Consider the following 144179-nt stretch of genomic DNA (forward strand, 5'->3'; position numbering starts at 1 on the left):
AAAAATCATTTTAGAGAGATTGTTTATTAACTACCACCCATGAACTTTCAGAAAATAAAGTACCAGGATGACTCAGTGTTTTAGAGCCGTGACGACGTATCTACAAGTTTCGCCATGTTGATATATGTGCTCCACCACTGTCTTAACGTTAAATCTGGGAAACAGATAAATGAATGCAAACACACTCTGAGTGCCAGGAGGTACCTCGATTATCAGCAAAGTGAGCTTATATGATAACAGTAAAAGGTTTCTACTATTGTAAAACTTCTTTTCCCGTAATCTCAAAACATGCATTTAGTAAAAAATTCAAATGACTCTGAGCACTACGGAACTTAACTTCTGAGGTCATCAGTCCGGTAGAACTTAGGACTACTTTAACCTAACTAAGCTAAGGACACCACACACATCCATGCCCGAGGCAGGATTCGAACCTGCAACCGAAGCGGTCGCGCGGTTCCAGACTGTAGCGCCTAGAACCGATCGGTGCATTTAGCAGATAGGTCGTTATGACTCTCAACCCTTGAACTACGAGTCTGCAAAATTGTAACAAGTTCTGGAAAGTTACAAGCGGTCTTTAACACGAGATACTTTTCGACTGTTATGCACGTGGATCAACTTGCGCCGTTACAAAATGCAGAAAATATTTCAGCTAGGACATGACACCTATTCACGTAACGTGGCAAATAAAAACTTGTGTTATTTTGTTTGTGATCAGTTGATTCCAAGCAGCTGAACTGCCTCAACAGCCAAAAGATCCTCTCAAATAGTGAACCTGGCAGCGTATTTCAATCTTATTTGATTGAAAGGGCTTGATTCTGGCATGTAAATCACCAAATCTATAATGTGGCAATTTTAGTTTATTTTTTGCCTACTTTTAGAGGCTTTAATACCAACAATATAGGCAACCAGTTGTAAAGAATACAACTGCTGTTAGCATACTTCTCTCAGTGCAAAAATCCAGAGATAGTAGCAATATAGCAGTCCTGCTGTTGCATATAAAATTTAGGTGGTTTCTTAAAAAAGCGTATTGTCCAAGCAGTGTACTTCAGTTAAGACTATTGTAATATGACAAATTAGTTGCTTAATTCATTGCGGTTGGGGTAGTGCAGCCCACACACCTCAGAGTTTTAAGACATTATTTCTTTAATTGATTTTTAAAAGTATGGATACTATGATATAGTGCAAAGCCAGTTTAATCTGTCTATTTTTGTTTTGATATTTCGTTGTAATATCGTTATTAATCCCTGAACTTTGCCTTAGTGCAAAGCTCTATTAAAGATAAAACTGAATGAAATTAATTTTTAGTCGCTCTCTCTATAAAGAAAGAAAAAAAGGAAATTCTGAGAATTCTACGTGTCCGTGTCACATTATTTCAGACAGGATGGCTTTGACAGAAATTATGCATAAATGTCGGCAACTTATTGCTTGTATTCAAGCAGTTTATGTACAGGTTCTTTCTTCTTTTGCAATTAATTGGCCTGACGACCGTAGGTTCTTTTCAGCTATATGATCCAGTAGGATGGGCATAACGGACAGGAATCCCAGTTGGGAATATCTGAGATGGAGCTTTCAGTTCCGGAATTCGTCTCATAACCAAGGGAAAGCTAACAAAAACTTTGGATTGGGACTATTGTAATAGATTTGCCATTTAACAACTTCGAGAATTAATTATGAGTAAGCAGAACTTTCTGTAATAACTTCTCAAATGTATCAGGTGTAAAGGATGTAAGTCCAGATATTTTTACATGTGGTACAATAACATGTTCACACATCAGTGTGCTGGTTGTTTTTATCAGTGTCAATCAGTCTTCCCACAAACATGTCACATATCTTACGACCTGATGTTTCCGGCACGGTCGTACTGCACCACGAAGTGGACTACACTTGTCAATACAGACTAACCGTTTTGCGCCCACACGTCAATGCTTCTAGACCTGTCCTGCCGCTCAGGGGAAAATTAGCATTGATGGTTTGCTCTTTCCGCGTGCACTTGGAGGACTAACCAATCTATAAACATATCATTTGTAATGGCTATAATTATTAGCCTCCAAATGACGTAAACACTGATCTAATAATATTCAGTTACTGTTCTTAATCATCAATAGAAATATTTCTACTTATACCTGTTACAACCCGTGTATTACCTTTGAAATAAGCTCCAGATAATAATGACTCCATCAGAAGCAAGATTAAAAGGAGCTATTCGTTAAGGAATTTCATACTTCTTACTTTTCAAGACAATAAATATACGTTTTTTTATTTATGTTTGTCAACAGTAAACATGTCAAGACCTGTTACGGAGCATTCCTCTTCATTTACGATGTATTCTAAACTACGACGCTCTACGGTCCAGCTGGACCGAAATTCGAAGCAAAAATAAAATAAACGTTTCGCGCAATACATTGTAACTGCTGCAATTACATTTCAAAGAATCCGAAAAAAGAAAAAAGTCCCGTACGCACTTTGGTTCCGGATAACTCACGTTCCCACAAATTGTTGCAAAATCTAAAAGACCTCTGTTGTTATGAAACTTGTATTTCTTTTCTTCACGTACGAAAAGCGTTTTCTTTTCTCTCAGACCAGAAATAAAGAAAAAAGTGAAAGTAATAACTTACGACCTTTGTAAATTGCGAGAGCATAAATGTCTTGTTCAGTGCATCTCTAAATGGAAACTGAGACAATCTAATAGCACATTTCGGATCACGACAGTGTCAACAGTAATAAGCAACCGGTGTCGGTGAGTTCTGCCCAGACCTCAGTGTGGGAGTTCGTTCTATTATCTGGCAACAGGCGCAGGTCTCCTACGCTCTTTCCAGGATTGCAATTAACCGCTGCTGACGCTGCGCTGGTCGGGACGGTCCACCTTGTACGCCTGACACATTAAAGAGAGAGCGGAAACTATAAAACGTTTGTGATATGAGACTATAGTTACCTGCCTATATTCAAAAGTTCTTCTGACAAAGAAGACTGCCCTGCTCTACGTCTTTACAGAAGCAGAGTTCGAACATTTCAGCAACAGGTAAATTAAGAGCTGTAAAATATCGAAAATCTTTACTGTATTAATTTAATATTGTATATTAAGTTCCGAAAATAGTTTCACCAGTTAAGTGCTTAAATCTCTTTAAATTCCCCCTCACGTATTAACCATTTTTTTACTCACATATTGTGCGTGCCTTACATTGTGTGTGATAATTATCACAGGGGACAAGGTGCTATGGACAACACACTTTGGCCGGTTGGAGTGGTCGAATGGTTCTAGGCGCTACAGTCCGGAACAGCGCGGCCGCTACGGTCGCAGGTTCGAATCCTACCTCGGGCATGGATGTGTGTGCTGTCTTTAGGTTAGTTAGGTTTAAGTAGTTCTAAGGTCTAGGGGACTGATGACCTTAGTAGTTAAGTGCCATAGTGTTCAGAGCCATTTGACCCATTTTTGAACAACACACGTTGTATCTCGCTTAACGACTTCTAGTAATGTTTCTCGGCTGTTCATAGAGATCATCATACGCTGAATGACACGTTAAAATGTTATCGACTATGTTACGGGTTTATGCTGCACCATCCAGTGTTTTCTCAATAAACACCTCAGTTGTACGGCCATTGGTTATCGTAGCTTTTACCACCTGCCTCACTGACGCAGATTTCTTGTGGAATCATCGAACACATAGTATGTTCGTTTACGATGACTATCTTATACTGAACAACTCAACGTGATTTCCGTAAGATGTGTGATACCAAGGTTGCTCAGTATTTCTCACGAGGTACAAAAAGCTGTTGACAGTGAAGCTCATGTTGATGGCGTGTTTCTTAACATCCAGAAAGTCGTCCACACAATGCCATACGATAGCCTAGGAAACAGTTACGTGCACGTGGAACATCTCAGCGGATTCGCAATTTGATTGGAAACTTCCAGACAAACGGAACTTACTGTTTCGTTGTTAATAGGGAGGCACCAGAAACGAAAATGGTACCCGGTGTGTCTCCAGGTAAGATCATAGGGCAGCTGTTGGTAATCAACGGTCTTCGTGACATAGACGGAGCGTCTTCGGTTACTAGCCAAGAGTTACTATGTTCCAGGTTCAACCCAAGTCACTGCTCAGAGTGTGAATAAGCGTGATTAGCAACGTCAGCCGAAGAGTTCCGGTAAAAGGAAAGGAAAGTGCCGCAAAATTTGGCGCTAATGGGTTACTGTAACGGACGACCGACGCGAATGCGTTTACTAACACCACTACATCGTCTGCTAAGCCACTAATGGGCTCGCGACCGTATCCGTTGGACCCTAGACGACTTAAAAAAACGTGGCGTGGTCTGATGAATTTCGGTTTCAGTTCGTAAGAGCTGATGGTGGGGCTCTAGTGTGGTGCAAATCCCACGAAGTCATGGACGCAAGTTGTCAAGACACTGTGCAACCTGGTGGTGATTCCATAACGGTGTGGCTGTGTTTACATCAAACCGGACACATGCAGAACATTTACAGCTAATATGGACTTCATGTTCAGAGATGACGATGGAATTATTGTGGATGACAGTGCGCCATGTGAGAACATTCTGGACAATTCGAACGAATGATTTGGCCACCCAAATCATCCGACATGGTTCCCTTCTAACTTTTTTGGGACATAACCGTGGGGTTAATTCGGGCATTGAATCCTGCACTGGTAACACTTTCGCGGTGTTAGGAGGTATACCACGGCTTTTGTCCCCTCGGCGTACGTCTGCACGCTATTTTCAGGGCTTACAGTCTTTTTAATTTCGTACATTCTTATGTTTCTTTCTTAGAGTAATTCTTATACTAATACTCATATTTTTTTCTTATGTTTATTCTTCAGGAAGGTTTACTGCATTTCCTGGATGATACCGATTGTAGAAACATTTGAAACACAAAAATTCCAAACCCCAGCAGCAACGCGCGGAGGTAGGCTCGCCACAGTGACACTTCTTCGTATGAATCTCACTCGGGAAGAAACGTCGTTAACGCTGCTGAAGATTTCGTGCGTTCGCAACAATTTCGCAGCAGATCACACGTAACGGATCACTTTAGAAAAAACAAATGCATGCAGGTGATTAGGAATAAAGATACACAACAGGAATTTCACCTAAAAGTTCAAGTAGTTTTGTCATTCATTTGTTTTTTCAAACTGATTCACCAGACATACAATTTTGAGAAAACACAGTTTATACAATGCTGTACAGTAAATGGCATAACACCACTGATAAATATGGACTGTGAAGAGTAGTCTGTTGCTAAGGCAGAATACTCGAAATTTATGGGTGTGTGCATTGATGAGAAACTGAACTGGAAGAAACACATTGACGACCTGTTAAAACGGTTAGGTTCAGCTACTTATGCTATTAGGGTTATTGAAAATTTTGCTGATAAACATATCAGTAAATTAGCCTACTATGCCTATTTTCATTCACTGCTTTCATATGGCATCATATTTTGGGGCAATTCATCATTAAGAGAGAAAGTATTCATTGTACAAAAGAGTGTAATCAGAGCCTACCCAAGATCACCTTGCCGACCTTTATTTAAGGAACTCGGGGTATTCACAGTACCTTCGCAATACATGTATTCACTTACGAAATTTGTCATTAATAACCTATCCCAATTCAAAAATAACAGCAAAGTGCATAGCTACAACACTAGAAGAAAATATCATCTTCACTACTCTGTATTGAATCTCACTTTGGCACAGAAAGGGATGAATTACGCTGGCACAAAATTCTTTTGTCATTTGCCAAATGGAATTAAAAGTCTGACAGATAGCCAACCAACATTTAAAAGCAAATTAAAATAATTTCTGAATGGCAACTCCTTCTACTCAATAGATAAATTCTTAGATATGAAGCAGTAACTGCACAAAAAAAAAAATTATTTTGTGTAAGGAAAACTTACATTACAGTGACACGTTCCGCATCATTGCGAAATGTCGTATTCGTGATCTATGGGACAAGCGAACACAAGGACAACCTTATTTCAGTATATATATTGGAAAACATTCGAGTGCTAATTCTCTGTGAACTTCGGTAAAAAAACTAAAAACAAAAATAATATGCGGGTTTCGAACACGGGAAAGTGTGTGTGTGTGTGTGTGCGGGGGGGGGGGGGGGGGGGGGGGGGGAGCGGTGTAGTACCGCGACGCTGGCCACTGTGCCACCGCTTCGATTCAAGCGCTTATTAGGTGAAATGCATATAATCACTTCGAAAACTTGGACTGTCGTTTACTTAGAAACAGACGAGTAGCTATCGGTAAGAAGAGACTCGTGTTCCCTTATTTTGAAGCCTCTTCCACAGAGCGAAGTTTCTGGGAAATCGGGTTACGGCACTTGCGTGTTTCCTCGTTAGGTGTGATAATACTACGTCATGTTTTTGGAGGTGGTGTTCTTTTCTCTTTCCGCTAGTGCAGCACACATGATGTTTGCACTTGCGGTGGTCTCTGGCTAGACACTAACAACGCTTTCCCGCCGCTCCCGCGCCCGTCGTATACGGCAGGTGGAGCGGCCCGCTACACAGCCGGTGGAGCCTCAAAAAAGGCGCGGCTGTCAGCCGCCCGACTAGTTTACCGACGCCGTCCATCACGGCCGCTCGTGGCAAAGTGCGAGAAACCGACACGACGACCGGGTGACTCGCCGGCGCTGTTTACGTCCGCGGGACCCTGGCGTTAGGAAACGCTTCATTTGCATAACTGTCCAATATTTTAAGACAGACCTGTTAATGGAATGGCGAACATTCAGCCAGCGCTGAATAAACAATCAGTGCTGTTTTTTTTTCCTAACTCGCCTACTATGAGTTCGCCGCTCAACAAAACGGTACGCCAGAGTTACGGATGGCCAGGGCGCAGTGGGGAGTTTCCCCGCATCATCTGTCACAGCCGTTCACGATGCTTTCGTGACCAGAAAATACACTAATGGCTAGAATAAGCTATGGCAGATTTGTTGCTGTAGCGGACGCCTGGAACGAATACGACCAAAAAGAGAAACGGGAAGTACTTCTGGACATACTAAATGATCAAACGTTTGGCTAGAGATGTCGGATGTAGGTACAGTCTCATCACTTACTGCAAATTTTATGTGAAAATGTTCCTCATCTCATCTTTGTCAGATTAGTCACCCATTAAGCTAAGAAGACAAGTCGAGTATTTTCTGCCATTCATCTTAAATGAAACTTAATTGTGTTTACATATTTGTCACTTATGCTTAGTCTGCTGCAGAAGACTAGAGAATAATTATGCCTTAAATAAAAACTGCTTATTCGAGTCATTGCCTGTCTGCGGGATGGCCATCATCAGATCTCCTGCCATTATTTCGTTGGTAATGTATTTGATCACGGATGGAAGATTGTAAAAAATTTAAGAAGGACACTGATTTAGGATGCGAACATAATAAATAACTGAAAGACAGGATTTCGGAGTTTGCAGCTGAAGAGCTCTGCAGGAACGATGGATTGGATACTTTTACAGTAATTGAGACGATCTGTGTATGCTGCAGGTGCAGGATGTGTGGATTGCTGGAATGATTTCATGGTCTGGCAAGGGAGAGGTGGTTATAATTACCCTAGAAAATGTGGCGAGCATAGAGCTATTAAAAAGGTGGAACTTAAGAAGCGTCATGCAAAGTAATACCCCGGAATTTTTTATTCTGTTCTGACTATCGGTTAAGATACTAATCGTCATGCATATTACTTGGTCGACTTTCCCGCTTTACTGACGCAGGCTACAACCCTCTGCACCTAGAAGGCTCTGAATTGTAGCGTGTAAGATGGCAGTGTGTGACGTAATTAGGTCACTGCGTGAGAAACAGCGTACAGTGATCGAGTTTCTAACCGCAGGAAACATGCTTCCAATCGAAATCCATAGAAGAATGACAGCTTCTTCAGCATCACAATGCCAGACCACACACGAGCGCTGCGACGCCTGTAACAATCCGACGCCTTGGGTTCACTCTCATCGATCATCCTCCAGCCGATTTTCATCTGTTGCCAAAACTTAAAGGACACCTTCAAGGTCTTCCCTTTGATAGTAATGACGCGGTGCAAGGAGAGGTGAGCTTGTGGCTGCATCAACGAAGTCAAAAATTCTACACTGGCGATATCAACAACCTGGTCTCTGGTTAAGAGGAACGTGTTTGTCACCAGACTGACTACGTTGAAAAATAAATACGTAGACATTAAGAATAAAGATGCAGAATGTTAACAAAGTATGTTTTATTTTAAAAAATTTAAGAGTTTCCTCATGAAAAATGCAGAGACTTTATTTTTTAGCAAGCCCACTGGCATACACAGGCTAGGAAGCAGGCATGGAATGTCAAGGAAAGGCGACCAAACTAAGTGTTGAGATTTGAGTTTATGGAGGCGCCAGGACAGGCGAAGATGTTTTGAGTAGGTAAGGAGTGGCAACTTGAGGAAATTGAACGACATATCCGTACGAGGAAGCAGTCAGTACCACAAAGCGTCATGAATTGAGTACCGTTCGAAAATTTGAAGGGACTGACAAAATTTGAGTGGTATTTCCTGTAACATTTACATAGATAAGGAAGGTGCAAATAAAAGTGTTGACTTTTAGGGTGGTAGTCTAAGAATGATTACTATCAGAACTAGTTTAACGGTAAACACAACAATAAAACAGACAGAAGAAGCAGTCTTCGCACGTCTCAAAATAAAGAGCCCACTCGAATAGTTTGAAAAGAGCCTTCCTATCAGACAATCTGATAGCCATCAACAGGATCACAAGCCGTACACCATGGCAGATCGTGCCCAAGTGAGATGTAACACGGTACACTGGACTACAATATGGTTACAAGGTCGTGTACACCGTAACCGGCAAGGTCTCCATACAGAACTTCAACAGTAGCGTGGAAACGGCATTTTGGCTACGGAGCAGAGCAAAATAACGATATATATGACCTGGTAGTACTAAAAAACGATCTACGCTTGGAAGAATGAAGGAATCTTACCAACAGCATGACGCATATAATGAGCGAGACAGCCGGCCTGAGTGGGCGAGCGGTTCTAGGCGCTACAGTCTGGAACCGCGCGACCGCTACGGTCGCAGGCTCGAATCCTGCCTCGGGCATGGCTGTGTGTGATGTCTTTAGGTTACTTAGGTTTGAGTAGTTCTAAGTTCTAGGCGACTGATGACCTCAGCAGTTAAGCCCCATAGTGCTCAGAGCCATTTGAACCATTTGAGCGATATATTACGATCTAATAGGCTCTTGCTGCTTGTAAGGTCAAAGGTATTGCTTAGTGACTGTTGGTTAAGTTTTTATTTCATTTGCTCATTTAGATTTTTGACATTTTTGTAATGCTACCATTCCTTTTTTACCGTTATTTCGGTAGCTGACCACGAAGATTTTTAAGAAAACGTCTGATAATGGTGGATTCACTGAAGCCGTCAATCTGATAATTAACAAGAATCAGGTTTGACATTTGTTCAATTTATTTTCGATGTCAAACAGTTGGTTCAAATTCACAATACGCCAAAAAAATTTTGAGTTAGAGCTTGCCAGCAGGAGCTTGATAAGACCGACTCTACTTGCTCTAATGCGCATTCTTAGAAAAAGACGATAGAAGCGTATATACACCCTTTTGTTAAATACTGGAAATTATTACCTTTCCTTCCTTTGTCGGTATTCAGGTATTTGACCACCTTCGATGACTATGTATGTGGCTTGAATCGCCGTACAAAGATCACGTATATCTCCTGACAGCAGTGCATTCCGTACGACGCGACAAAGGTTTACACGTATTATTTGAATGTGATGCGAGGAGATTCTATGAGCGATGGTACCACTGGCTTGCAATATGTCTATCGACATAGCAGCTGTATGGAATCGAGTGTTTCCTGAGCGGAAAAATGTCGTGCAGAGCGAAACTGGAATCAGAAGGATTACTGGTTGCTGAATCTCCTCACTGGAGGAGCGGATTTTTATAGTCCTTGCGATGAACACTCTACGTCGACAAAAGGTTTTTGACCGAACTGATACTAGAGAGGTAGTCTTTTTACTTGTTGGTTGCGAGAATATACTTCTGTACAGGGATGGGATTCTCATCCCTGGCTGCTCGTAAACTAAATTCGTCGCTGAGTACAAAAATCTGCCAATCGGGCTCGGTTCGCAGTGTTCTAACGTGACATCATCCCAAGCTTTATTATACTAATGCAGAGTTAAGGAGACATATCGTCAATAGCATTTGGAGCTCGGCTGTGTATTATTGATATGGTTATGATACGAAAGATACGAAAAGAAGGGGATCCCAAAAGAAAATTGTTGATTATGTTTTCCGAAGAATTATAGAGCCGTTCTCTGAAAATGGAATCTCTATGTAAAAAAAAAAAACAAACACTATCTTTAGTTCAACAAATCGAGTCATACCAATAACTGATGTAGCACATGTGCAGGTGTCAGTAAACAGGATAGAATCCTCCAAATCCCTGGGTGTACATACTAATGAAAATTTGAACTGGAAGAAGCTTATTAGTGAGCTCAAACTATTAGGTTCAGTTACTTTTGCTCTTCGTATAATAGCTAGAAATAAACGAATCAACCTCTTGATATTTTTTGCATATTTCCACCAAATAATGTCTTACGGAATAATTTCCTGGGATAACTCACCAATTAGAACATCCATCACAATTTGAGAAGAAAAGTGATATCCATACCTATAATACTGTAGGAAAATATGACCTTTATTGTTCCTAATTAAAGCCCTCAATGGCTCAGAAAGTAGTTCAACATGCAGCAACAAACATTTTTGATCACTTGCCCAATAACATAAAAGTCTGGCAGGTAGCAAAGCAAGTTCAAGTTTTAAATCTAACAGATCACTTCTCCTGGACAACTCCTTCTACTCCATGAACGAATTTCTATTTCAAAATTGGTTGCCTGAAACACTGAGTGAAATTCTACGAGTAGGACTAGAAAAAAATAATGATGCTACCATTAGTGAAAGTGAAGAAGAACTGCAGAACTGTTGAATGGAATGGGCAGTCTAATGGGTGCAGAATGTGGACTGAGAGTAAATCGAAGAAAGACAAAAGCAATCAGATTTAGCAAAAATGAGGACTGGAACAAGCTTAACATCAGGACTAGTGATAACGAAGGAGATGAATTTAGGAAATTCTGCTACCTATTATTGTACACAAATCCTGCCAACTAAATTGTTCTGTATTATTTCAATAAAAGAATCGTTTAGTGTTTTATGGGACATGTAATACTTAACGATCAAGTGGGAAAAGAAGACTGGAAGACCGTTGCCAGAAAACGGACTGGTTGGAGAGGTATCTGCTTAGAAACCCTCAAAAAATTAACTTGGCATTGGGAGGAGCGTGGAGAGAGTAAACGCTCGCAGTAGACAGACTGCAATGCCGAGAGCAGCTCCTCATTCAAAAATGCCGGGAGGGTACTTCACAGTCTTTCATTCGTTCGTAGTCATGGTCTGTTGGGGATGCTTTCTTCCCGTCTATGGTAAGTGCCTTGTCTCACCGATTGTTTCCAACGTCGTTCAAGAACATATCTGCATGATCTAAGAGTTTCGCAGTACTTAGAATTGACCGTTTAACGTTTTCGAACATATCCAGCAGTTCGTTTCGCGTGATGAAGCTTGCTCAGGGGGTTGCTGGCACGGCAAATGCACGGCCAACTATAACGGAGCCATGCCACGTGACAACTCATTGTAGACGATCAGACTCGTTGAATGACACGGCTTCTGCAGGCAAATGGTACTCGAACACGTGTTGATAAAATCACAGGAGTCATGTTCTGCCCCATCAGATTAGAAACAACTGCGTAGAGTCTTTGTCGCCTAACTATCTTCGTCTGCTGGGCACACAGACGTATCATTTCGGTATCAGGTTGAAGAAGATCTGAACATTTACTGGATATTGACTAGTAGCTGGAGTATGAAGAGCCTTTTCTGGTAAAATATCAATTCTAGTTCGCCGTTCGCCGTTGCTTTCCTTGCAGCTGAAAGCAGCAGATGGCTATCGATTCTAAAACCCTCCAGTAGCATTGTACCTTCAGTTCACGGTGTTTTTCTCTTGTTACCAGCCAATGGAAAATATTACTAAAACGTAAATACGCAGATTATTAAGCTATGCGTTACCTTCTTAACATGTAATGCAGATATATATCTGTGGCCGCAGATACACAAGGCGCCAGTGGTGCGGTCCACGGCTTTAAAAGGACGGAGGAAGCGCTGGAGCGTCTGTCACCTCGGCTCACTCTGAAGGTGGCTGGACGGTATTCAGCTGAAATATTAGAAGATGAAGCCAAATTTATGCGGCTGCACGCCCGAATTTTTATGGATCAGTATTTGCGCTTCGAAAATATGAAGATGCACAGCAGTTGAATCGTTTGGCAGTCAGCTTCCAATGCCGGTTCTCTAAATTTTCTCAATAGTGTTTCTCGAAAAGAACGTCGCCTTCTCTGCAGGTATTCCCATTAAAGTTCCCGAAACATCTCCATAGGACTAACGTGTTGTTCGAAGCCACCGGTAACAAATCTAGCATCCCTCATCTCAGTTGTTGCAATGTCTTCCTTCAGTCGGACCTAGTGCAATTTCCAAACACTCGAGCAGTATTCAAGAACAGGAAGCACCAGCATCCAATTTAAGGTCTCCTTCACAGGTGAACTACTCTTTCTTACAATTCTCTTAATAAACAGAAACCGACCATTTGCCTTCCCTACTACAGTTTTCACATGCTCGTTCCATTTCATATCTCTCTGAAACGTTACGTCCAGATATTTAAACGACTTGACTGTGTCAAGCAAGACACTAGTAATACCGTAACAGTATATTACAAGTATGTTCTTCCTGGTCATCCGCATTAATTTACGTTTTCCAGCATCTGGAGCTAGCTACCATTCATCACACCAACTGTCCGCAGCTCGTGGGCTAGCGGCAGTTCCGCTTTGAGCTGCGAGCGGGAAGGTTCTTGTTTATTTCACTTGCCTCAGCGTCGCTTGTGTGAAGTTTTCCTCGTTAGTGTTGTTCTGTCTGCCGAGTGAGTCGTAGCGCCTCCGCTCCACTTTACTGTCTGTCTGTGTTCGTCTACTTACATAGGCGTCGGCCGCTCCGTTATGGCTACCATGGTTTCCACGTGTACTCCACGAAAAGGTACTGTGAGCTTCATTTTCGATGAAAGAACGTGACATGTGCAAACTGGGTCTCTAGAAATCCACGATTGGCTTGTCGACATAGTTCATGTGAACTCTGATCAGGTGCACACTGCTTATTTTGACGCAGACGAGTACGGGTTTTACGTGAAATTTATGGAACCCCTTCGCGTTTACTGTCGCGATATGGTTCTCGAGTCCCGTTCAAGCATCACAATAATTCCGTTAGTATGTGGTCTACTCAACACAAATTACAGTGTTACAGTGGAATTCATTCCGTGGAAATGCATGTCAAACTCAATATTCCATCACATTTACTAGTATGTGGTTATCGCGTTCGTGTCATGTATACTGGTCAAGAGGGAACCTGCTTCCCACGTAATGAAAGCGGACACGTTCGGTCTTATTGCCCGCGGAGAGGTTTTGTATTAAAGCCGTCATTAATGCATCGTCGCAAATTGACGGTTGCTGATCTTGTTCCTTCCACTCCCGATGTCGGACCTACTTCTGCTTCAGACCACAAAGAACAAAAAGTCAGTTCTGATAATCGTGTGACTGATTTTCCGCCTTTATCTCCGCGACAGGTTCAGAATCCTATTGCCCCCAGGATAGTACCCGTAACGCTGACAAACAAGCGATGTCGCAATCAAGATGGTAAGAATGAGGATTTGGCTGTGCCTTCTGCTCCAACCTCCTCCACATCGATTGTATCACCTGCTCCTCTCGATGCTACGATAACTCCGATGCGTGGTACGGTGAGTGGCGAAGACGGTATATCCAGCATCCCTCCTGCTCGTAAAGTGGCTCCTCTTGAGCTGCCTGTGCGTGGAGAGGGAGCAGAGCCCCCCCCCCCCCCCCCCCCCTTCTACTCTGTGTCCTCCGTTACAGTCTGAGACAACGCATTGTCCTTCTGCTCTACAAGCTGACGGTTTCCCGAATTTTCCGCCTACAACAACTCCTGAGGAGAATGAAATTAGCGACCTATTGTATTGGTAGTTCCACAGAATGCTTCCACCTTAGTGAATGGACCTGCAGTACATGACCCTTGTTCTGATGGGCAGGAGGCTGTGACTATAGCCCTTCCCACACCTCCGTCTGCAGAGGCCGCCATGCCACGTAGACGGCAGAAACAGCGTATACAACCTGACCGTGCGGTGGCATGTAAAAAAGCTTGTGATGATGGGGGTTCTGGTCCCCCGATGTCTAATTCATCTGTGTACTCCAGAATGGACCTTGACGCTCAGATGTCTACCTAAATCTGCTCAATACGTTCCGTACATCCCTCCATAGCTATGGTCAGTGACCCAAGCCTACACGTTCCTTTCCTTAAATGTTAATCGTGTGGAATCAGATTTGAAATTGGCTTCGCTGCGTCAGTTCATTTACGATTCGTCTGCGGATATACTCTTCTTACAGGTGGTGTTATTTAGTAATTTCTCCTTACTTGGTTTTCGTATGACCTTTAATGTAGCAACCTGAATATTCTACGGGGACTACGTTATTCTTTCGCGAAGGCATTCTTATTGCTGAGGTGGAAATGTTGGATTCTGGTAGAGGCATAGGTTGTCAACTTTTTAATTTTACCTTGGTTCTTTTATGTGCCCCTTCTGGCACTGGTCGCGCAGTGGATCGTTCGCGTTCTTATAAAGAGGATATTGTTTATCTGTTTCGTAAAGTTCTTCGAGTATTCTGCTGGGTCGTGATTTTAACTGTGTATTGCGTCCTGCAGATCAATCTCCAAATTTTAACTTCTCTCGTGAATTACACGATTGGTCCGCTCCTTACTCCTGAAACAAGTCTGGATATGCATATACCCGACGTTAGTCAAATTTACACACTTTACTGCGACTTCTAGTAGCAGGTTAGGTAGGTTTCTGTAAAGTTTGGAAGGTAGGAGACGAGGTACTGGCAGAAGTAAAGCTGTGAGTACCGGGCGTGAGTCGTGCTTCGGTAGCTCAGTTGGTAGAGCACTTGCCCGCGAAAGGCCAAGGTCCCGAGTTCGAGTCTCGGTCGGGCACACAGTTTTAATCTGCCAGGAAGTTTCATATCAGCGCACACTCCGCTGCAGAGTGAAAATCTCATTCTGGAACCAGTCAAATTGTTTCGCCCTCTGTGTACGTTAAACGTCGCTCACCTAGCTGACCCCTCTCGCGATGACGTGATGCGAGTCGTGTAGGTGCGTACTGGGGACTGGGAACTGTGAACTGGGAAGTACTCTTCCACCCTTGACTGAAGGACACAGCTGGCAAAACCGAGGCTCAGGAAAACTTTGATACTTTTCCGTGCTTCCAAAGCGTGAGACTTCCTGCGAACATATGAATGTTACTATTCCATCCTGCGTGAACTTTGTGTTGCTTCAGATCACGCCCTTCTGCGAATTGCGGATGTTAGGCGTGTAAAGGCAAAATCGTTAAACTTGAAGAGAATACAAACGGAGGGTCTGAAAATCCGATCGAAGCCGCGTTCATTGGTGTTCGATGAACCGACTTCCTTATATCATTTGCTTCGGCATCAGACCCGTCACCGACGCGCTTGTACTCATTCTCTCACGACAAATGGTGAACGTATCGTAATGGCGCAAGCTGATACAGTGAGTATCTTACATCAGTACTATGTAGACATCTAAGACATCGATGAGTCACTGAAACTTTTTACGACCCAATTGTCAGCATCTTGGATACGACAGTTACACCCGAACATAATGAAACGCTCTTAGCTGTCTTTCAGCCTGAGGAAGTTTACAAACTTATTGTGGGATCGCCTTCTCAAAAATCCCCGAGTCTAGATGCACTTGCCAAGGAATTTGATGTGCGCTTTTGGCCGTTGTTGGGTGCTACGTTTACCTCCCTTTTTAATGAAGTGTTACACGATAGAGTAGTGCTGACCTCGCTCAAAGGGGGGAAAAATTGTTTTAATCACGAAACGCGCCGGACCGGCTACCCCTGACAGCTTTCGCCCACTTGCTTTGTTAAACTTTGATTATAAGACTGTGGCTAGGGCAGTTAATAGTAGGATGTAGGCTCCTCTGGAGACGATTGTTAACATCAAAGCCACGTACCTGGTCGTACCATTATAACCCTACAGTCGAGTGTCGTGACTTGGTTTCGGTTCCTGCTGTAACGTCCGTCCCTTGTACCCTTGCTTTTCTGGACTTCGCTAAGGCATTTGATCGTGTTAATCACGACTTTCTGCTTCGGATTCTGGAGGCAGTTGGTTTCACTGTTGACACAAGGCGAGTGCTGTCAAATCTGTTTACGGGTATTTCGGCTTCGGTGGTTCTTATTTCCAACTGACGCCCCCAATAAATATCCGTAGGAGAGTGCCTCAAGGAAGCCCGCTGTCAATGACTTTGTTTGTGTTGCCTCTGGAGCCCCTACTTCGGATGCTAGCAGCCCATCTGACAGGTTGGACGTTTTCCGGCGGGACTATAGCTGTTCGCCCACACGCGGATGACGTGATGGTTTTACTTCGTAATCCTGTTGAGATACCTCGACTGAAGGCTGTAATCGATGATTTTCGTCGGAGTTCAGATGCAAAACTTAATGAAAGTAAATGCAAGCTTCTTCCCTTGCGAGGTTTTGAGGACGCGGTTGTTCCATGGGCTACTGCGGTGGATCGGCATTCGTCTCTCGATATCATCATTGATCGTTGTCCACTCAAAATGGCAGCGTTCAACTGGAAGTCTGTTACCTCGATGAAGGCGAAGAAATTACGATTGTCAGGTTGTTTCTTATGGAAAAGACATGCATTTCGCTTACGGTATGTGATGTTAGTGGATTCCCCAATTTGCTACCTATCCCGAAGCTAGAATGAATCCACATTTGTCTCTGTTCTGCTTATACACTAACCCTGACGAACACCCCTGTCTGTTAATACACCTCCTCCGTAGCTCGCTGTTGCCACTACACACACCCGCCAAATTAAAATGCTTCTGTCTGATTGTCACACGCTATAGGGTGATTAATAAAACCAAATCAAACATCTCGACATTCTGCGTGGCTTATGAGGAACAGCTAGATAACTGTAATCCATTTTTAACGCTTTACGCATAGTCGCTGTGCTAACTGGACTGTTCATAGCGCTTTTGAACTCAGTGATTCTTTCCGCTAATTTCAAGCGATTCTTTACAATCATCATCTGCAGTGCTCGACGGTACCTGTCGGTTACTGCATAAGATCTACCTTGGTTTTGTTTTAGCTGTGGTTGTTCCTTCACGTTTCCACGCCACGAACACATCACCAACAGCCGACTTAGGCAGTTTTAGAAGGGATACATGTCTCAGATTTGTGAAATAGGTAACGCCGAATGATTAGCCCACGTTTCAAGTCTCTGTACCCTCCCGAACGACCAATTCTGCTATTATCCATTGTCTTAAGAATTGTGAGACAGAGTTATTCCGTGGGTCAACCTGACTTGGGAGTGAGTGAATGAGTGTCATTTTATAGACTTCCTCACCACTGTGTGAGAACAGTTTTAGCGATTTTACCCAAATTCGTTTCTTGTAATACATGTAAGGGCGTTGATAACCTCAGGGTTGAGCGCTCGTTAACTCCAAGCACACACACACACACACACACACACACACACACACACACACACACACACTCGGCAACACAATACTCCCCGCCTACTCCTACACTGTCGGGTTGTTTCTCATGACAACTAGTGGTCAACTGCACAGTACACACGGGTGTACGGATACTTACGATCAGAATGTGTGCATCAACGTCGAGTGTCACTATTAACGTACAGAAAGATTCCTAGACCGCTAGGAATCATGTGGTTGCAAAAACGAAGAAGCCCACATCGAAGAACTGTGGTGATCGAAAGCAGAACGAAATGTGAACAGTAACCGAAACTGAATGCTGTGAACGAAATCCATACCAAGGCCAAGTTAAAAAGTGGATGGCGTGAGAAGTTTTTAATCCTGTACATTTGCTTGTGAACGTGACACTGCGGGAGCGTTGCTCGGTGGCCCACGTGAGCGCCGAGCGTCTCTAGACGGGAGGTGGCGGCTGGAGCCGGCTGGAGCCTCCAGAGAGGCGGCCGCGTGCTGCAGGACTCTTGGTGCAGGCGGCGGCCGGCGGCCGGCGGCGACTGCGCAGAGCGGCAGGGCCGCGCCGCAGCCATTAAAATAATCGCATTCCAGCCCGCCCCTTCACACCTGGCCAGCCTGCCGGCCGCTGATTAAACGGGCCGCCGCCGCCTCAGCCGCCGCCGCCACAGCCGCTCGGGGCCCGCTGCGGCCGGCCCAGCGATATATCGGAGCGGTCGATAGGCCGCGGCGCTCGGTAGTTTCTTCGGCGCCGATAATCCCGACGCTATCGACTATCGCGGTCGCGGTCGCCGCCTTCGGTTTCCGAGAGTCGTAAGCGGCCGCCGCCGCGCTACCGCGTCCTGCTCACTGTGCAACCTCGTCGATCGCCGACAAGAACAACAAAAAAAGGTAATACATCGCAGGGCTGGAACTTCCTGGCAGATTAAAACTGCGCGCCAGACCGAGACTTGAACCTGGGCCTTTGAATTCGTAGCCATGTTCTGATCGACTGGGCAATCCAAAAACGACCCACCTTCGCCGGTTCTATACTTCTCTTTAACTCTTCGAACTATAGCGGAATATCCCTCCACATCTTCTGGACTAGCAGTCCTGCGGGAAAGAAGACAGTTGCGAGAAGACATATTCGATGATCATCGATGTGTAGGAGATGTCGATGGAGCTACACTATCGGCCATTAAAATTGCTACTCCACGAAGATGACGTGCTACAGACGCGAAATTTAACCGACAGAAAGAAGATGCTGTGATATGCAAATGATTAGCTTTTCAGAGCATTCACACAAGGTTGGCGCCAGTGGCGACACCTACAACTTGCTGACAAGAGGAAAGTTTCCAACCGATTTCTCATACACAGACAGCACTTGACCGGCGTTGCCTGGTGAAACGTTGTTGTGATGCCTCATGTAAGGAAGCGAAATGCGTACCGTCACGTTTCCGACTTTGCTGTACGTCTGCGGATTGTAGCCTGTCGCGATTGCGGTTTATCGTATCGCGACATTGCTACTCGCGTTGGTCGACACCCAATGACTGTTAGCAGAATATGGAATCGGTGGGTTCAGAAGGGTAATACGGAACGACGTGCTGGATCCCAACGGCCTCGTATCACTAGCAGTCGAGATGACAGTCATCTTATCCGCATGGCTGTAACGGAACGTGCAGCCACGGCCCGATCCCTGAGTCGACAGATGGAGACGTGTGCAAGACAACAACCATATGCACGAACAGTTCGACGACGTTTGCAGCACCATGGACTATCAGCTCGGAGACCATGGCTGCGGTTACCCTTGACGCTGCATCACAGACAGGAGCGCCTACGATGGTGTACTCAACGACGAACCTGGGTGCACGAATGGCAAAACGTCATTTTTTCTGACGAATTCAGCTTCTGTTTACAGCATCATGTTGGTCGCATCCGTGTTTGGTGACATTGCGGTGAACGGACATTGGAAGCGTATATTCGTCATCGCCATACTGGCGTGTCACCCGGCGTGATGGTATCGGGTGCCATTGGTTACACGTCTCGGTCACCTCTTGTTCGCAGTGGACGTTACATTTTAGATTTGTTACGACCCATGGCTCTACCCTTCATTCGATCCCTGCGAAACCCTACATTTCAGCAGCATAATGCACGACCGCATGTTGCAGGTCCTGTACGGGCCTTTCTGGATACAGAAACTGTTCGACTGCTGCCTGGCCAGCACATTCTCCAGATCTCTCACCAATTCAAAACGTCTGGTCAATGGTGGCCGAGCAACTGACTCGCCACAATACGACAGTCACTACTCTTGATGAATTCTGGTATCGTGTTGAAGCTGCATGGGCAGCTATATCTGTACACGCCATCCAAGCTCTGTTTGACTCAATGCCCAGGCGTATCAAGGCCGTTATTACGGCCAGAGGTGGTTGTTCTGGGTATTGATTTCTCAGGATCTATGCACCCAAATTGCTTGAAAATGTAATCACATGTCAGTTCTAGTATATTTCTCCAATGAATACCCGTTTACCATTTTCATTTCTTCTTGGTGTAGCAATTTTAATGGCTAGTAGTGTATTTTAAATACCGTTGCTTCAAAACCGATAACATAGTCTGAGACATTTTGAAACAAAATATCAAAGTTCGATGTTGGCAAATACGAGGCTTCTTATTACCACTTCAGTAAATTGATTGTTATTTTAGGAAACCTATATGTATGTTAACGACGCCACTGTAATGGTTGAAGGAGTAAAATCAGCATTTGGAAGAAAAATAAGTAACTCTTATTTTGCTCACATTCTCTTTGGTACCAGGAAGATATTCTGAAAATAGAAACTGGTTGAATTGATTCCTTCCTCCTTTTCTGGTGCCCTTTAACGAACGATCTCCAGGATGGGACTGGTGTATTTAGTCTCCTAAATCGTGGAGAACAATCCATACAAGTTATTACGAGGGGCGTTCAGTAAGTAATGCAACACTTTTTTTTCAAGACCAATTATGGTGGAAAAAGGCGTAATTTATTGTGGGACATCAAGGAATATTCCCGCTTCATCCCCTTCAGTTTCATGAAGTTTCGATAGGTGGCGGCGGTATACGTAATCCTCAGAATGGCGTCTGTAGCGGAGATACGTTCCATGCAAAGAGCTGTCATTGAGTTTCTGTTGACGGAAAACCAGAGCATCGCAGATGTACATAGCCACTTGTGGAATGTCTACTGAGACCTGGCAGTGAACATAAGGACAGGATCTGTCATCATTGCAACAAAATCTCGTAAACGTGTCCAATCGCTCGCCAGCCGGCAGCACAAAGCTGTGACTCTTGCACTGTTGGACCGTGCGGACACTCTCATTCGGGTGATCGACGGATCACAATGAAACACTACGCTGCACAACTGGACGTCTCTGTTGACAGCGCTCACACTCTCGTCCACAAGTTGGGGTACTCAAAGGTGTGTGCCCGCAGGCTTCCTCGCTGTCTAACACAACAGCACCTGTTCCTCCCAGTGCACTCTGCGGCAATCAGTACGTGACCATGGGAGGTTATTGATGCAGTAAGACTTTGGCTCGGACGTCGACCAGTAGAGTGGTTCCATGCGGGATTACAGGCCCTCCCAGAAATATGGCGTCTGATTCAATCAAGCTGCTTTCAGAAAGAAAAAAAATGTGTTGCATTACTTACCGAACGCCCCTCGCATTGCGAGTGGGTCACCACTCCCAAAGTAATTTTAAAGCTACTGTTAGCTTTCCACCCCTTCTGCCCAGGTCCTTCCCTATCTCCCACTCTTCTGTTTGCATCCATTTAATCACGTGTTCAAATGTTACATCGTGTTTCAAAGTGTTCGTGCATCGTGTATCTGAGGCAGGGCGTGAGAACCAGCCCGGTATTTACCTAGGTGGATGTGGAAAACAGCCTAAAAGTCACATTCCGTTGCGTTTGACTATCAGTTGTCAGTTACAATCGTCTAAGCTGCCTCCACGTAGAGATAATTAAGTGCTTTGCCTGGTTGACATCTACCTTTTATTATTTGGCTGTTTTCTTCAATAACAAAACCCTCATATTTGTTAAATGATATCCCTGATTCTCTTTAGGTCATTAGTGATTTTGAAACTAACTGTTTCATTCAAAATATTATTGTATATAGTCGGAGGACCTCGTTTCGCCGTTTCATTATTTTACAGAATCGAATCGCATTTAACTGTAGATATATCCCTCATAAACGCTAGGAAAGAAAAGTAAAGCTCGCATGGCATTGGTCTTCAACTGGGGAAGTTCTGCAGCTGATTCATAACTCTTTCCAGATGACACCACATTGGGCGACTAGCGTGTCGATAATGATGGAATGTTGATGAGGACAACACAACACCCAGTCCCTGAGAGGAGAAAATCTCCGACCCAGCTGGGAATCGAACACGGACCCGCTGCATGTCAGTCAAGCTGCTCATCTATGAGAGAGGACATCACCGTCAGAATGAAGATGGAATGCTAGATTGTATTGTACCTCCGAATGCTAATTGTTCGGAGGTGGGATGGATCACAAAGGCCAAAGCGATAAATAAAATTGTAATGGACAATTAGAAATTCTGACTGAATTTACATCAAATTCTTGGCTGTGCCTGAATTTGCCCTTTTACTTTAAGAATATATTTTATGAAGACGTCAGACGCAGATAACCTTGTGGGAGGGAAGATAACGTTAGTGACGGCGGGCCGTGAAAATATGCAGTACAATGCTATAAATAAGCCGCATTGGACAACAAGAAAAATCGAACTTCGTGTTTAAAGAATTAAGTGCATGTTCGACTTAAATGGTTGCCAATGTAAATTTGATATCGCACTAATGGCGTGCAATCGTCATCACCAAACGTGTCAATATCCTGCGTATTTACGCTGCTGAAACATAAGAGCAGATCTTCAGAAATGGTTAGTAATAATAAGGGTACGAAACTTCCTGGCAGGTTAAAACTGTGTGCCAGACCGAGACTCGGGACCTTTGCCTTCGAGGGCAAGTGCTCGCGACTGGGAACATTCCCCAGGCCGTGACTAAGCCATGTCTCCGAAATATCCTTTCCTCCAGGAGTGCTAGTTCTTCAAGGCTCGCAGGAGAGCTCGAGTGTGGATGGAGGTAAGAGACGAGGTACTGCCAGAAGTACCACTGTGAGGAAGGGTCGTGAGTCCTACTTGGGTAGCTCTCTCTGTCGGTGCCGGCACGGTAGCGGTTCGGTCAGAGAGTTAGCTACTCTCTGGGGGGGGAAAAAAAAAACCTGAGTAAACGGATCAACGAAGAATCTAAATGGATGTCATCGGACGTCCGCCCCGAATAAATTCAAAAAACATAGACCAAAATGAGATTAAAAAAAAGAGCTCGGTAGAGCACTCATCTACAAAAATCAAAGGCCCCGCGTTCGAGTCTCGGTCCGGTACACAGTTTGCATCTGCCAGGAAGTTTCATACTAGCACACACACCGCTGCAGAGTGAGAGTTTCATTCCTGTGTTAACAAAGGTACTTTTACAATGAAGCAACAGCATTTTCGGACTGAATATGATCCTTAACATCCTAATATTACATAAAGCAACAAAATGGCGTGCTGACGTGGCTCTAGACAAAAGGAGTAGTAGATACAGAGAAGGACAGTAAGAGTGGCTCGTTTGTTTCATGATAAAATAAATTCTTCATCCAATCAAAGATATGCATTTCCTCCATCATAATGCATTAATTACCGATAAAATTAACGACGTTGGGAAACATAAAAGTCCTTACCCTGTAAGAAGAATAGTGCCAAGTTCATTGGCGATATTTCCTCGTTTCCCTTTGTAGGTATCGTCGTAGACCTAGTTCCTTTTTGTTGTCGACACCTCGGAGCGCCGCCTGTCGGCAGTCAAGGACGTTCCAAGTCTCGAGGCGTGAGAGGCGGTCTCCGAAACAGAGGCGACTCGGCCACAACGACGTTCAAACGACAATACAGTGGTCGGTCGACCATTATCGCTGTCGTTACCTCGTCCGCCGACAGTTCGTACCACATTTATATTGCTGAGCGGGCAATCGTCCAGAAAGAAAATTTCTCTCTGTTTGTGTTGCTTCGACCGCAAGATTACAAATAAACGCTCTGGATGGCTGCCGTATCGTCACTGAAGCTGTACTATTTTTGCTGTACGTCTGCCTGCGAGGCTCTGAGTGTGTGTTTATGCGTGCGAACATAGTCTGTGTTCCATGTCAAGGTCTGCGGCAGGAGAAAAAGAAACCGCTGAGTAACAAAGTGCAGCGCTGTAGCGGTTGTTTGAGATTGCGGTCAACTGTAAGTGGAGTTCTGCGTGTACCCAGCGGAACACTACCGACGAATGCTAACGCCGCGTCCAGTGATTGAATCCGAGATAGCCGACGTATCAACGGAAGTTGCCCATTACTTTCGTTGTAGTTGATTTAAGACAGCGACTATTTTCCTCTGGAAATAATTAGCGTGCTTGCAAGGTGGCTCTGAATAACTGATGATCTACTTCGCAGAGGAGCTGCTCTCGCCGTTTAGAAATATGACGTAAGTATCTTAACATATGCCATGGCAAATTTTTTCCACTATTTCCTGTTGAGAACCCGCCTCAGTCACACTGAAAATAGCATTAAAAATGATGTAAGACTTCCACTAACACAAAGAAACAAAAATATTTCATTTGGTGCCGGCCGCCATGGCCTAGCTGTTCTAGGCACTTCAGTCCGGAACCGCGCGACTGCTACTGTCGCAGGTTCGTATCCTGCCTCGGGCATGGATATGTGTGATGTCGTTAGGTTAGTTAGGTGGAAGTAGTTCTAATTTCTAGGGTACTGATGACCTCCGATGTTAAGTCCCATAGTGCTCAGAGCCATTTGATCCATTTTTTTGAATTCATTTGGTGCACTTAATTTCGAACACACGTCATTTTACAAAATAACTGTGAAACGTCCCCTTCGAACTATTATACATGACTGTGCTTAAACTGACACATAATATTTTTTAGCGCAACGCAATCTGACTTTCAATAATCCCTACAAAAGAATGGCCCTGACTAACATTAACCTATACCTTTCACAAATTATTTACCTCACAAAAATCATCGTTACTCGAACTACAGCAATACAGCGAGCGCCACTACTGCCAGCTAAATAAAAGATTCAAACTAAGGAAGGCACTAACTACTGATAGGCATAGTTAGCAAATGAAAGATTTTAATAGAGAATAAACAATGTATTTACCTTAATAGTGTTGAAAAATCATAATATCCATAGCAGTTCATGACATCCAGTCTTACAAATTTCAAAACTCCGCCATTTCTCTCCCCACATCCACCACTGCTGGCGGCTCACCTCCAACTGCCCAACGCTACGCGCTGTTCACATCCAGCTGCCACTGCCCAACACTACTATGGCAGACAACAATGCAAACTAGCCACAGACTGCACACAGCACAGCCAGTGATTTTCATACAGAGGTGGCGTTACCAGTAAAAAAACCTAAACAGCCTACTTACAACTGATGTATTAAAAAATTAGGATCTTTAATGATTGGCATTATCTTGAAGCAGAATATTGATAATGGATAATCCTTTTTCAAAAGTAATTGGAAATTGGATAACTGACCACTCCACAGATGGTATGGCGCGATGTAGTAAGAAAATTATGTCTTCAGCGTCGTTATAGTATTGCTGCCCTCATCAATTCCAATATTATAACACTTCTATTCATTAACTCTGAACCGGAACAGAAATATTATAATATTAACTTAGATACACAGTATACTAGTTAACACATTACGAAAATCCCCTAGAATTTGAAGGTCAGATTCCGCAGGCATTCTCTGCATTACTTTCTACACTTACTAGTGGTGTGGTATGGCAGCGAATCATTAAAGCACCAGCAAGTAACAAAGGAACATTATCCAGATTTTCGAGAGACACTGTAAGATTGCTTCGAAAAGAATTTTCTTCTCTTCGGAGAGATATTTCGCGATTCTTTACACTGCTGACGATTAAAATTGCGACATCAAGAAGAATAGCAAATCTCAAAATTATATTTATCGTGCATGTACAGTGTTGTAGAAAGAATACATGTTTAAATTTGTAAGTCAATTCGGGTATACAGAGGATATTTCTTCGTTTCTTTTCAGGTCTGTTTCTTTTCTCAGTTCATTTTTTGTCACTACACTTTGTTTAAACGACATTACAACCATTTTCACAGCAGCAATCGCTTGGAGTCCTACACGGATAGCCGGGCCCGTTGAACCGCCCGCTTCTGGCGCACAGGGAGTCTCGCTGGCTCAGGGCCAAACGTCTACCGCGGAGTAACGACGGTGGTCCGGTGTGCCTTTTTAATTTAGTTTGAGGAAGATTACGTATTTATAAGGAGAAACAGAGTGGAATCCAACAGCAATGTTTTTCTTAACGTATATCGGATCGCAGTGATTGTTCATACTGAGCTCTTTAGAGGCGGCAAACGCTTTTGGCCTGTCTTATCTCATTTATTTTAACTGCCCTCACGGGGGATGATGTTGATTTGCGGGAAGAGACCAAGCAACGAGGTCATCGGTCTCCAAAAATGGTTCAAATGCCTCTGAGCACTATGAAACATAACTTCTGAGGTCATCACTGCCCTAGAACTTTGAACTACTTAAACGTAACTAACCTAAGGACATCACACACATCCATGCCCGAGGCAGGATTCGAACCAGCGACTGTAGCGGTCGTGCGGCCCCAGACTGTAGCGCCTAGAACCGCTCGGCCACTTCGGCCGGCTCATCGGTCTCATTGGATGAGGGAAGGATGGGGAAGGAAGTCCGCCGTGCCCTGTCAAAGGAACCACACCAGCATTAGCCTGAGGCGATTTAGGGAAACCGCGGAAAACCTAAATCAGGATGGCCGGACGCGGGATTGAACAGTCGTTCTCCCGAATGCGAGTCGAGTGTGCTAACCACTGCGCCACCTCGCTCGGTCACGGGGGATGACGGTAGGAAGGTGATGAGTTTTCAAGGTATTTAATTGCTGTTTTCTCGAATAAAATCAGATGATGAGACTTACTCCATTTGCAGTATTTTTCAAGATGTGGTGGTGAATATTCTGCGTGGTAGGGACACACGACACAAAGAAACTGCGAGCGGCCGCATCCACGGGGTTCCAGGAAGGTCCGGACGATCTCTTTCAAAGGCGCTGTCTGCTTTCTCTCTGCTGCAGGGAAGACAACGAGGACTGTGTGGAATCTGCCCCTGTGATATGGTGCTTGGCGAGAGTGGTTGGGCATTGTATCGTTACATTCTTAGAGTCGCGGGTCTGTCACAGCGGTGTGTCTGCTAAGCCAGTGTCTCATGTTGGCACAGTATTTTCCTATGTTGGCTAATCTTCCCATGCCATGGTCGTCCCCTACGCGCTTTACAGGAGCAATCGGACTGGCGGAGTGTTGGCGACGGTTGCTGACGTAACAAGGCGGCAAGCCCCTCAACTGGAGTACGTTTTTTCGTGATATTTTGGTAGAGCTGTAGCGGCGATTCGTACATTCGTGATTGGCGCTAGTATCTGCTTCCGGCCACTATTGGTAGTCATGCTGTTTGATGGGATTGGCGAGTCTTCATTTTTTCCGAGTTTTATCGGGAACTCCATCCCGGACCACCGGAGAGAGAAGTCGTGAAGTAGAGACCGAAAATCGGTCGGTTTAAGAGAACTCACTGTCTTGGTAGCCAGGATAGAGTTTTTGTATGCTCTGATTCTGTAGGTGAGTTCTGTTACTCGATCCCTGTACCACAAGTTAACGAATATCCTATACTTAACCACATTTTTGGGGGAGGTTTTTCAACATATTGCACATTATATAAAGGTATAAGCCAAATAGACTAGTGTTCAGTCAGACATTCTTGTGCATAAGAGAGAGTGTGACAATTCCTGGAGTTAGTGTGTATTTTCGTAACACTGAGATACAGGCTTCACTCAGATCAGGGCACTAGGTTCACCTCATCACTAGGCAACCGGACACTCTCTCCTTCTTCTAGCTTCATTTCCTTTCAGTCAACAACCTACTAGGCTCTCACGTATTCTGGAAGATTTCTGTTTGTGGGGGAAGGGACAACGCACTGGATTTGGGACAGACGGGGCAGCGACCTTTATGCTGTCAGCTCAGGCTGGAACTTCATGTGTTTGTTTCACTGGAGGTCGGGATGCTGGGGCCAGCCAACGAGGATAGCAAACCACTGTGCGTTTTACAACTGGGGCCTGGCCAGCGGCTGAACTGATGAGGAGAGGCGACTCTAGTAGCACGAAAGCAGCGTTTTCTCATCTTTTGCCGAAATAAAATTTTTGAACACTTTATCAGCGTTCTCACATTAACACGATAACTAAAACAAAAGTGTTGATCGCAAATTTATTTGATCATTAAGGATCATCTTCAGACTCCAGAACGGTAGGTGGACTTCCATGGAGCAGGCTGCGCCGATCCACGACGCTGAACTGACTGCTCACTCAGTTCAGCGTCGTGGATTGGCGCAGCCTGCTCCATGGAAGTCCACCTGCCGTTCTGGAGTCTCAAGATGATCCTTAAGGATTGAAACCGGTAACTCCAATTGAAAAAAGTTTGCGATCAAGACTGTTTATTAGCTATCATTTTGCAGAAATCATTTTAGAGATAAGCACCTTACGGTTCTGGAAAGAAACATGGTCCGCCTCAAATAATGGCCTAGCCTCACGAGCAACTTTCTAGTTTCATAGGACTTCTGATGTGAGGCTAGTTGCTGGGCGCGAAAATGTGCCATTTGTAAATTTGTGAGTGACGTCATGGGGATGGAACTCAAACGTCCGTTACTTGGACGTAGCAGAGCACATTGTAATGTGATAGATATTTCACAGCGATGCGCTATCTTGGTGGAATCTTGTGTGCTTGAAGGAACCCCCCTGTTGAGTGGCCATGTATGAATTTTTCAGTTTTGGTGGGCATGTACGGTTTGGCAGGAAGAAATAGTCAGGCGTAAGATTCTGTAAAACTGTTAAGGCGTCGGTGGCTAGACTTGAATAGAGTGGATCAGAGTCAACGAACAGCCGCGCTAACGAGCACTCCTACGTTCGAACACATGGAACTTTCTGCGTCATGAGCATGTCAGCCATGTACACTGTAGATGGACAGTGGCGCCCATCTTAGCACACAACTAGGGTCCTGAGCTGTCTCAGCCTTGGCATGTCCCTTGGCCTCTGCTGCAGAACAATTTGCACAATGACAGTGTTGTGCTTGTCTATTGGTGAATGATTATAATGTCAACAGTTAGAAGCACCAACGTGATAGGGGATTTTCTTGCTCCGCACTTGCGGAAATCGATAAGAACGACTGCTTCAGATCCAGCATTGCTGTGGTGAATGTATGAGATTTTCAGTCACTATCTGGTCAACAGTACGAGTTTTTCAGTAGAGGTTAACGAGATTCGAGAGCAAATATCGGACTGCCATTGGCGTCAGAGGGGCATTGAGTTGTTAGTTCCAGTAACACAGCAAATCAACGTATCCGTTAGTCAGAGTTTGCATAAAGAATTTGTATAGAATTTCACGTTCTATTTGTATTAATTTATCTACGCAGATTTCCTTCTTAGGAACTTATGGATAGGCCTTTACTAATTTGCACTATCCTTTAAAGTTATACATACTAATTTGTAGCTTAGAGCTTAAAGGCGTGTCTGGTTCTTGGTCAGTTTTCTGGGTCAGGATAACATTACACACGCAAAGAGTTTCACAGAAACTGGTGAACCTGTGTTCAGGATAAAATTACTTGGATCTTCAGGGAACCAGTCAGAGTTTCTGTTCATTCATTTCACATTCATTATGTGACTTGAAAAGAGACTTACGCTGTACTATCGTAGTTTTTCGTACTTGCTGGTGTCAATTTATAGCTCACGTATTTTATTTTCTTCAACTTCATGTCAATGGTTCATTGGACGCTGCTCTGTGTATGATGGTTTATATGTTTTGCAAATCGCCGTTGCGAAGCTGGATGGGAATAAATTCTGTGTGAGGGAATTTATGGTAGACTATAATGAGTTTCAGTATCAGCAGTAATATAATGTTAGTACTATTACTAGTAAGTCATCTTTGAATGTTGACATGAAGCAAAGTGCATCATGAATTAAGTTATGGCAGTAAGAAAGCAGATAGTTTAATGAGACAAGTTAAAGCTATAGGTTCTTGTGAGACAGGAAAGGATCAAATAAGTTATACCAATGAGCAGTCAGATCCGATAAATGGCGATCACATAGATTAACGGTTGGCACCCCTTTAGAGAATAAGGACTGTACAGTGAATGACAGTATACGCAAAGAAGAAGGTGAGGTCACATCACAACGTGTGAAAGTAGTGGTGATAATCCGCAAAGATGAGGAGAGCAAGTAGTCGGACCAGGTAGCGATAGATGGTTCAAATGGTTCAAATGGCTCTGAGCACTATGGGACTTAACATCTATGGTCATCGGTCCCCTAGAACTTAGAACTACTTAAACCGAACTAACCTAAGGACATCACACAACACCCAGTCATCACGAGGCAGAGAAAATCCCTGACCCCGCCGGGAATCGTACCCGGGAACCCGGGCGTGGGAAGCGAGAACGCTACCGCATGACCACGAGCTGCGGACAGCGATAGATGTTACTCCGACAGGATCACAGGCAGATTCACTGGACAGAACTGGTAGTGAGATGGGCGATGACAATTTTAGCATTAGAAAATATTTTAAGGCGATGAGGAAAGAAAATTAATGCATGAGAAAAGATACGAAATAAAATAATGGAAGACAATAAAGACATGGGAGAAAAGATGCAGAAAGAAATTAAGGGCATGGGAGAAAGGAAACTAAGAAAAATTCAGGAGATAAAGGGAGAACCGAAGAAAGTTCCCAAATTGACAGAAGGAAATTTTGGAGGAGGCTAAGGACTAAGAATGGGAAGTAAGCAGGGCAGCAAAGAAGGCGAAGGGAAGAATATAAGAAAATAGAGGAAGTTAGTCGAGAGGTATTGTCATAATTAGAGAGTGGGAGCAAAAACTAGGAGAGGAATCGAGAGGAGAGGGAGAGACTGACCGACAAGTCAGAAGAGCATATGGAAAAACTAAAAGCATGTAAGAGGACAAAACTCGAAGACGCTACGCATGAATTACTGGTCAAGAAGCGAGAAATGATAGCAGAGGGATCAAAAAGGTACAGGCACACACACAGAGACCAAGGTGAGGGCTACAGAAGTACAGTTGCGCTCTGGTCTCAGACAACCCCAGAATAAAGTCATCCAGATATGCATGAAGGAAGCAGAGAAATTGCATGAGGATGCTGATCAATTTTAAATATAGGAGAACAGAACGATTAACATTAGTAAAGCAGATTGTAGAACGACCGTGAGTAAAACCATGCATCTAGTTGGCAGAACCAGTCATTACTGTGCCAGAAGTTAGCGTTGTAGATGTTGACAATCCAGGAACATACGGAAATTGTGAGTACAACGAGAAACCAGTCCAAAGTTGCAACGTTGGAGTGGTTTTTCGTTGTACTGATTAACATAAGTTGCTGACCCACAGCTACTCCAGCGTGCTGGAAGTTCGGAAATTGTGAGGCCGACGCAGAATTTACGTAGAGGGAAAAGGGAATGCTTAGCTACGAAATTTACACGTTACCACATATGTTCACCATATTCAAAGACAATGGGACGTCGATCCATTCGGTGATTTGGATGCGACAGTTCGATAATTGCTTTCCTCGAAAATGGTCAGAATTTCATCTCCTCCATTTTTAATGATGCACCTAGACCCAGAGAGACTGAACAGACTGTCACCAGTGATTAAGAAATTCTCGCCGTTTCTGGCTTTAAGAAATTCTCGCCGTTTCTGGATTTCCGGGAGAAATTTCTCAAGATATAATGACCACGTGCAAAACAAAGTAATACTGAAGAAGGAATATTGAGCTTAAGGGCAGTAGGGTTCAAGAACGCAGTCCATCTGTTCAACAATCGAGAAAGAAAGAGTGCATATCTTGGAGAAACGTTTTCTTTCAAAGAAATCATTTGGTTGTCCGAGGATAGGCTGCCCAAGAAATTTCGTTGAGCCTTCACTGAAGAAAGAAAATATAGATAAATTTAGGAAATGGTTGAGGACATCTGGGATATAGAGTGAGAGGAGAGAGAAGAAAAAAGACGACGGCCGTTCTGTATACAACGGGGCAGACCACAGATGTGGTGAAACAACCACGTAAATCATGCTAATCACGTTTATTAAACAAGAAGTAGAAGGCAATTAATATGGACTTTGTGAAAACAGACGCGCTCAGGTGCGGACGGGAGGTGCACCCTGGGGCAGACATGAATCTTGGAATCATTGGTGAGGGAGAGCAGCTTGCTGTGTGTTTAGGATTAGATTTAATGAATAATCAAGTAGTATGGTTTACGAAAGTTTATCTCTCACACTGCTCTGTTGAATTAATTAGTGTAACTAGATTATTCATGGCCATGAGTATTTTTGCACGATTAGTTGTCTGCGGGCCAACAGCCTTTCCACTGTGGTAACACTGTTTCTTGGCTTATTACAGAAGTTAAGTGCAGTTGGACTTGGCCAGAACATGAATTGACGACTGTTCGGGTCTGTCAATCACTGTTGGCAAGCGCAATGCTCTCAGCCCTTGCAGAATCCGTTGAGGAGCTATTTGATTGAGAAGTAGCGGCTCTGGTCATGAAAGCTGATAACGGCTAGGAGAGCTGTGTGCTGACCACATGCCTCTTCATATCTGCATCTACTGATGCCTATTGGCTGAAGATGACAGTGTGGTCCTGCGGTACCGTTGAGCCTACCGAGGCCTGTTGGAATGCAGTTTCTTTAGTTCTTTATTTATTATATGTGTTTCATTCTTCTGTTCCCAGGAATCTATTCTTCTATCATCTTGCCGAATTGTAGCGTAAATATATTTGGTGAGAGTGTTTGTTGATGAGAAGGGAGACAGGCCTGTGATTTAAGACAGTAGGACATGACAAGGTATTTAGGGCTCGTGCTGAGGTTAAAGAAAGAGAATGTTGACGTGACGCACCGACGTCTGGCACTCACTGAAGGGGAGTATGAGCATGATAGCGGAGGAATGGCTAGCTGCAAGAGAGACATTGTAAGTCAGGTGTTCGTTTCATGTCAGGTGGCTGTTACGAGGAATACCATACGGATAGCGACTTTAATTCGTGTTTCTTATTTTCGAGTTGTTATAATTGTCTGATTATCAGTTGATAGTGTGGGATAATGTGCTTCAACGTTGATGACGACGGGTTTTATACATGTACTGATATCCTCGCCTGTGACGGGAGTGGACCCGAATTTGTTGGGTTTTACATGTTATTGTCATTTGACGTCAGCGAATGTCCAAATGATATGTTGTTCAGTGCGAACAATTCTTCGTATTTTTATAGGAGAATGAATTGTACGCGTTGAGGCCGTTTTACGTCGAGCGGTAAATGACATAGACGGACGATGATAGTGGGAAAACGTATTGTCCTGCAGAATATTCAGAAGTTCACCAATATGCAACAGTCCAGTCTCCAGCAACAGTTTGTGATTAAATGTGGCGTATACTGCCTTTAAATTTGGTTTTGTTTGTTTAAAAACGTACAGGACAGCAGGAGCTAGATACACAAAAGCATAATCAACGGTAAGGTTAAACATACAGTGAACGCTGGATGTATTACAATAACGAAGGCGTGGTAAAGCATACGAAAGTCATACGAATATAGCCATGTTATTTCATACGCAGCTTAAAGTAACATGATGAATATTACAGTTCAGCTTTGCATGTAGTAATTTGATGAATAGATAATCTGAGGTTGGATCTTGTCTCGTGTACGAGATTTTGTATACAGGAGTCTTGGAGTATACAAAATAATGAAGAAAATGGTCAAAAGGAAAGGTAACTTATAATCTGAATGTGGAGGGATGGAGCCATCTAATGGCGGAACTACAGTTTGTATACAAATATTTTGGTATTGCTTAATTAATCGCTTTGCCTCATAGTTACGTGCATGATTTACAGGAATAACTAGGTTTGCAATAAATGGGAATTAACCATTTTGGTACTCCTAAAGTATGGAATGAATGGAATGGGGCATATACTAATTTACGATCTGCCTATTAACGTGGTACTAACACATTCTTGAATTATGAAAGTATAGCAAGGAACAAAAATACAAAGATCAAGTGGCCATCAGCAGCACTCTCAGCCAACCATAATCAAAATCACTGCTATAACAGGAAATCCTTAGTGCACACAACGTTAAATTTGATGTTGCAAAGATATGTATGTTTTTTTTTTCCTTCGCGCTTAATTTTACTTGAACCCATATTTACGATCACTGTCTTGTTTGTATTTACTATTAAGACTCAATCCATTTTGTGCAAGTTTTTTATGGAGATAATAATAGAATTAACTTAAGATTGTAAAGCAATTATGTAGTGAGTGTGGTCTTAAGGACTGTTTTCATGCTGTACCTTTGGCGTCCAGGATTATCTTCACAGAGCTACTACGTACTTGTACGAACAATGTTCACTTTAGAGAAGATGTTGAAAGCGACCACCTTGCGTATCCAAACACTCCGCCACTTGCTGGATCATAGTTTGCTGGACCCCACACAACACACATTCATCCACCATTGCCGAAGCAGCATGCACGTGAGATGTTTGGTAGTGTACATTCATAGGTGGAGTACCATGAACTTGTTCCTTTAAGTGTCCTCACAAATAAAAATCTAGTGGATTAAGGTCTGGAGAACGTGGAGGTGGGAACACTGGACCTCCATGGCCAATCCGTTTTCAAAAGTGTGGTAATGTACCATCATCCTGAAACCGCAGGTGTCGTTGAACACCAAGAGGAACGCTTTTTACTGCGCAAGATGAAGTATTGCAGGGCCAACATCGACTTTTACGGCAGTAGTTAACAGCCCAAAAGCACTCCTCCCATGATTACAGCTCACAGAGAAGCCACGTTCACGGGTAACTTGAGGGTTGTTCTCCGACCAATAACGGCTGTTGCGGAGGTTGAAAATGTCTTCACGAGTGAAGCCGGATTCGTCAGTCCATACTACTTTAGCTATTTATAGCTGACGTTTGTTGTTATTCACTTGCTGTAAGAGCCGTTCACAAAACGGTTCTCGTCTAATGCGGTCTTCTGGCCGCTGGCATTGAGTTAACGTGTAATGATACCGAAGAAGCTCTTTATCGTGCAACACTTCAACTACCATTGTTTCACACATCTGGAACTGGGTTGCAATATCAGGGGTACTCCGACGAGGTGACTGGTGGATAGTTTCTAGAATCGTGTCCTCTGTTTATAGACTACATATAGTCCTTGGACGATCTCTATCCATTACTTGTGGACGAATATTACCCGTTTCCGGAAGGCGTTATTCCAGGTGACGAAAAACATTGTTTTCAGGATGGCGCTTTCGGGAGTACCGTGCAGCATACGCACGAGCAGCAACAGCAGCTTGGTTATCAGACGCATCCAGCACCATAGCCATATCGATGTACTCATCGTTTGTGTACTCCATCGGGAAATTGGAAAGCCACCCTACATGAACTTCATGGGACCAGTTATAGTTGTGCTCTGAGCGGTTAGAAGACACATGCATGCAGTTAAATGGATACCGTTATCACGTAACACGCTACTGTCATGTGAAAAAATTAATACTGCATATAAACGACGATAATTAGGGAACGGACGTCTAAAAAATAAAAAAAGGAACGTGACAAGTATTCGAACAATAGTTCTATGATGGATGTGGGTTTGAGGTCGCAGCAGTCTACTTTTTTTCCTTCTTTTTTTCCTTATATTTGGTTCATTGTTATTCGTTGTATTTCATCGTAGCGGACGTCACATGACATTCTTGAAGCTCTTTGTTCATTTTTTCACTCATTTTTTTACTACAGACACCATCCAGGTCTCTGACCGAACACGGTGAGCTACCGTGCCGGCATACTCAATGAGCAACGATAGCTGGTACGGTTTTGCGGCGTGGTACACGCTCGTCTGTGTATTTCGATGCACTGTGCGATGTGACAATATTGCCAGATCCTCGTCTTCATACACGTGTTTTCAAAATGCATCCGATCTGATTTTGCTAGATAAGCTTTGTCTTGAATGTGGATGAGATATCGCATGTCGACCTCCAAGTGCGGCATTTTTTTCTTCACCCTGTATACGACTGTCAGAGTGAAAATCATGACAAGTCATTATACACATTTACTGTATCCCCTATAAAACATGCACCGCATTTGTCTTGTTAGCACCAGAACAGAAGTATAAAACCAGAGTTACGCTTTTGTCAATAAATAAATTACAACCTGATGTGCTGCACTGAAAGAAATACACCACATGTTTTGTAATTGGTTAGTGGCTTGGTTCAAATGGCTCTAAGCACTATGGGACTTAACATCTGAGGTCATCAGTCCCCTAGACTTAGAACTACTTAAACCTAACTAACCTATGGACATCACACACATCCACGCCCGAGGCAGGATTCGAACCTGTGACCGTAGCAGCAGAGCGGTTCCGGGCTGAAGCGCCTAGAACTGCTCGGCCACAGCGGCCGGCAGTTGGTTAGTTTTACCGAAGGAGAAAATTATTCATGTAGTGGGTATGTCCTTCTCTAAATCTCCGTTCCGTGTGCGTTCCTATAAACATATTCAAGTTATCCCATTAGCTCGGTGCCTAGGTAATGTGTAGCATAAACATCTATGGCTGCAACACCGCTTTTTCCTACAATTTTTAATTGAAAGCAAAATGTTTACTTCCTGCAGCGTTCTAGATATGTGACGAAGTTACACGAATTTTGCATTCCACTGTATATCCTTCCTTACTGTCGGGTGAGGTGGAAGAGGCAAACACATTCTTCCAGCTAAACGATTAGTCCTACCACAACTACTGGAGCACTCTAGCGTTCCGACAAGGCTTAAGGTTGGTAATCAGTTTTTTCTTATTTTTCCGTTTTTGTTCCTTTTCCCTTTCTAAGCTGTTGTGGAAGCACTTCTGAAACACTAGAGAGAAGAAAAAGGATTTGTACTAGGAGAGGACAGAGTTTCTCCCTGGGAAGACATCGTTTACGTGGAAAAAAACATTTGCTTCTTAACCAAGGAAGGCATTCGTAATGCACTGGGTAGGACGGCGTTAATCAAACATTTTTATGTTGGAGATCGGATATTGATGAATCATCTGTCTCGATAGCTTAGTGGCGCCGACACGGTAGCTCAGCGTGCTCCCCGCAATAAAATACAGAGTGATGGGATCCACAACGAACTTCAACGGATGTCATGTGACGTCCGCTACGACCAAAGACAACAACGAACAAAATGCAAAAAAAAAAAAAAAAAAAAAAAAGTGGCCAGCGAGAGGAATGCCATGCGAAGGGGCCCGGGTTCGATTCTCCGCTCAGGGACTGAGTGTTGTCTTGTCTTCATCATCATTTCATCCTCCTTGACACGCAAGTCACCGAAGTGGCGCCAACTCGAAAGACTTGCAGCTGGCGACCGGTCTACCCGAAGAGAGGCGCTAGTCACGTGGCATTTCATTTCATTTCACTGATAAATCACAAATACATATTCTTAGCGTATGTCGATGCATGTCATTCCACAAATAGAAAATAAAGGTAAATACCTCGGAATATACCTCAATATATTTCTATTCTTTCCTCGATGGTACTCATGAATATGGTTATACTATTATTATGGGGCGATTCATGTAACACAAATAGGCAACTGGCGTGACAGTGTTATTAGGATGAAAAACGTACGTGTTCTTTCACGCGTCCGTGACATTATAAATGACCGATTCAGGAGTCAAACGAAGAAAATATATTTCATCCCAGAAAACGCTTGACGACCTATTCTCAGCGAAAGATTTCAGCAACGTCGTAAAACAGCTAAACTAGAGCTAATGAAAGTTTACGAGACCCTACAATGGTGCATAAATGGTGCCATAACCAGATGTAAATCCTAAAGTAGTGTTTGTTAAATGTTCACATCTACACATAAATACTTTCCCTCATAAGTGTCCACAAGTGTTAAGCTAACGAATGCTGGTCACGTCAAGAATATTTCACATTCTGCCGTGAGTGCTACGGCATAATCCGGATCCGGAATGCGGGTAAGCATTTCACTAACTGGATGCTGAATTACAGCGAATGCTCAATCTAAAATCCAGAGAACGCTGTCAGTAAGACGTTAAATCCTCCATAACGAGCACATTCTAAACCTTATTTCAGTTTTGAGTTTCTTTTATACACAATACACTATCATTTCTTTCGAACAGAGCACTTGCCCGCGAAAGGCAAAGGTCCCTAGTTCGAGTCTCGGTCGGGCACACAGTTTTAATCTCCCAGGAAGTTTCAGAGTCTGTACTATTACACGACCGTTCTGCCTATCGTACGTGAAGTTTATTTCGAATGGTTGTAGGATTTTACACTAGTTTGATGTCTATGTAAATTTCCTTGTAATCTACCTCTTCATCTTGAATATTGGGTCCCAGTTCTTGACTGTGGTTGAGGAGTGTAGCTGCAATGCTTATTATAAAATGTACCTTTGATCACACAAGGCGAAAAAGTGCAAATGCTCCTTCTTTTCTCTTAATTCTTAGCATAACTGGCCACTGAATTTGGCCCCTGTGCACAACGATAACACCGTCACGGTGAGAACAACAAGCTTATGTCTGCACCCGGTTATACAGGACATTCAGAAGGAATGGCCAGTATTCAGGGATATGACTGGAACGATAATTCGAAGCAAAATGTCTGATAAACGTGGGCTCCAAAATGCATTTTGGAGCGTACCTTAAGAGATACGAGCACTTCTTTACCTTGAATACTGTAGAAACCAGTCTCTTCCACTGCAAGCGCTTTGCTTTCCATATTTTTAAATGTGGTAATATGGACCAAAAAAAGAAAAAAATACCACGGAAGCATTTGATCCGAAGTGCATACCTTAAGATATACGAGAATTTCTTCATTTTCGCCACTGTAACACACATATATTGTAGTGAGCATGTGTTCATAGGTCTTAAGATGTGAACCTTAGATCCGATATTTGTTACCCTGTTTTGCGTCGCGTAATCGTTCCTGTCATACCCCTGAATACTGACCATTCCTCCTGGGGCACCCTGTACTTGTTAACAGTAGGTCGCATACCCATCGAGAAGTTGTAGGACGACGTACAGGGTCTTGGAATCGAAGTGGATGTCAACAGATTTTTAAGTGGGATAATGACTGACAAAAATTACAGTAAAAATTAACAAAGTTCTCTATAACTCGAATCATACCAAAAAGTGTGGAAGACTGTATAGAGAGAGTGCAATTAGATCTGCTCATCTGGGTAGCTCACGAAATCAAACACTTCAAGCTGCCACAAATTACACCCAAATTAAGCCACACAAATTCCGTAGATAAGTAAGCAAGTAACGAGCATTCACTGAAATCCGCAAACCATGCGCCCATCAGCATGAAACAACGGACGGGAGAGGAGTGACCCTTACAGCTGGCAGCAAGCGAATTACCACGAAAAATGTATCTGCCTCCACAACAATCCACCTTCAAAAAAATCTATGTTATGTGCAGGGGACGACTTTATACCGTTTCCAATGTGACAGAAGAGAATATAGCTAATTTCATTCAGAAACAGGGCAATGTAGCAGAAACTTCCCGCTCTTTGAATACGACACGAACCTTACCAAATAAGAGATTGGTACTGGGATGGAGGAGCGTCCCATTAACTGGTCGGCTTCTTCGGCCAAACACAGTGGCGGGGCAACTCAATCTCATTAGAACCACCAAATTTCGGAACGAAAGCAAGGCACTTTTCGTTCTGGGCTAGTAGAGACGCCGGCTTTGCTGACAAAAGGACGAAGCAGGGCGCAGCCTTACTTCTACGAAAATTGCACAGTTCCCAGGGATCCTTCGCCCTTCCTAGTGAGATCTATGGACCACCTACTGCTGACAAAGAGGACCTAGACATCAAACCAGGATAACATCTTCTCAGTAAGAAAAACGCAAAGGTTTCCTCCTTGCAAATTTGCCCAGCACACTCTAACCAAAATTAACCACTAACTGATGGCAAAAAATGAGTAAGCACTTCGTAGCAATGTGTGATAGTAATGTCACACTCTCTCCACATTTGTTAAACTCACATTTATCGTTCGTGGACAAGAATATTTAGATATGAAGCCGTAGTCCAATATGCGTATACATGTGCATTGTTAAAAATGTTTGAACAATTCTGTCGTAGAATCTTTAGAAAACAAGTTATAGAAAAAGTCTGTTATGCAGAATGCATGGTCCTCCTGGTAAAAGTGTGCTCATTCCAGTTAGCTTTTCTTTTACTACATTTCACTTCGAATTCATAATTCTACTCATTCTTGTACCCAGCTACCACAATGTGACTTTTTTTATTGTCACCCTTCGAAAACTTACCAGAATAGTTTATTCTCATTGTTATTATTAATATTACCAACGGCATTTGAGCAAAGGCTACAGTTATTTTAACAGCTGATAACCAATTTATTGCATTAGAAGCAACAGAAAGAGGAGTGGGGTAGAATATGATGAACTAAACAAACCACTTGCAAACTAAGGGGACATGAGGAGAAGCAGATGAACATTTTATAAGTCGTTGGAAATAATAAGAGTATGAACAAAAATTAAATAGCAACAGAAATTTCAGTTGAATCAACAACACATTCCATCAGTTAACACAATGACTAATAAAAAAGTGCGATTGATAAGAAAATTTGAAAATTTCTTTAGAAATTTATGTAGTTTAGGAAATGAATCATTAACACAGGTATCTAATAATTAAGAGAATAACATTCCGGAAATAATCCATAAAATTGCAGTTGTTCAATTTTGCAACAAAGGAGGAAAATAAGATGTAAAGAAACGAGGCAACTGTCAAGTACCTCTCATGTATATCCTAGGTACTCAGTAAAATTATCAACGGTCGTATCGAAGGAACAATGGATTTTTTATAAATAAAAGTAACTAGCTAGTCTTAGAATAGTATGTAGCATAAAGGATGAATTTCAGTGATGAAGGAAATTATTCAACAGAGCAATGACTGGTAGTTATTACTTTGTCTGGGATTCAAATATAATGAGAACACGTTTATCTGAAAATCAACAAAACTTACAAAACAACTCTCGAGGGAAAAGCATTGACTGAAACAATACAATGAATGATATAAACATCAGTGTCAAGCTTCTAGCAGCCAACAACAGTGAGAAAATCTGAGCTGACAGAGGAGTCAGAGAGTCCCTATACCCTAAACCATTTTCTGCAGTCCTAGAAGGAGATTTCACATCACTAAACCAGGAAAATATTATAGGACTATAAGTTACGGGAATATATCTATACTACTGTTTCACTGCTAGTATAGAGTCGTTTGCCTTCGATACAAATGAAATTTAGTGGTCCGTGATGGAGCTTAACAGAATATGAAAGTAAGCCTCGAAACCAACTAAAGTAACACTCAAACAATACATAATCGACACGTCAAGAAGAAAAAAAAACGAATTAACAACGATGTCATACAACCATTTGATGAGTTTTTATAGTTAGGCACTGGAAAATAAATACTGAATGGAAAGAAAAAGAAATGAACAGGACAGTATATATCACCTGAAGTGTTTTTATGAACTACATAGAGTTTCCGAAATGATTTATTGCAGCATGCATAACATTCGATTAACACATAATTGTATTTTGGTAACTCTTTATATGGCTAAATAAACTGTGCTGTTTCATGAGATTTCATTGCAAAAGACTGGCCAATACAAAATTTCTTTCGATATATTCATTGCAGTTGATGCCAGGAAAAAAATGATATTAAGTAATGTAACTGACAATGCTTCAGTCATTATGCACGCTATGAAATGAAAAAAAATCGTTGATTATTCTTGTGAATATCACTTTCTATATTAAAGTTAGTGCAATGGGGCAAAAGTGGAATTTTTCTTATTTACAGTAGTCATTTGCACCCAATGCTGGGTGAACATTTTCTGTAATGGCCTGCCAATGGTTTCTTATGTCCCACTTTGGTTGGTCACCATTGTTATAACGGGAATACTTTCGGCTTCCTTTGTAGTTACGCAACATCTTCACATCCATGTAACACTTTACAGGAATATATCGTAAACTTCTACTTATTTTTTCTTTTATTTATTCTATAGTTCCAAGTGTGTGAATGTGTGAAGAGGAATGTTGTATAAATTCGTGATATTATTTTTTGCAATGTAATCGCATGCAACTTCTGTGTATCTTTGAGAGCTTTGGCCCAGCAGGACACATTTTATCTATGTAAAATAAAACATAGTTAACATGGAAGTTACAGCTGAAGAGCAGGAGTGTCTAGTGTAACTCAGATATATTGAGGCAGATGGATGCGGCTTATCTAGTAATTAGAGGAACTTTAATAATTTTGTGGAAGACAGAAGAATTTTTAGTAGCGGTGAAAAGTGGTCATATTATGAGGGTTTCAGGGACAATGTGATGAGACAGTCAACGCAGTAATTTATGCGGGGAGGTGAGAACTCAGGACTTTCCGGAAAGAGATTGCTTCACTATTGTTGCAACAGATTCCCAATTTATCGAGAGGGAGGTTCATTCTGAAAGCCAACATAGAGAATTGGGATGTTGCATAGTGGGCGCCATAATCTGCTGCAGACTACAACATAGCAGATCTCCCTCCGACCTCCAGACGGAGTCTGAACAGCCAGCCGGTGTGGCCGTGCGGTTCTAGGCGCTTCAGTCTGGAACCGCGTGACCGCTACGGTCGCAGGTTCGAATCCTGCCCCGGGCATGGAAGTGTGTGATGTCCTTCGGTTAGTCAGGTTTAAGTAGTTCTAAGTTCTAGGGGAGTGATGACCACAGGAAGTCCCATAGTGCTCAGAGCCATTTGAACCATTTTTGGAGTCTGAACACAAGTGTTTTCTTCTTTCTTCTAAACGAAAGTGTACTCTCTGCCGAACCACTGACAGAAGTGTTCTCTACTGAAGTTCGTACAGAAATGGTCTCTAATTCTCTACCAACACTGTCTTCATCGTCCAGTCTAGAAGTCTATGCATTTTTGTGTGCCATTGAAAACAGCTCTGAGAAGTGCTAGCCAATAGAAGTTTTGTTAACAAAGCAACCATCTCTACTCTAAGCTAACGTTTTTCAACATTAACCAATCGTTACAACCTGGACTTGCAGTTCTTAAATAAATCTTAGTTTATTTCCCACTCTTCAGATGTCTTAGCCAAAACGCTCATCTCCGCATAAGCACTTCATGAAAATTTGTTCTGACTTCTACTCTGCTATTTGCTTAGGTTAGCCAATGACGAACTCTCCTGCAATTATTTAGGCCAAAGCTTATTCGCTTCGCGTAAAATGGCGACAGAAAGTTGGCCAATGCTCATAAAGAGAAAAGAATTCCTGTTCAGGAAGCAGCCTAGCTACAACTCACGGAACACTACCTCTCACTGACTGCCCCTCGCCTAGCATTCCGGCAAAGTGACATCTCGGTGCAAATAAAAAGGTCCTTCGAAGTTGGTTTTACCCGGAAGTTTTGCCTTGATGCTCCTGCTTGTAATAAATGAGACTCTCCGTGACTGCAGAATTTCGTCACACCATGTTAAGTACACTCATGCTCATAAATTAAGGATAATGCTGATACATGGTGAAACAATGCTCTGGTGGGCAGTTTGCGGATTTAAATCACCTCAGGGTATGACTATGCGATCCATTTGACCTGCGGTCGTCGCACGGTGGCGCTGGCAGCAGTCCACATACGCAGAGATGTGTTGGTGCATGTCAGAGGACGGTGCAGCGAGTAAGTGTGCAGATGTTTTCAGACGTGCTAATAGTGACTGTGTGTTGAAAATGGCTCAAAGAACACATATTGACGACGTTATGAAGGGTAGAGTACTAAGGTGACTGGAGGCTGGTTATACACAACAGGTCGTGGCACGGGCCCTCCGTGTTCCAGAAAGTGTGATCTCAAGATTATGGCAACGATTCCAGCAGACAGGAAACATGACCAGGCACTACAGTACGGGACGTCCACAGTGTACAACACCACAAGAATACCGATATTTCAACATCAGTGCCTGCAGGCGGCTACGGAGTGCTGCAGGTAGTCTTACTCTGGACTTTACCGCAGCCACTGCAACAGTTGTCTCCAGACACACAGCCTGCAGACGACTGAACAGACATGGTTTATTCGCCTGGAGACCAGCAGGGTGCATTCCACTGATCCCTGGTCACAGGAGAGCCCGTAAGAAACACAGTACATGGTCACTGTAACAGTGGTCCCAGTTTATGTTCACGGACGAATCCAGGTATAGTCTGAACAGTGATTCTCGCCGGATTTTCATCTGGCGTGAACCATGAACCAGATACCAACCCCTTCATGTCCTTGAAAGGGACATATATGGAGGTCGTGGTTTGATGGTGTGGAGTGGGATTATGATTGGTGCACGTACACCCCTGCATGTCTTTGACAGAGAAACTGTAACAGGCCAGTTGTATCGGGACGTCATTTTGCACCAGTATGTCCGCCTTTTCAGGGGTGCAGTAGGTCCCACCTTCTTCCTGATGGATGATAACGGACGGCTCCACCGAGCTGCCTTCGTGGAGGAGTACCTTGAAACAGAAGATATCAGGCGAATGGAGTGGCCTGCCAGTTCTCCTGACCTAAACCCCATCAAGCACATCTGGGATGCTCTCGGTCGGCGAATCGCTGCACGTCTTCAAACCCCTACGACACTTCAGGAGTTCCGGCAGGCACTGGCGTAAGAATGGGAGGGTATACCCCAGGAGCTGCTCGACCACCTGATGCAGAGTATGCCGACCCGTTGTGCAGCCTGTGTATATGTGCATAGTGATTATATCCCATATTGATGTCGGGGTACAAGCGTAGGGAATAGTGGCGTTTTGTAGCACATGTGTTTCGGGACGGTTTTCTCAACTTATCATCAATACCGTGGACTTACAAATCTGTGTCGTGTGTGTTCCCTATGTGCCTATGCTATTAGCGCCGGTTTTGTGTAGTGCCACGTTGTGTGGCACCACATTCTGCAGTTATCCTTAATTTATGAGCAGGAGTGTATTTCTGTGAACGTAGGCCTGGACTCATATCACGCAGAGCATACAGAATTATGCGAAAACTGCAGGAAGGTGACTGGCCGTCCGTCATCAGCCCAACCATGAGCTGGGTTGGAGTCCGATATCTGCTCTTAACGGTTGCCTCACCTTGCGCTTTTAGTTGAAACGGCAGGTCGCTACACCCCAGGGAGGTCAGCACGAATATCAGGTCAGTGGCCTAGCACACTAGGCCTGGTTTGGCTCATCACTTACCCAACTGAACACAGAGAAAACTGCATGCAAAACCGCCACCAGAAAAAAGAAGGAACTAGTACAAAAGTAGCCGTCTTACTTCTGGCAATCACTGACATTACTTATTACATTCGTTGGCTGTTTTATTAAGTCGCAGGAATAAAGTTCAGATAGTAATCAGTTTAAGTCAGATTAGCATACGAGACGCGCCAGTCCAGAGATGGATTTCCATGCTTCGGTTGGATTAGAAATGAAGATGCAGGTAATCCAAATAATCTCATGAAACCCCGAGCCCATTGGGCTAGTGGTGAAGGGTGTGCAAGGAAACTGAGACGTCACAGAACCGAATCCTGGTCGAATCATGCACAGTTTAGTCTGCCATTAACCTAACCTCCACCCTCCAATAATGAGAATAGCGAGGGACGACAGGTGGCCCAGACTCCACGATAACGGTAGGAACAGTCGGGTAGGTTAGGAACACCCAAGTCGTCGAAGTGGAGTCCTATTAAAGGACTTGTACCAAACTGCTGAGCCACATGGCATCATCACCTCATGAGACAGACATACAGCTAAAATATGGTATTTGGCTTAACAGCAATACAGTGTTATCTATACTTACCAGGAAAAAATCAGGATACCTAACACATGTGTATGAATGAGCAGCTACAAATTAACATAAGATGTGGCGAAATTTGACCTTTGACCGTCAGGCAGCCTACATGCAGAGTCAGGGGTAAGCACTTGATGTAATGATTCCTCTTCTAAGCCACGCTCTCTTCCTAAGCCACAGCCCTCCTCTCGCCCTCCCCTCCTCCTTCCTCTACACTCCATTCCTTCTCCTCCCCATTTTCTATGCCATGCCCTCCGCCTCCCTATCCCTTTCCAAAACCACACGCCTGTTTGGTAATACGCCAGTCTATAACTAAAATTATAATAACACAATTGTAAATGTATTTTTATACTGTAGAACATTTTTCATTATCATCTTCTGTCCTGAAATCATGTTGGGTGACGCGAGCCATTAATTAAAATCTCTAAAAATTTCAGTTGATAGTAATTAATTATTTGTACCTACCATTCCCTGCATATTATTTTTAATGAAAGAAGTAGCCCCACACTATCACCAAAGTACTGCTCGTTTTGTACAGTGAGTTAGGGAAAATCTGTAGTACCGATACATATCAAATAAACAAATAATTTACATTTTATTCATAAACAGTTCAAATACAGCAAACTAAGAAACAGGTTATTGATTTAACTGTGGTGGTGACTGTAACTTCAATTTTTTTTCCTCAAAAATGTCAAAACATGAGAGAAAGCCAATTAGACTATTATGCTAATATCTTATATGAATTCATATAATTTGAAAGGCCTAGCTGGTCAGTGGATCCACCATCTTGAGTGTGGATGCACAAGTACGTCCGACCTCCCGTGGGGTTCTATGACAACGAACATGGAGGAAGCGGACGGGGACTGCGGATAGGTGGCGGTCGATGTGAATATGGATCGGCCGTGAGGGGTTCTGAGATAGTTGCAACAACACTGTGCTTCGGATGGCGCAGTGGTTAAATCACCTGCCTAGTAAACAGGAGATCTGTGGTTAGACTCCTCGTCCGGTACACATTTTCACTCGTAGCCACTGATTCCGCTTAATGTCCCTATGCAGCTGAGAGCAGTGATTTCTCCCCTTTCCTTTTCTTTCTTCCTCTCCACCTTCAATTTACATATAACGCTATTGCTTGTTTGAGATGCCCACAAGGTCAACACCCACACGTTTAGACACATGGTGCTCACAATAGCTATATCAAAAATAAAGGTCTAGCAAAACATACAAATAATTTCAGTATTCACAGTAAAATGTTTCACTGTTTTAGACCCCTAGAGTACAGAAAACGAACTAGCATTGGCTATGGCGAGAATGAGTCAGGTGCCATGTATGTATTATGGAATTGTCAACAGCACTAGGTGAGAATGACGTTCCCCACCCGTCATTGCCGTATCAAAGCCTCTGATAGACCTATTTATACGGAAGAACCATAGCTTAAGAATAAATTGAGAAATGTGATCGAATAACCTGATATCGCAGCATAACACTGAGCTGTGGCTGGACTCAGTATGTGTCTCGTAGCTCACGCCGTATCTCATCTGTCTTGTTATATGTCTTGTTATTGTAAATAAACAAAAACTGTCCGGATCATAACTCCCTATTAGCGACCGCCGGCTTCAATTTGCACTCCAAATCACCTTAAGGTTTGGCGTCCCAAAATGCAGTTTGTCAACACTTTTGACAAACCGCACTTTTCACAGACCATAGCGTTATCAGAACGGGACAGAGCTGTAAAGGAGACTCATTGTCGTTCTCAATTTGGCCGGCTGCTCGAGTTCTCCAATATCCAGATTTGTGGGAGTATACAGTGGCCTGATGTTAGATTACCTGGAAACGTGATGGCAGGCATACTCTACGTCTTGCCGCCATAAGGAAGGTTCGAGGTACTGTGCACCAAGCACATTCTCATCCTTTCGCATCCGAGAATGAGTAACGGACCTCTGGTCGTAGACTAGCAGCAACAGTACTAGTAAATTATCGTCCCAACGTAGACCGCCGTTAACATCATAGTCCAAGCGGCTGCATTTGGAGTAGCGACATGGCCGGGAAGCACGAATTGTTGGTGAATGGCATCGCTTTCTATTTAACGGTGAATCGCGATTGTGTACAGCCCTGAAAGACCATCTTCGGCGATTATGGCTGCTAATCAGGCGATGTCCCTCTTCCAGTGTCTTGGAAAGGCACAACAGTGTTTCTCTTACAAGGGGAGGCCGCCAATTGTGAAATTCAGATTCGATTCATACCGCGCATAATAAAAGCTCATGGCCAGAGGTGTAATGTGGCAAAGCACCAAGATGCACTTCTCAGCCGTTGTCGAGAAAATCGACAGTTCAAAGAAACCGTTTCGGTGAAATACTCTCTATGATTAATAATATTGTACAGCGTCGTGGCGCAGCGGTAAGCGCTCGGGTTCGTAATCCGGAGGTCGCCAGATCGAATCTCGCGCCATGCAACGTTTTTTTATTATTTGCTTTTGTAATTCAAATGTATATACACAATTATGCATATAATAAGTTGTTGAAAGTCGTTTGTCGTGGAAAAATAATACTTGAAATAAAACACAATACCACAAATAATATTCAAGTGGATACAATTTATTGAAAAGTTCGGTATACACTCGCACATGCTGATAGTTATCATACAAACATGGAAAGCAGAAAACAGCACGACATCGAGCACTTCTGATAAACGATGCGTTTTTACAAGAACAATTGTTTTTTAAATTATCTGTTGGGAACCGCACCTGATTGACATTCTGAAAAATTATTCCATCGTTCGTCAGGTTTGATACATACCACGCGTATCGTATCATATCGGCAAAAATCGGAGAAGACAATTGGTGGTGGACGATGGATTGGATTTTTATACAATCGTCTCTGGAGTTGATGTCACGGTTTCGCTCGATTAAAAAAGCACAATTTTGAAGGCGCTTGATCAAATTTTTTGCCTGCCGGTAAAAATACACGTCACACGGTTGGACGAGAGGAGTAAACTTTGGAGGAATGACTTTTATAGTGCACGTTGGCAACTTCTTATCGTCCTGGAACATCTCATCGTATAACGACGGGTTCGTTTGCCCACCCCAAGAGTCGATCAGAAGGAGAAATTCTTTCTTTTGTACGTATGGTTGCAAAGCATTACGCAAGAATTCCATGAACAAACCCGTTGTTAGTTTACCGGATTTGGAGGATGTAATAACAACGTTGGTATACTTCTTGGCGTACTCGTCGACTGTCTTCTGTACTGTGGGTCCAAACGTACCTGTGGACTCTTGGAGGGATACGAAAATAAGAGGCAAGACTCGTCCAGACATCGTGATTGAATATTGTGCCGTGTACGAATGCGTCACCTTGTTCATGTCATGTCGGGTTACCAGGACAGCCTTTGACATATATATGTGTGTGTGTGTGTGTGTGTGTGTGTGTGTGTGTGTGTGTGTATACATTTGAATTACAAAAAACAAATAATAAAAAAAGTTGCATGGCGCGAGATTCGATCCGGCGACCTTGGGATTACGAACCCGAGCGCTTATCGCTGCGCCACGACGATGTAGAAAATTATTAATCGTAGAGAGTTTTCACCGAAACGATTTCTTTGAACTGTCGATTTTCTCGACAACGGCTGAGAAGTGCATCTTGGTGCTTTGCCACATTACACCTCTGGCCATGAGCTTTTATTATGCGCAGTATGAATCGAATCTGAATTTCACAATTGGCGGCCTCCCCTTGTTAGTGTCATAGTGTGGGAAGCCTTCGGATGTGACTTAGGGCACTGCTGGAGGTGATTGAGGAATTCTGACGTCACAACGGTACGTTGCGAACGTCCTGCGTCCCTGTATGTGAGTTCCCATGCGACACTATCGTGTTGAGATTTTTCAGCTAGACAATTCTCATCCACACGTGGAAAATGTCTCTATGAATTGTCTGTGTGATACTGAGGTACTCCTGCGACCAGAAAGATCCCCAGATTAGTTCCTGATAAAATATCTGTAGGAGCTGCTTAGTCGTCAACTACCCCCCAGCGCCATTGTCGAGGATATCATTGACCTGTAACAACTGTTGTGGGATACAACCACTTTATGGTACACTTCGTAACCGAATCAGTGCATGCACCGAAATGAGAGGAGGTGTAACGCCATAGTGATAAGTTGGCTAACACTGCAAGTTCTTTCCAAATCTGAGTCGGGGTTGTAATCAGTGAAATAACATCACATATCCTCTGAACCCGTGAAGGTTCACTTCATTTTCTCCTCCTCTTCTGGGTGCTTCGGTTGTTCCATCAGGAACAAGTATACTCATTACTCATTCTGGAACTTGGGTCCTAGTGGGATTTCGGAACTCTGTAAGTAAAGCCCTCTGTGATGATCACACCGTTTGTTAAGTATTTCTGTAATACTCTCGAATGACTGAACAAATCCGTCACGAACAGAGGAGATTTTTCTCACTTTTTTCCTGTCTCTTCCGTTGATGTTAAGTTGGCGGTGGGTAACAGTATTCTACAACTGATTTCAGTGTTCTTGTAGGAGCCTCGTTTTGTGCGTAAATTACACCCCTTTATGATTGTTCCTGAGCCGTGCTTCGCAGCTCGTTTCGAGTCGATCAGTCGCTGCCGCGCGGTGTGGCTAGGTGGCGCTCCGGGGCCGGAAGGTAAACTAAGCGAGTGAGACTAGGCGAAGCAACAGTGAAGCGAGTGTAGTGAGCTTGGAAAGACCGTTTACGAGAAAGTCCGCACTATTGGGCGTGCTGCACAATGGTGATTTTTCCGCGCGCTGTCGCGGGCAGTTGTGACTATTACGATGTTCGTGACGTTTTTTAGCTGCACGTTGGCCGACTGGCAGAACTCATTTTTGGCGCCTTGGGTTTGTGCATTGAAGCCATACTTGAGGAGAGCAAAGCCGAACTTCTGAAAGCGAATATATTACTGTTAAAACCCTGGATCCAAGCTTTGTAAGCATGGACTGTGCGGCTGGTCCCGGCGGAGGTTCGAGTCCTCCCTCGGGCATGGGTGTGTGTGTTTGTCCTTAGGATAATTTAGGTTAAGTAGTGTGTAAGCTTAGGGACTGATAACCTTAGCAGTTAAGTCCCATAAGATTTCACACACACACAAGCTTTGTAATTACTTCCTTCTGCATTTGCATTGCCAGCGAGGGCGAGAGCTGGCTTCAAATTGTATTTAAAATTACTGTCTCCAACCGTTTTGGCTGTGGCTGTGTGTAATGTGAAATTCTTTAAGTTTGCATGTGGGCGATCTGTATTACATTTCTGAATTTATTTGATTGAAATTTGATGGAAATTCTAGTACCGCCCATGTGGAGAGCCAAGTTTAAACTACGGTTGCGTCACTGGACGGCTCTTCCACTGGGTGTATCCGATGCGCTATTTACTCGTGGATTCACTGCTGAAACTGTGGTAAGATGCTGAAGCTTAATTCCCTTGTTTAAAGTTCCGGAATTTTACGTGTGACATTCTGACCAGCATTACAGGTCTTGGTGATGTAAATTTGTGACCTAGCTAATATTTTGTTGCATGTTATATATTCAAGATTTCCGTAAATTTCTTGGGCTGTCAGGTCAGCAGATTAATTGTACTTTATCGTTTTTGTAAGCTTGTTAATGTTATTGATGTTTCAACGTAGTAAGGCCCAGGTATTTCGGGCGATTGCTTAAATTTGTGTCAGTTCCAAGCGTAGTGGCCTCGTGCGATCTTTTGCTAAAAATGTTAATATTAATAGTGCAGTTCAGATTTGGCCTACCGCTGTGTGCAGTTAACGCGAGTTTTCCCTCTTATATTTCGTTTTTGTATCAGGTTAACTTCCACTAGAAAAGCTGTTGCACTCAGTAACTGTTATATTATGTATAAATTATAGAAGTAAGCAATCAGTCGTCCTTTTTTTGTAGGTTTTATTTGACAAATCCAGATTTCGGCTAGTGCCCAGCCGTTATCAATGCACTATTTCTGGGTTCGATATGTCAGTTCCCTGTTGCTCGGGCGTCAGTCTTAGATTTTGTATTCTAGGTCTGGCTCCCATCCTAGAGTTGTTAATGTACTTTCCTGTGTGGGGCTATTTTGCCTGTATTAATCATTCACTCTGCGGTGACTGAGCGTGTCGAGCTGGCCACTCCGCACATCTGCGTTCCGGAAGGATCACCTAGACATCGGGCGACACACCCTGTTGTGTGTAACCATTTCTAAGGGACTTAGTTTGTATATTTTGCCTGTTGCAACTAGTTTTGTACATTGTTCTATCCGCAACTATTCCACGCATCTACTTGGCAAAGTTACGTTGCTGTTCATTGTGGTTACAAACTGTCCTTGGGCCTTAAATATTACATGTAATAACTGAAACTTATTTGATTTTCATATTGCAAGAAATTGCTTACTAAACTGCTTCATGTTCTTGCATCTGGTCTATTACTGTGTTGATTAATAGTTTACGGGTCTAGTCAACGCTTAATGATATATTGTTCTAACTCTTATTTCTCTGAGGCAATATTACTGATGAAACATTAATTATTCTCATACTTTTGATACAGTTAATTTTCTTAAAGGGAGAAATTTTCTATTCAACTAGTTATTCTTGAAATGCTGGTTCCCGTGCTAAATGAATTTCATTAGTTTTTGGTGAAAGAAAATTAATACACAGTTTTATTCTGACCATTACCCAACCTGTGAATCTTTATTTTGATGTTATTAATTAGAATCACAGTCTTGAGACTGGTAAGGCAAATTCTGGATTAATTGGTGGTTAAAGTGACCTCCTTTTAAATGATTAATTGTTTAATAAAAGGGCAAATCTTTGTAATTTTCCCTTTTCAGTTCCAGTAAATCTAAGCTTGTCATCTGCCTTCCCCAAGGGCGCACTTTTTTGAATTTTTCCCAAAAAGCACTCCGGACAGAAACTTCTACAGAGTTGAATGCTCTTAATATACGACGATCAGGTGTCAAACAATATTGACACTTTTCTTCTACTGACGCTCGTTATATTTCATTCATGCTGTTAGCGACTGTAGCATCGTGTAGCGACTTCGCCTCTTTGTACACTAATTCGTTGTTTGCTAATAGCCTTCTATGCAGAGCTCTGTGTGTGTGGATCTGGATATCCGTAGTAACAAGTCCTTTTCGGATAAGCGCCAGCGCCGGTGCCTGTATCCGAGGATATACTGTATTATTACGCATTTGAGGTAAAGTGCGACTGCATTGGTTTCAATGCGCAGTGACCTGGAGAAGGTAGATACGATGTTGACATCTGCAAAATTTTTAAGCACGTCGTCTAGCCATTCTGGGGGCGGGGGTATCTCGAATTTTCTTGATAATGCTAAATTTCTTCTTCTTAAATTTTCGTCTGTAGTATTCAAATATGAAGTATTACGGCCCACGTGCTGAGTAGAATCGTCACCTCAACAGAGGCTCATTGTTCCCATAAGATGCACTGACTGACAATCCTCCAAACACCACCTCCTGAAGCGCCAATAAGGAGCGTTGGAGGAAATCCCCTTGCTGGCAGCAGGAAGCAGCCAGAGCGTCATGTGGGACGACGTAAGAACGCTCTCAGGTCCCAGCGTCTAGTTGAACACAGCGCGCACCCTCTCATCTTGCCTATTTGCTTTGAGACTTTGTTCCCGTGACCACATGGGCTTGCTAATGATCTGTCATTCTGTACTGTGCACGCCCAGTTGTACTTCGTACCGTCAGAATACAGGAAATCGAGTTTTAAATAATTCTCTTAGTTCTAAAAAAAATACACACGTTGTAGGCCCACACCCTTGAAGATCCTGGCGTGACCTACAGGCACTCGGTACACATTTCTTCCTGGTTTTTCGTACACTTACATAGACATCTTCTTTTTATCATACTAGCAATTTACGTCTCATCCTCTTTTTTTTTTTTTTTTTTTTTTTTTTTTTTTTTTTTTTTTTTTTTTAAGTAACAGAGGTCAATTGTGCTATTTCAAGGGCCTGCTGGGGTACTCCTTCCATTGAAATTTTGCTTCGTCGTCTAACTCCTGACTATGTACAATGAGGTGAAAAAAAAGTCATAGAATTGCGATATGCACATGTGAAAAAAAGGGCAGTGAATTGGCAGAGCAGTCATTTGTACTCAGGTGATTAATGTGAAAAGGTTTCCAGCAGAACTACGGCCGCAATACGGGAATTAACAGACTTGAACGCGGAATGGTGGTTGGAGCTAGGTGCATGGAACATTCCATTTCGGGAATCGTTAGTGAATTCAGTACTCCGAGGTCCATAGTGTAAAGAGTGTGCCGAGAATACCGAATTCCAGGAATTATCACTCACCACGGACAACGCAGTGGCCAAGAGGCTTCGCTTAACGACCATGAACAGCGGCGTATTCGTAGAGCGTCAGTATGTCAGTAGGAATACACAGGCAACACTGCGTGAAACAACAGCAGAAATCAATGTGGGACGTACGACGATCTGTTAGGACAGTGCGGTGACATTTGGTGTTAATGGGCTATGGTGGCAGACGATCATCACCAGTGCCTTTGCTGACAGCACGACATCGCCTGCAACGCCTCTCCTGGGCTCGTGACATCGATTGGACCGAAGACGACTGGAAAACTGTGGCCTGGTCAGACGAGTACCGATTACAGTTGGTTAGAGCTGATGGTAGGGTTCGAGTGTGGTGCAGATCCCATGAAGCCATAGAAGCAAGTTGTCAACAAGGAACTGTTGACTCCATAATGGTGTAGGCTGTGTTTACGTGGAACAGACTAGTCCCTCGTCCAACTAAACCGATCATTGACTGGAAATGGTAATGTTTGACTACACGGAGACCATTCTCCCCCATTCACAGACTTCATGTTCCCAAACAAAGATAGAAGTGTCACCTGGCCGCCATTGTTCACGATTGGTTTGAAGAACATTCTGGACTATTCGAGCGATTGATTTGGCAACCCAAATCGGCCGACACGAATCGCATGGATCACATATAGGACATAATCAAGAGGTCACTTCGTGCACAAAAGCTGGTCACTGACAACATTTTCGTAGTTGTGGACGGCTATAGAGGCAGCATGGCTCAGTATTTCTGCATGGAACCTGCAACGACTTGTTGAGCCCACCCCACGTCGGAATGCTGCACTATGCCGGGCAAAAGTAGGTTCCACACAGTAATAAGAGGATCCCATTGACTTTCGTCATCTCACTGTTTCTCATGGTTCAAAAACACTGTTGTTGTTGTTGTGCTCTTCAGTCCTGAGACTGGTTTGATGCAGCTCTCCATGCTACTCTATCCTGTGCAAGCTTTTTCATCTCCCAGTACCTACTGCAACCTACATCCTTCTGAATCTGCTTAGTGTGTTCATCTCTTGGTCTCCCTCTACGATTTTTACCCTCCACGCCGCCCTCCAGTACTAAATTGGTGATCCCTTGATGCCTCAGAACATGTCCTACCAACCGATCCCTTCTTCTGGTCAAGTTGTGCCACAAACTTCTCTTCTCCCCAATCCTATTCAATACTTCCTCATTAGTTATGTGATCTACCCATCTAATCTTCAGCATTCTTCTGTAGCACCACATTTCGAAAGCTTCTATTCTCTTCTTGTCCAAACTATTTATCGTCCATGTTTCACTTCCATACATGGCTACACTCCACACAAATACTTTCAGAAATGACTTCCTGACACTTAAATCTATACTCGATGTTAACAAATTTCTCTTCTACAGAAACGCTTTCCTTGCCATTGCCAGTCTACATTTTATATCCTCTCTACTTCGACCATCATCAGTTATTTTGCTCCCCAAATAGCAAAAATCCTTTATTATTATTCACGTTTGGGCCCTACTGGACCACGCGAAGTACAATCACGGGGCATTCAGTTATTTTCTTTTAGACTTTCTCTCTGCCCAAATTGTTTTCATTCTCTCGGAATGAGCTCTTTTCCTTTCATCAGACCATGTGGTTCCAGTTTTCTTTGGTTTTTCAGCTTGACCAACTACCCAGTCATGAATTTTTTGCCTAAATAATTTTCTGTCTTGAATTTCATCTTGTTTTATATCTGCCTCTTTCATGTCCTCTTTTATAGCAGCAATCCATTTTATTGTCTCAAATTTAGCTTTACTTCGATTTTCGTAGAATTCCACTACTTGTTTAGTTAGTCTGGTAGCATCCATTCTTTTAATATGCCCATAAAATTTTAATCTGCGTTTTTTCATATCCGAATATATGCTGGTGTATTGTTGAATTTCACTATTTGCTCTTAGCCTGTATGTTCCTTCTTCAGTATATTTTGGACCTAGAATTTTTCTGATTACTTTTCTTTCTCTTTTTTGGATTTCTTGAATGTCCTTTTTTCTGTTTAAAATTAGCGTTTCAGCCCCATAAAGGCACTCTGGTTTTATGACCGTGTTGTAATGTCTCAATTTAGAGTACCTCGAGAGACATTTCTTGTTGTAGATGTCTTTTGTAAGTCTAAAAGCTGTCTCCATCTTTTGACAACGAATTTCATTTCCAATTTTTTCTAGACCAGTCTCTGAGATTGTTTCACCTAAATATTTGAATTGCGAAACTCTTTTGATTTTTCCATACTTAGTTTCCAAAAGTTTGGGTGCCAGTTTGTTGCTAGTCATATACTGTGTTTTTTCAAATGAGATTTGGAGACCTACTCTTTCTGCTGTTTCTTTAAAAATTTCTATTTGTTTCTGAGCAATTTGGATGTCCTGCGTTAGAATAACCAAGTCGTCTGCAAAGGCCAAACAGTCTATTCGAATATTTGTTCGTCCTAATAACAACCAAGAAGATTGCAAAGAACTTTCTAAATATTTTAAGAATCTTCTAAATTGCCCCGAGCCCACAGAAAGATTTCCACCAAAAATTCCCCAACAATGCAATCCAGTTTCACTTGCACCAAATGAAGAGGAAATCATTAAAGAAATTCATAGGTTGAAAAACAACAAAGCATCTGGTGAAGATGGAATTGTTGCAGAACTTTTAAAGGCAGCTGGTCCAAAAACCGTTAAAGAAATCACTTCAATCATGCAAAACATTTGGCAAATTGAAAAAATTCCTGATGAATGGAAAACCGCCTTGATTCACCCACTTCATAAGAAGGGAGACAAAACTGATGTTAATAATTACAGAGGAATTTCTCTGCTTCCAGTCACATACAAAATCCTCTCTCAATGTCTTCTGAACCGAGCACAACAACAACTTGAATGGAAAATTGGCGAATATCAAGCAGGTTTCAGGCCAAATAGATCTTGCCCAGAACAGATTTTAGTCCTCAAACTAATTCTCAGACATCAAAAAATTTACAATAAAAAACTAGTTTGTACCTTTGTAGATTTTAGAAAGGCTTATGACTCAGTGGATCGTGAATCTCTTTTCCAAATTGTGAAAGAACAAGGCCTGGATCCTAAAACCACGGCAATTATCAGAGACACGCTAACTGGTACAAAATCAAAAGTAAAGTTCAGAGGAGAAATTTCAGAATCCTTTGAAATAAAAACAGGCGTGAGGCAAGGTGATGGACTCTCTCCGTTGCTATTTAACTGCGTTCTAGAAAAAGTAATACAAGAGTGGCGCGAACGAAAATTGGAGTTCAAAAATCCTTTACTACTTTAAGTGTCTCATTTCCTAATCTAATTCCCTCAGCATCACCCGACTTAATTAGATTACATTCCATTATCCTTGTTTTGCTTTTGTTGATGTTCATCTTATATCCTCCTTTCAAGACACTGTCTATTCCATTCAACTGCTCTTCCAAGTCCTTTGCTGTCTCTGACAGAATTACAATGTCATCGGCGAACCTCAAAGTTTTTATTTCTTCTCCATGAATTTTAATACCTACTCCAAATTTTTGTTTTGTTTCCTTTACTGCTTGCTCAATATATAGATTGAACAACATTGGGGAGAGGCTACAACCCTGTCTTATTCCCTTCCCAACCACTGCTTCCCTTTCATGTCCCTCGACTCTTATAACTGCCATCTGGTTTCTGTACAAATTGTAAATAGCCTTTCGCTCCCTGTATTTTACCCCTGCCAAGCTTAAGAATTTGAAAGAGAGTATTCCAGTTAACATTGTCAAAAGCTTTCTCTAAGTCTTTCTCAAAAGCACTGTACGATACAAAAGCAGTGAATCTATCAAATGTTCCTCTTAAATGTATTAACAAGTAAGCAATGCCAAGCTCTTTACTTCGAGATGTCTGGCAAGTCTGCATGATTTAACATTACTATGAATTGACGCACATTGGACAAATGGTTCAAATGGCTCTGAGCACCATGGCAGTTACCTTCTGAGGTCATCAGTCCCCTAGAACTTAGAACTACTTAAACCTAACTAACCTAAGGACATCGCACACATCCATGCCCGAGGCAGGATTCGAACCTGCGACTGTAGCGGTCGCGCATTTCCAGACTGTAGCGCTACGGCCGGCTAAATTGGACAGACATGAGTAATTGTAAAGAGTACACAATTTATGACGACAGCTTGCAACACGACTTCCATGAGTTCCATAACGCGATAATCGTTGCTAGAAAATATCATAAAATTCGTTTCACTAATTACTAAACTATGTCGCAACTTATGGAGAGTATCAACATGTCATTATTTGTTGTTTAAAATGTGGTCATGACTGGCTTCTACGTACTTAGTCCGAATTCAACAAATGAAATATTAAGCGGGGGCAATCACATCGTAAGAACTCCGGCTTATCGAATGGGCATACATGTTCAAACATCTTGCGGGAATGCAGCCGGCTGACATCTTCGACAACAGCCATTATTTCATTTCTTTTGTGCTGCATTTGGACTACTAGGACTGCTGCCTGGTAAGTTTTGTGCAGACTGTAGTGCTCCACTCACTCCACTTAGCCAGGGACCAATGACCCCAACCGTGAAGCTCTTACGCTACGCAACTGAGGCCTCGGTCTATATTGCCCATGCAGCACCAGGTGGAGGTGGGGCATCGTGTAGATCTATTGTCCTCTTTTTTCTTTGCGTGAATGGTATCCATATTATTAAATTATTACAAATTAATTAAATTATTATAAATGAAAAATTGGAAGGAGGATTTAAGTCCGCAGCTCGTGGTCGTGAGGTAGCGTTCTCGCTTCCCACGCCCGGGTTCCCGGGTTCGATTCCCGGCGGGGTCAGGGATTTTCTCTGCCTCGTGATGACTGGGTGTTGTGTGATGTTCTTAGGTTAGTTAGGTTTAAGTAGTTCTAAGTTCTAGGGGACTGATGACCATAGCTGTTAAGTCCCATAGTGCTCAGAGCCATTTGAAGGAGGATATGATAAGAGGAAAAATTTTGACTAAAGAAGAGCGAGAAAAGGGGATAGGATAGACTGCGTAGTATATGTCCTCTCACCTGCGCTGACCGGGAAGATGGTCTGGGAATGTGACCTCGAGCCTGACATACCTGTGCAGTGACTCCCAGGGCTACTTACTAAGATGTTTTAATATGTTCGCTATTCAATTCTAGGTTAGCGTTTTATATGTTCACCATTGTACCTGGTGCAATAACTGGTTATTACTATAGGTTAGACATTCTATAAGGTGTCTGTACACAATGTAGTAAAGGATTATTGCTTATATGCGTTGTGTATGCTATGTATTCTGTCTCGTTGTGTGTTTTAACGTGTATGTCCTTTTGTGTGCCTCGATGTCACTGTAGGCTTGTACCATGGGAAACACGTAGAGAATATTGTTTGGTGGCCAGTACCCACTTTCTATAACACTTACTGCACACATGTATTAAAAGGGTCTTTATTCACAAGAACAAGAAGTTACTTAAGATAGTCCAGATGTTGTGATACAAACTCTTCTGTAATAGTCCACGTTAGCCTCACTGCTGGTGAAGTACACGTCGCGCTATGCACACTACTCCGGTCGCTAGGTGCCGTCTGAGTCTGAACTGGAGGCTGAGCTAACTGCTACTGCGACTCCCACTGGCCAGCGACTGATGACTCGACTCGTTGACTGACTGGGCCCTCCGGTCCGCGGCGGCGATCTGAATACTGGCGGTTGAGAGGACGTTGGCGGCGCGTTGCCTGCGAGTCTGCTTTTGGCCTCTCTCCTGATAGGCGCGTTGCTTGTTCCTACTATCGATCTTCTCGCAATTTCTTTGCCGCCTGGTGTACTGGCGTCAGCTTACGCCAGCACAGTACCCTTACTGTGGTTTATGGTAGGTGCTAAAGATCTATGTCACAATAGTAACACGTTTAACGTGGCGCTTGGAACAATAACCGCCACGATTATATGATAACAAATGTCTCTCTGCTTATATATGTTTATTGGTCCTATATTTAGATGTCCACATATCTTCACCCTCATCTCCATCTATATACATAATCCGCAAACCACCGTCCTGTATGTGGCGAAGTATACCCTGTACCACTACTAGCCATTTCCTTCCCTGTTCCATCCGCAAGTAGAGTGAGGGGAAAACAACTGTCTATATGCCTCCGTATGAGCCCTAATATCTCGTATCTTACCTTCTTGTTCCTTAAGCGAAATGTATGTTGGCGACATTACAAACTTTCCGCAGTCAGCTTCAAATTCGGGTTCTCTAAATTTTCTCAGTAGTGTTCCTGTAAAAGTACGTCGCTTCCCTGCAGGATATACATTTTTATTTCCGAAGCTACTCCGTAATACTAGCGTATTGTTCGAACCTACCAGCAACAAATATAGCAGCCCGTCTCTGAACCGCTTGGATGCCTTCCTTTAATCCCCGAGCAGTACTCAAGTATATGTCGCACTAGCGTCCGATATGCGTCTCCTTGACAAATGCATCACACTTTCCCAAAATTCCACCAATAATCAAAACTTCACGATTCGCCTTCCCTACCACAATCGTCACACACTCGCTCCATTTCATATTGCTTTTCAGCATTACGCCCAGATATTTAAATGCTGTGACTGTGTCAAGCAGGCCCCTACTACTGCTGTATCCGAACATTACAGGTTTGTTTTTTCTACTACTCCTCATTAACTTATATTTTACTGCATTTAGAACTAGCTGCAATTGATCACCTCACGTAGAAATCTTCTATCTCCTATCCCTCTATAGTTATTCCACGTCGACATCATCTCGTACACCACACTATCATCAGCAAATCAGCAAAAAGCCGCATACTGCTGCTTGCCCTGTCCACCAGAATATTTATGCATGCAGCAAATAACTACGGTCCTGTCACTTTTCCCTGGGGGCACTCGTCACGACAGCTTTATCTCTGCTAAACACTCAGCGCCGAAAACAACATACGGCGTCCCATTCCTTAAAAAGTCTTCGAGTGGCTCAAATGTCAGGGAATCTATTCCATGTGTTCGTACCCTCGTTATCAGTCTGCAATGGAGCACCATGTCAAATGCTTTCAGGAAATCTAGAAATATGGAATCTACCCACTGCCCTTTATCCATAGTTCGTGGAATATCATGTGAGAAAAGATGAGTTTCGCAGTACCATTGCTTTCTAAAAGCGCGCTAATCCATGGACAGAAGCTTCTCATGCTCAAGCAGATTTACCATTTTCGAACTGCGAATATGTTCAAGCACTTCTTCGTGAGTCATGTCCTAAGCGTCGATGCTGTAGGAGTCCGTTGTACTGGAGTCCACATCTGAACTAATCGAATCGTCTCTTTTTCGTATACTACAGTGCCTGTCAAGTCTCATTCTCTGTCTCTCTCTTTCTCTCTCGTTCGTTTTTTCTTTTTTTAGATGATGTGTTCTGTCTGAGAAACGTGACCTGTTAGTTCATTAACTTGTACCAATTTGTATGAGTGCCTGTGTTTATGTGTTGAAGTGATTCTTGTTGTGTTTCGCCGTGTATGTGAGTACCGCTCACAGTACAGCACAAATTTGTTCAGGGCTCCATTTTCACCGCATTTGCAGTTTCCACTCGTAGAAAGCAAGACACGCTGTAGGTGTGCTAGACCGAGAATGAGCCACACCACGGCTAGTATTGGTTTCCTTAATATCCTTAACCGTTCCCTGATCTGCGAGACATAGCTGTACAACCTACAGCCATTATCCTTCGGTCCTACTCACGTTGCGAGACATCCAACCGCCAAGTGTTTAGTTAACGTTCCTTTCTTAAGCCAGTAGCATACGACCAGGTGATCAGCCCGTAATTTTCAAGGCATAAATGCAACGAAGTTTAAACTCCCGTTAGGTGATGCTACGCCGGTCGACAACCATAATACCACTTATGCAGAAAGGCAACACATAAACTCCATGGCCGTGCAGTACTAAGCGCTTCAGTCCGGAACCGCGAGACTGCTACGGTCGCAGGTTCGAATCCTGCCTCGGGCATGGATGTGTGTGATGTCCTTAGGTTAGTTAGGTTTAAGTAGTTCTAAGTTGTAGGCGACTGATGACCTCAGACGTTAAATCCCGTAGTGCTCAGAGCCATTTGAACCATTTTTTTATACTCCATAAACACCTAACGCCACCACGTAATTAAAAATGACCCACGTCGGTGAACATTATTACCAACGGGTGAAAGGTCCCGTTGACAGTGTCGCAATTAGAAGAGAACACATGCACGGATTACGCGAGAATAGCGAAGGAAATCGATCGCCCCATTTTCAAGGAAACCATCCTTGATATAACCTGGAACAATTTAAGGAAATCACAGGGAATATAAACCTGTCTATGTAGATGGAGAATTGAAACGTCGTCCTCCGAATTCCAGTCCAGTGCGATAACCACTACGCTACCTCGCTCAGTACCATCGGATAAAGAAGTAGCTTCACTCTAGTTCCAGAGAGAGAGAGAGAGAGAGAGAGAGAGAGAGAGAGAGAGAGAGAGAGAGAGAGAGAGAGAGAGCACTAGTCCAAGCAGAATTTAAGCAAACACCTCCCTCTCTATTTTTAAGGTTACTTTTTAACCTAATCTCAACCGTTTCTTCTAAAACGGCGGGAAATGCACTCCAAAATCTCTGCGCTGAAACGCTTTGCGGATAAAAGACCAGAGGATGTGGATTTTATTATTTTAGGTTTTTTGTTGCCAGTCCCTGTTTATTTTCACAACGCGTTTCGAAGGTTTAGAACTTCATCATCAGGTAGATTTATATACATTAATATGGCAAGTATGTATTGTGTTACAACTTGAAGTAGCCTGTGGCACCGTCTAGTACAGAAAAACAAAACTCTATTTCTGTACCTGGTTCTAGTACATGTTCCGACGTAGTGTTTTTGTTTGCTACGTCTGCTTCGCAGTTATTAGTTTGTAGACGTCATCTTTGTTGTCTCAGTGTTTACAGAGTGTGGTGGTGCATATTATGTATCACGACAAGAAAGGGAGCCTGTGAGCAGTGGGGCCATCTTACCACGTTTTTATTAGGTAGCTTGCTTGTGTTTATGTATTCGGTAAAAAATTTCATTTTGATTTTATACTAACTTGCCGAAACCTGGACACTTGAAACTTTCGACGTAGCTCACGACTGTACGACAGTATGATATTAATTTACTTTACTGTCTGGTGTGTGACGGGGGGTACTCTGTTTCTCTGTCTTTTGTCTGTTCGGTACAAATTTTGTAGTTGATTTCAATCTAACTTCCCGATGACCTAGAGATTTTCAACTTTCGGCATAGCTTAGAACTCTGACTACGTAATATTAACTCGTTTTTGTGTTTGGTTTGCGGGAATGGTACTTTGTGTACGATTGCTATTTACCCTTTGATCTGTTTGAATCGCGAATGTTTCGTGGAAATAACGAATGCTGGTAAGCCTTCATGTGACCTCGATCGCTCTAATTTTTAATTTCACAGTATTTTCGCGTGGTATACATAGGTCCAAGCAATCTGTTTATTGACTTAGGCAAAGAAAAAATTAAATAAACCTGAAATTTACGGCACGTCTCTGTTGTAATCTGATCAGAATGATTGAAAGCGACTGAAAAAGTTCACATACGAGACTAAAAAGCAGAAAATAATTATTTAAACAAATAATCTTGTAATGTAGCATGGTTTTTAAACAGACTAAAAGGTTAAAATAATTTCTCCTGGCACCATACAGATTCCTAATCCAATATAAATACTCCTGTATATTTGTGACTCTTCGAGGCTATGACAACACTAGTAAAATTTAAAACGAAAAATGTGGGGCGCATACAATAGATAATATTAAGGAGTGCATAGCGCAGCTCTTGTTGGCTAAAATCACACAGCTGTTCATTTCATCTGCAGTGCAATAAGATGGCTAGTGGCTTAAGTGTACTATCCATGCTCCGGTAACGAAAACTGACAACAGACGGGAGAGCGGTGTACTAACCACATGCCCCTCCATATCCGCCACCTTTGACGCATAGCGGCTGAGGATGACACGGCGATCGGTCGGTACCGTTGGGTCTTCCGGGGCCTGTTCGGACGGAAAGGAGTTTCACTCCGATTTAACAACGTGTCATATAAAGAAGCTTTTTAGTTAAATAACTGTTACTTTATTTATTTTACTTTGACTTTTATATGTTGCATCACCTTTTAGTCAAAGTTCTCCACAAAACTTTTGGCCACGTACTCTCTACTAAAGAGTCCCACGTTTTATTCCACGGTCGTAACACAAGACATGCATGCCTGGTGTCCACTTGATGATGGAAGTTTAAGCCATAGAAACGCGTTGTGAAACAAAACAACGGTTTGATGACGGTTTTACCCTTACTTTTTAACGTCTTTCCGGGTTGTCATATTTAAAGCACATCTCTTGAGAGGGAGGTGTCCACGTAGCGCGCGAACATCACACTCTGCTAGGTCCAGGTGGGCGGGAGCAGCGACCTCGGACACTGGTTTCTGCCTCACTCGAAATCCGCAGGGCCGCCTGGGAACCCAGCGGGGAAGCCGAGGTTGCGGTTGCGCTGCGGGGCCCTGTACCTGCGCCCGACTCCGCCCACTCGGCAAGCCGGCCTCGCCTCTGTGTGCGTGTGTATGTGTGTGTGTGTGTGTGTGTGTATGTGTGTGCCGACAAAAGGCCGGCTGACGGGAGGCTAAACGCACGCTATCTGGCGGTGTCAGTACTACACAAATGTGTTTGGGTTTCCCTTAATTATAGGGCCAGCGTGTTTTCGGAGGGCCGCAGCGCCCGGGGCGACCGACCCGTACCTGCCACCCCTCCAACTTCCCCCCTCCCACCCCCACGACCCGCCAGATTACGCGACCATTGCCGTCGTATCGCTTCTGGAGCGCTGCAGCTACCGGCTCCACGACAGCCGCTATCAGCGGAAGATAACGGCGGGGCCCCCCAAGCAACTGTAGTTCACTCGCTGACCCTGACAGTGGGCGAGGCCTTCAGCCGTCCTCACACGGACAAGCTTGTCATCGGGAAAGACGCCAAACGTCAATCTTAACGTGCTTGGTGACCTCACAAACGTGCTCGTATACCACATCACTCTTCATCGTGATTTGCGTGTTCAGCGTTCTTCGGCGGTAGTTGTCTGGTATATCTGATGCGCTGGTGCAGGAGCAAGTGTTTCGGATCACATACACTAGTGGCCATTAAAATTGCTTCACGACGATGATGACGTGCTACAGACGCGAAATTTAACCGACAGGATGAAGATGCTGTGATATGCAAATGATTAGCGTTTCTGAGCATTCACACAAGGTTGGCGCCGGTGGCGACACCTACAACGTGCTGACATGAGGAAAGTTTCCAACCCATTTCTCATACACAAACAGCAGTTGACCGGCATTGCCTGGTGAAGCGTTGTGATGCCTCGTTTAAGGAGGAAAAATGCGTACCATCACGTTTCCGACTTCGATAAAGGTCGTATTGTAGCCTATCACGAATGCGGTTTATCGTAACTGCTGCTCGCATTGGGCCAAACAGATGGAAGTCGGAAGGTGGGAAGCCTAGGCTGTAGGGTAGGTAAGGAAGAACAGTCCAATGAAGTTTTGTGACCTCCTCTAGGGTGTGCAGGAAAATGTGAGGCCTTGCGTTGTCATGAAGAAGACACTGATTTGAATTTTTGTGGTGACGAAAACGCTGAAATCGTTTCTTTAGTTTCCTGACAATAGCACAACCTCGTAGCACCATGAGGGAGGATATCCAACAGAATAACCTCTTCAGAGTCCCATTAAAGAGTCGCCATGACTTAACTGGCTGGGTTCCGGTGATAAACCCATGTTCCATTGCCTGTAACTTTGTTCGACAAAAAAATTTTACGTCTCGTAAAGTGCAGATGGTTCCTCACACATGATTCTTCGTTGCTCCATGAGGTCTTCCGTTAGGCGACGAAGAACCCAACGAGTATACACCTTTGAGTACCCCAACTGGTGGGCGTGTATGTCAGCACTATCAACAGAAACGTCCAGTTGAGTAGTAAGGTGTTCGATTCTGATGCATCGATCTTCGCGAATGAGAGTGTCGGTACGTTCCAAAGTTGCAGGAGTCACAGCTGTGTGCGGCCGACCGGCGCGCGGGGGGTCGGACACGTTTGCGCAACCTTGTTGTGATGAAGACAAACGCCCCACCCAACGGCTTGGCGTGTTTTCCGTTCACTTCCAGGTCTTCGTAGACATTCTGCAGCGCCTATTTATACCGGCGATGCTCTGGTTTTCCGCCAAAAGGAACTCAACGACAGCTCTGCTTGGAACGCACCTCCATTACTGACGCCATTTTGAAGGCTGTGCATAGTGCCGCCATCAGTCGGAACTTCATGAAACTACAGTAGCTGAAGCGGGAATATTCCATGAGGTCCCTCAAAAAATTTCACATAAAGTGGCGAAGAAAAAAAACCTATTGCATTATTTATTGAACGCCCCTCTTAAATCGCCGTTACTCGTTTACGTCGAACCAGGTGGGAGTCTGTAGGTGGCAGGTAGTAAGCTGCTTGCTGCCAGTCATATGCGCCACATTTCGTCCTGATGCGGTGTTTTCGGTGCACCTGTTTTGCTTCTGCTCATAGTCTACTGTCAAGTGCAGTAAAGTGTAGTAAAGTGTTTCCCTGCATATCTCATTTTGACGAAAATAGTGATTATATTCAACGTAGAGCGTTCCATTGCGGTAGTGCGAAGTAGGTCAGTATTTCACGACTGTTATACACTTGACTATGCAAACAAATTAAAAAGATGATGCTTGAAATGAAATATTTGGTATCAAAGGAATTTTGCAACGTTACCGCCAAAGGACAGAAAAATTATTGGTAAATATAGTAAAAAAACGATTAATCTGTAGCATGATATTTACCGGACGAACAGGCGTAAATGATATACTGCATTGTAATTATTTCCGCGGTGAGTGACAGCAAGTCACAAGTGTGTAAAGAGGTGTCAAATATAGATTGATAAATCTTTAAGGGTCTCTCTGAGGTGTCTAGTGAAGGCAAAGGCAAACTCCTAAATGTAAACCATAAATAGTTACTCGACGACACCATTTTTTTTCTTATTTTGCGTTTCTTGATAATGAAATAACTTGCAGAAACAACAACTACTTCCTCTGTGGGAGATATTTTGTGCTTGAGTAGTTCTATACGTCGCCTACAGGAGGCCGTTCAGCTACCATAAGCGCGACTTCGGCTCTGTGCACCAAAAGCTGGGTGCAGCAAGCGTCTGATTGCATCCAGATGCACAAACTACAGTGCGAAAGATGCCTGCTGTCAATACACAGCGCCTGAGACTGCAGTCAGTCGTGGCAATTGCAAATGCTAGTCCTAGAATCGAAAGCACTGCAGTTTATAAATGCATTAACGATATAATACTTTCACAAGATGATCATGCACCCAGTATCTGTAATGCAAAATACTAAAGTCTCACCATCTTCCAGAGGTCAACATCTGACTCATCGTGAGCGGATGCTGAATCAGTTTTAAGGTATCTGGCGCTCTTAATATCTGTAGATACAAACAGACACCTTCCGAACAGGTCTTGAAGGCCCAATAGTACCGACTGGCAGCCGTGTCATCAAAAATGGTTCAAATGGCTCTGAGCACTATGGTACTTAACATCTATGGTCATTAGTCCCCTAGAACTTAGAACTACTTAAACCTAACTAACCTAAGGACATCACACAACACCCAGCCATCACGAGGCAGAGAAAATCCCCGACCCCGCCAGGAATCGAACTCGGAAAACTGGGCGTGGGAAGCAAGAACGCTACCGCACGACCACGAGATGCGGGCAGCCGTGTCATCCTCAGCCCTTAGACGTCACCGGATGTGGATAGGGAGGCGCATGTGGTCAGCACACCGTTTTCCCAGCGGTTGTCAGTTTTCGTGACCGATGCTGCCACTACTCAATGAAGTAGCTCCTTAACTGGCCTCACAAGAGCTGAGTACACGCTGCTTGCCTACAGTACTCGGCAGACCTGGACGGTGACCCATCCAATCACTGTAGCCATTTTGTGAGGTATGTTTGGCAGGAATTCATATGTTCCCTGCCTCTTATCTGAACGCTTTCCTCTGGAATTTTAATAGTAATTCTGTCCGAATACATAACAGCTCTCTTCTGGCAACTGCCATTAGAATTTGACTTTATCCACGTAAGCATACCGTAAAAGGTAATGCCCCTATAACCTTCCCTTTGAGTAACCTCGAAGTTACTTTTACATCTGACGATTTCCTCCGCTGACAACGACGTATTGGCTTCTGTCTGGTAGCCGGCCGCAAACCCAACGACTTATCACGTCCGATAATCTATAAGCTCGAATTACATTCACTAAGCGGAAGTGCGGAACTGTTTTTGTTTTGTTTTCTTTCTTTTCCTTTCTGATTTGAGGTACCCGCCCGCATTCCTCTCCTATGAAACTCTTTCATCTCAGAGGAGGACTTCCAACCTATGTCCTCAATTATTTGCTGAATGAATTCCAACCTCTGTCTTCCTCTAGAGGTGTACTTCCTACATTTTCCCTTTAGTACCATGCAAGTTATTCCCTGCTGTCTTAACAAATGTCCTATCATCCTGTTCCTTTTTCTTGCCGTATTTTCGATATATTTCTTTCCTCGCCAATTCTCGGGGAATCGCCTCAGTCCTTATCTTACCAGTCCCCCTAATTTTCGACGTTCTTCTTCAGTACAACGTCCCAGTTGCTTCGATTCTCTTTTGTTCCGGTTTTCTCATAATCCACGTTCACTACCATAGAATACTATGTTCCAAACGTACATTTTCAGTAATTTCTTACGCAAACGAAGACCTGTGTTTGATACGAGTAGACTTCTCTTGACCAGGAATGCCCTTTCGTAACTGCTGGTCTGTTTTTTATGCCCTCTTTGCTCCGTCGATCATGCCTTATTTTACTGCCTAGTAGGAGAATTCCTTAATTGCATCTACTTCGCCATCACCAATTCTGATGTTAAGTTTCTCACTGTTCTCATTTCTCCCACTTCTCAGTACTTTCATCTTTCTTCGACTTACTCTCAATCCACATTCTTTACTGATTAGACTGTTCACTCCATCCAGCAGATTATTTAATTCTTCTTCACTTTCACTGAAAATAGCAACGTCATCAGTGAATCTAGTCACTGACATCCTTTTACCCTGAACTTTGTTCCCACTCTTGAACCTCACTTTTATTCCCGTCATTGCTTCTTCGATGTATAGCATTAGTATCTAGATTATTACAACGTTATGATTTGCACTGTGAAAAGTCGTACCGAGCATACTCTTCAGATGGAGTGTACCATATAAGCGGCATTAACATAGCGATCCAAATACAGTCGCTGGCCGAGGTGGCCGAGCGGTTCTAGGCGCTACAGTCTGGAACCGCGCGACCGCTACGGTCGCAGGTACGAATCCTGCCTCGGGCATGGATGTGTGTGATGTCCTTAGGTTAGTTAGGTTTAAGCAGTTCTAAGTTGTAGGGGACTGATGACCTTAGAAGTTAAAGTCCCATAATGCTCAGAGCCATTAAAAAACCTCAAATAATGAATGTGTTGCTCTTGACAAGTAACACTATATACAGTGAAATTAATGACAGTAATTCCATGGTGATTTCCAAATTGCGTTATCTTGCTGAAAGGTAATGTGCCGGAGTCATCTAATGGACGGTGCAGCAGCCTGCCTCATCAGATCAGTACTTTAACGGCTGCTGTGGAAATTACCGGCTACGTGCCCACAAGCTATGTTATTGTGTACTTAACGTCACTTCACACTGTCACACCAGGTGCTGGGCCACTTTAATAACAACAAATGCAGTCTGGTATCGTTCGTTCTTGTCTGGGCTTCCAAACACGGATTTGTCCATTGTGATGCTGTACGTAGAATTGGGACTAGTCTGAAGAAACGACGTGATGGCGCACCAGTTGCGGTGTATCTCTCGCTCTGTTACCGCGTCTACGGAATATGCAACGATGGTGGTCGGATTGGCGGTCCGTGGTGCTCCAGACGTTATCGCACTATCTTGTGGGAACTTGTATTGTTGCAAACAAGTCCATTTCCCGAGTCAAGGTACGTAACGTGACGCTGAGGCGAAAAGGACAATGTCTGTCCTCTCGGGCATGAGTCTAGTGGATCCACTGAGATCTTGCATGACACTGAGTACGGCCCCCTGAACCCATAGACTCCACGTTCCCGTGGCAGTCGTAATAACCCGACCTTTACGAGCAGCAATATCGCGGAACGATAAACCGTAATCTCGAAAAGCCACGATCCTGCATCTGTCGGATTCCTTTGTGGGCTTAATGAATGTAACTCCATCTTCTGGTGGAGTATGGGACTACGGCTGTTCAATGTTCCATAAAAAGTTGGAGTTGCTGACTGTTGTCCAAGGAGCACCTATGCCCATAACAGCTATTACGAGGCCAGTTAAAGGCACTACTATATTTGCAACACGAAGGTTACTGGATTGAAGCAGTTTTGGCCTGAAGATGACGTAGTGTAACGTCGAAACTGGTTGCCTAGGAATAATATAACGGCTATTGGTATTGTTTTTATGGTCCTTTGTATGCAGACGTTTCTCATTCTACAAGACGTGTAACACGATCTTCCCACAAACAACCTACGCTGAAGTACGATTTCTGAATAAGAAATCCGCTGCGTACTCTTTCCTTACAGACTTAGATGGCGTTATTCCTACTTATCTAGAGCGATTGCGGTAAACACTAATCATTTGCATAGCCTATACAAGCATGTAATTCACTTCATGATAATTTGACGTTTGTTGCATATTGTCTCTATGGTGTTGCAATTGAAATGGATATCAGTGAAATTCAACAGCATGACCTCATTAAAAATTTAACTTATGTATTCAGAACTATGATACATATAACGTTGTATGTGTGTCTACACTACAAGGGTCTATACGGCTTTGGGTATCTGATTCCGTGTTTGCCATTCAAAAACTCGTTGGTCCGAAAACCGAAATCCAGCGTTCTGTAAATAAAGTGTTACGATGCTAAAGGGGCTAAGCGCCAGTTTTGCACAAGTTGTGTTTTCTACTTAGTTAGGTAGTATGTGAACAGGGATTTTACCTGACAAGAGGACTATCTCCAATGACAGCTGTTGTAGGTGCTACGAAGGCCAGTAGATGGCTTGAGAGGTAACTCCTGTGGCTTTTTCATACTAAATGGGGTAAGTGCAGAATGTGTTTCACCAAATGGCTGTACTGGATATAGAGAGTATATACTGTTGCTTCCTTCTATCGTGTTGTATCCCGTCTCTTGTGTTTCTTCACTGGCGGTAGTATGGATAGTCGAAACAGTATGATTAATTCAGCAAAGTGACGTAACAAAAAAACTGGTAACCCTACAAGACGTCAGTTGTTGAAGAAAGAGCAAACGTGGGGAAGCATTTTGTTCCTGGTATTGTAATGAACAGCAGCTCGCAATAAGCAAAGCTTTTCAGATAAGAGACAGTTATTTTGTGAGTTTTTCAGCAGGCGGCTGATATGATCACTAATACAACTAAGGTTAAATATAAGTTCTGCCTCATGGTTTAATCAGCACGCCTTGGTAATTCTGATAAAAAGACATTTGGTGAAATAGGCAGGTGGGAAGTGATAAGAGTGTTGAAAAATGCTTGCGAAGTAAGAATTTCAATACGATCACATTCAGTAAGGTCACTGTTGCAAAAGAATTTTCTTCAGACAAAAGAGACCTCAAAGATACAGATACAGTACTACGGAATACCTACCAGAGGTGCACAAATTGTTTTACAGTCAGTAGAGCCTAATTTTTACAGTAAAGTTATTACTAGTGGTAGAAATATTAGAAAACTAGTTTGATGGATGTAGCCCCTTTAACATTTCACTTCCAATTTATTCAGAAAGGTCAATATTTACTTGGTATTTTTGGATTATGCGAAGTGATAACTTGCTTTGCTGAAGTCAAGGAGTTAAAGCAAGTTATTTTAGTAAAATTTATTCTGTCTAATCTAGAAACTATATTTTGTTACTTTAGCCCCTTAGCATCATAACCGTTCAAAGAAGCCCATTCGTGCTATTGCATCGCAATCAGATGTCGGTAAAAATCTTGCGAAAAATTATTTTCCAGTGATATAGCTTCAGCATCGTCCGTTTCCAGTTGGATTTTTACTTGAAGATTCATTTCTTATTTAACAGTAATAAAGAATAGTTCTTGCTTAAAGTTGAATAGAAACAGCCACAACAAGCTAATGCAAATTAATCTGAAAAATTCCGACGGAGACAAATGTATTGAACGAGAACATTAACCTGTAGCTGGTATGGTGAAGCTTTTGTTGCTCTACCAGTATGGTGGCTTCATCAGGACACTAGTATTTCGTATCAGAGATAGGGGAGTGAAAATAAAACAATTATTTTAATCTTAAGGTCTTAACGGCTGAAAATATTTCAAGGGAAGCACACTTCAGAAAAGCTGTATTAGAACTTTACAGTGATCTTCTAGAATACAGATCAAGATTTGAGTTAGCGTTGCAGCGGAATTCGCTCTCTACTTCATTAAGGACTGACTGTACCCATTCATCGAATTCAGGGTCACTTCTTTTGATTTAATTACGAGAAGGTGAAACCAACTCAAACTAGGATGACAGAAAATAACTCATTAGAAAAAATCTTGTGCTCGCTACGGCGGGGCCAGTCCCCAACAGAAGGAAAAATTGGTCTACGATCACAAACGCAAGTTCTATACACAGTCACTTGGTTCAACAACTCACAGCACACCGTCCGAAACGTACTGAGAGTTGCAGCGCAAACAGAACAACTTTCTTCCAGTCCGCATGAGCACTACATCAATTTATGGTATAAACAGAGAGGTTATCCTCTATGTCAGGTATCAGTTTCCTCATCAGTTTGCAAATAATTCGGAATTACCCCCAACTTGCAATGCGGGGTAGCACGCTAATGTGAGCTGAAATGTGACCGAACGTTTCACCTAAGTTGTGTTCAAGATACAGAAAATCAGACAATACATAAAAGATAAATAGGATCCTTCCCATTAATATGTGACTATATTTTAAAATCTACTTTAGGTCTGTGATTGACAGTGTCGTGTATGAACACTTAAATCGAGGAAGCTATGGTTTCCGGAGGCTATGACTGAAATAGAAAACTGGTGGTTGCAGCTTATTGTCCCAACACTATTACGTTTGTTGTATTTGTTACCCAATAGTGCATCTCTTGTTTCCAAACCATGGTCTTCCGTAGCCTCGGTTAGTAATGTCGGCACAACCGTGAAGCTGTTTCGTCAGTGTGAACTGAACGGAAAAAATTCTGATTACGGAGACAGATGACTTTTATCCTTTTCACGCTGTTGTTATTACAAAAAAGACAATTTGCTTAATTCAGTGCATTTATCCAGCACTTTTTTGTTCAATAAATCATGTATTTACACGAAAAACGTTATATCCAGACCAACAAGTCAGGAAAAACTGGAATATTTGTTTCTCTTTGTTTTATTTCTACCGTTCAACGAATAACATAGTACGCGATTTGCATTTGTACGGCCAGATTAGCTCTGAAAGTGATGATAGTCGTTAATTTGTATTGGAAAATGTTTTGAGATATACATTGTAACTCATTTACAGTTCGATTAGTTTTTATCATACGTGGCTGGCTGCCGAATCGATTCATCAGAGTACGGCGGAGCTGGAAATACATATATTTTCTTCGGGTTTGGTAGTTAAAGGATTTAAGAAATGGGAGCAAGAGAGAGGCTTATCGAATAACTTCGAAAGAAATGACAGAGCCGACACCCGTTTCAGAAAGTCGATTTGAGCTCGTTACGGCTTGGAACTTTATCGCAGCATTACACACGGGACAGGATAATTGTCATCGTCCTCCTTACTCAAAAGCGTAATATAAGCAGTGACAAATATTGAGTAACATGCGGCTAATATTTATCTCCGTAGGATGTCTCCAGTACATTAATGCCCAGTGGATTTCCTGGCACATCTTCCGTATCGCTTGTAGTAGCTCATTTTTCCGGAATTAAACAACCTACTGTACAAATTGACACTCTTCGTGGAGTTATAGACTGAGAATATTGAATGATAAACCTTATAACATAATTTTTCCGACGTATAACAGCCAACAGTGAAAAATATACTTTGTTTTTTATATGTGTACGATGCATTAAAGAACCTACAAATACAAGGCAAAGGCAATAAGCACAGAAGACCTCAGTCTCATTCAACAAACACTGGCGTTCGACGTGACAGGTGGCCCATAAAGAAAGGGCAAGGCACGATAACTATCCGAACATCCAGGTTGAAAAGAACTCCACAAACTATCAGAGGTGGTAGTGTGGATCTAAACAAGAGAAATTGCCTAGTGAGCTTTGGGTCTACAATCAATTGTTCATTTTCTATACTGTGAAACAGATATCTGCTGCTGCAAGCTCTTTGCTTTCCATATTTTTGGAGGGGGTAGTATGGACCAAAGCAAGGAAACAATGCCCAGTAAACATGGGTCCTAAAATGCATGAATTACAATCTATGAGCATGTGTACAGTAGCGAAGATGAACAGGTGCTCATACGAGTTCTTAAGGAATTCATTTCAGAACACATGTTTGCTAGACATTCTTTTCTTGTTTTGATTCACACTGCTGTAAGGTGGCTTGTTTCTAAAACTGGATGGTAAACCTAGCAGGTGTCGCGATAATGTCATGACGCCCTCCAAAGTAATGAGTGGGGAAATTTATGACTACTAAATGAGACACGACTCACAGTTACTTGATTTATTCCGATAAACTTACTGACAAAAATACTGGGAATATTAATACAATAAGGCCTTGGTATATCTGACGTGGGGGTCGTGGGAGAAGATTCTAATAATAGCGCAGTTGAATTAATTTTAATCGTGAAGTGACCAGTTACTATCATGATGTTAGTTAAAAACAGTTAGTAGTGCAGACGGGGAATTCGTCGCAACCGTTGTTGGAGTTGAAAGCAGACTGTTCATTGACGTTAAAATATGTCTTCAGAATGAAGCTAGAAGTAATCGACTTAATACAGGCCGACTTTAATGTCCCTACACGTCGTCTCGCAATTATCGCTCGAACACACCATGGTACTACAGAGGGAGCCTGAAGTGGCTGTGGAATCAATCATTGCAGTAGCTAAGTGCAGATCAGTTCGAAAATTTCTATGTGCCAAATACATCAAATCATTCATGCGGCATGTCACCGAAGTCGATGGCGACTCTCGGCGTCGAAGTCTGGCGATGGAGGCACCCAAAGGTCGAGATGAAGCGATTTCTTTTCGACTGTTTATCAAAAGGAAACCTCACATTGCTGCGTTTTCCGCCTCTACTAAATTCAGATTGGCTAGGATCCGGAAATTTCGAGCACTGGACAATAAAAATGCTCCTTAGGAAACGCTAGTTTCCATCTTCTAGCTGGTTAATCAATAATGTTCGTCCTACCATCTTCCACAGCAAAAAGTCGCTTCACTCTCTCTCTCTGTCTCTTTATGTGACCTGTGAGGTGGCCTCCGTCATCACTGTCGCCTTTCTCTCTGTGACTTTATGTTTATACGTTAGCCAATGATTGTGGTTCTTACACTGCATCAACGTTTTTTTTCTTTTTTTCCCAGATTCAGTACATTCAGGGGTGTCTTGCATTTTGGAAGGTCCGGAACTGCAGCATCCCAATACTTCTTAGAGATTTTTTAATCTGGCATCCATTGCTTTGTTAAGAAACAGTAACCTTCTATATGTAAGCACAATAGTGTCGTATGCTAAAAAAACGAACCTTCTTTTCTCCAGGAGCTTGCGCCACAAGAGATCCTGGCTGTGTCCGTTCAGAACAAAGATGGAGGTCTCAGTGTGGCACCACAAAACCTTGGTGAGCTGTTGACACTCGCATCTCCTTCGGCAGGCCTTGTGCGAACTAGCTGTAGGGGTGGGGGCCGACTCTACTGTCCCTGGTGATCTGCTTGCGTTTACCAACATTCAGAATGCTTTAAATGATCTATCACTCCTGCAAGGCATGAACATTTAAATCAAAAGTGAAATATGAGTAAGGTTTCGTTAGTCAGTTACCGACTATCACTAGTACTAATGTTCTTTATACCCTTTAGTGTCAGTTAAATATTTAAGATGAAATGAGCCTTTTATTATGAATTTACAGATGTTAGGTGACCGTTTTCAGAAAAACGGTTGCATAAACTACCACATCTGGAAGTTTCTCGTTGGAGGTTTGATTCATCCTGTATAACGATAATGTTAATTTAAACAATGAACAGACTACAAAAGCAAACTATGCCTCTTTAACGTCACGTATTGCAAAATCATCGGCCTCTTTAACGTTTACGTATTGCAAAACCATCGAGATATATAAGACGGTAAAAAGTGTCTATTATTTTCAGAGGAGGTACTACTCATCGAAGCAAGAGACAAGAGAACTACTCCCGCAGAAAGTATTAAATCAATGCATAGATCCTCGATCTCAGCGGTTGTTAATAGGAGGGACTGAAAGTTATCTGGTTGCCGATGTGAACACAATCGTTGTACAGGCGCGACGTCAACGGAGTGTTCCGATATCACGGTCCTCCGTGTAGACATAATTTTGAGCATTAGGTGGTCTAACTAAAGTTAAATGGTTCCAGGTGTGTTGTACTGTAGTTTCAGCTGTTTAACGTGTATCATTATTCAAAACTCTAGTTACATACCGTGGAGTCTTATCAATTCGCACAAATGGCTCTGAGCACTATGCGACTTAACTGCTGAGGTCATCAGTCGCCTAGAACTTTGAACTAATTAAACCTAACTAACCTAAGGACATCAAAGGACATCACACACATCCATGCCCGAGGCAGGATTCGAACCTGCGACCGTAGCGGTCACGCGGTTCCAAACTGAAGCGCTAGAACCGCAAGGCCACACCGGCCGGCTTTGCACAAATGATTCGCTTTTTTATTCACTTCTATTGTTGTGTTTTACGTATGTATTGTTCAGCACACTTTCTCTCTCCAACGACTTCTTTTTCATGGAAGCTTACTACTCGCCAAACAATATGGCGGATATGATTTTCCGCCAAGTTTTAGCAAACTGAAGTAGCCTGTTAGCATTTGCGCTCTACACTGAAAAATATCTGTGTCGAAAAATTCCTTTTGATGCTATTCGGCCGACTTTTGCAACGTCATAGGGACGTAGCTTCTTTGAAATCTGATGAGGTAAACAGTGGAAGCCCACTTAGTTCCCACAGATAAAATGGAAGAGCATGTGCTATGTTTAGCGAACCAGCGATGAACATACGAAACACCACTGGACTAGGAAAGGTACACCATTCTAGTGGTGTGCAAGTAAGATGGCGGAAGATACGGCTATGCACATTGACAAGACTCAGTGAACCAGGTGGCGCATCAACCAATAGAGTCATTCTGCCCACTTAGTGCCTGTAGTGTTCATTACGGGTTGCACAAACCAAACACAACAAGTATTATGCTAACAAGGAACACTTGTAGTTTTTCAAACCTACCATTTTGTCTAGGAACAGTCAGCAGCAGAAGCATAGATCGAATGCGGTGCTTACCCCAGCGTTGCTAGTTACTAGAGTAGGCAACGACTGACACGTGAGGCCTGGGAGAGAGACGAAGAGCATGTGCGGGACGCCACAAAATACATTATCTGATCAAAAGTATCGGGACATCTGTTAGCTTACATATGGGTTGTGTCAACCCTCCGCCTTTGACGCTTTAAACACTGCTGGGGACACTTCCAATAGGTGTCTGAATGCTGTGGCAGAATGGCAGCCCACTCCTCCTCAAGAGCCTAAGCTAGAGAAGATAGTGATGTTGGAGACTGAGGTTTGGAGCAAAGTCTACGTTCTAACTCGTCCGAAGAGTGCGTTCAGCTCGGGACTCTGGGCTAGCGAATCATTTTCATATAAGTTATTGTGGACAGACCATTGTCTCACAGATGGTACTTTATGACAGAGTAAATTGCCATAGTTATACAAACAATCTTCGTCTCCGAACTGTTTCTCTACTTTACGCAGTACAGAATGCTGTAAGATGTGTTTGTGTCATCTGCATTTAACATTTTCTTAACATAATAGGGAGACCACACACTAATCACGGAAAACACTCTTATACCTTAACACCATCTCCTTCGTACTCCAGTGTTGGAACTACACATTATGGCAGGTAACGTTCTCCAGGCATTCGCCCAACCTAAACGGTTCCATCGTATTGCCACAGGGCATAACACAATTCATCACTCCAAACCACTCGTAACCAGTCATTCGCTGTCCAGTGGTTTCGCCCTTTATTTACACCATCTTATGCGTCACTTTTTGTTGATTATAAAAATGTGTGTCTTATGAGGGGTTTCTCGACCATTGTACCCCATTATTTTTAGTTCTCTACGCAGAGACACTGTGCTAGCAAGACTGCTGGCAGCACTTTGGAAGTCACAAGAGATTCCTTACGCTGATTTCAGGCGACTTTTTTCAAGCAAATTCCTGTCCATCAGCGTATGAGCTCACCCTGGTCCGGCTATAGCTGTGGTTTTCCGTCCGCGTTTCCACTTCAATCACATCACCATCAGTTGACTTGAACAAACGGAGAAGGGTTGAAATGTCCTTCATGGATTTGTTGCTCAAGCAACATCCAGTGATTAGTCCAAGTTCGAAGTCACCTAACTCTCCTGATGAACCTGTTCTGCTGCTACTGCTTTTTTGCTGGCAACGCAACACTACCCGTCACTTTTATACCGGCGGGTCCTGCCTTAGGGACATCTAGCTGTCGATTCAACTCTACACAGGGGTGTTCAGACACTTCCGACCAGACAGTGTATGCTCAATCGTTCTGCGCAGAACACATGATCCTATCGCCTCTCACTTGCGCACTGCTGTAAAAGTCATTACGCATCCAAGATACTTGATCACAGTGAACCAACTTCGAAATGGATAGAAAAGCTGGAGCACCCAAAAGGCATGGTCGAATGTCAGTGTAACCTCGTACCCGCCCAGATCTACATCTACATCTACGTGGATACTCTGCAAACCACATTTAAGTGCCTGGCAGAGGGTTCGTCGAACCACCTTCACAATTCTCTATTATTCCAATATCGTACTGCGCGCGGAAAGAACGAACACCTATATCTTTCCGTACGAGCTCTGACTTCCCTTATTTTATCGTTGTGATCGTTCCTCCCTATGTAGGTCAGTGTCTACAAATTATTTTCGCATTCGGAGGAAAAAGTTGGTGATTGGAATTTCGTCAGAAGATTCCGTCGCAACGAAAAACGCCTCTCTTTTAATGATGTCCAGCCCAAATCCTGTATCATTTCTGTCACACTCTCTCCCATATTTCGCTATAATACAAAACGTGCTGCCTTTCTTTGAACTTTTTCGACGTGCTCCGTCAGTCCTATCTGGTAAGGATCACACGCCGCGCAGCAATATTCTAAAAGAGGACGGACAAGCGTACTGTAGGCAGTTCCTTAGTAGGTCTGTTACATTTTCTAAGTGCCCTGCCAATAAAAATGGTTCAAATGGCTCTGAGAACTATGGGACTTAACATCTGAGGTCATCAGTCCCCTAGAACATAGAACTACTTAAACCTAACTAACCTAAGGACACCACACACATCCATGCCCGAGGCAGGATTCGAACCTGCGACCGTAGCGGTCGCGCGGTGCCGGACTGAAGCGCATAGAACCGCTCGGCCACCCTGCCAATAAAACGCAGTCTTTGGTTAGCCTTCGTCACAACATTTTCTATGTGTTCCTTCCAATTTAAGTTGTTCGTAATTGTAATACCTAGGAATTTAGCTGAATTTACGGCTTTTAGATTAGACTGATTTAACGTGTAACCGAAGTTTGAGTTCCTTTTAGCACTCATGTGGATGACCTAACACTTTCTGTTATTTAAGGTCAACTGCTACTTTTCGCACGATTCAGATATCTTCCCTAAATCGTTTTGCAGTTTGCTTTGATCTACTGACCACTATATTAGTCGATGAACGACAGCGTCATCTGCAAACAACCGAAGACGGCTGCTCAGATTGTCTCCCAAATCGTTTATATAGATAAGAAAAAGCAAAGGGCCTGTTACACTACCTTGGTGAACGCCAGAAATCTCTTCCATTTTACTCGATGACTTTCCGTCCGTTACTACGAATTGTGACCTCTCTGACAGAAAATCACGAATCCAGTCACATATCTGAGACGATATTGCATAAGCACGCAATTTCACTACGAAGCTCTTGTGTGGCACATACTCGGTGGGTTTGTAAGTGACGAGAGCTGCAATTCGCTGTGACGCCTAGAACAGCTAACAGAGTGAAATAGTGTCGTTCGTGTTTAGTGTTATTACCAGGTGTGGTAGCATGTATAAGAAGTGCGAACGTTAGATTGTCAGTGAATATTGTAAGGACGCGGTAATTCCGCGTACTCGCGTGAGACAGCGTTGTTAGCACGTTACAAAGTTTGAATTAAGGCCCATTGTTGGTCATGATTTTGCCGGCCGGTCGAATCTTGCTGTATTCAAATTAATGAAGCGTTCGGATGTGACAGTGGCCCGATGTTGGCTTGTATGGGAGCGTGAGGTCAGACATACTCGTCGTGAAGGTGCATATCGACCACGTCTACAGCACCAGAGAGTATTGCCATACTGTGCACGAAGCACAACATAAGTCCGTCACAACTGCATCTGTCGTCCGAGAACAAGCAACAAATCTCTGCAACATTTTGCGTCATCTCGCACCATTGTCGTATACTTGTGCGAAACACCGTCAACGAGCGCTTGACAGAGTTGAAAGGAGCTTCAGTGTGAGTCTAGAATGATCTGTTGATCGGAATATGCAACATCTACACTCATGCTCATAAATTAAGGATAACTGCAGAATGTGGTACCACACAACGTGGCACTACACAAAACCTGCGATAATAGCGTAGGCACATAGGGAACACATACGATACAGATTTGTAGGTCCACGGTATTGGTGATAAGTTGAGAAAACCGTCCCGAAACACACGTGCTACAAAACGCCACTGTTTCCTGAGCATGAACCCTGGCATCAATATGGGATATGATCATCATGCATACGCACAGGCCACACAACGAGTTAACATACTCTGGATCAGGTGGTCGAGCAGCTGCTGGGGTATAGCCTCCCTATCTTGCACCAGCGCCTGTCGGAGCTCCTGAAGTGTCGTAGGGGTTCGAAGACGTGCAGCGATACATCGACCGAGAGTATCCCAGATGTGCTCGATGGGGTTCTGGTCTGAAGAACAGGCAGGCCACTCCATTCGCCTGATATCTTCTGTTTCAAGGTACTCCTCCACGATGGCAGCTCAGTGGGGCGTGTGTTATCATCCATCAAGAGGAAGGTGCGACCCACTGCACCCCTGAAAGGGCGGACATAATGGCGCAAAATGACGTCCCGATATACCTTATCTGTTCATTTCCTCTGTCAAAGACATGCAGAGGTGTACGTGCACCAATCATAATCCCACCCTAAACCATCAAACCACGACCTCCATACAGGTCCCTTTCAAGGTCATTAAGGGGTTGGTATCTGGTTCCAGGTTCACTTCAGATGCAAACCCAGCGAGTATCACTGTTCAGACTATATATCGACTCGTCCGTGAACATACCCTGGGACCACTGTTCCAATGACCATGTACTGTGTTCTTGACACCAGGCTTTACGGGCTCTCCTGCGACCAGGGGTCAGTGTAATGCACCTTGCAGGTCTCCGAGCGAATAAACCATGTCTGTTCAGTCGTCTGTAGACTGTGTGTCTGGAAACAACAGTTCCAGGGGCTGCGGTAAGGTCCCGAGCTAGGCTACCTGCAGTACTCCGTGGTCGTCTGCGGGCACTGATGGTGAGATATCGGTCTTCTTGTGGGGTTGTACACTGTGGACGTCCCGTACTGTAGCGTCTGGACACGTTTCCTGTCTGCTGGAGTCGTTGCCATTATCTTGAGATCACACTTTGTGGCACACGGAGGGCCCGTGCTAAGAACTGCTGTGTTTGACCAGCCTCCAGTCGCCCTAGTATTCTAGCCCTCATAACGTCATCAATATGTGTTCTTTGAGCCATTTTCAACACACAATCACCATTAGCGCGTCTGAAAACATCTGCACACTTACTCACTGCGCCGTACTCTGACATGCACCAACACATCTCTGCGTATGTGGATTGCTGCCAGCACCACCTTGCGACGACCGCAGATCAAATCCACCGCATGGTCATACCCCGAGGTGATTTAAACCCGCAAACCGCCCACCAGAGCGTTGTTTCACCATGTATCAGCATTATCCTTAATTTATGAGCATGAGTGTAGATATGTGCATCGTACGGATATGACGATGTTTCGATGTTGGACTGAACAGGAACACAAGGAAAACCCCACGTATTGTCAACGTTCTGGTCGACAAAGTCTGACCACTTGAAGGGAGGATGTTGTATTGTGTCTCAAACCATCATATCTAGCTGCAATCAGACTAAGGAATTAGTCCGGTGCGTAGGCTGCCATTAACACCACACAACAAGTGGCTGCGTTTGGGTGGTACCGTGACCGGGGAGCATGGACTGCTGATGAATGGTGTCGGACTGTGTTTATCAATGAATTAGAATTCCGCAACTCTCGGACGACCGAGTGCTGCTATTTTCCAACAGCTTAATGCTTGAATACACATGATACGTGTCTCTACGAACAGTATGCGACACTGTGTCCAGGAAGATGCTCAGATCCGTCAATGATAGAACATGTTGCAGATGCCTGCGCTTGCCAGAATTAACTCAGTGGGCGTGAAAATCCCCACAGATTATTGCCCTGATAAAAATACTTGCTTTCCTCCATGTATGTTGATGATGATAAAGTCCCATATTCCGTGACAGAGCGTAGGGGAACGATGCAGAAGACCCGTACCGCTGTACTAGGTAAGGTCCTAGTGGAGGTGGTTTGCCATTGCCTTCCTCCGACCGTAATGGGTATGAATGATGAATATGATGAAGACGACTCAACACCCAGTCATCTCGAGGCAGGTGAAAATCCCTGACCCAGCTGGGAATCGAATCTGGGACCCCGTGCTCGGGAAGCGAGAACGCTACCGCGAGACCACGAGCTGCGGACCCATGTATGTTGACCTATGTAATAATTCTGCAACGTGATCTGATTTCAGGTATAGTTTTAGCACACATAAATGTACATAGCGCAACCGTTAATTGGTAATTGTTACTTAAAAGTGCTTAGATTCCATTGCAGTGCCGATAAAACAAGTACGTAATTCATTAGCTTCAGTGTATGATACAGGAGCACGTAGCCCCATCTACTTCAAACACGTAAGTCACGAAAAATGTATTGTTGCATTTAATCTCCTTTGGGAACGACGTGTAAATACACTGAAGCGTCAAAGAAACTAGTATAGGCATGCATACTCAAATACAGAGAACTGTAAACAGGCAGAATACGGCGCTGCGGTCGGCAACGCCTATATATGACAAAAAGTGGCTGATGCAGTTGTTAGATCGGTTACTGCTACTACAATGGCAGGTTATCAAGATTTGAGTGAGTTTGAAAGTGGTGTTATAGCCGGTGCACGGGCTGTGGGACACAGCATCTCCGGGGTAGCGATGAAGTGGGGATTCTCCCGTACGACCATTTCACGAGTGCATCATGAATATTAAGAATGCGGTAAAACGTCAAATCACCGACATACCTGCGGCCGGAAAAAGGTCCTGCGAAAACGGGACCAACGGCGACTGAAGAGAATTACTCAGCGTGACAGGAGTGCAACCCTTCCTCAAATTTTTGCAGATTTCAATGCTGGGCCATCAAAAAGTGTCAACGTGCGAACCGGTCAACGAAACATCATGGATATGGGCTTTCCGAGCCGAAGACCCGCTCGTGTACCCCAGACGACTGCACGACACAAAACTTTACGCCTTGCCTGGGCCCATCAACATCGACATCGGACTGTTGATGACTGGAAACATGTTACTTGGTCGGATCAGTCTCATTTCAAATTGTATCGAGTCGATGGACGCGTATGGGTATGGAGAACCCGCCCGGTTGGCCGTGCGGTCTAACGCACGACTTTCCGGGTGGGAAGGAGCGCCTGGTCCCCGGCACGAATCTGCCCGGCTGATTTGTGTCGAGGTCCGTTGAACCGGCCAGTCTGTGGATAATTTTTAGGCGGTTTTCCATCTGCCTCGGCGAATGCGGGCTGGTTCCCCTTACTCCGCCACAGTTACACTATGTCGGTGATTGCTGCGCAAACAAGTTCTCCACGTACACCACCATTACTCTACCACGCAAACATAGGGGTTACACTCGTCTGGTGTGAGACGTTCTCTGGGGGGATCCACCGGGGGGCCGAACCGCACAATAACCCTGGGTTCGGTGTGGGGCGGTGGAGGGGTGAAGTGCACTGCAGTAGTCGTCGTGGGGTTGTGGACCACTGCGGCTGCGGCGGGGACGGAGTCTCTCCGTCGTTTCTAGGTCCCCAGTTAACATACATACATGGATATGGAGACACCCTCACGAATCCATGGACCCTGTATGCCAGCAGGGGACTGTTCAAGCTGGTGGATGCTCTGTAATGGTGTGGGGCGTGTGCAGTTGGAGTGCTATGGAACCCCTGATACGTCTAGATACGACCCTGACAGGTAACACATACGTTAGCATCCTGTCTGATCACCTGCATGTATTCGTGTCCATTGTGCATTCTGACGGACTTGGGATATTCTAGCAGGACAATGCGGCATTCCATACAACTGCTTCAGAGTGGCTCCAGAAACACTCTTCTGAGTTTAAACACTTCCGCTGGCCACCAAACTCCACAGACATGAACATTATTGAGCATATCCGGAATACCTTGCTACGTGCAGTTCAGAAGGGATCTCCATCCCGTCGTATTCTTACGAATTTATGGACAGCCTTGCAGTATTATTGGTGTCATTTCGCTCCAGCACTATTTCAGACATTAGTCGGGTCCTTGCCACGTTGTGTTGCGGCACTTCTGCGTGCTCGAGAGGGCCTTACACAATATTAGGCAGGTATAACAGTATCTTTGGCTCTTCAGTCTAAACTGAAGAGATTTTGTGTTAACGAAATTAATTGAAAAGCCGTGCCGGCCGCGGTGGTCTAGCGGTTCAGGCGCTCAGTCCGGAACCGCACGGCTGCTGCGGTCGCAGGTTCGAATCCTGCCTCGGGCATGGATGTGTGTGATGTGTTTAGGTTAGTTAGGTTTAAGTAGTTCTAAGTTCTAGGGGACTGATGACCACAGATGTTAAGTCCCATAGTGCTCAGAGCCATTTGAACCATTTGAATTGAAAAGCCGCAAGATAAAAGCACTTTTACAGGAATCATCGTAGCTAATGTCATTTATGTGTATGAGCAAATACTTCTAACAAAATGCTGGAAACCTTCGGTGCGTAAAAATCTGTTCGCTCAACTTCATGCGGTTCAAACACCTCATGTAAATAGAACGGAAACTGCCTCGTATCAGTCGTAACCTCGAAGCTTACTCAGGTAATTAACACTGCTTCAACATACAAAAGATATTTCTTTTCCAATGTACCTTATGAAGTTCATAATCAGAGAAAATTTTACCTTGTCTTCCAGAGCTGGCAGATGGAGAAATATTGCATGAAGTTCTCAAAACAACTTCACTTACACAAACCCAAGGGTGTGCTTATACATCGCTCTCCTTCCTTTTCACTATAATTCAAAGCAGCGAGCCGGCCGGTGTGGCAGAGCGGTTCTAGGCGCTTCAGTCTGGAACGGCGCGACCGCTACGGTCGCAGGTTCGAATCCTGCCTCGGGCATGGATGTGTGTGATGTCCTTAGGTTAGATAGATTTAAGAAGTTCTAAGTTCTAGGGGACTGATGACCTCAGATGTTAAGTCCCATAGTGCTTAGAGCCATTTGAACCATCAAAGGAGCAACACGTATTTCCACATCTAACACACGTAAGCAAAGCTCACATTACCAACCACCAGAACATAATCGGACAGCATAGGTTGAAAAAAGCTTCAACTTGAAAGCCATGTGGAAAGTATCAGCGCTCTCAATTAATTGTCTGTGGCTGAGGCTGTGCTCGCTCGAGAGACTTTACACAAGAAAAGCTTCTACAGCAGTAGCTGAAGCGACTACACGGGTAATATATCATAGTAAAGACTGATCACAGGAAACAGTCGCGTAGAGCATAATACACTACGTCTAAGTAGGCAACGCATAACAGACACATTTCAGTGTGTGGGACCAGTTTGGAAGCCAACTCGACCCTAGTGCTAGTATCGAACATATCAAGGATCACTTGCAATTACTGTGGGCCAGCCTGCCTCAGCGGAAGATACAATGGCTTCTTGACACCCTTACCAACCGAATCGAAGCAGGGAACCAGGACAGGTGGCGCGTAACATCATATTGGTAAGTCGGCCATACTTGAAAAATAGGGTTTTTTAGCCAAAGGAGAGGAAATTATATGGTGTACAGCATACCTGAATAAACCAACCTGATTTGAGGAAAAAAGGTGTTGTATTACTTACTGAATTCCCCTTGAAGATCCCGTAAAGATACCAAACTGTCGACAAGTTTATTACTACCACTCACCCTCTGTTTCAAACAACCGCAGCAGTTTCCTGTGGCATTAAAATGGGAGGTACCATAGGTTAACTGAGTGTTCGTCTAACCAGGATCGTACTTGAACAATCCTGTGAAAATCGCTGTTATTATCTTGAGAGACGAGAGTTCCCGGCATACTTCTCACGATAATGTAGAAGAATGGAAAACACATATTCACCGAGAAATGTGAAACAAAAATGTGGTTCACTGTTTGCTGCATGCGTGGGCAGTTATGACATCAAAAGCATCCCTCAGAAAATAAGTTATAAATCTGCCAACTTACGCCCTCCTAATATTGCAGGTTTTTTATTTACTTCATTTATTTATTGTTCCGTGGGACCAAATTAAGGAGAAGTCTCCACGGTCATGGAACGAGTCAATACATGAAATTATAATACGATGTTAGAAACAGATAAAATGAAATATAAAAAAAACATAGTCAGGTGACAAGTCGTAAGTTTAAATAAAGAAAATTAACAATGTAACACTGGAATTTGCTTAATTTTTATCTCTTCCAGGAGCTCCTCGACAGAATAGAAGGAGTGAGCCATAAGGAAACTCTTCAGTTTAGACTTAAAAGAGTTTGGGCTACCGCTAAGATTTTTGAGTTCTTGTGGTAGCTTATTGAAAAAGGATGCAGCAGAATACTGCACTCCTTTCTGCACAAGAGTCAAGGAAGTGCATTCCACATGCAGATTTGATTTCTGCCTAGTATTAACTGAGTGAAAGCTGCTAACTCTTGGGAATAGGCTAATATTGCTAACAACAAACGACATTAAAGAAAATTTATACTGTGAGGGCAATGTCAGAATTCCCAGACTATTGAATAGGGGTCGACAAGAGGTTCTCGAACTTACACCACATATAGTTCGAACAGCCCGTTTTTGAGCCAAAAATACCCTTTTTGAATCAGAAGAATTACCCCAAAAAATAATACCATACGACATAAGCGTATGAAAATATGCGAAGTAGACTACTTTTCGTGTTGAAGTGTCACTTATTTCAGATACTGTTCTAATGGTAAATAAAGCAGCATTTAGTTTCTGAACAAGATCCTGGACATGGGCTTTCCACAACAGCTTATTATCTATCCGAACGCCTAGGAACTTGAACTGATCCGTCTCGCTTATAATATGCCCATTCTGTCTGATCAAAATATCAGTTCTTGTTGAATTGTGAGTTAGAAACTGTAAAAACTGAGTCTTACTGTGATTTAGCATCAAATTATTTTCCACAAGCCACGTACTTATTTCATGAACTACATTATTTGATACTGTTTCAATATTACACACAAGATCCTTCACTACCAAGCTGGTATCTTCAGGAAACAGAAATATTTTTGAATCACCTGTAATACTAGAAGGCATATCATTTATATAAGTAAGAAACAGCAGTGGCCCCAGCACCGACCCTTGGGGAACGCCCCACTTAATAGTGCCCCATTGGGACTGAACATCACTACCACTCTTAATATTGCGGAGAATTGCCTTCTGATTTCTGTTCTTAAAGTAAGAGGCGAACCAATTGTAAGCTACTCCCCTCACTCCATAATGGTCCAACTTCTGCAGTAATATTTTATGGTCAACACAGTCAAAAGCCTTCGTTAAATCAAAGAAAACACCTAGCGTTCGCAACCTTTTATTTAATCCGTCCAAAACCTCACAGAGAAAAGAGAATTTAGCATTTTCAGTTGTTAAAACATTTCTAAAACCAAACTGAACATTTGACAGCAAATTATGTGAATTTAAATGCTCCAGTAACCTTGTATATACAACCTTCTCGATAACTTAAGCAAACACCGATGGCATAGAAATAGGTCTAAAATTGTCAACATTATCAATGTCTCCCTTTTTATAAAGTGGCTTCACTACCGAGTACTTTAATCGGTCAGGAAACCGACCACTCCTAAAGGAAAATTTACAGATATGGGCAAGTACTGGGCTAACATACATAGAACAATACTTCAGTATTCTGCTAGATACCCAGACATATCCATGAGAGTTCTTGGTCTTTGGTGATTTAATTATTAACTCAATCTCCCTCTTGTCAGTATCATGGAGGAGCATTTCAGGTAACAGTCTCGGAACACTTTTTTCTAGGAGCGCTATATGATTCCCCGTTGGGACTAGGTTTCTATTTAGTTCACCTGCTATATTCAGAAAGTGATTATTAAATACTGTACATTTATGCGACTTATCAGTAACACGAACATTCCCACTACGCACTACTGAACCTGTCTCTGCAGACCAGCCACTTCCTTTACGACTGACTATATGGTTTTAATTTTATCCTGAGACTTAGCTATTCTATCTGCATACCACATACTGTTTGTAATGGGCTGCTGCATTTAGATTTTGACTGTTTCTAACGTTTTGATACAAACACCACGTCAGGCCATCGGTGTACTCGACAGCCTGCATCACTTGAGAAGAGGCAAAATCGAGACCGAGGCTTTCCTACGTGCCTCTATTGTGTACCCGGCTTAAGGATGCACAACAGATACCACGAGAGTTTGTCCCCAGACATGTGCAACCACTCGCCTTGAGCCTTTCAGTTCGGCCGCCCGGAGTCGCTAAGCGGTTCTAGGTGCTACAGTCTGGAACCGCGTGATCACTACGGTCACAGGTTCGAATCCTGCCTCGGGCATGGGTGTGCGTGATGTCCTTAGGTTAGTTAGGTTTAAGTAGTTCTAAGTTATAGGGGGCTGATGACCTCAGAAGTTAAGTCCCATAGTGCTCAGAGCCTTTCAGTTCCGAGCAACAGTCTCCGAATGGCACTGACAAAGTCGGACCACTTTCTGCTTCCTGCGCCATCTGTGTGTCGTACTCTGCTGATAGTGTTGCCAGCCACCAGAGGGAGCGCACGCAGCCGTGGACTGCATTGCTTCGGCCCTTTACTGGCGGAGATGAAAAGCCGTCTGCCGACATGCACAGAACACTAAGCGATGCCGACACCTGCAGACAGTCGACATTGCTCCGATCATGCAGGGAGTACGCTGCAGTTCAGTGCCTGCAAGCAGCGCACTGCGGCTTCTGCATTTACGCTTTGGAGCCCAGTTCTAGGAGTTTCGTTAAGAAGGCAGCATTCCGACTTAGCAGTTACTCTTTAAAGAGTAATAGGACAATCACGAGTGTCTGCGTAATTACATTCAGCAATTGTTACTATATGATAGATCGTCAAGAGACAGCAATTTTTTTAATTTTTCTATTTATTTTTTTTTTTTTATTTTTTATTTTTTTGTATTGCGTATAAGACATCAAGGGCCTTCTCTCAAACTGTACCAAAGTTAATTACCATACTGTACTGTAACTTTCAGTAAATGTTATTGGTAATTTCTTATTGTGTTGCCACATTTCTGTTCTAGTGCCGCCCTGAAAAGCAAGTGTGCAATTAATAATAGCGTGCAATCTGCCATCTTTTATTGAGCAGTAGTAGGAATAAACTTTTGTCCTGCCATCTACATTTTGGCTGAATTAATAACATGCAGTTACAAAATTCCTAACACCTCCAGTTAACTGCTGCCGATTTTATGTGTTGATAATATTCTTCTCGGGTGTGCAGCTGAATCATAACGTCATCTTGACTGTACACATCTCGCCGGCGAGATCGTGTACCAGCACGGCACTCTCACCTGAAGATGGCGGCCAGTTGGACCGCGGAAATATTGTGCCAAGATGACGTTATGATCCGGCTGCACACCCGAGAAGAATATTATCAATTATTACGCCGGGAAAGCCTTCGTGATTATATGTGTTATTTGGTCCTTTGAGGGCGTAAAACCTAACGCACTGCTGTGAGCTATGGACATTTGCAAGGTTGCCGGTACTTGCATGCAGCTCTCTTAACAATATATGCTCAGAAACTGGTTGAGATGCATCTACTTTTACTGACAGCAGCAAATTCTGTCGGGTTTTGAAACTGATTGTCATCGACAAGGCGTGAAGTTCGTCTCTAGTCCCTATCAAGTATTACCACTATCGTTCTTAAACCGTGTAACATGGCTTGTTGACATGTTGGACAGTTGGCCTTGATACAGCAAAAAATCAGGCAACATCATTCACGTTGTGACAGTTGACAGCTTCTTTCTGCCGTTCTGTCACGTCTCTGCGTCGATCTATCTTAATGCGCTGACTGTAGACAATCGACTGGCGCTACATACTACCTCATTGACATGACGTGCGTCAGCATTGGGAGGCCAGATGACTGCCTCGCACGGCGCTATTGCGGCCCAAAGCTACCAGAGTGCTTATTTAGTGGGGGAGGGGGACTAATAGCTTGATCGGCGCACATACGTAAGCGTACGTGACTGCTTCTGGACCGGACCGTTCCATGAAAGTCCTTAACGATACTTGTCAGTCGCAGCTGTTTCTATAGGAAACAGGTTTGGGGTCGTACTGTGTCACTAAGGAGTATTAAACTAGTGATAGTGTTCTCGAAAGTACCAAGTTACAATAAAGCGAAGTGGCCTGGTGTTATGATGTCGCCATCGCCACATGGTAAACGTCCGAGTAAATCTAACAACATTTTGAAAACGTATATATATTTTACAAACATACACGTCAAACTTCTCACTTTGTTAAAGGACAATACATTAACAAACATGTTCATTATCAATACAGACACGTTTCAAATACACTCTACGACAAAGGAAAAAAATCGAAGGAATTGTCCGAATGGGACGGTAATCGGTAGATGTAATGTACGTGTGTACATGAACAAACAAACAGATGATTACAATTTCAGAAAAATCGGATGATTCACTCAAGAGAAACAGCTTCAAAAGTCACAAATTGAGCAAGTCAATAACGCGTTGGTCCACCTGTGGCCCTTATGCAAACAGTTATTTGGCTTGGAATTCCTTGACAGAGTTGTTGGATGTTCTCCTGAGACATACAATACCAAATTCTGTCCAATTAGCGACTTAGGTCATCAAAGTCCACAGATGGCTGGAGAATGCTGTCCATAAAGCGACATTTGTTCTCGATGGGGAGAAATCCGGCAACCGTGATGGCCAAGGTATGGTTTGGCAAGCACGAAGATAAGCAGTAAAAACTCTCGCCATGTGTGGGTAGGTATAATCTTGCTGAAATGTTCGCCCAGAATAGCTTGTAATGAAGAACAGCAAAAACGGGTGAGAGTAGCGTCGACGTACCGCAGTGCTGTAAGGGTGCCGCGGATGAGAACCAGAGGCGTCCTGCTACGAAATGAAATGGCACCACAGAGAATCATTCCTGATTCGTCAGGCCTTATGGTGGACGACAGTCGCGTTGTTATCCCACCGCTACCCCTGGTATGTCCCGACAAGTCTTCGGCCTGGAATCTCACTGACATGGTTCAAATGGCTCTGAGCACTATGGGACCTAACTTCTGTGGTCATCAGTCCCCTAGAACTTAGAACTACAGAATCCTAACTAACCTAAGGACATCACACACATCCATGTCCGAGGCAGGATTCGAACCTGCGACAGTAGCGGTCGCTCGGTTCCAGACTGTAGCGCCTAGAACCGCTCGGCCACCCCGGCCGGCTCACTGACATGAGTAGAATTGTCTTCAGTGATGAGTCCTGCTTCAAACTGAGCACCGATGACCAGCGAAGAAGTCTCTATGGATGCCCTGGGCACCAGTGGGATATCAAAAAATGGCTCTGAGCACTATGGGACTTAACATCTATGGTCATCAGTCCCCTAGAACTACTTAAACCTAACTAACCTAAGGACATCACACACATCCAAGCCCGAGGCAGGATTCGAACCTGCGACCGTAGCAGTCGCCAGGTTCCAGACTGAGCGCCTAGACCCGTGAGACCACTGCGGCCGGCCCAGTGGGATATCAACCTGACTGTCGCCCGTCATACGGCCCCACAACCAGGAGCGATGGTCTGGGGTGCCATTTCATTTCATAGCAGGACCCCTTCGGTTGTCATCCACTGTAACCATACAGCACAGCTGTACGTCGACGATATTCTATACAGTTCAGATAATGCTTCGTCTCTTCCAGCAGGAAGCAATTTGTCTCTACACCAGGCTCATCTATTGTAATTGCAACATTCTCTGCTTCATTCAAAATATTAATCTCTTCCACAACATTGTCTTTCAAAGTCTACAAGTTCGCTAAATCGCTGGATGCTAGAGTTAAGACTTTCGCCCTACTATTCGAATTTTATTCTCGAGCTCTTGAGTTTTACTGCTTAATGTTTCTACCCACTGATTCGAATTTGAGTTTTGTGTGATGCTGTTGTTAAAGCAGTTCGATCGATTTCTCTATTCCTCTTAATGATACGTTCACAGATCCAACAACTACAGTTCAAGTTGACTGGCCCCTCGAAAGTATCATTACTTTTATTTATGACATTTATTTTCGATTGCGGAACGTGTGTGAGAATAGCTACATCAGGTACGACGAACTTGCTATTGGTGAAACATCAAAATCTGTGCCGGACTCTGACTTGAACCGAGCGAGGTGGCTAGCACACTGGACTCGCATTCGGGAGGACGACGGTTCAACCCCGCGTCCGGCCATCCTGACTTAGGTTTTCCATGATTTCCCTAAATCGCTCCAGGCAATATCCGGGATGGTTCCTTTGAAAGGGCACGGCCGACTTCCTTCCCCGTCCTTCCATAATCCGATGAGACCGATGACCTCGCTGTCTGGTCTCATCCTCCAAAGAACCCAACCCAACCCTTTGACTTGAACACGGATATCCCGCTTATTTCGAGTGGTCGCCTTAACGACTTTGGCTGTCCGAGCACGCTTCCAGGACCAACCCAAACTTACGCGTGTCATACTGTCTGTCCTACAAGTGTGTTCAGGTAACAGAGTTGGTTAAGGCTACTGCTCGCAACAAGCGGGAATTCCGGGTCCGAATCCTGGTCAAGTAGAATTTTTCGTGTGTCACCAATAGGCAGACTGTTCTCACTGCTGTACAGTGAATGTATAATTTAAATTTCGCTAGTTGGTACTCTTCCTGGTGTTCCAATTTTAATGGCCAGGGGATAAAAAGTGACGTTCGTTGTATCCTTTTCTTTTTATTCATTATGCTTTTGGTTTCACGGCCATAAACCCTACCTTTTTTATAAGTATTACTAACAACTGTAATTTTGGACTAATATCTATTGTAAGTAGGCTGTTTAGGTTTTTTTATTGGCAACGCCACCTTTGTATAAAAATCACTGGCTGTGCTGTGTGCAGTCTGTGGCTAGTTTGCATTGTTGTCTGCCATTGTAGTGTTGGGCAGCGGCAGCTGGATGTGAACAGCGCGTAGCGTTGCGCAGTTGGAGGTGAGCCGCCAGCAGTGGTGGATGTGGGGAGAGAGATGGCGGAGTTTTGTAATTTGTCATGAACTGCTATATATATATTATGACTATCAAGGTAAATACATTGTTTGTTCTCTATTAATATCTTTCATTTGCTAACTATCCCTATCAGTAGTTAGTGCCTTTCGTAGTTTGAATCTTTTATTTAGCTGGCAGTAGTGGCGCTCGCTGTACTGCAGTAGTTCGAGTAATGAAGATTTTTGTGAGGTAAGTGATTTGTGAAAGGTATAGGTTAATGTTAGTCAGGGCCATTCTTTTGTAGGGATTTTTGAAAGTCAGATTGCGTTGCGCTAAAAATATTGTGTGTCAGGTTAAGCACAGTCATGTATAATTGTTCAAAAGGGGACGTTTCATACTGTGTACAACATATAAATCCTTCTGTAGCAAAATATGAAAATTTTTTACATAATTGGTAATGCAGTATTCTTCTTCATGTGCAAAATTTAAATTAAATTCAGCGTCAAAGAAATTCATATTATTTTCAGCAAAAAAAAATTGTGCGTATGGACTACATTTTGAGCTTCCTATTTTTTCCTGATGCATTCGGCTACTGAGGTCCGTTCTCCAGGCAATACCATTATTCATTTTTCTGCTCTGCCCCCTCAAAGTGGCCGCCTTTGTATCTGCTGTCGTGTTGCCGATTTCCTCTGCCCCCCCCCACCGCCTCTCACCCCCCCCCCCCCACCCGGCCACCTCGATAGCTGAGTGCTCAGCGAGGCAGAATGTCATGCTGAGGGGCCCGGGTTCGATTCCCGGCTGGGTCGGAGATTTTCTCCGCTCAGGGACTGGGTGTTGTGTTGTCTTTATCATCATTTCATCCTCATGGACACGCCAGTCGCCGAAGTGGTGTCAACTTAAAAGACTTGCACCAGGCGACCGGTCTACCGATGGGAGGCCCTAGTCACATGCACATTTCCTTTCTACAACCCCCCCCCCCCCCCACCACTCCAACAATTACAAAAAATTGCACTCTTGCTGGGTAGACATTTTGCCGTGGTGGATTATGTGGTGAATTCTTCTTCTTTGAGAGCTATGTACATGAACTTATGCACGCTAATATCCGTTGTTCCCAAAAGTGTGGTAACGCAGTTGGGACATTGAGGGCCTTTGTACCCCATAGTATTCAGCAGATTTATCGTCCGATCTGTCCTGCCTTTTGAGTACATGTTAATATTTAAAGTTCATGTCTCCTCCTTCTCTCCTTCTCCACGAGTACAAATACACTCCTGGAAATGGAAAAAAGAACACATTGACACCGGTGTGTCAGACCCACCATACTTGCTCCGGACACTGCGAGAGGGCTGTACAAGCAATGATCACACGCACGGCACAGTGGACACACCAGGAACCGCGGTGTTGGCCGTCGAATGGCGCTAGCTGCGCAGCATTTGTGCACCGCCGCCGTCAGTGTCAGCCAGTTTGCCGTGGCATACGGAGCTACATCGCAGTCTTTAACACTGGTAGCATGCCGCGACAGCGCGGACGTGAACCGTATGTGCAGTTGACGGACTTTGAGCGAGGGCGTATAGTGGGCATGCGGGAGGCCGGGTGGACGTACCGCCGAATTGCTCAACACGTGGGGCGTGAGGTCTCCCAGTACATCGATGTTGTCGCCAGTGGTCGGCGGAAGGTGCACGTGCCCGTCGACCTGGGACCGGACCGCAGCGACGCACGGATGCACGCCAAGACCGTAGGATCCTACGCAGTGCCGTAGGGGACCGCACCGCCACTTCCCAGCAAATTAGGGACACTGTTGCTCCTGGGGTATCGGCGAGGACCATTCGCAACCGTCTCCATGAAGCTGGGCTACGGTCCCGCACACCGTTAGGCCGTCTTCCGCTCACGCCCCAACATCGTGCAGCCCGCCTCCAGTGGTGTCGCGACAGGCGTGAATGGAGGGACGAATGGAGACGTGTCGTCTTCAGCGATGAGAGTCGCTTCTGCCTTGGTGCCAATGATGGTCGTATGCGTGTATGGCGCCGTGCAGGTGAGCGCCACAATTAGGACTGCATACGACCGAGGCACACAGGGCCAACACCCGGCATCATGGTGTGGGGAGCGATCTCCTACACTGGCCGTACACCACTGGTGATCGTCGAGGGGACACTGAATAGTGCACGGTACATCCAAACCGTCATCGAACCCATCGTTCTACCATTCCTAGACCGGCAAGGGAACTTGCTGTTCCAACAGGACAATGCACGTCCGCATGTATCCCGTGCCACCCAACGTACTCTAGAAGGTGTAAGTCAACTACCCTGGCCAGCAAGATCTCCGGATCTGTCCCCCATTGAGCATGTTTGGGACTGGATGAAGCGTCGTCTCACGCGGTCTGCACGTCCAGCACGAACGCTGGTCCAACTGAGGCGCCAGGTGGAAATGGCATGGCAAGCCGTTCCACAGGACTACATCCAGCATCTCTACGATCGTCTCCATGGGAGAATAGCAGCCTGCATTGCTGCGAAAGGTGGATATACACTGTACTAGTGCCGACATTGTGCATGCTCTGTTGCCTGTGTCTATGTGCCTGTGGTTCTGTCAGTGTGATCATGTGATGTATCTGACCCCAGGAATGTGTCAATAAAGTTTCCCCATCCTGGGACAATGAATTCACGGTGTTCTTATTTCAATTTCCAGGAGTGTAGTTCAAATGGCTCTGAGCACTATGGGACTTAACATCTGTGGTCATCAGTCCCCAAGAACTTAGAACTACTTAAACCTAACTAACCTAAGGACATCACACACATCCATGCCCGAGGCAGGATTCGAACCTGCGACCGTAGCGGTCACGCGGTTCCAGACAGAAGCGCCTAGAACCACTCGGCCACACCGGCCGGCTCTCCACAAGTACGCAGAGGATTGCCTATCAGCCCAATCCAAGTCTCTTAAAACGACCTTGACTGGATTTTATTCGTGCAGGGATTGGCTGAAATTCGCTTGGTGCCATTTGCTTCAAACACCACTGAGCTGTCAGAATCACAAATTGTATCGCTCTATAATGTTTCCATTCGTCTTTCGTTCTCCGTCTCCATTCTTCGTTCCATCTCGTACGCATCGTTCTTTTAAATCTGTGTATAAAGGCTGATTGCGTTACGTTTAGATGGCATTGGCTTTCTGAAGCTGCGCCTTGTTTAGACAGTTGATCGGCCTGTTCGTTGCCGCGCTTGCAGATGCGACCCTCGACCCATGTTAATATAAATTTATTTAGTTGATTTTGTATCCTACTGACTTGCTGCATAATTTCATAAACGACTGGGTTGTTGTTTCGCTGTGTAATATGCTTTTTCAAGCTCATGACTGCTGTCAGAAGTCAGTTAGGATAATAATTTTGCCCTCAACGCAGTTTCCCGCGCACTTAAGTATTTCTAATATGGCTACTAGCTCTACTATTATAATAGACGTTTCCACAGATATGCCGAATTTACGACGTTCAAAAGCTTCTGTTGTCTTGTCTACGAACGCACATCCGGTGCCATTTGTATCCCTGGCCCCATCTGTATGTAGTATTTTGGAGTCCGTTGTGTGTCATAAGACTTCTTGTATCGCCATGATATACTCTGAAGGGTTATCATAGGTATGATTCAAACTGTGAACTTCGATTTGTTCAAATGGTTCAAATGGCTCTGAGCACTATGGGACTTAATATCTGAAGTCATCAGTCCCCTAGAACCTAGAACTACTTAAACCTAAGTAACCTAAGGACATCACACACATCCGTGCCTGAGGCAGGAATCGAATCTGCGACCGTAGCAGTCGCGCGGTTCCGGACTGAGCGCCTTAACCGCGAGACCACCGCAGCCGGCCCGCGAGTATGAACATCACCTACCAGCGCATATGATTAATTAATGACCACGAAAGAGGAGCTTATACCACTGTTGGTATTCTGTATGAAGGCGGATTTTCTGAGGGACATGTGGCCAAATGGCTCTGAGCACTATGAGACTTAACATCTATGGTCATCAGTCCCCTAGAACTTAGGACTACTTACACCTAACTAACCTAAGGACATCACACAATACCCAGCCATCACGAGGCAGAGAAAATCCCTGACCCCGTGGGAATCGAACCCGGGAACCCGGGCGTGGGAAGCGAGAACGCTACCGCACGACCACGAGCTGCGGGCGGACATGTGGCCACTCCTCGGTGTATTATCATGAAGAAACCCAATTAAAATCCTGATACAAACTGTACAGCAGCTCGAGTAGTAAGTATGATTTGAATAACTAAAAGTTTTTCTAATGACTTGTGACATCATGCAATTTAGTTTGAACTTTGATATACGTTAACTAGAAATCGTACAAACACACGAATATTCTGAATTTCAAAGTTCAATAACACAAAAATGACTATAAATTACGAACTTACGTGGAGCGCATTGGTTTGCGTTAATTGCTCCTGCAAACTGAGAAACGTACGCTTCCTTTGCACAATCGCTACCCGTGGTCCATCGGGCCACTAAACACAGTAGCCACGCGAATGAACCGAAAGTTCTCTTAAATGTCTGGTTTGACTACATCTGAATAGCGAGTCATCGTAAAAAATATAAGCACCGAAAGAAAACCGATTACGGAACCTGAAAAACTCGCTAAGATCAGAATTTGAACAGCTACATAATACAATGTAAAGAGTGGATCCTATCCACGTCCCTCTGATCTGGTCCCATAGGCCCCATTACAAAGCGATTTTCGCTCCTCAACCACCGGTAGTTGAGGAGGGTGAAAGGTGGCTGAAAGAAACTTCGTGTTGCCTGACCAGTGTCACGAAAACACCCTCTGTCTACAACTCCAACGAGTTGTGCAGGTAACTTCTCTATCCACGCACTTACATTTTAGGATTGTACACCTGCGTTACCCTTTACGGAAAGAACAGACTCAACCTCATATTAAGATATTTCATTTTCACCCATACACGGGAGGTGGGAAACAGGAAAGAAGGTAAATTTGTTCGCTCTATCATGTACCAGATCTGAGTGAAACACATTGTGGGGAGGGTAGAAGTAATGCTGAAACCCTGATTATAATCAGTGAAATGAACACATCCGACACAAATCCTCTTCCTCGAGATCTACTACTGATGCCACTAAGTAACGAGGGGTTGATACGCTGAAGAGCCAGAGGAACTGGTACACCTATCTGCTGTACTGTAGGGCCCCTATGAGCACTCATAAGTGCCACAGCACGACGTGGGTTGGCCTCTACTAATGTCTGAAGTACGTAGTGCTGGAGGGAATTGGCACCATGAATCCTGCGGGGCCGACTATAAATCTGTAACAGCTCTAGGGAGTGGAGATCTCTTCTGAACAACACTTTGCAAAGCATCCCAGATACGCTCAATAATATTCATTTCCGGGCAGTCTGGTGGCCAGCGAAAGTGTTTATAATCAGAAGAGTGTTCCTGGAGCCATTTTGTAGCAATTGTGGACGTGTGGGGCGTCGCATTGTCCTGCTGGGATGCCCAAGTCCGTCGGAATACACAATGGACATGAATGGTTGCAGATAATCAGACAGGACGCTTACGTACGTGTCATCTGTCGGAGACATATCTAGACGTATCAGAGGTCCCATATCACTCCAACTGCACACGCCCCGTACCATTAGAAAGCCTCCACCAGCTTGAACAGTCCGATGCTGACATGCAGGGTCTATGGATTCATGAGGTTGTCTCCATACCCGTACACGTCCATCCGCTCGATACAATTTGAAACGAGACTAGTCCGACCAGGCAATATGTTTCCAGTTATCAACAATCCAACTCCAACGTTGACGGGCCGAGGCGAGACGTAAAGCTTTGAGTCGTGCTGTCATCAATGGTATACGAGGGCCCTTCGGCTCCGAAAGCTCATATCGAGGATGTTTCGTTGAAAGGCTCGCACGCCGACACTCTCTTTGATGGCCCAGCATTGATATCTGCAGCAATTTACAAAGGGGTTGTACTTGTGTCACGTTGAACGGTTCTCTTCAGTCGTCGTTGGTCACTTTCTTGCAGGATCTTTTTCCGGCAGCAGTGATGTCGGAGATTTGATATTTTACCGGATTCCTGATACTCACGGCACACTCGTGAAATGGTAGTACGGCAAAGTCTCCACTTCGTCGCTACCTCGGACATGCTGTGTCGCATTGCTCGTGCACCGACTATAACACCACGTTCAAACTCACTTAAAACTTGATAACCTGCCATTGTAGCAGCAGTAATCGATCTAACAACTGTGCCAGACCCTTGTCTTATATAAGCTTTGCCGTCCGCAGCGCCGTATTCTGCCTGTATTTGAATACGCATGCCCAAGTTATGATAGACTACTAACAATGCAAATTCTGCAGTGCACAATCTGATCATCAGTTCGATAAAGTTTTACATCTACACTCGGTCCAGCAGCGGAAGTTTAACTATAACAGCCCTGCATTTAAAAGAAATATAGAACATACGTCGACGCCTCTTTGTTAATTCAATAGCGTCAGGTAAAATAGTCGATCGCCACTGTCCGCATATTCTGTATAACTAACGGCTGCTTACATCCTGCCAGCACTTTATTCGACCTAATCCAATGCTGTACGTCCCAAGCATCACCTATCTCTCTGTCTCTCTCTCTCACACACACACACACACACACGCACACACACACACACACACACACACTAATCAGGGAAAGCAATACGACGTTCAGCGAGCGTTAGGTCTGCCTAGCAGCCGCCTCTACGTGACCAGGTGGTATAATGAATAATCATGGGAAAGAACAGACTGCGGCGGCTTACGGACAGGAGGGAGAGGGGGAGGGGGAGGAACAGTAACACGTTGCGTGTCTGACTCTCGCATGCCAGCGAGAATAAACACACGCGGCTGAGGCCACGCTAGCCATCATCCTCCGTGGCCGTGCCAGCACCGGCTCCCGCTGGAATTAAATTAGAGGCTGGGGATTGGCACTGCAACTCCATTAGCAACTTCACACACACACACACACACACACACACATACACACACACTGCAGAAGCAGTCCTATTACCGCAGATACGACCTGTTCTCAGAGGGAATTGCTAATTTCGATCACGTGTGTATCGGTCTGTGAATTCCCGTCGTTAACAGAATGCTAGGCTATTATCTGAGGTAAGACAGTAATGCGTTATTGTGACCATCACTTCGATGCTTAATTAATCAGTTATCACTATATTTACGTTCGAAATCTATTTATTTCATCGTATCAGTAGTTCTCCCGTCACATAGAAGATCTTCTCTGCAAATGGTACGACACGAGAAGTGTAATTACTTCTATATGTGCCACATAAGACATTAGGCCCAGGCTCGGCTGCTTATTCGCTTTGATGTTGGAGCACTTAGCACAAACAATTTTCTCGCACTCGCGCCGACGTCCTCTTTCGCAAATTCTCTGCTTAATAAAATAATATGTGACGCATATCCCTTGAATGTCTTGAGGTCAATAATAATACGTTTCCACAGGAGCTACTACAGAACGCAGGAGATTCAAACACAAAACGCTGTGATACATCCCGTATGAGTTAACTTACCCTGCACGAAGAAAATGCAGTTGCGGTCATCGCAAACGAGTAAATCAATTTTCAGGCGTCTCTGTCGAGCTGTAAAGCAAATGTGTGCCATGAACCTTTTAAATTAACTTCACTTCACCATTAAGTAGCACAGAAAATATTCGCCGGTGTATGTTCTGATGACTTAAAACGGCTGCGGCGTGATAGGGAAGAAGGGAAAGGGGGGAGGGTGGAAGTGCTGATTATTCTGCTAGTTCTCATCTAACTAACAAAGTCGAAATTCCTGTGTGCATGACCGAGAATGAACGTTACAACGCGATTCAGACTGCTTTTTAAGAAACAGCAGTCGCTGCGGTTTCGCGGACGTTATATCTAAAGTTATTCATTTGAACTAATTTTATTCATCTGTTCTCTCAATACAGTAGACTACTGCTGTTGTAGCAGCTGTCATCCAGTACCTTCAGGTCCACAGGTTCTGACTTGAATTCAAATACTGCATGTTGTTCTGATATTAAACAATAAAGTAAAGAAATTTGCCACTATTTAAACTTCAACAAATACAAGTTTTTCAGGATTTGGACAAAAGTATGGAGACACTGCGAGAAATATAAATACAGATGCTAGCCAAGCCTGAAGGGTACGCTGTTGCGTTTCACCGCAACGGTGACTGTGCAGTGTCCTTAATACGCTGGAAGCGACAGTTGTGATCAGGAGAGTGTTTTGCGTAGTTGTGAGTGCATAATTTCGGAGCTAAGTGACTTCGACCGTGGGCAAATCATTGGTGTTCTTATGGTGGTTGCTTCTGTAACCATGGTAGCAGAAGTGTTTGGTTTTTCAAGAGGCTCTATATCGGAGATTTATACCACATAAAGGGAAAGCAGAAAATCATCGTCGGCTAAGTCACAACACGGATGAAAGTGTGCGTTGAGTGATCGTGACAATCATCGAAGAAAACTGTACAATGAATTTGTTTTATTTCCGGCAATAATCACAAAATGTTTGGTTCTTAGACTACCGGTTTCAGTCAACTATGGCCATACCGGTTTCAGTCAACTATGGCCATATTCAGGTCTGATGATGGTCTCAGGACCAAAAGTTTTGTTATCATTGCCGTAAATACAAGAAATTCGTTATACAGTTCCTGGGTCACTTTTCTAATCCACGACCATGACGCAACTTGTAGAAGAAGACTATGTGTTGCCCAGGTTCTATTCCAGGAAGTGTCGCAGATTGTCTCTGCTTGGGGACCGGGTGTTGTGTTGTCCTTACATTCCTGTTGTTATAATTGATATTCTATCTAATAGTGGGGGGCGGAGGGGCTAAAGAAAGTCAAACATATGTTCTGCCAGTCTCGAAGTTGCATATACGGTACAATCAGACATTTTGGGCTTCATGCTTGTACAATTTTTTGCACTCCAAATAATTTTTGAGAATAAATAATTTACGGTTTCCAGTTGTGATTTATTCTAATAGTATCCCGATAGGAATAATTGTTTTGATGTGCTAAACTGAAGTGAAGTAAAACCACAACATAATACTTCGTTTTATGAAAATCTCTAAATGGATTTTGTCAATGACAGCGTTATTTTAATCGTTTGTGGTATGAGGGCGGAGCAATGACATCAAATGCAGAGTAGCACTGGCAAAGATGGAATTCCTGACCAGGAGAAATCTACTAGTATCAAAAATAGGCCTTAATTTGAGGAAAAAAATTTTGAGAACATACGTTTGGAGCTCAGCAGTGTATGATAGTGAAACATGGACTGTGAGAAAACCGGAATAAAAGAGCGCAAAAACGGAGAGGAGAGGAATATGTGGAAAACTCATAACAGGGATAGGATGATGGGACATCTGTTAAGACATTAGGGAATGACTTTCATGATACCAGAGGGTGCTGTAGAGGGCAAAAACTGTAGAGGAAAACAGAGAGTGGAATACAACCAGCAAATAATTGCGGACGTAGGTTGCTAGTGCTACTCTTGAGGTTGGTACAGGAGAGGAATCGGGCTGCACATCAAACCAGTCAGATGACTGATGACTCAAAAAAAAAAGAAAAAAAGAAGGCATGAGAATTCCATTCCGGAGGCATCATTAGGCAACCACACATACACACGCTGTTCGTTACAAACACCACGAAGGCTTAGATTCTTATCTATACTTGCTGTAATTTTACAGGAAAAAAGATAAGATTCCATTGAAAACTCTACAGTAGCTGTATATATCCATTCCTAATGACTGAAAGTTGTTTTTGAATACCAACGGGTTTCCTACACCGGATTAAGCATGGTAATGTGTTGTGTTTTCCATATTTTTGTCCGTGCAATGTATTTCAGCTATCTGCACGTATTTCTCCCAGCCGCTCACTAAGAATCCTGTCATACAACACGTAACTACAACGTCCGTAACTATTGTTATTTCACAAAGTTGTGTGTTCGTCAATGGTGTCATTTATATCAGAGATAATAAATACCTATTCTTATTCATAGTTTCATAGTGTCTTTGAAGCATGTGATTTGCAACAATACTTCGCGGAATCTATTCATTTTCAGGGTTTCAAAGTCACAAAAAAATTATTCTATCAACATTTATTTTTGAACACAATACGAAAAACGCAGACTTTGATGGGACAGAGCCACAAACATTTATAAAACACGTAATAACTTCATTCCGGAAAATATAAACGGACAAAATGACATCCTGCATCACGAAAATCATAAACTGAACGAACTAATACCACATCGCGAAAATCAGTGAAAAGACCAGTACCTTCCACCTCATAACCCTACGCTGAACTGTACCTTTGATAACTGTCTGAACCGAGGCCAGTATCTTAACTATTATGTTACCTCAATTGCCCCTTCAGTTCCGGCTCCTTTCTTAGCGCTTGCAGATTTCTGCCACTTGCTTATTTCGGACAGCAGACAGGATACATTAGCTCTACGCAATGTCTTCAAAGTTCCCATATTTTGCAGTTTTTACTTAACACAGGTGAAGATATTTATGTTCGGAAGTTTTCATGCTTGTCATTACCTTGATGACACCGCCTCGAAGGCTATAGAGATGGAGTTCAAATCTTCATGTCAAAGTGCTGTCCAGAATGCATCTGTCAGTGCAGTGCATGGACATAGGCGACTGGTGGGATGTTGCAGGCGCTTATGTTTGCTGCGAATTTTCTTGGCATCATTCTTGCTGTCCCAGCTGCTAAGGTAATATGCTAAGGTAATAGCAATATGGACAATCGTTAGCCTCAACCTTCTGGACTCTTGGGAGCATGTTCTTGGTGATCGTCCGGGATTTAGTCATTCTTCCTCGGCCTTGTCCATATATCGCACGATATTATTGGTGGGACGCAGGCTGCTGAAGTATCGCCCGTTGCGTTGTCTGACCAGTCTCTTCTATGGCGGGGCGCCATGGAAACTGAACACAATTCATCTTACTTCACCCGACTGCTAGCTGCTCAGCGAGACCACGTGGGCAGCCCTCCGTCGACCCCGCAATGCGTGCCAGTCTGCCCTGTCATGGTGGGCCCTTGATTGGCTACGGCAGGGAGGTTGCTGTATGGAAACGACAAACCCAGCATTTCTCCTTCGCCATGGAATGTGATGCTGTATTCGCCAGAGCATCAGGCGATGGCGAATCATGCCAAGACAAAGTTCACTCTCTTCACTCACTGCCACATGGAAGGAACTATGGTGAGGACATGCACACGACTGGTTAACGTAAGAGCATCCGTCTACGTACCACGTGATAGGTGAATGGCACCACAGCCGGAGGATTTTGATTAATTCCCTGACAAATGATGACGGATGGCATTTAGATACCCAGCACGATAAACCGTCTGTCCTACATGCACATTATGTTACATTGTGCTCTGCACAACGTCACCAGCCCTCCAACATTGCGGCGGTCATCCGACACTCGTTTGGCTCGGTTCATGGGGGTGCAACGATAGATGTGCTGGCCAATTTCATGGAGGAAAATGTCACTGACGCTATCAAGGCGGATTCTACGAACGAGCCCCCGGCCCTGACGGCCTCCCTCGAGATATTTATAGGACATTTCGTCCCATACTGGCGCTGGCAAATCCCCGACGGTTTCCTCAACGGTCTCCTCATTCCCATCAACAAGCCTCAGGGTACATCACGAATATGTGATTATCGCCCCTTGGCATTGTTCAGCCGCAACACGAGGGTCTTTACTCTGCTGATGCCTGCAGAGCTTAAACGGACGGTCCGGTATGTGGTTTTCCACGATCAAACCTCTTTGCGCGGTGCCAATAATATCCACACCGAGATGTAATCGCTCTTGCTCATGTTCGCAGTGTGCCTTGGCTTTTGGTCGCTCTTAACTTCAGCCAAGCTTCCCATCTGGTCAATCACGACTACCTGGAAGGGGTTCTTCGCAATATGGGATACCCTGGTAGTACCATTTACGTCGTAATACGCCTCGTTCGTGGAGCGACATCCCGTGTACTATACAATGGCCGTCTTGCTCGAACCATCCTTGATCTGTCGTTTTGGAGTGTCAAGGCTGCTCGCTATCTACACCATTGTATGTTTCCATAGTGGAACCGTTGCTCTGCAGCCTCGGTGAACTCCAGTCTGAGACGTCTCTCGGTGGCCATCTATTTTGCTGCACTACTTATGTGGACAGTGTCGTCATCGTAGCGGTGGAGAAGTTAGAGAGTAGTTCGCATGGGTTACCACCTACGGCGAAGCTTCAGGTTGCTGCCTTAACGTCCACAAATCGAACGAAATGGCTATAGGGGCTGGGCTGCTCCATCGCGTGTAGCTGCTATTGGGTGATGGTTAGGGCTCGATTTCACAAGTAATCTCTGGCGCACAATTTCCCACAGCTGCCAACTTCTACTGCCCCAGTTACGAGCTTTGCTCCTACATGGACTCTCGATCTAAAGCAACTAACGCACAATACGTTCATGCATGAAACTTCGTGGCAAATTGGTACTGTCTGCCGAGACCCAAACACGGCACCTTTGCCTTTCATGGGATAGTGCTCTACCAACTGAGCTAACCAATTACAACTCACGATCCTTCCTCACTGCTTTATTTTCACCAGTACCTCGTCTCCTACATTCCAGACTCCACAGTTCTGCTGAGATCCTTGCAGAACTAGCACTCTTGGCAAGAAGGAGACATGGCTTAGCCAGAGCATCGGGGATGCTTCCAGAATGAAATTTTCATTCTGCAACGGAGAGTGCACTGACGCAAAACTTCCTGACGGATTAAACCATGTGCTGGACCGACATTCGAATTTGGGACCAGTACCTTTCGTGCGAAAGTGCTCTACCAACCTTTTATTTTCCTTCTTACGTCTTTTTTACTTTTTCCCCTCTACATCTATTTCAAAGGTCTTTTATTTTACTTATTTATTATATTTTTCTTCTTTCGAGGATTTTGACAGCAGCCAGACGGCGGAGTTTCCAGGCCGTTTTCTCGTTCTTTCAGGGTTAAACACCCTGTAATTGCCATTGACATCTCTCCTCAGCTCATCCTGTGCTATACTGTCAATCTCTTTTCACACATTGTACACTCCAATGGTCTGGAGGGTGAGTAAACGACACCAAGTTATTCGCAAAGAGCGAACCATACGATGCCTTGCGCCTTAAAACCATGTAGTTTCTCGCTGAATAGTGCCAAAAATCTAACATCTCTGCAATGCCCTCACTAAAAAAGTATGACAGCACCATACCTTAAAGCCACACTTCGTGTTATGTCGCCTAGTAGGGTAGTAGGTGATGTCAGGATGGATCAGTTCGATGGGCTCTACGGACTAGGTGACCGTCACAGCAACAATGCCGACATGCGATGTAGATTAGATAGATTAGATAAGATTAGATTAGTTTTTCGTTCCATGGGTCCGTGCTGAGGAGATCCTCGTGGATGTGGAACATGTCAATTTTTTTAAGCTGAAATAATAATACTAATAGTATGAGTATATACAATACATCATGTGTTTCTATTAAAAAATTCGTCAATGGAGTAGAAGGAGTTGGCCACTAGTAAGTCTTTCAGGCTCCTTTTAAACTGATATTCATTTGTAACAAAAATTTTTATGTTTGCTGGCAAATTATTGAAGATGAGTGTTCCTGAGTAGTGGACTCCTTTTTGAACCAAAGTAAGTGCTTTAAACTCCTTGTGCAGATCATTTTTGTTCCTGGTATTATATGTGTGAACTGAGCTGTTTGTTCGAAAAAGAGATATATTATTTAGGACAAATTTCATTAAGGAGTAAATATACTGAGAGGCAGTAGTTAGTATAGCCAGTTCTTTGAAGACGTTTCTACAGGACGTCCTCAAATTTACTCCACAAATAATACGTATTACACTCTTTTGGACTCTGAAAACTTTCGTTTGACTTGAAGAGTTACCCCAAAATATTATACTATATGACATTATGGAATGAAAGTAGGCAAAGTATGCAAGCTTTTTCATTTTTATGTCGCCTGTGTCTGCTAACACTCGAATTGCAAACACAGATTTGTTAAGGCGTTTCTGCAGTTCTGTGGTGTGCTCCTCCCAACTGAATTTATTATCAAGTTGCAATCCCAGGAATTTAAGACTTCAACCTCTTCTATCTGCTCTTCTTCATACTTTATCCATATGCTGGATGTAAACCTCTTACAGGTTCTCAATTGCATATAGTGAGTCTTTTCAAAGTTTAATGTCAGTGAGTTGGCTTTAAACCATTTATTAATACTCATGAAAATATCATTAGCAGATCTTTCTAGAACTACACTCGACATACTATTTATTGCAATACTTGCGTCATCAGCATACAAAACGAACTCTGCTTCTGGCAGTGTAACTGATGAGAGATCATTAATATACACAAGAAAAAGCAATGGCCCTAAGATGGATCCTTGTGGGACACCACATGTAATTTCTTCCCACTCTGATGATGACTTAATTCACTAGTCCCTTGCACTGACACTCTTTGTTTCCTGTTAGCGAGGTATGACTTGAACCATTTGCAGCACTGCCCGTGACACCATAGAATTCTAATTTATTTTCTAATTTATTCTAATTTATGTGTGAGTAGAAAACAATCGGCAGCTGTATCACAAACGAAACGGTGTATGTCAGTGTCGACAGTGGTGCATCTGGGGCAGAGAGGGTCCTCGGCAAGATGTATGGTGCATAAACGTTGTCGGGCGGAGAATTTTTCAGTCATCATCACATACCACAGCACTCTCATCGTCGCGGGAAGAAAAGGCGAGTGTACGTTATGCACACCTGCTTCCAGCAAAAAAAAAAAAAAAAAAAAAAAAATGGTTCAAATGGCTCTGAACACTAGGGGACTCAACATCTGTGGTCACAAGTCCCCTAGAACTTAGAACTACTTAAACCTAACTAACCTAAGGACATCACACACATCCATGCCCGAGGCAGGATTCGAACCTGCGACCGTAGCAGTCGCGCGGCTCCTGACTGAGCGCCTAGAACCGCTAGACCACCGCGGCCGGCACACCTGCTTCCAGCCAACCGCCAGATGTCGGGGTGAAATCATATTAGTAGCCAGTGTCCTTTGAAAGTAGCGGTAGACGTCCTTGGTTCTAAGTGCCCAGGTGGTCAGTAGGACATCCAACATATAGCTCACGTCGACCAGATGCGTGTGAATGTGACGTAGTGGCGACACGGTATATCCAGCAGGCAACGCCGGCCAGAGGGACTAAGGCGCCACCTCCTAAGTCAGTGTACCATTGAAGGTGTCCATGACCGAAGCACTTAGGTGATGCATTATTCGCAGAAAGAGAGAGCACGCCCTTATTTCGTTGATCATCATTTCAGAACCACCCACATACGTGGACAACGTCAGTATCTCAAAACGGGTCCTGAACAACCGTACCACCTCTGCCGAAATGATTAAAGGCCACCTAGAACTTCACAGCCATTGTAACGGGCAGTGGGAGAACGTATGAGTAACGATTAAGTTTCAGGGCAAAGTATATGTTCACAAAATGTCTCGCATATTCATGTCAGGCATTCGAAAGGTATTCCGTGCGAATCATATTAAATAGTCTGCGATACATAGCTGCGGCTGTAGATTGCACGTTCCAATGGAAGATCACTCCCAAACATTCCACTGCCGGGACCTTGTTAACGGACACCGGTGTATTGATAGTAAGGCCACTGCCCACGTCCATGTAGTGCAACTTCCGCGGGTTCAAACGGTCCCGGCCACTTCGCCATAGCGCTGAAGCCACGCGATCGTCCTACATACATCTTCTGTTGATCTCTTCAAGAAAACTACATCCTCCGCATAGGCAGAACATTTAATATGCACATTGCAGAGGCGAATTTCCTCCAAACGCTCACGTAGACCATGAAGTACAGATTCTAGAGCGACAGCGAAGAGAAAGTCTAACAGAGGGCAGCCTTGTCACACCGAGCGCTCATAGTGAATGATAATGAGCGGCACCCATCGACCAGGACATTCGAGGGGGCACGGCGGATGAGGCGGAGAACCACACCAGCAGATACTGGGGACAGAACCATCTTGTTTATGACAGCCTGCAAGAAACTGTACTCAAGACGGTCGAAGGCGTGGTCTAGGTCAACTGCAATGGGAGTGCCTTCTCAACGACCCGCCGACATTAGCGCCACCGTCTTTCTATAGGAACATAATGTCGTGTTCGTTTTACCACCAATTCCCAGACATGTTCGGTCAATGTGAAAGGCATCCCTGACAGTAGCGAGGAGGCGAGCACGAAGTACGCGTGCGAACAGCCTATAATTCAAACTGACTAACGTCAACGCCCGGATGTCTTGCGGTCTGCAGTCTCCATTTGGTTTTGGCAAAGCGTTTACCATGCTCTCCAAACATTCGGTGGAATGTGCAGTTCTGGATCGAGGAGTCATAGCACAATGTGATAACCTCAAAGAATGTATTGTCTGCTCGTGCACTACCCAAAGATGGCAGGTCGTGCAGGACATCCTTAACATCACTGTCAGGGTACTGACCAGCCAGACAGGGATCGTGGGACATGGCGGTGTGTGTCTGCGCATGTTGTCCATCTGCTACGCTAAATGCCGTGATGAGTCACCTCTTACGAAGTCTCCATTCTCTGACGATGTGATAGAGATAAGCATATTCGTCTGGGACGGAATCTTGCAGTCTCGCTCAAACCCACTTGCCTTCCGATCTGGCTGCCGTGATCTGCAGGAGCTACGCATGTGCCTTGTGGATGGCCGTTGGGCAACCGGCAAAGGTGGCTGCGACACTAGTTTCCTCAAGACTGTATAGTAGCCGGCCAGTGTGGCCGAGTGGTTCTAGGCGCGTCAGTTTGGAACCGCGCGACCGCTACGGTCGCAGGTTCGAATCCTGCCCCGGGCATGAATGTGTGTGATGTCCCTAGGTTAGTTAGGTTTAAGTAGTTCTAAGTTCTAGGGGGCTGATGACCTCAGATGTTAAGGCCCATAGTTCTCAGAGCCATTTGAACTGTGTAGTAAACCTGAGAGGTCATATGTTGGCAAAGCGCCCTGTCTCATCCATACGCCATGAACATCTCACGAATAGTTGGTTTGGTGCAATGCATCCAACACCATATCACGGAATCATAGTTATAAATGACCACTAGATGGCAAACCTCCTCCCAGAGAATGTAGGCATCAAGAATCATGGCAATTTACTATAGCTCATTTGTTGTCATGGCGTTGTCACGACGCAGGTGAAGGCCTGCTGGGTGGTGAAAGCGATGGGCCACAGCTTGGCACTGACAGTCGCTGCCCGAAGATCTCAGGAAATGCAAATACTGTCTGACCTGATAGCCAAGTGGCTGGTGAAGTACGTATATCTGCGTCGTTCAACTTGCATGATTGTCCATGTACCATCCAAAGTTAGGTCCCTCACCATTGCTTGAAGGGTTGGACGTTGGACATTGTCAGGAATCTGATTCTCAGGGTGTAAGATACGTCAAAGTCCCATGGTGAACGCAACGCCCCACACTGATGGCAAATATTCATATATGATTAAGGTTACGGAAGCTGTTTTTGATCCAGGATCAGAGCCAAGAGGGCGTCCAGGGCGGATTCCTTGACTGTGAGATGATTATAAGAACTGGAAAAAATGCTGCATAAAAAATGTAGCGTTTGTTTGGAAGACTTGCAGCAGGCTGTTGTGCCAAATGTCTTTTTTCTGTATGGCAGATGTTTCAGGAGATGTGGCACTGAGCTACATCAAACCGAAACTACAGGGCCAAATTCGCTAGAGTTACAAATGAACTACTTATACGAATATGTGAGAAATATGTGGAAATCATAAGTCTGAAAACAATTTATTGGACTCACCAAAACGAAACAATAATCCAACAGACTCGATCCCAACAACGGATCGTCACGAATTTCGTACAATAACAAATAATGATATAAAAGACCCGACTCTTCACGGGAGAGATCTCAACCAAACAATTCTACAGTGTCAAGATGTTAGTCGACTGTACCAAGTCCATCTGTAAGAGATCGGCCAGCTAGAAGAGGTGTTTGGCTGTGGCTGCAAGAGTGGCAGCTTGGTATACTTCCAAGCGGTACGTTGAACTGCCCTTTGTTGTCCTTGCGCCGCTTTACAAAGCCCGTTTGACGGATTTATCTGCCAGAACTATTTGTGATCACAAGCCTGGCGTATCAAAGTACTCCCTAGGATAGCTGCGACCTCTGGTGAAGCTGTTCTGCAGGCTCCACGAACGGGTAGCGGTCCCTGGTGGCAGTTGGTGGAGATGTGGTGTTGTGTTGTGTTGTGGCTGCTGGTAAATATTTGTGTTGACAACACAGACGACATAGGTTTTCCTGCTGAATATATACCCTGTGAGCAGGCATCCTGTGTCGGCTGGACAGGAAGTGGCATGCCATTGCAGTAGGCGCTATGATGTATGAAGTGGGTGGCCACATCAGACCTCCCCCACCCACCCGCCCCACCCCTCAGAAGGATGGGCAGAAGGCTCATCGTAACGTTGGGTCACAGGGCCATCGACGACAGGGAAGTGGGGATGGTCACAGGCAAAGGATCGAGCTCCATGGGCAAAGGACCTCTGCCAGAGGGACTGCCTGGGATGCGACCAGAGGTGCTGATGGAGGCGGCGGTAGGTTGGGGAGAGGAACACCGTCACTCCAGAGGACCGACAGCTCTGGAGACAGCAGGGAGCCAGCTACAGACCACACGGGGGAAGAAGCTAGTTGATGTGCTTCCAGCACACCGTGCTGTCATCGAAGGTGACTGCCACCATAGGGAAGCCAGTGAGCTATGAGACCCTGGTGGGGACACACTGGGGACAATTCTAGTTGAACACCATCGCCTAGACCGGATCCTGCAGAGAAAAATGAGGCCATGCCGAACGCAGAGGAGCTCGGCAGGGAGAAGATGGAAACTGTTGATACAAGGGGGACTGATAAGGCTGGCTGTGAAGTTTTTCAGGATGACACGTCCTGAACAGTGGTCTGGTAGGCAGTAAGAAAGATCGTAGGGTCATTGTCCAGGGAATGTTGGGGATACAGTATCGATATCTGAGTTCTGAATGTACAGAGAAATTGTTCGGTCAATCCGTTAGATGCAGGATTAAAGGGAGTGGCATGAATCAACTGGATCCCCAGGCAGGTGCAGAAGGAGATAAATTCAGCAGATGTAAATTGAGGGCTGTTGTCGGTCATTAACATCTCTAAAAGGCCCTCAGTAACAAAGCTTCAGGAAAAGGGTTGGATGGTATGAGTGGATGTCATGGAGGACATGCGGGAGAAGGAGAACCAGTGCCTGTGTCCACAAGGACAAGCCAAGAGGAGCTGAGGAATGGGCCTGCAAAATCCAAGTGCAAATAGGGCCAAGGAGCAGGAGGCTGTGGGAACAGGCGTCAAAGGGATGCTGACAGGTGCCATTGACAAGAGGGACATGAGGCCACCATGCAGGTGGTGGCAGCGTCCCTCACCCTCCAGTAGACATTCATGTGGCAAGCTGTTTCATCAGGACAATCCCCCAATTACCAGTGTGCAGGAGCTTCAAGGCCCACTAGCGGAGGGAGGGTGGAAGCACAACCCACCAACGATCTTTATCATCCAATATAAGGAAGACCCCATCTCTGACAGATAGTTCCTGGCAGCAGTGTCAGTAGGCCCAGATCTCCGGCTGTGGCAGCTGATTACAGTCTGACAGCCGCCCATGTTGAATGTGGTGCATCAGCACCTGGAGGGTCAGGTACTCTGCCATGCGATATGTGACTAGCTTAGAATCCATTGGTAAATCAGCTACTGCCTCGGCAGTGGCATTGTCCAGGTGGAAACAGGCAACCGGGTTAGCATCGAACTCAGGGTTGGCACCCACTGTGAGATGAGAGAGAAGGTCTGCGTTGGAGAGCTGTGGCCTGAAAATGGATGTCATAGGAATATCTCATGAGGAACAAGGCCCTGCACATGGGGTGGCAAGCAGTCCTCATGAGGATGGTGGACAGGGCAATGAACGATAAGACCAGAGACTTGTGATCAGTGTGTAAGGTGAAGCGACAGCTGAAGATGAAATTGTGGAATTTCTTAAACCCAAAAATGATGGTCAAGTCTTACTTCTCAAGTTGACTGTAGTTATGCTGAGCCAGGAATGGCATTTTGGAGATAAAGGCCACCGGGCACTCGAATCCGTCGATGTTGTGAGACAAGACAGCCCCCACACCGTAGTCTGAAGCATCGGTAGACACAGTGAGAGGCTTGGTGAGGTCATAAGGGACAAGGTAAGCCAGCATGAGGAGAGAAGACTTCAGACAGCAGAACACCCTATCACAACCTGGCGTCTCGTCCCATGGAACATTCTTACAGAGGAGGCAGTGAAGGTGTTCCGCCACTGCTTTAGCAAGTGGGATAAAATGGCGGTGGTAATTGAGTTGACCCAGGACTGACTTCAGCTGTCAGATGTCCTTTGGGGGCGGCAGCTGCTGAATAGCCCCAACACACTAAGGAGTCGGTCAAATGCCATTAGCGTTCAAAACATGGCCAAGATAGGTCATCTGAGGAACAAAAAAGGACACTTCGGCTTGTTGCAACTTAAGCTGGCACCCTGAAGAACATGTAAGTGGCGCCAGAGGTTACAGGCCAAGTCTGTGGTGGAGACACCAGCAACTAAGATGTCATCAAGGTAGTTAGCCATCCCCAGAATGTCTCTTGCCAATGTTTCCAAATAGTGCTAGAAGATGGTTGGAGCACTTGCGGCTCTGAACATGAGTCACTTGTAATGGAATAGCCCAAAAGGGATATTGACTAAGAAGATCGCTTTCAACGACTTATCCAAAGGCAACTGGAGATCAATTTTGGCAAACACCTTGCCACCAGCCAACCTGGACAGGATGTCATCAACCTTGGGTATGGGATAGGAGTCAATAACAGGCTAAGTGTTGACACTGGCCTTAAAATCCCCACAAACATGAAGAGATACATTTGGCTTCTCAAGGACCATGATGGGTATAGCTCAATGACTATGGGGACCCAGGGTCAGGATACCCTCAGCCTCTAGGCGACGAACCACCTGCTGTGGCTTGTCAAGGAGGTCTAACAGGACCGAATTCCCCAGAGATGTGGCAGAGAACACGTCTGGGAAGTCATCCAGAATCTACCGCAACTGACTGTCTGCTGACAATGACTGGAAAGCCGGGTCCGAGTCGTGTCTCGAGGCCCAGTAAGGGAAAAAGATCCATTCCCAATACGTTGGTGGCCTTGGGGGCGGCGAGGAGCGAAACTCGGTCTGTGAGACAGGTACTGGATCTGAGCCAAGAACCACCCATGTAGTCAGATGACATCGCCACTGTAGCTCTTCAGGGAAGTATGGAACGAACGAATCGGTGGTTAATGAAACTGATGGTGGGAATGCCTATCAATAATGGTGATGGCGGACCACGGGTCCACTCGGGGTCCACTCGAAAAGGGAGAGTCTAAGTGATCACTGCTGTCGTTTGTGGAAAAACAGACTGCACGAAGAAAATTGGCGGCAGCGGGTCCATCTCATCCCCCAAGGAGTCAGAGGCAACCACAGCAGTGTGGTCCACGGCCATCAAGGATGACGACCGACAGACCTCGCTTTTGTGACCCTGATTTCCGCAGGCTGTACAGGTCACCCTCCGGAAGCAGCAATCTTGCCTCTGATGTGTGACAAAGCACTGACTACAGGAGGGCAACCGTTGTCTCTGCTGCTGCTGCTCACTGACTACAGGAGGGCAACCGTTGTCTCTGCTGCTGCTGCTGCTGCCGCTGTGGATGCCATTGGCGCAGATGGGGACCGGTGCCCTGGTCCTGGAGGGCAGATGCGGCCTCGTGAGGGGGCTCCCCGGTGCTGCTACGGCGGCTGCGGTGATGTGAAGCGGCCTTGGGGGGGGGGGGGGGGGGGGGAGGCGGACGGCGAAGACCTGCGCCAGGGACTGCAGCGTGGAAGTAGAGCGAAAGGACTGCTCATGAGCGTAGATAATGGATAAACAGCTGTCTAAAGAGGGATCTTTTAGCGTCAGAAGATCAGTCTGTAGGGTTGAAACGTCCCCTTCGTAAACTTAATGAATTACTGTGCTGATAATCCTCTTACATTATTTGGTTTTCTAACAGATGAGCAGAACTGAACGTACTCAGACATTACTCTCTTTACCTATTCTGATCAACTCTAAACTGCCACACAATATTTTTAGCGCAACGCAATCTGACTTTCAATAATCCCTACAAAAGAACTGCGCTGACTAACATTAAACTATACCTTTCACAAATCACTTACCTCACAAAAATCTTCATTACACGAACTACTGCAATACAGCGAGCGCCACTACTACCAGCTAAATAAAAGATTCAAACTACTGAAGGCACTAACTACTGATAGGCATAGTTTTCAAATGAAAGATTTTGAGAGAGAACAAACAATGTATTTACCTTAATAGTGTTCAAAAGTCATAATATATATAGCAGTTCATGACATCCAGTCTTACAATTTTACTGTCTCTGGTGGACGCACGTCCAGATCATCCACTCTCAAAACTCCGCCATTTCTCTCCCCACATCCACCACTGCTGGCGGCTCAACTCCAGCTGCACAACGCTAAGCGCTATTAACAGCCAACTGCCCAACACTACAATGGCGAATATTACTCCAGCAATGCAAACCAACCATAGCCTTCACACAACACAGTCAGTGATTTTCATATAGAGCGCTACGTGGCGTTACCAACATAAAAACCTAAACAGCCTACTTACAGGGTGTCATCCAGGACATGGACAACAATCATACCTCGAATGAGGGCTGAACCATAAAACTGCTTGCAATGGGGTTTGCCACAGAAAAAACGACAGTCATGCGAGAGACCTTGCAGCGGAGCAATTCATTCCCTCTATGACTACGTGGGAAGCTTCTGACAACAGCAGAACTTTTCACGTACCACCGCCGCGTGGACCTGGCGCTGAAAATAATCCAAATTCAGCGTCTCGTAGGAGAGACGTTTTGTATTGGGATGCAACTGTTGCAGAAGACGATAAACTTCCGGGTCTACATAGGCGATAAAAAATTAGCGATGCTGAATGTCATTAGTGACGTCATGAGCAATAATGTGTTTGCTCCAGACGAGCCACGTCGTTGCCCTAAAGCTCAACGGATTTGTAGAACTTGGGAAACGCAGGGGGCGTGGCACGGGGCTCCACAAGTGGGGAAGCTGGGTGGGACCCCTGCAGAGGTACCCAGATTGAGGGGGATGGACATCGCCTCTAAACGCTGAATAAAGAGCTCGTTCGTTCATTGCAAATTTTCCAACAGCGCTATGACTCGCGCTGTGGGTTCGTCAATACCTGGAATACCGTATTCCATAGCAGACAACAACCAACCAAATGCTAGAAACTCGTAAACCAACTCGCCACTGAAGTATCTGCGCAAGCAGAATAGAAATGCGGAAAACATGTCCGAAAACAATTTATTGGGCTCACCAAAACGAAACAATAATCCAATCTTCTAAAAGAACAACAGACTCGATCCCAACTGTGGATCGTCACAAATATACAATAACAAATAATAATAGAAAAGACCCGACCTTCACGGGGAGAGATCTCAATCGAACAATTCTACAATGTCAAGATGTTCGTCGACTATACCAAGTTCATCTGTAAGAGATCGGCCAGCCAGAGGAAGCGTCTAGCTGTGGCTGTCGAGCTGGCAGCTGTGTATACTTCCAACTAGTGCGTCGAACTGCCCTTTGCAGGCAGTGCGCCGCCTTATAAAGCCCGTTTGGCGGATTCATCTGCCGGAACTATTTGTGATCACATGCCTGGCGTAGCAAAGTAATTCCTGGGCTAGCTTCCATCTCTGGTGAAGCCCTTCTGCAGGCTCCGTGAACGGTTAGCAATCCCTGGCGGCCGTTGGTGGAGACCTGGTATTGTGTTGTGTTGTGGCCGCCGGTAAATATTTGTGTTGACAACGCAGAAGACATAGGTTTTCCTGGCGAACACATGCCCTGTTTAGGCATCCCATGTTGGTTGGACATGAAGTTGGTTGCCAATGTAGTAGACGCTACGATGTCTGAAGTGGGTGGCCATGGCAAAATATACGTAAAATATATGTGACGTGCGTATGCAGGCAAAGCCACTGATAAAAAGCTCCTCCTAAACACCTGGATCGATTTCAGACAGCTTTGGTATACACACTACTTACTATCTGGAAAGAAATATTGTGGGGGTAAGACCCTGCAATCTCCTGAGTTGTGACAACACAGGAGAGAAGGGTTGGGGGGGGGGGGGGGAGAAGGAGACAGAGAAACAGAGAGGAGGAAGGAGCAGGTAGGAGGGAAAAGTAAATCGACAAAGAGAGGAGGGGGAAGAAATGGACAGAGAGATGGGGAAAGAGAAGATGGACAGAGCGAGGGAGAAGGAGGAGATGAAGGGGGAGGAGAAGATGGACAGAAAGGGGGGAGGAGGACATGGACAGAGAGAGGAGGAAGGAGAAGATGGTTAGAGAGAGAGGTATGGAGGAGATTGACTTAGAGGTGAGGAGATGGACAGAGGCGAAAGGAGCAGATGAACAGAGGTGAAGCAACAGATGGACAGAGAAATGAACTATGAGGAGTTGGACAGAGAGACAGACAGAGGAACAGTTGTAATGAGAGAGGGGGGAAGAGGAGATGGGCAGAGAGGCAAGAGGAGGAAATGTACAGGGAGAAGGAAGAGAAGGAGATGGACAGAGAATGGGGAAGGTTGAGATGGGCAAAGAAATGAAAGAGTAGGAGCTGAATAGAGAGAGGAGGAGGAGGAGATAGACAGCGACAGCAGAGAGGAGAAGATGGACAGAGAGAGGGGAGGAGGGGATGGACACAGAGAGGTTGAAGAGTAAATGGACAGAGGTATGGGAGGAGGAGATGGACAAAGAGAGATGGAGGAGGAGATGGACGGAGAGAGTGGAGGAAGAAATAGACAGGGGGAGGAGGTGATTGACTTACAAGGGGAGAAGGACATGAACACAGGGGGAGGGAGGAGATGGACAGAGGAGGAGGAGCCGATGAATAGAGAGAGGGGGAGGAGGAGATATTTAGAGAGATGGGAGGTAGAAATGGACATTTAGAGGTGGAAGGAGCAGTTGGGCTAATAGAAGACTGGAATAAATATGTACCAGGCAACGGCGGGTATGCAGCTAATATAAAATAAAACTGCCGCACGAGATTGAGGTGGGCTGTGAACAGCACACTTGACTAACTCTTGGTACTAGCGGGCGCTCAAAACTAGATTTGCATTTTACACGGTTTTCTTCAGTTGTTTAGGATAAATACCAATATGCTTGATGAATATCGTTTTTGATAGGTTGCTGAAAATGTCGTCGATATACGTTAATGCACAACTGGCATCTGCATGCTAATGACTGTGCAACACATACAAAAGAACCAAGTATTTCACAAACAATGGCTGCAGTTTCAGCCAAATGGGTAAATATCTCTTCTAGTGTCTTTATCGTTGTCTCATACACCTAACACTTATCCTCCGCCGTCGAAAAAGAAACCCATAGGACTGAGTTCGAGACGACGTGCTGGCTATTGTTCTGGGCAACACCTTCGATTCTAACAATTGGCGAAAACATTGACTAAATATTGTGCGCCGTCAACGGAAGAGTGTGGCAGGGCCTCCTCATGCTGGAGCTAGAATCGTTGAACGCCGCTAGTGGGGCATCCTCAAAAGGAGAAAGACTTGTTAATCCCTTCCACTGAATATCTCAGGAATAAGATATGGCGCTGTCAGATGGTTAGTCAACTATATCAGCTCTCAAATTTATGGCAAATCTCTGTTGATGATGGATCACAAGAGCTGCTTTAGGATTTTCCAATTCTTAGACATGGCCTTTGTGTCTCTTTCATATCCTCCTTGGCGAAGATAGCCTCGTCAGTAAGCAAAACAAAAACGTTTGTAGGTCAGGCATGTTTACAATCTGCCAATAGCAAAATTCTGCACATTGGCGAAATCACTGGCAGAAGGAACTTGTACCGTCTGATACTTGAGGGAGGGTTAGGTTGATTTGGGGGGAGGAGACCAAACTGCAAGGTCATCGGTCTCACTGGATTAGGGAAGGATGGGGAAGGAAGTCGACCATGCCCTTTCACAGCAACCATCCCGGCATTGGCCTGAAGCGATTTAGGGAAATCAGGGAAAACATAAATCAGGATGGCCGTACGCAGGACTGGACCGTCGTCCTCCCGAATGCGAGTCCAGTGTGCTAACCACTGCGCCACCTCGCTCGGTGATACTTGATTGGGTGCTTGCACATCTCGTGCAAGACTTTCTACACTTTGGCGTTAGAGATATTTTGTTTCTTGGCTGTGGGGTATGTGTTGGTGCTGCGTTATCTTCAGTTCGCCGTGACACAGGTTCCCCAAACTGGACAGTTTGCACACTGTGAGATCTACCAGTTTCCCGTTGGTCTCGTCTAAGGGACCCCGTTTCACGAAGACGGCCATCAAGTCGGAGATGTGGTATGATTTCGTATTCTCCTCACTTGAAATCATTCTGAATACGGGCTCCTCGCTCTTCCACTATTGCAACGTGCCTCTCCTTTAATGGGATGGGTGTCAGCTACCTCGATTAGAGTGGAATAAGCCATCACGATCCTGTAATCGTCAGTGGAAACTTTCAGGTATGCGCAACATAACATAAACAATAATAATGCAATCGTTTTTTCAAGGACAGGGACACAACTAGTAGCAATGAAAACTTACCTTTCCTGACGGTATAATTTAATTCCAGTATCAATGGGTTGCATACGAAGCAGTGAGAACAATTGTGAGCATTGGGCTAGGGTAAGTCCATTGTCAAACTCTTCAGAGATACCCAGTAGGCAAATGGTGAAGCTGTGACATGTATGTCACTCAAAGAAAGTGTTTCTTTTTACTTTCTATAGTAAATTTGCAATTTTTACAGGGTGTCTCAAAAGATACATTGCATTTTTAATGTGTTAAATGGTATCCGAACATGACTAAGATATTATCTGTGCTTAACACATTCACACTACACTTGGCCTAATGTGACACACTATATCACAGTTCCTGTGGCATTCAACCAATTTTAACGTGTGCGCCTTTGGTAGGGAACACAACATCCAGCCTGTATTCAAGCTCTATCCACACACAGCTCAACATATCCACATCAGCTCTGGCAATGGCAGTAACGTTTCGGTTCTTTAAGTCATTGATGTGGCTAAGAGGTTTTCGGTAGACTCTGTCCTTGGCAAATCCCCATAGAAAGAGGTCCATCAGTATAATGTCAGACAACCTAGGAGGTCAGGGAATTAGATTACCCCTGCCAGTCCAGCAGTCTGGAATTATCTGGTCTGGAATATCTCACATGATCTGAGTCCAGTGTGGCGGTACACCTCCTTGTTGGAAAACAACTGTGTCTTGGCGGTCAGCCGGTTGTGATAAGCTCCAGTATATTAAGATAACTGCTTGGATAAACTGATGTTTCGGAAAAAAAAGTAGTCCCACAATGCGACCAACCATCAAACGATACCATAAATTCACTTTCGAACTGTCACGTATGTCTTTGGTCACAGTAAGCAGATTGGTTGTGTCTCAGCTGCGAGCTTTGATTACTTTAACACGCAAGTGGAATGGTGCTTCTTCATTAAATGCTAGGTCGCTTAGAAAATCTCCATCCTCCTCTACAAGATGAAGATCAACCACAGAGAACTGCATGCGTTGTGACTTATTCTCTGGTTTCAACGCGTACAAAAGCTGCAATCTATACGGAAACGTCAGCAAACGTTTCCGAAGGACGCGGCATGGGGTCTTCCTAGGACTCTGCAGCTCCTGCGACGCCCTCCGAACGGACTTCTGCGGTGAAAGTCGAAAAGCCATCCGTATCCGTTCTATACCCGCTTCGCTTGTTCCAAATTGTCGGGTACGATACTCCGCATCAACGCTTCCCGTCTGCATAAAGCTCCAGTAAAACCTGTGTATCGACGTCCGCAAGGATGAGTGTTTTCTATAGCGTGTTTGGAAGTTCCTTTGAATCTGTATGTCCGATTTGGCCTGACCAGTTCATTCCATACACACATTTTTTTTTTTTTTTTTTTTTTTTGAACCGTTGTCATTACGCTTCACTCTCGAAAACATGGGACACACACAAACGAAACATTATGAGTTTGTTTCTCACATCAGCTAAACATGGTGCTATGGTTTGGGTCCTGTAACGCTTTGAAGTTACAGCGAATTTTTTGAGACGTCCTGTATGCGTAGTTTTTTTACACAGTGTAGGGTGAGTCCTTTCTTAAACAGGAAACATAAGGCAATTAGAACTGCTGTGCCTTCACAATAATGTGGCATAGTAATCAATATTTATCTTACAGTTAATCAGTAAAGATTCACGTTAATCTCTCATTTATAGTTCACGTATCTGCTCCTCTGTGTTCATAACTCCCTTGATGAATCTCAATAACTTTAATTACTTGGAAGCATACACTTTTTCACTGTTGTTCTTCGCTCGTTCAAATCTTAATTTTCTTAGATTCGCTGTCTAGAAAAACTCAAGCCATCACTTTCGTTCTACTCACTGTCCTTCAACTATCCAGTCCTCCGATTTTCCACAGCATAAGAAAACGATTATTTGTACGTGACAGGCTCAGCCATGTATAAACTCGACGGAAATTGTGCTACAGTAATAATGTCACGCATTGAAAGTCATTTACAGATATCTTTCGTTATCACTCTACTTTTGGTATCATAAGCCAAGTATCTTACACTGACCTGTCTTGATAAGTTTGACGTGGCTACTGCTACCTATATATTGAATATTACTGTTCATGCACGACGGTATTGATATGACTATTCACATTTTTATGATCGGCATTCACTGTTCGAATGTGACTGCAAGGAATGTTATTTACCACTCTGTGACATGTAAACCACGGACACTTTTAACTCGTGTTCTTCATCTGCTGCAAATTACTTCGCGTATGCGAGAGCATTCAGTTTTTTGTTGCCTGAGATGTGTTGCGTCAATCTCTTCTTGCGGTAATTTTTCAGATAAATGATTTACTAAAATAACAGAGGCCTACACTCGTTCTTTTAGTAATATCAGCCATTATTTCGAGTCATATTTTTCGAAAAACTATTATCATACACCATATTACCTACTGCAGCACCTGTGCTCACTACATAGCACTTCGTCAAAATTATAAACTTGTTCGAGCACTTTTATATTCGATATTCATCAGTGACTTTCACTTTTAACATTCTGTCTCAACGCTATTAATTACATCGCTCTTTTATCTAGTCTAGAAACTTTTGTTCACTGGTCTCCACTCTCCCTCCGTCCGCATCTACCTTCGTGCTTGTTCTACACGTCTATGCCTGTGCTTGGCACCATCTCACCGAGTATATCTTTCCGGTTTGTGACCTAGAGTAACGCCCCTTCGTCATTTGCGCCACTTGTCTCGTATTACACCATGTTTTCATTTACAATATAGGGACCGCAAAAAGGTTTCCGTCTGAGGGCGTTGCTGCAGTGTAAATGCAACCCAGCGCGACTCCGCTTCGGATATATAATCGTGCTGTTAAGGTGAAACGTCTGGGAAAAGTACAAGGGCCACTGCTGCTTCGTGATAACGCACGTCCTTCTGTGGCAAATGTAATGCAGAAGTTACCCAGGTTAAGTGACAGTTCTATAGTTCTGAGCCTCCCTTAATAAAATCCTCCAAGGGTCGACGATTCCGGACTAGTATGTGCATGAGGCAGTCTTCAGCCAGCGGGACACAGTATTTTACCAAATGGGTATCTTCAATCTGGTGTGTCAGTGGCATTGTTGCCTCAGTATTCACGGTTCTGTTTCCTGGGTGACATACTGATTGTGATTTGAACGGAAAGTAGTTGATCGCTTTTTAGACACCAAAGACTGCATTACTCTTCGAATGGTTTCGTTTTGTGATTGGTGCTGTGTGCTAATCAAACTAGTACATATTGTGGAGTTCATAGTTCTTCTATCTGTTTTCACACGGTTACTGAGTTCAATTATTTGTTCAAATGGTTCAAATGGCTCTGAGCACTATGGGGCTTAACTGCTGAGGTCATCGGTCCCCTCAGAACTACTTAAACATAACTAACCTAACGACATCACAAACATCCATGCCCGAGGCAGGATTCGAACCTGCGACCGTAGCGGTCGCGCGGTTCCAGACTGTAGTGCCTAGGGAAAAAAAAGGTCGTGTGACTAGGGCCTCCCTTCGGGTAGACAGTGCGCCTGGTGCAAGTCTCAATTTGACGCCACTTCGGCGACTTGAGCGTCGATGGGGATGAAATGATGATAATTAGGACAACACAACACCCAGCGCCTGAGCGGATAAAATCTCCGACCCAGCCGGGAATTGAACCCGGGCCCTTAGGATTGACAGTCCGTCCGCTGACCACATTTTTTTTTTTTTTTTAATCTCATTTTGCCCGTTTTCGTTCGTTGTAACTGCTCGTGGCGGATGCCGCTAGACGTCCGTTTCAGGTCGTCGTTGACCCATTAACTCAGCTTTTTTGTTACAGAGAGCAGCTAACCCTCTGACCGCACACGCTGAGTTACCGCGCCGACTACCACTCAGCTACCGGGGACGGACTATTTGTTACTGAATCAAACGGAAGATGGCGGTGGACTGTATTGCGTCCACGTGATCACACTTAAACACCTGACCTGCTGCCCAGGGGAACATAAGCATTAATGGCTTGCTCTTGCCATGTGCTCGTGAACGGTACTAACCAACGGAAAACATAGTACTCCTAATAGCTATAAATATTAGACTGAAAATGAAAAAAATGCAGACGTAATGTTTTTAAGTACCGTGCACTGTTGTCAGTCACCAACAAAAATATCTCTACTTCCTGTCACACCCTGTAAGTTCTGGGAACATAGGTAATATTAACTAAAGAAAATGTGGGAAAGAAAGAAATTAACGCTCCAGGAAAAACTCGTGACATATGGAGTTGGAAATCACCCCGTCTTAGGCCTTCGGAGTTTCAACGTCTAAACGCTGTGCTGGGGAGTGCGAGACCCGCAGAGCCGCCGCAGCCGGAGCGGCCACCGGGGCCTAAGTGTGCCATCTCATGACGGTCGGTAATTACCCCGTCCGTTTCCTACCGGCGCCTGCCGACAATGGGCCTCCACGCCAACTTTTTCGCACCCTCAATATTTTACCGCCTCCTCCCCTAATATTATTCGTCCGCCGCCCTCCTCGACCTTTTATTCTCGCTTTCAATATAGCCCGGGAACATGCCAAGTTATGACGGACAATGAGAATAAAGGGGTTCGTCTCGGAGGAGCTTATTTCTTTCTCTTGTTTCCTCCACTCCGCTGCCTTTTCTTTCCGTCGTTCGGTGAATTCATAATGGAAGCGGCGCCCGCCACGGCTCGCACCTACTCCCCCGCCTGCCCGGGGGTTGGGCGCCGCCGGTCCGTGTGCTCGCGAGGGTGAGCCGGTTTAATATTAATCACGCCGCGGCGGATCAATCGTCTGGCACGGTTTCCGTGCCGGGGGGCGGGGGCCGGGGGGCGGGCAGAGGAGGCCTCTCATTGTGGAGACGGGGCTGCGTGACCGGCCGGCGGATGGACGGACGCCGGCAGTTCTTCTGCCACTTCCAGATTCGCACGGTATCAGCCACCGCGCGCTGCCACTGCTATTGTCTGCCAAAGCGCCGGCCCACCATCTCGTGACTCGAACTGGCGAATCTACTGTCACCTCGTGTGCTTGCCGTGACGTTTATGGACGTGTTAATGAAGACGTATGCAGATTGGATTTCTATCTTGCAGACAACGTGTGATTAGTTTCGTACACTTGTAATTAGTATGTTTCTGCAGCAAGGGAGGAAGGTTTGCACTTATACACTACTGGCCATTAAAATTTCTACACCAAGAAGAAATGCAGATGATAAACGGGTATTCATTGGACAAATATATTATACTAGAACTGACATGTGATTATATTATCACGCAATTTGGGTGCATAGATCCTGAGAAATCAGTACCCGGAACAACCACCTCTGGTCCTAACAACAACATTGATACGCCTGGGCATTGAGGCAAACAGAGCTTGGATGGCGTGTACAGGGTCAGCTGCCCATGCAGCTTCAACACGATACCACACTTCATCAAGAGTACTGACTGGCGTATTGTGACGAGTCAGTTGCTCGGCCACCATTGACCAGACGTTTTCAGTTGGTGAGCGATCTGGACAAGGTGCTGGCCAGGGCAGCAGTCGAACATTTTCTGTTCAAAATGGTTCAAATGGCTCTGAGCACTATGGGACTTAACATCTGAAGTCATCAGTCCCCTAGAACTTAGAACTATTGAAACCTAACTAATCTAAGGACATCTCACACATCCATGCCCGAGGCAGGATTCGAAACTGCGACCGTAGCAGTCACGCGGTTCCGGACTGAAGTGCCTACAACCGCACGGCCACCACGGCCGGTGAACATTTTCTGTATCCAGAAAGGCCCGTACAGGACCTGCAACATGCGGTCGTGCATTATGCTGCTGAAATGTAAAGTTTCGCGGGGATCGAATGAAGGGTAGAGCCAAGGGTCGTAACACATCTGAAATGTAACGTCCACTGTTCAAAGTGCCGTCAGTGCGAACAAGAGGTGACCCAGACGTGTAACCAACGGCACCCCATAGCATCACGCCGGGTGATACGCCAGTATGGCGATGACGAATACACGCTTCTAATGTGCGCTCACCGCGATGTCGCCAAGTACTGATGCGATCATCATGATGCTGTAAACAGAATCTGGATTCATCCGAAAAAATGGCGTTTTGCCATTCGTGCACCCAGGTTCGTCGTTGAGTACACCATCGCAGGAGTTCCTGCCTGTGATGCAGCGCCAAGGGTAACCGCAGCCATGGTCCCCGAGCTGATAGTCCATGCTGCTGCAAACGTCATCGAACTGTTCGTGCACATGGTTGTTGTCTTGCAAACGTCCCCATCTGTTGACTCGGGGATCGAGATGTGGCTGCACGATCCGTTACAGCCATGCGGATAAGATACCTGTTATCTTGATTCCTAGTGATACGAGGCTGTTGGGAGCCAGCACTGCGTTCCGTATTACCCTCCTGAACACATCGATTCCATATTCTGCTAACAGTCATTGGATCTCGACCAACGCGAGCACCAATGTCGCGATACGACAAACCGCAATTGCGATAGGCTACAATCCGACCTTTATCAAAGTCGGAAACATGATGGTACGCATTTCTCCTCCTTACACGAGGCATCACAACAACGTTTCACCAGGCAACGCCGGTCAACTGCTGTTTGTGTATAAGAAATCGGTTGGAAACTTTCCTCATGTCAGCAGGTTGTAGGTGTCGCCATCGGTGCCAACCTTGTGTTAATGCTCTGAAAAGCTAATCATTTGCATCTTCTTCCTGTCGGTTAAATTTCGCGTCTGTAGCACATCATCTTCGTGGTGTAGCAATTTTACTGGCCAGTAGTGTATATACACTCCTGGAAATGGAAAAAAGAACACATTGACACCGGTGTGTCAGACCCACCATACTTGCTCCGGACACAGCGAGAGGGCTGTACAAGCAATGATCACACGCACGGCACAGCGGACACACCAGGAACCGCGGTGTTGGCCGTCGAATGGCGCTAGCTGCGCAGCATTTGTGCACCGCCGCCGTCAGTGTCAGCCAGTTTGCCGTGGCATACGGAGCTCCATCGCAGTCTTTAACACTGGTAGCATGCCGCGACAGCGTGGACGTGAACCGTATGTGCAGTTGACGGACTTTGAGCGAGGGCGTATAGTGGGCATGCGGGAGGCCGGGTGGACGTACCGCCGAATTGCTCAACACGTGGGGCGTGAGGTCTCCACAGTACATCGATGTTATCGCCAGTGGTCGGCGGAAGGTGCACGTGCCCGTCGACCTGGAACCGGACAGCAGCGATGCACGGATGCACGCCAAGACCGTAGGATCCTACGCAGTGCCGTAGGGGACCGCACCGCCACTTCCCAGCAAATTAGGGACACTGTTGCTCCTGGGGTATCGGCGAGGACCATTCGCAACCGTCTCCATAAAGCTGGGCTACGGTCCCGCACACCGTTAGGCCGTCTGCCGCTCACGCCCCAACATCGTGCACCCCGCCTCCAGTGGTGTCGCGACAGGCGTGAATGGAGGGACAAATGGAGACGTGTCGTCTTCAGCGATGAGAGTCGCTTCTGCCTTGGTGCCAATGATGGTCGTATGCGTGTTTGGCGCCGTGCAGGTGAGCGCCACAATCAGGACTGCATACGACCGAGGCACACAGGGCCAACACCCGGCATCATGGTGTGGGGAGCGATCTCCTACACTGGCCGTACACCACTGGTGATCGTCGAGGGGACACTGAATAGTGCACGGTACATCCAAACCGTCATCGAACCCATCGTTCTACCATTCCTAGACCGGCAAGGGAACTTGCTGTTCCAACAGGACAATGCACGTCCGCATGTATCCCGTGCCACCCAACGTGCTCTAGAAGGTGCAAGTCAACTACCCTGGCCAGCAAGATCTCCGGATCTGTCCCCCATTGAGCATGTTTGGGACTGGATGAAGCGTCGTCTCACGCGGTCTGCACGTCCAGCACGAACGCTGGTCCAACTGAGGCGCCAGGTGGAAATGGCATGGCAAGCCGTTCCACAGGACTACATCCAGCATCTCTACGATCGTCTTCATGGGAGAATAGCAGCCTGCATTGCTGCGAAAGGTGGATATACACTGTACTAGTGCCGACATTGTGCTTGCTCTGTTGCCTGTGTCTATGTGCCTGTGGTTCTGTCAGTGTGATTATGTGATGTATCTGACCCCAGGAATGTGTCAATAAAGTTTCCCCTTCCTGGGACAATGAATTCACGGTGTTCTTATTTCAATTTCCAGGAGTGTATACAGTCGACATCAAAGTGATATTGCACACGTAATAAGCCACCGGATAACAAATTAACTGTCACCATCATGACACGCTAATATAGTGTAACCACTCCTCTAGTTTGGATAATCGCTCCCATTCGGAAAGGAAGGGAGTCCACAAGTTTTTCAGCTGAAGTCAGTCGATGATGATTAGATGCTGTCGAGTTATCAAATTCTACATCTACATCTACATCCATACTCCGCAAGCCACCTGACGGTGTGTGGCGGAGGGTACCTTGAGTACCTCTATCGGTTCTCCCTTCTATTCCAGTCTCGTATTGTTCATGGAAAGAAGGATTGTCGGTATGCTTCTGTGTGGGCTCTAATCTCTCTGATTTTATCCTCATGGTCTCTTCGCGAGATATACGTAGGAGGGAGCAATATACTGCATGACTCTTCGGTTCAAAAGTGGTTCAAATGGCTCTGAGCACTATGGGACTTAACATCTGTGGTCATCAGTCCCCTAGAACTTAGAACTACTTAAACCTAACTAACCTAAGGACATCACACACATCCATGCCCGAGGCAGGATTCGAACCTGCGACCGTAGCAGTCGTGCGGTTCCGGACTGAGCGCCTGTACCGCTAGACCACCGCGGCCGGCTGACTATTCGGTGAAGGTATGTTCTCGAAACTTTAACAAAAGCCCGTACTGAGCTACTGAGCGTCTCTCCTGCAGAGTCTTCCACTGGTGTTTATCTATCATCTCCGTAACGCTTTCGCGATTACTAAATGATCCTGTAACGAAGCGCGCTGCTCTCCGTTGGATCTTCTCTATGAACCCTATCTGGTACGGATCCCACACTACTGAGCAGTATTCAAGCAGTGAGCGAACAAGCGTACTGTAACCTACTTCCTTTGTTTTCGGATTGCATTTCCTTAGGATTCTTCCAATGAATCTGTCTGGCATCTGCTTTACCGACGATCAACTTTATATGATCATTCCATTTTAAATCACTCCTAATGCGTACTCCCAGATAATTTATGGAATTAACTGCTTCCAGTTGCTGACGTGCTATTTTGTAGCTAAATGATAAGGGATCTATCTTTCTGCGTATTCGCAGAACATTACACTTGTCTACATTGACATTCAATTGCCATTCCCTGCACCATGCGTCAATTCGCTGCAGATCCTCCTGCATTTCAGTACAATTTTCCATTGTTACAACCTCTCGATACACCACAGCGCCGGCCGCGGTGGTCTAGCGGTTCAGACGCTCAGTCCGGAACCGCACGACTGCTACGGTCGCAGGTTCGAATCCTGCCTCGGGCATGGATGTGTGTGATGTCCTTAGGTTAGTTAGGTTTAAGTAGTTCTAAGTTCTAGGGGACTGATGACCACAGATGTTAAGTGCCATAGTGCTCAGAGCCATTTGAACCATTTGAACCATACACCACAGCATCATCTGCAAAAAGCCTCAGTGAACTTCCGATGTCATCCACAAGCTCATTTATGTATATTGTGAATAGCAACGGTCCTATGACACTCCCCTGCGGCACACCTGAAATCACTCTTACTTCGGAAAACTTCTCTCCGTTGAGAATAACATGCTGCGTTCTGTTACCTAGGAACTCTTCAATCCAATCACACAATTGGTCTGATAGCCCATATGCTCTTACTTTGTTCGTTAAACGACTGTGGGGAACTGCATCGAACGCCTTGCGGAAGTCAAGAAACACGGCATCTACCTGTGAACCCGTGTCTATGGCCCTCTGAGTCTCGTGGACGAATAACGCGAGCTTGGTTTCACACGACCGTCTTTTTCGAAACCCATGCTGATTCCTACAGAGTAGATTTCTAGTCTCCAGAAAAGTCATTATACTCGAACATAATACGTGTTCCAAAATTCTGCAACTGATCGACGTTAGAGATATAGGTCTATAGTTCTGCACATCTGTTCGACGTCCCTTCTTGAAAACGGGGATGACCTGTGCCCTTTTCCAATCCTTTGGAACGCTACGCTCTTCTAGAGACCTACGGTACACCGCTGCAAGAAGGGGGGCAAGTTCCTTCGCGTACTCTGTGTAAAATCGAACCGGTATCCCATCAGGTCCAGCGGCCTTTCCACTTTTGAGGGATTTTAATTGTTTCTCTATCCCTCTGTCGTCTATTTCGATATCTACCATTTTGTCATCTGTACGACAATCTAGAGAAGGAACTACAGTGCAGTCTTCCTCTGTGAAACAGCTCTGGAAAAAGACATTTAGTATTTCGGCCTTTAGTCTGTCATCCTCTGTTTCAGTAGCATTTTGGTCACAGAGTGTCTGGACATTTTGTTTTGATCCACCTACCGCTTTGACATAAGACCAAAATTTCTTAGGATTTTCTGCCGTCAGTACATAGAACTTTACTTTCGAATTCATTGAACGCCTCTCGCATAGCCCTCCTGACACTACATTTCGCTTCGCGTAATTTTTGTTTGTCTGCAAGGCTTTGCCTATGTTTATGTTTTCTGTGAAGTTCCCTTTGCTTCCGCAGCAGTTTTCTAACTCGGTTGTTGTACCACAGTGTGGGTACATTGATTGCCGTGTTTCATACACTGTTCCAAGCTATCCCAGACATTTTTTTTTCCACAGTAGCAGTTGCACCCTGTGTTCTTACTTATTTGTTATTGTCCACCACTATTATTGCCCTTTGTGGTTCCCTCTACTACCATGGAGGTTATTCTCTAATGTCTTAAGTCGTTCTACCATCTCAAAAATGGTTCAAATGGCTCTGAGGACTATGGGACTTAACTTCTAAAGTCATCAGTCCCCTAGAACGTAGAACTAATTAAACCTAACTAACCTAAGGACATCAAACACAGCCATGCCCGAGGCAGGATTCGAACGTGCGACCGTAGCGGCCACCCCGGCCGGCTCTACCATCTCGTCTTTTCTTCTTGACAGTGTTTTCCACATGTTCCTCTCTTCGCCTTTTCTGCGGAGAAACTCCTCGTTCCCTGTCTCATCAGTTAACCTGATTTTCAACGATCTTCCGTAACACCGAGTGTCAAACGCTTTGGATCTCCTCTTTTCTGGTTTCTCACTGCCCGTGATTCGTTACCTTAAAATGCTGTGCTCCCCTCCTCAAATTAAGGCCTATGTTTGAAACAACAATACTCCTCTTGGCCAGGAATGCCCTCCTTGCCCGTGCTAGTCTGCTATTTACGACCTACTTGCTTCGTCCGTCGTGGGTTGTTTTGCTTCGAAAGTAGCACAATTCCTTAACTTCGTCTTCTTCGTGAGCACCAATTTTGATGTTAAGTTTCTCGCTATTCTCATTTCTTCTGCTTCTCATTGCTTTCAGCTTTTTCTGATTTACTCTCAATCCATAGTGTGTACTCATTAAACTGTTCATTTCATTCAACAGATCCTCTAATTCTTATTCAGTTTCAGTGTTGGTAATGTCACCAGCTAATCTTATCAGTGATATCCTTTCATCCCGAATTTCAGTCCCACTGTTGAACCTTTCTTTTATTTCCGTCATTGTTTCTTAGATGTGTAGACTGAACGGGAGGGGCTAAGGACTGCATCCCTGTCTTACTCTCTTTTTATTCCTAGCACTTCATTTTTGGTCTTCGAATCTTATTGTTCTAAGTTCTTTTATCTATTGTACTTCACCCGCCTTCCCCTATAGGTCAGTCCTGTTTTTCTTAAAGTTTCGATCATTTCTTGGAGAATAAAATCTGGTAATTTAGTTGGCCACTATAAGTTTGGCAGAGCGCAAGAGTGTTCGTCAAACCATTTTCGAAGACGTAAGTGTCCGCAGTACACGCATCATGAAGACGAAGAGGAAAGCAACACGAGTTCACCTAGAACGTTGATATAAACATCCTGGTTAATATTCACGGTAACCTCATTAAGAAGCAGCTGCTAACGTCGAGACTGAAACCGACTGTCATTTACAAGATGTGACAGTTGTTCTAGTTCCTGTCAGTTTGGATCTTTTCACGATGACTTCTAATGCCGTGTCGGCTACACCATTCCTTGTAGACGTCTGGACAAGTGATAAACCAGCTCTTTTAAACTCGTTGGAGATGTGATACACCAGTCCTTCTAGACACGATGGATATGTGAGAGCCTACACCATTCCTTGTAGACACGGTAGGGCAGTCATACACCATTCCTTGTAGACACGTTGGACGGTCCGCGTTGAGAAAGCAATAAATCGGGCAACTTAATTCACGTTACGCTCTTGGGCACCTCGAAACGCGAAGGCTGTTTTGACAGCCTATCACGCCTCCACATAGAGTAATCTTACTGCGCAACTCGATAGAACCGACTGACATATATTCACCAAACGACCTGGGTCAGCGGTGGACACTCACCAAAGCGCCTGGTACCAGCACTGCCCACTTACAGCACTGCTGGCCTGTGTGCTCTTACAAGGGGCTGACGAATAATTTCTTCAGTGGGGATGCTACATTAGCTGAAACTCTTATTTCCATTCGCGGTTTAACGAAACTTCCCTCACTGTTGCGGGTCATTGCACCTTACAAGAAGAAATGCAGGGATGACCTGAAAACCTTACGGCCACTGCCCACCGTGAGACTAAATACCACCTAGAAGCCTGCTACTCTATGAGCCTCTATGGAAAGTTTTGAAACCACGAGTAGGCGAAAGCTGTTGACACTCACGGACTATCGGAAAATGTCAATTTTTTTCAGCTGTCAGGTAAGCAAGATGCAGTATGGCGATACGTCTGTCACGGAACAGAATCACCGATACAAAACTGTGGAAACGTCGCGGAAAATGCACGTTTGAATATAAATGCAGGTGCTGCCCAGGCCCACAGTTTGTGCTGTCACATCTAATCGGGAAGGGCTCATATGCAATGCCCTTATTGTGTTACAAGTGTCAGTCGTGGGCAAAATAGTACTTTATGTAGTTGATACTGCATTATGTCAGAGGTAAGTGATTTCGACCGTGGTAAAATTGTTGGTGTTCGTATGACCAGTGCTTCCGAAACCGTCCGCAGCTCGTGGTCGTGCGGTAGTGTTCTCGCTCCCCGCGCCCGGGTTCCCGGGTTCGATTCCCGGAGGGGTCAGGGATTTTCTCTGCCTCGTGATGAGTGGGTGTTGTGTGATGTCCTTGGGTTAGTTAGGATTAAGTAGTTCTAAGTTCTAGGGGACTGATGACTATAGATGTTAAGTCCCATAGTGCTCAGAGCCATTTGAACCTTCCGAAACCAAGGTAACCGAAGTGTTTGGTATTTCAAGAGGACCATATCGAAGATTTATACCTCGCACAGGGAAAGTGGAAAACCATCATCCTCTAAGACGTTACGAGGGTGAAAGTGAGTTTAATGATCTTTACAAATACGATCATTGAAGAGAATTGTACCGAAAAATTAGAGGACGACAGCTTCAAGTCCTGCAGAACTAAGCGTCACACTCGTGAGCTCGGTCAGCACTAAAACAACACGGAGCGTGCTCCACAAGCAGGGAGCTGCAGGACGAGCTGGAATTCCAAAACCATTCATCAGTGGTACAAATACCCGTAACAAGAAGGCGTGGTACAGAAGCCGTAAAAACTGGGGAAGAAAATCAACTGGTCGGATAGTCACGTTTCACGTTATTTCCAAATTCATGCAGAGTTGACGCCCCAAGAGCGAAACATGTCGGAGTTTCGGTTACGATTTAGGCAGCATTATCGTTATATTCCACGAGCGTCACGAATATTTTCAAGGTCGCATTATTGCCACAGATTATGTGACCATTATGTCTGATCAGCCATCCCATGTTACAATGGTTGTTCGCCAATGGTGATGCTGTTTCCAAGACAATAAGGCCTCTATTCTTGCAGTCCACATCATGAGAATTAGTTTTGTAAGCACGAGGATGAACTTCAGAATCTCACCTCGCTATCACAGTCATTAGATCTCAGTAGTATAGGGCCTTAATGGTTCACTCTGGATAGAAGGGTGCGTGATCGCTATCCACGTTCGTCATCATTGCCTGATCTTGACATTATTTTGCACTAACAATGGTGTAAGACTTCCTTTTAAAACCATAAAGGACCTGTATTTAACCATTCCGAGAAGACCAGGCTGTTCTGAATGCCAACGGTTTTCCAACATAGTAGCAGGCAGGGTAATGTGTTGCATTTGTGGTGTTTACATATTTTTGTCCAATTCCGGGTACATCCGTTACCGAATTAATTAATTTGAATTAATAAAGGAACAATCTCATTTACTTGAATTTCTTGCCCGCGGATTAGAATGTACCGATACCCTTAATGGTCCTGGAAGGACTGAATTCGCTTTCAGTTCACAGTTAGCAAAGCCAGAGAGAATGGATATATTGCCCCCAAACTAATCAAGCAGCTTCTGACAGCCAGGATGGAACATTCAGCATAGGGCTACAAACGTAGTGCATATTAGCAGGGAAATTCAAGATGCAGTCGGTCTGTTCGACACTTTATTGACGTGTTTCACTTTTGAATTATAGCAAGTGATTTTCTCTTAAGTAATTGATGTCTACTTGCTTCAACGGAAATTATTTTGCTTACGGTACATTGTACTTGGTCAAACAGAGTTCATCGTTAAGCGCAAACATGCACATTGCTTATGACAAGTCAATCATTAGTAGAGGAAGTAAAACAGAGTTAAAATTTCTACTTTCAACTGTCCAGCAGTACCTTTATTTCTAATTTTTTCTTTGGTTTTTTCAAACTAAAATAGCGAATAGACAATTCAGCGAAAAACGATAGAAGGTGAAGTAGTATTCTTGTCGAAATATGTCGCATATACACTGTCGAGGCTCCCTGAATCGCAACAGACCCCAGTATATTGCTCTACCAAACATTAAAAACTGCTCCCAGTATCGGTAATAGTTCCCATCATTACAAGAGTCTAAAGAATAAACAGAACGCACATGGATTGGAAAATAACGTAGACAAAGATCTTAAAAAATAAAAAAAAATTCTTTCCAAACATCTCGATTCCGCCTGTTTGTATTGTGCTCAACAGCTGTATTTAGTATCTTATGTTTCAGAGCTCAGATTACACTTTAAAGAACCGCCCTTCCCGTGTTGCAGCAACTACGTATAGTTAATTGCCGTCTGGTGTATTTCGACTGCTTTCTGCCATATAATTTTCGTATACTGTATTGCTCATTGAGAAATATCGACTCTAAGGTAGAGGTACGTATGACTGGAAGATGACTGTTTTCCTGATTTCTGCCATTTTTTCATCCTGGCAAATTTTATTGGCCGCTCTTGATTTTTGCAAAAGGAAATACGTGGAGAGCATGAATAAATAACGAAGGTCTACAATGACGCTAGAAACAAATGTGTGCTCAGGTGGGGATCCAAAAGTTCGGTTCTTTTGGGTTCACTGTTTGTTACATTGAGGCCCCCAGTCGCCCCCTCCCCCTCCCACAAATATATTTGTCGCCAACCACACATTTACTGTGGCATTATGCCAACGATTATACTAACAATAATAATGATGTCTTATGGTTCAACGGTCTGGAGCAAGACTTTCAATTGGGCGACACTTATAGCGACTTGCCTGTCACTGCGTGTTCACAGGCAGTCACCCGTCGAAGCGCTAACAGTGAATGACGTTACTTAGCTTCGGTGATCAGGTAATAAACCGTGTATCCAACGTGACAAGACCATTGCCAGTAGTAAAAGTGAAGCAAGTAAAATGTGTTAACATTATAATAAAAATAATAATCTGAAACTTCCTTGCAGATTATATCTCCGTGTAAGACTGGGACACGAACCTGGGATCTTTGCCACCGCCGCCAAGTGCTCTGCCGACCGAGCTATCCTAGCAGGTTCACGGCCCCGAGGACGAGTCGTCAGTAGTGTTCGGATAGCTCAGTGGTGGCGACACGATAGCTTTGCTTCTTCCCTCAACGGAATACCCACCCTCTGTAATTAAAATAACAAAAATTAAAAGAAACTGAGTGAAATTTTAATCAATCAACTGGAAGACGTGTCATCCAACATTTACGCGTATGTAATGACGAAAAGTGGCGAAGAAACAGATATAACGAAAACAAAAGTCGGTACAACAATTGCCCGTGAAAGACAAAGGCCCTAAGTTCGAGTCCAGGTCCTGCACACGATTTTAATCTTCCAGGAAGTTTCAGATTAGCCCACGCTGCGCTGCAGAGTGGAAATTCATTCTGGATAACAATAATTTGTTTCCATCAGTACTTAGCGCATTTGTTTGGCGTAAGATCCACAAAACTGCTGCTCAGAGAACTACGTCACTTTAAAAGCATTCGTCCGAGACTTTAAGATCTGCATCTATCATGAAATTAATTTAAGAACTATAACAGCAACAAAACTCTCTCAACTTCGACATAATAATAACTTACACAACGCAACACATAAGTGAGTCGTCATCACTCAGTATTTTACTTAGCATTACGACTGTGAAACCAGGTCTGAACACTGTGGCTACGGGAGCGTGTAGATGTCGGAGAATGCAACTTCTTTCATCCATTTCCACGAAAATTCGAGAAGGCAATGTTTCTACTTTTTTCCTTCCTTAGTGGAGGTTAGACGTATAGCGAGCCGCCACGGGCCGCATGGGAGCAGTCACAGGCGGGCTGCATAGAACCAGTCGGAGAACTTAATGACCCAAAAGAAAAGAGAAATTTTGAAAAACTAAAAAAATAGTTACCTCCGACAGCAGATTGGCGCAACCGACAGCAACGTATGTTTGATTAACGGCAGTGTATAATAACTCAAGAAATAAATGGTTGATAAAGGACAAGAAAGCACTGCACTAGAAGAGAATGCGCGTGGAGTGACAGCTACGTAAGTACTGCACTGGCAGACAGGGCACCGCTGCGGCTGCTTCATTAGCGGTGCACGGCGACAGGCCGACTTGCGTTGAAAAATTGCGCAGTTTTTTTTGCGCAATTACTGTGTCGTCACCTAACAGCAGTGCTGCGCCCGTGCGGGCACAACAGATGCGCTACACGCGATGAAGACGTATATTGTCGTTTGCAAAGCTATTGTACTGAGCAGCAGTCTTGCAGCAGCTTCCTCGTGGATGCCAGGTGTACAGCATTAAACAGAAACAAAAAACTCCGGAGTGACAATCATTCCTCAGACGCCTGCTAATGAAGATGTAAGCATTCATTTTTCTTTTAGGATTAACGCAGTGCTAACGCCCATCATGGCAACAAAGCACCCGTCATGACTACTCCGTGCATTTTCTCAAAAGCAACTTTAATGAAATTTTTCTGCCTGTCACTGTTAGTTTGCTCAGATCAATCTTCGCAGCTAATGAAGCCACAATCAGATAAATGTGAAAACTAGGTACCGGTGGACGCACTGTTTAGTGGCCAAATGCAGCAACCTCGGTCACAAAACAAAATAACCAAGATCTCGTGATCACAGTTAAAAGTAAATCGCTTTTAAAATGTTTCTGCGGTGCAGCAAATAGTCGTCAGACAACCGTGGATCTGACCACGGTTAACTCTGGTTATTGCAATGGAAGGCGGCTTTGAGATGCAAAGATGTTAATATGGATATGAATTTGCACAAAGTCACCTACATACCTTAGTTGTCTAGACAATCCCTGGTGAGTGACGTTATTGTCACATGCTCTCACTTTCGTCAACAAGCAGGAGTTTGTTTATACATCGTTACTAGTCCGTTTGTTTACGTTTGACGAAATGGAAAACAAAAGAAGACCATCAAATTATTTGAAATACGAAATGGATATACTTCTCGAATTTATCGTGCGAATGCATGAGTTCTTGAAACTAATAGAACTGACGGCTACAGAAAAAAGAAGAAATGTACGTTTTTTCGTCTGGGTCATTATCTTTTTTGTTTCTTTACCGTTCAATTCGAATAGCTACGTCATTAAAATATGTATATGCTAATCATCAAATCTGTTACCGTTATGAAAAATGCACATCTTCTTACTTCTAACTATATATCGCACAAAAAATCTCCTGTTTTCGTTGCTAATAAAAATTCGTGATTACCGAACATTCATATAATATTGTTGACGAAGACAATGTAATTAGAAGCCACACATTAATTTTTTCTATCTTTTTCTACATTTAAAAATACGAATCCAAGTGGAATCGAACCCTGGCGATCCACATACCTAGCAAGCAATTTACCATAGAGCCACACTGCATCTCAGTATAAAAAGAAAATCTACCTTATTTCAGCATGTTAAAGATGGTTGGTAACCTTGGACGTCAATTTTCTTGAGAATTTTTGAGAGTGGCATCCAACCGCTTTGCGAGAGATACATTTGTGTTTTGAACTTCACACACGATAAATATAAGAATTACAAAAATCTGATTCTCGTGCGGTACACTCGTAAAAGACAATCAGTGTGCTCACATGTGGAGTGACAATTTAAATCTGCTCATGATAAGTTTTATCCATAAATTAATAAGCTTTCTGGGTTCATCTTTAGTGTAAGTTACGGTACAGAATGCCTTGAATACATGTCAGTAAAGCTAAATGTGCGCCGTTGTATTACCGTACGAACTCTGGTCATCTAGAGAGAACCGGACGTAGCGACGATCAAATAAAACCGTGGTCAACTCTCTCGTTTAACTTAGATCGACGTCTGTGCACCAGAATTTTAAGTTAAACGGGTTTAAATGCCGACTTTACCGTGGTTACCTTTTAATCAGATTGGTGCTATCGGCCCTAAGACTAGTACTCGTGAAGAAAACGGATAACATTTCAGTCTGGCCACTACGTCGTAGCTTTGCCATGCTTTTTCTCAGTCATTTTACTCGAATGAGAGGAAGATTCTTTAAAGAAAAACACTATTGTAATAAATCCCTTGTAACGATTAGTCCTTTCGTCTACCTTAAAGGAGGTCATGGTATTATGTAACGTTACAACTGATATTTTTATCGAAGGAGTCAGTCATGATTTATATAGGGTGACATATTACAGCCGTATTAATGGCGGTTTGTATCCGTTGGCTTCCACACCATGTTAATGGTCGGCAATGTGCACTGCCGAATTCGAGCACTTAAACTGATTACAAACGCCGATATGAATGAACTGTCACAAACACTGCACGTAAAATACTGTAACATTCCCTTTGAAAAATTTATGAATTACTGTGCTGGTAAATCTCTTATGTTATTTGATTTTCAAAGAGCTGAGCAGAACTGAACGTACTCAGACATTTCTCTCTTTACTTATTCTGATCAACATTAAACTGACACACAATATTTTTAGCGCAACGCAATCTGACTTTCAATAATCCCTACAAAAGAATGGCCCTGACTAACAATAACCTATACCTTTCACAAATCACTTACCTCACAAAAATCTTCGTTACTCGAACTACTGCAATACAGCGAGCGCCACTACTGCCAGTTAATAAAAGATTTTAACTACTGATAGGCATAGTCAGCAAATGAAAGATTTTGATACAGAACAATAAATGTATTTACCTTAATAATGTTCAAAACTCATTATATATATAATCAGTTCATGATATCCAGTATTACAAATTTACTCTTTCTGGCGGACACACGTCCAGATCGTCTGCTCTTTAATTCTGCCATCTCTCTCCCCCCATCCACCACTACTGGTGGCTCACCTCCAACTGCGCAACGCTACGCGCTGCTCACATCTAACTGCCCAACACTACAATAGCAATATTCCAACAATGCAAATCAGCCACAGACTGCACACAGCACAGTCAGTGACTTTCATACAGAGCGCTACGTGGCGTTACCAACATAAAAACCTAAACAACCTAGCTACATAGCCCCCATGCTCCTCACAAAAAATTTATTGAAAGAAGGCCGAACTGCGGTATCACCATATCCAAAACTACTGACTGTCTCACTGCGGCTCCAACACTGTCGGTAGACGCTCGCTGCAGCTCTAAAACCTGCCCACTCACTTAGTGTAATATTGTCCTCTCTGTGGACTGCCCTAGTATCGTACCGTGTACGAGTGAGATCAGCTTCTTGCCCACAGGCCAAATAAAGACAGAATCTCAGTACAAGCAAGAGAGAGTAAAGAACACTTCTACTGTCCAACCGCTCTTAGACCTTCTTCATTTCCCCACTCTACTTACAAAGTGACAAATATACAGCTCAGAAAGACGCACTGGTATATCTACTCGATAATTAGTCGTAGTCTAAGTGCTCCTCTATTGAACACAAGATGGCACACACAGAGACGCTTTCCCTCCGCTCACGGAAATGACTCAGACCAAATGGTTCAAATGGCTCTGAGCACTATGGGGCTTAACATCTGAGGTCATCAGTCACCTAGAACTTAGAACTACTTAAACCTAACTAATCTAGGGACGTCACACACATCCTTGCCCGAGGCAGGATTCGAACCTGCGACCGTAGCGGTCGCGCGGTTCCAGACTGTAGCGCCTAGAACCGCTCGGCCACACCGGCCGGCTGACTCAGACCCCCAGCTCTTCACGCAAAAGTAGTAGCTCGGCTACTACAAAAGAACGACAGAAGGCCCGTACTTCCTGTCCAACCACAGGGTTCGTCTCTAAACGAGTGCCCACTTCTTACTTTGAGTCATACAGTCTTTCGCCACTCCGTGCAAATTTCCAGAAAAGCTCCCACTCCTGTCTAGATTTTAAGAAGAGCCAAAGAAGCTGGGCTGTAACCGTTGCACCCCAGCAACCTTCACTTCCCACTCTACCTTCCGCAGACTCTCAACGGCCCGAGTCCATATAAACGTGTACTACTAAGAGATGGCTCTCATCCAGAAGGCCTGCGTCCCCTGGTGTGCCACTGACTACGGAACACAGCCGCCTCCAACGACACCGCCCTAGTGCAGCCCATGCAAAAACGCTGTTCCGTCCCTGCCATGCACCACGAAGCTGCCCGCTAGTTCACAATGTCCGTCCTTGTTTCCTGGGGTTTCTCAGCAAAAACAGTGTGCCATATTCTGGCTGCGAATTATCCGCTGAGCACGCAATACAAGCAATTAGCAAAGACATCCTCATTACCTGCATATATTAGCGTTCCATTTAATTTGTACTCGAACTCTTACCGCAATTAAAATACAAGTGATGTAATAATTACTCCATATCTGACGTCCATAAAATCCGACGCCATGTAATGACCATGAGTGTAAGATATGTGAAATTAGTTTTCGTGTGGAAGCATAGAGACACTGATTTGTCACTTTTTCAATTTGCGAGTGGGACACAAAAGGAAATGACTAGTACTGGTAAAGAGTACCCTTTTCCATGCATTGTACGGTGGCGTGTGGAGTATGATGTAGATGCAGATGCAGATCTAAAAACTTCGACAGTGTTGCTACAGTATTTCAGTCAAAATATGTTAGTGTTTCTGGCTGTTTCCACAATTTTTCTTGAAAATATCATGTAACGATAGTTTTTACTTTTTTCGTAACGACCGGTAATAATTCTCTTTTTTAAGTATTGCATTATATTTTAGACTAAAAACGAAATATACAAAATTATTTTAAAATTTTTATTAACATTTCAAACCATCGTTAACTGGCAATATAACTGAGTGGCAATGCTGTAAGACAATGAAGTGACCTTGATCGGCCTATTTTCATGACGACTACTATCATTTGGTTAGATCACTTTCACGATGAAAATTCAAAGTTTTTCAGAAGGTTAAGCTTCATTATCATACACTCGCCTGACTAAAGTCATGCAATAGCGACATTCTCATATACAAATGGACAAATGGCGGTAGTACCGTGTAAGCAGGGTATAAAAGCGCAGTGCATTAGAAGAGCTGGCTTAATACTCAGGTGATTCATATGAAAGTCTTTCCTACGTGATTACAGCTGTACGACGGGAGCTAACAGCCTTTGAACGAAGAACGCTAGGAAATTCAATATTCCGAGCTCCGCAGTATCAAGAGCGTGCCGAAAATACCGAATTTCATAGGAGAGCTGGCCTTAATACTCAGGTGATTCATATGAAAGTCTTCCCTACGTGATTACAGCTGTACGACGGGAGCTAACAGCCTTTGAACGAAGAACGCTAGGAAATTCAGTATTCCGAGCTCCGCAGTATCAAGAGCGTGCCGAAAATACGGAATTTCAAGCATTACCTCTCATCACGGACAACGCAGTGGCCGATGGCCTCCGATTAACGACCAAGAGCAGCACCGATTGCCTAGAGTTGCAAGTGCTAACAGAGAACCATCTCTGCAAGAAATAACAGCAGAAATGAATGGAGGAAGTCAGACGAACTTATCCGTGAGGACAGTGCGGTGAAATTAGGCTTTGATGGTCCATGGCAGCAGACGATATGAGGCGAGTGCCTTTGCCAGCAGCACGACATCGCCTGCAGCGGCTCTCCTGGGCTCGTGACCATAAGGTTGTCCCCTAGGCGGGAAATTCGTGGCCTGGTCAGATGAGTCCCGATTTCAATTGGTAAGAGAGCTCACGGTGGCGCAGACCCCACGAAGCCATGGACCCAAGTTGTCAACAAGGCACTGTGCAAGCTGGTGGGGGCTCCAAAACAGTGTGGGCTGTGTTTACATGGAATAGACTGGGTCGTCTTGTCCAACTGATCCGATTATTGACTGGAAGTGGTTATGTTCGGTTACTTGGAGACAATTTGCAGCGATTGATACACTTCATGTTCTCAAACAACGATGCGATTTTTATGGATGGCAATGTGTCATGTCGTTGAAGAAATGGCTCTAAGCACTATGGGATTAAACATCCAAGGTCATCAGTCCCCTAGACTTAGAACTACTTAAACGTAACTAACCTAAGGACATCACACACATTCATGCCCGAGGCAGGATTCCAACCTGCGACCGTAGCAGCAGCGTGGTTCCGGAGTGAAGCGCCTAGAACCGCTCGGCCACCGCGGCCGGCCATGTCGTTGAGCCACATTTGTTCGATATTGGTTTCAAGAACATTCTGGACAATTCCAGCAAAATGATTTGGCCATTCAGACCGCCTAACATGAATGCCATCGACTATTTATGGGAGATAATCGAGAAGTTAGTTAGTGCACAAAATCCAGCACCGGCAACAAATCCGCAACTATGGAGGCATCATGGCTCAGTATTTCTGCAGGGGACTTCGAACTGCCTGTTGAGTCCATGCCACGTCTAGTTGTTGCACTATGACATTCCATCTATAGACATACGGAAAAGGTATTTTCCCTAATCTTTCATCGAGTAATATATTACAAGTGTTGGTTCAGTGTCACTTTTGAATTCCATGTCATGTTACAGTCGGCAGGTGACTGCATTTTGCCTTGCAACACTACTTCGTAGCACAATTTGCCCGCCGCCTCGTAAAAGCACGACAGCCGCCGGAGGATTGGGCACTCGCTGTGGCTCTCTATCGCCCGTTTGTTATAGCCCCACCCCTCCCTCCCGCCCCTCGCTGCTAGCTTTCTCCCTCTTCAGCGTTGACCTGACTCCTAAGGCGTCCTCCGTCGGGTCATTCTCGACGCGCAAGGTGCGCTGCGGCTGGCAGTAATGAAATATTAACAGGGAGCACGCTGATAATGACCCCCACAACACAGCGACTCCTATGTATTTACGTAAATGCCGCGCTTTATTTGGCGGCGAACG

The sequence above is a fragment of the Schistocerca americana genome, chromosome 5, assembly GCF_021461395.2.
Source record: "Schistocerca americana isolate TAMUIC-IGC-003095 chromosome 5, iqSchAmer2.1, whole genome shotgun sequence".
Lineage (NCBI taxonomy): Eukaryota > Metazoa > Arthropoda > Insecta > Orthoptera > Acrididae > Schistocerca > Schistocerca americana.